Genomic DNA, 143101 nt, shown 5'->3' with positions numbered 1-143101 from the left:
ATTTTATAACACAATTACCTAAATCATTTAAACTCATTTTTGTAAAAATAAAAAAACGTTAAGGGCCGCCCATACCATAACCCAGTTACCCAATTAAAGTCCATTTATAAATTTAATTGTTTAAACATGATAAAAAGAATTTACACTATTATTTACTTACTTACTTAGAGACCAGAATTTTATACGCTCTTGGCTCATAAATTTTAAGAATGTCTGAAGACGTCCTTGGCGATGAGTAGCTTGGCAAGGCTGAGGGCATAATAGTTTTTTTTCTTTTTAATTTGATAATACAATCAATTTTTTCACTCCACTAAACTCTACAAACACAATCACATTTCACTCATCATAACACATGTTTTTGAATGTAAAATGTGAAGGTCCCTTTTACCAAGGTGACACTTGGATATCGTAAAATGCCCTTTTCACATCACCCGACTCACAGCCATATAACACATAGTGTAATCGAAGGTTTTTAACCTTTTCTTAAAATGTCATGAGAAGTGGTTATTGATTTTTTAATTAGTGGTAGTGATGACGGTAGTTGTTTGTATGCGAATCATCACGAAATTAAAAAAAAATCATTAAATGAATCATTAACCACTTTCATAAGAATGTGATTATTAAATCACTTTCGAAGTAGCAGTATAAAATGTGATGATTATAACAATTGGGATAATCATTTCAATGCGTTATTAGGCCCTTCGTAGTGGGTGTTTTCAATGGGTCATATTCCTCTAAAACGCCCAGGATCACCACCCGGGTGGGGGGGGGGGGCTTTTTGAGAATTTTAGCCTTCGAAAAGTCTCTAGGCCTTAGGTGGCCCGGGACCAAGGAGGATTTTGAGCCAATTGAGAGAAAGATTTGAACGTTTTAAGAGAGTTTCACTACGTATGATCTTACATGTTTAAAACTTTAAGTATACAATATAACCACATTACTTTTTTTTTCCTAAACAAACTTTACAAATGTTATTGCTTCTTTTTTTTAATTTAAATAAAGATAATTTAAATTTAAACATTTAAATAAGAAAATCAACAATAACATTAATTTTATGATGATGCATAAAAAAAGATTGACATTATACTCCTAATCCTCATGGAGATTCATAGAGCCCCATTACATAGTTTTATAAACTTCCATTTACAAAAACAACCGGAAAGAACATTAAAGACCTTCTCAGGTTGTACCATGAAAGAGAAGTGAAAGTTCTTGTTCTATAGACAACCAGAGGGAAATTGTGGGCCATACGACTCTCCTTCGACGTTCCAACAAGATGACACCGCACGTCCTTGTTCTCGCCCGTGATAAGCCAAGTTAATGTCCACAAGTTTGATCCCTTCACAAGGCACGATTTTGCTACATTGGATCTTTACTGCAACCTTAGAACTCGACGTACCACGCACTTTTCTAAATGTCACGTTTCTTATCTGAACATTTGATTGTGCCTAAAATCAAGAATGTTAAAATAAATTATCAATTATTTTATAAACACGAGATATTCTAATAGGTGGAGAGTTACCTTATAATTGCAACGGGCCGTTGGGCAATATTGTTGGTCGATAAAAATCGGGTTATTCACGTTAACCATGGTTATGTCATCAAACATAATATCCAAAGCAAGGCTAGGATTAGAGGGTGCCCATGTTTTAATCCTAAGTCCATTTTGGGTCCCGTATAATGTTGAGTTACGTATAGTTATACCGGTTACAAACTCTTCGTTGTGGGACCCACCCAAGCTACCGATGCTAAACCCGTGTCCAGGCCCAAACTGTACTCCTGTCACCGTGATATCGTGACTGCCCGCTAGAATTGACACACAATCATCACCGGTCATTATGGTTGAGTCTTGGATCCGGATATGCTGCGAGCCACCGATGTGGATACCATCGGTGTTCGGGCTATCCTCGGGGGCACTGATCCGAATATTGGACATGTTCAAGTTGCGTTATGCAAAAAGGTTGAAATGAGCATTCTTGCTGTTTATTGATCGAATGTGACTTATTCTTGAATTGGTAACAAAATCAAGCCGCATGGTCTAGTTTCAAAAGTAAAATTCCAAATAAGAAAAAAATACACATATTAAAACAAAATATATGTTAGAAAATAAACAAAAGTAAAATTTTAATATTTAAGGGGATTCACTTTCTATTCTTTATAATCTTTAAAATATATGAAAAATATGGATAAAGAAACTCACCCCATTTTTTATTTATATATTTACTAGTCCATAGTTGAATAATGATTTTGTTATATTTATAAACTTATTATTCACTTTTTATACTTTCTTGCGAATGAAAAAACAGTGATAATCGTAAGAGAATCATTCATTGTGTATTATTTAAGACTATGTGTAGTGAAGGGCTACAAATTAAAGAGATTTGTGTTATGTAACGCCCAGTCAGTAATGAAAATTTTTTGTTTTAGTGGTATAATAATCTTGTAGCCCAATCTATATATATATATATATATATATATATAGGGTTGGTATCATTTAAGAACTCTAAAAAAGTTAAGAACTCTTAGGAACCCTTAAAACCAAACAATTTTTTAATTGTTTTTTATATATTAACATTATTTAAAAGTAGTTTTATCATATTTTATATAAAAAAATTTGATTACATATATTAATCACAAGTTTACATATATGTAGAATTTATGTACTAACAAATTTACATATGTCTAAAATAAAACATAGATATATATAAAAACTAAGTTTCAAAATTGTAATCGTAGATATAGATATAGAAAATGATAAAGCTACTCTCAAAGAACGTTAACATACAAATTTTTTTATAAAAAACGTTAGTTTTCAAGGGTTCCTTCAAATTCTTAAATAATTTAACAGTTCTGTAATGATACTCATCCTATATATATATATATAGGTGGGTTATAATAAAAAGAAGTAGTTTTCTAGGAAGAGTAAGAATAAATCTAAGCCTTTGGATCTATGATCTAGTAGTTGAGATTGATAGTTTCCTAGGATCTAGGATTTAGGCTAAATAGTTTTCTAACTCTAAATTTTATGTTATTTCTACTCTTCTTACAAAACTATGTCTTTTTATTTTAACTCTTTTCTATATATATATATATATCACACAAACATAATATTATAATAATTTTTAATATTAATCGGGTGGGGGTGAGGGTTGGGGGGGGGGGGGGGTTGGGGTTTACAATAAAAAACTTCCCAAAAGTGAGAAGTGGACTAATTGAATATAGCTAAATATAAAGAATGAGATGCGGGTACATGCCTCTTAAAAAATGAATAAAATTTAAGGTAAAAAATATTTTATTATTATATTATATTTACTAGAACATGATTGCTCTAAAAATAGTAAAAAAATCACTTTATAAGTGTGTTTGATTCCTTTAATCATTAATACATTAACTTTTCAAAAACCGTTACAATCATGCGTAATAACTACAAAATTAAAATAAAGATAATGATTAAAAATACATTAATATGCACACTTTCCATATTCTCAGTATCCAATTTTTTGTTTTTTACCAAATTATTACGTTTTTCTTGTTAAGAAAAATGGACTTACAACAGGAAGAGTCTTGCAACGAGAATTGTGGTTACAGTCATTGTAATGCCAGGCAGCACCGCCGTGACCAAGCAACGAGCCACCGCCTCCTATCGTCAGTTGATCGATATATTTGAAAGTAATCCAGTGATCAACAAAAAAGTTTGCTGGATTATTTGAAGCTTCTAACGAACCCCTTATAATAAACTCCATAGGTCCCTTACACGGTCCGATGAACATAACCGCATCAAGCATATACGTCCCTCTTGGGACCACAACCCTACCTCCACTTCTATGATTACACACATTATTCCATGCTGAAATGAACACCTAGTAAAACCCGAATAATATATTCATAAATATTTAAGAGTAGAATATTAGCTTTTCAAAAATAAAAATAAAATGGCTAGAAGAATGTACCTTGGTGTTATCAGTGATTCGATTGGGAACTGCACCGAAACGTAATACGTTGAACGTTGGTGGAACGGGATTTCTGTATGCGGCGCTTGCGACGGATAGCAGCAAGGGAATGAGATGGATGAAGAAGAAAGAGGCCTTCATTTTGTTCTTTGTTTTGGTTGTTTTGATTGTGTTCATCTCAAAACACACTTTATATAGGACTATAGAGAAAAGGTTATTTATAAAGTTGACTTATTTAGTTGCGTAATTTTAGAATGTATTTGATATCTTCCTTGATATCCTCAATGTTACTAAATACGCATTATTATTATACATAATAATTATGGAGTTTTATGTCTACTTCTTACTTTGTGACAATGCATAATATTCATACGTTATGTTATATAGCATAATTAGGTATATATTACGTATTGCATATTTGATTATGCAACAAATTATAAACAATACAAAGTTAGACAACATATGTAAGATCATGTATGCATTTTAGATAGTAGTTTTATATTTATATTATGAACTCGTGTAGTCGTGTTATCGTGGATTAATTATTGTTTGTCATTATATAATTTAACGTGACTTTACATTATATGTGTGATGAATATGAAATATACAGAGACAACAAATTTGAGATCAGTAGATGTATTAAAACATAGTTTTTTTTTATAAATTTATCTTATAAATTTTGTATCATTTTCAGGGCCGGCTCAAAGTCCTCGGAGGCCTAAAACTAACTACAATTGCCGAGGCCTTTTTCTTTTCTTTATGCGTATAGCGCTAGAGAGTATACAAGAACTATAGAATATGGATTATATGCAATGATAATGGGTATGAAGCAATCTTCATTAGCTCGTGGCCTATCAATGAGTTGCTAATTCTAGAGGAACTTTAATTTCAAAATCTCATAATACATAACTTTGATTTAAGATGGAGGCTCTTTAAGAGTGGAGACCTAAGGCCATGGTCTCATTTAGCTTACCCACGAGACAGCCATGATCATTTTGATTAATTTGCATCACACAAAGCATTTAAGTTATTGCAATATTTATTTTTAAATGATAATTAAAATGTTGTATATTTGTTACCAAAAAGTTTTGTTTAATTTCTTAAATACATTATCTTTGACTAATTCAAATGGAAATAAATCATTTGAGTTACTGCAAATTTTATTTGTAGAAACTAATAGGATGCTGGAGATTTTTTTTTTTGACTAAAAAAAGTAAAAGTAAAAAAGTAAATATGTATTGCATGCTAATTAATGGTGTTGTTTTGTTATCCTTAAATTAGGCTTTTTCAAGAATACCGAAGGAACTTTTTTTTAATTGAATATTTAATCTTTCAAGTCTTCTCTTTTTTTATTATTTTTTTTCTGTAGCCGTTTACTCAAGGATGGTCAAGCCCAAGTAATTAATTAATTAATTAAATTTGTTTTCTTACGTTCTATAAGTTAATCTCAATTTAAAAAAAAAGGTATATTAAACGCACGCTAAAGTAAATATTATGTTTTATGTGCTACAAATTACAATCTACTTGTTAGACAACTTTAAACATGAATTATTAGATATATGAATCATTTTTTGTTTTGAAACCTAAAGCCATGTTATATACTCTTTTGTTGTGTTTATATTGTATACTAGCTTTTGAACCCATATATTAAACATGATTACTCTAATAATAAAAACAAATAAGGTTCATTATATAATTGGAATTCTCAAAATACTTCTTATGACTAAAATTGCGTGTAGTTTAGCATACAATATAATAAATCTAAAAGCTTCATTGACAATGATAAAATCAAGCTACTATAAATGCAAGGTACTCCACAGGCCTTTGAGACAATTTTCCTTCTCAAGTTGTATACCTCATGGATAAACATAAAAGAAAATGATAGTGTTAATATGTAATAAGTACACTTAAAGATGTGTATATGTTCATACTCCTAAAGCTTTAAATGTTTCAATTTTAGATAAGCAAATAAAAATATGTGGAGCTTTTGCTAACCATCCATCCCAATTTTAGGTCTATAGTACTTGTTTTTTGTTGGAATTAAATCTAAAACCATCATAATGGTATCCATTATAGACATCTATCTACAAGAAGGATGGACACAATTATCATATTATTATATAGAAAGAAAACAATAAATGAACACAATTAATAATAAATATTAATCAAATGGAGTTGACGCACATGTATTTTGAATCACATATCCAAGCAATAAAATTTTAATTTCATGTGCTATTAAAATAATACATACATATTTTTGAAATGATGAAACGAAAATTTTGTCATTAAAAAACACTCAAATGATTTACAATAAAATAACAGGTAGAAAGGCAACAAGCTACGCCACGACCCCGTTTTAGATATCAAACACAATCTTACTAAAAACAAAGTTTTGGTTCTTATGGACCGATAAATTACTATGCACGACTTTCTAAGCTTTGTTCAGAAGGTTCACGACATCCGAAGCTAGAAAATCAAATATGTCAAAGGCAAAAGGGATAAATATGTGTTGATTCTCCAAACATGTTTTCTCGTGTTTAACAACCTTGCATGATGTCGCCTTCAATGTTGTCTGACCTACTACAAACTCATTGTCCCTAAGCTTACCAAGAGGGGACACTCCTGTGAAGTCCACACAAGCGTGTTTCCCCCTACCCACCAAAACAAAAGAGTATAGGTCGGTCGTAAAGAAAATCTTCCTCTAAGAGGATCCGTACAAAGTTTACGGGGGTCTCCTTTTAGCCGAAATTTTGGCCCGTTTAAGAACAGCGTATAGAATATCCCTCACAAATCATATATGTACTTAAACTCAAGTAACTCTTTGTAATGAATTGCATGCTCGCCAAAAGAATCCAATAACCTTGCGACAAACTAGGCATGGCTCATCTACCGGAAACAAAGAGATCAATAGCCAATACATAAGGATGGTTCGGTGCTCCAAAGCCGACATATGTTGGCCCAGTTCTTCAATAGGGATAATACTTAAGAAATCATGAGCCCGAGGAGCCCAAAGGCACTCAAACATTGCTTTCTGACGAGGGGATAAATCAAACTTCACTTCCAAACTCTAGATGATTATACTGTAAAGGGCACTCGATGTTGGGCTTTAGGCGGGACGGTGTCTTTATTAGAGAAACCACTTATATCAAAATTAGGAAGTGAAATGTGCAACCGATCTATTGCATTCCCATAATCAGAGTCAACCCCATCAATACCACAACCTTGAAGAATGTGGTCTTGCAATTTCCAAGATTGTGCCGTCGAGACCACAAACGCATATGTAGATATGTCTGAAGCCGAACATAAACCCAAACCTCCAAAACGAGTCGAAAGTAATGCTAGCCTTGCGACAAACTAGGCATGGCTCATCTACCGGAAACAAAGAGATCAATAGCCAATACATAAGGATGGTTCGGTACTCCAAAGCCGACATATGTTGGCCCAGTTCTTCAATAGGGATAATACTTAAGAAATCATGAGCCCGAGGAGCCCAAAGGCACTCAAACATTGCTTTCTGACGAGGGGATAAATCAAACTTCACTTCCAAACTCTAGATGATTATACTGTAAAGGGCACTCGATGTTGGGCTTTAGGCGGGACGGTGTCTTTATTAGAGAAACCACTTATATCAAAATTAGGAAGTGAAATGTGCAACCGATCTATTGCATTCCCATAATCAGAGTCAACCCCATCAATACCACAACCTTGAAGAATGTGGTCTTGCAATTTCCAAGATTGTGCCGTCGAGACCACAAACGCATATGTAGATATGTCTGAAGCCGAACATAAACCCAAACCTCCAAAACGAGTCGAAAGTAATGCTAGCCTCCATTGAAAATATCCAAATAAGTCACCACCACAAACCACGATGTCCTCAATCGTCTTCCGAATGCCATATTTTAAATATTATTATTACAACGTTATCTCGTATTTTATGAGAAAATGAGAAGAATGTTGTAGCAGTCACTATTTCTATTAGGATAAAGCTTATATCTCAATCTACATGTTCTCATTCGTGTAAAGTGTTTAAAGCATCAGAAACATTAAGTGTATTTAAAGATCCTTTTATTCAAATGTTTTGTTTTGTTGATTCCCCCAAATTCTAAATGGCCAGTCATTTACATCACAAGCATTAAGCATGTTAAATGGGTCAGACCATTTTTAAAATTTATCATTTCTGACTCAAACCATTTTGACCCTTTACCAATTTTGATAAAAACATGTTATGACCAGTATAAATTTTTATAAGTGTCATTTTGACCGAACCATAATTATAGTTTTAAAATTATACAATCAGATCTGATAATCGTGTTATGTTAAAATCCAAACCAACATTTAAACAGTTTGGACCATTTTTAAAAATTTGTCTTTCTGACTCGAACCATTTGACCCGTTACAAAAAGTTTAAGATTAAACCGTTGTGAGCTATATCAGTTTTTATTAAAGTAGTTTTGACCTGAACCAAAGTCATCATTTTTTTAAAATGACTCGTACGTATTCGATGATTGTCTCGGGTCAAATCAGAACGAAACATGTGATGAAATTGTAATCCGAAATATGACATACACGATTTGGTAATAGGATTACATATCCGAAAGATGTCTTCACATTAAACGCAACATGTGATACAAATATACAAAGAAATATTTTCAAATTTATAAATCATCATATTAAGGTTTCATTTAACACTTTAATTAATGTATTGTATAAAGTAAACGAGTTATGAATTATATTTTTTTCCATGTTTCACGACTTATGAAATGTATCATATTCATATTTCACATCGTGCACTACACATAATGGAAAATATAAATTTAATGTAATTTCTCGTGTAACTATATTTAAAAGATGATGATCAGTGTGCATGCAGACAAAAATCTAAGACAATATGTCATATTGTCATTAGACAACATAAATGCAAACTTAAGTAATGTTGAAAACCCACACCAACTCAATAATTGATCCTATTTAGCATAAACATTTTTTTGAAGGATGATTATAAAGTTGATATTTACACATTTGAATAATGAATAAAATCCATCCAACTATGTTATAATGCAATTGACAAAATGGTTTTCACTCATAACCACTACTAGAAAATAAACCTTTAATGACACGCGAACAATGACATACAATAAATAAATGACGTGTATGTCATTTTTTAAAAAATTTGAAGAATCGATGATATATATTTTCGTTTGTCATCATTTTAGTGTCAAAAACAAGTTAAAATAAAAAACACGGAAGACGCCCTAATTATTGAACACCGGATACGCCCAAAACACACATTACCCTGATTGCAAGTTCAAAGAACCCTAAATCACTAAATCGATCCTTCAATTGCGAGTTCGAAGCTCTGATTCCTTCGATTACGAGTTTGAAGCTCTGATTCGTTCAATTTCAAAGCACGCAGAACAAGCTCTGATTAGATCGATTACGACTCTGAAACGCCCAAAACATGAACGAAACCCTAAATCACTACATCGATCTCATCGCCTCTCACTAAATCGATCTCAACTTTGTGATTTACGACTATAAGTTCAACGCCACGGTGTATTCACCTGCTGGAGGTGTAAGTCACTTTTGTAGACCTGTTTAATCTATTATAAGTGTTAATTTGGAATTATGGTTGTTCATCACATTTAGGGCTTAGCTCATAACAATTAACACTATCATGTACAGTTAAGTTTAGTTTATAGATTATGTTCAAATTAGTTATGTTCATATATATGAGGTAGTTACGATTAATCCTCTGATTTGTACCATGAAGTCGTATCTTATTACTTTTTTGTTGTTAATCTGCAGATTTGATTTCTGTAACCAAATGCTGATAAGTTGATTTGTGGATTTTTTAGTGTGAATGTGTAAACTTAAATGTTCTATTAGGTTACCAATAGTTGAATCGTATGATTTAGTAAGAATGTATTTGGTAGGTTTCATTGCATTTGTAGGGATGTAAGCGAGCCGAGACCGAGCTCAACTAGGCTCAAGCGCGACTCATTATGACATACGGCAGCCCGAGGTCAGCTAATTCGAGCTCTTTTTTTTTAATATGTATGCTGCATCCAGATCATATTAGGCTATTAGGTAAATATCCTGCAACTAAACTTGTAATTTGATTTTGATTTTATTACTTTCTTTTGATCTTGATGCGTATTGCAATGAGCAATCTGAGTAACTTAGAGTCTTGAAAGGCCTGGAGTAATAATATCAAATCATATATAACATATGTATATTTTGTGCCATATGTCTTCATCATTTTCTAGTAGGTATGTTTATTAATAACTTTTGTTTTCTTGTGTTTATTATTAATATTTATGAAGAGATCAGTGAGCAAGCTTCCCTTGGTGGGTCATATAAGGTTTGTTCAAAATTTGAATCACACATTCTTTAAGTTATTGTTATATAACTTATTGTACTATTTATATACCATATTCTTGGGTTTTAATAACTCTTGGTTTTTCAGCAAATGCCTCAGTTGTATATGCCTTCAATAGGAGTCTAAATCATCAAGTACAAAGGGTGTTTCAGGTATTTAAATGTTTTTATGTTACTTCACTAACTACATTATATATTAATTGTGTCGATGGCAAAGAAGGATATTCAGCTCAGGTGTGATTGTAACGCAAACTTTAGGACAACAACATATTTCTGGCTTAGATCGGAAGGTGCATGTCCTGTTCCCGGTGGCTAAGGTAAACCTTCAAACCCTAATTGAGTTTCTGGTTGTTCAAATTCTTTGCTAACTACCGATTTGTAATTGTTCTATCAATCGATTGAACATTATGAATCGATAGACTTTTGTTGACCAAACCGAACCAAAAGTTTTAAACGGTGGGCTTGTGAAAATGTAGAGTGGATGATGCAGGGCAACTGACTGATATTATATCTACTTATTCATGTCACCAATTATGATACAGTGATGGAACTTTAAGGAATTAATTAACTGTGAAATTCAAAGTTAGCAACCCGATTTTAGAATTAAGAGGTTCTAAGGAATTACTGGATTATATATATTTATGTATGAGATGTAATGAAATATGAATTTAGATGTTACAGTAGTGATAGAGCTGATGATGTTTGTGAATAATTAGTTGTTGATATTCATGTTACTAATAATAATAATTGAACTCTGATTTAATTAATGATCTACTAAAAGAAAGGTATCTGTTGAAGATGATAGTTAAATGTTATTATTATTATTATTATTATTATTATTATTATTACTATTACTACTTGTTATTTGTTAATTTTTTGAATGGCTAGATGATACTTTAAATAGGATATTAATCTGATTTAACTAATGATGAGTTAGTAGGGAGAAAGGCATTATTTTCAGAAGCAGTTTAGAAACAATAATAGGAAGTGAATCATATCTGTTGAAGATGATACTTAATTATTTTATTATGATTATTATTATTATTATTTTTGTTATTTGTAAAATTTTTAGCTTACAACTAGTGTAAACAGACAAATTTACCCATATACCTGGTGTGAACCAGTTAGTTATTCAGAATGAAATTGTTTGACTTCAAATTTTTTTTGTGGATTTGACTGCAAATTTGACTAACGGGTCAAAACTGTAGTTTAATGGTCAAAAAAGAAGCTTTGACTGTTAAAAGTCAAACAGATCTGATAAATAAATCTTCAAATCATTTGAACTTTAGGTTTAACTAATCAAAATTTTTTCTCAGGTTGGAGGAGGGAATAATGAATACGCGGATGCTGATATTGATGGAATTCGTGAAGAATGGTCGACTTTTGTGGCATCCTTTATTTACCAGTGAATGTTCGTATCGATGTTACTTAAATGTTAAACTTTGAAATATTGTGAAGAATGATCGACTTTTGAATGTTTGTTAGTATGTTGAAATATTATATGAAATGGATTATTTTGCTATTTATGAATTTTAGTTTTATTATGAGACGCTAATTGCCATTATTTAATGTTGAAATTATAAATATGTCAAAAGCATTCTATTTTATAATACTTGAAACCATGACACGCAAATGTATGTTGAAAAAAGGTGTCAATAATGCGTGTCATAAATGCATGTCATAAAAAGATGACACACAGATTTGCGTCATTGTTTCTTTATGACATGGCCTTCCTTGATATGAGATATCGTGTCATCTACCCTTTTAATGACGCGCATAAGGACCATTTTCTAGTAGTGTAACCCATGGATAACTATTAACTAGGATTAACAAAATAAGAGATAAGGAAAAATTAGGCTAAGAGTAAATATAGGTTTGACATCTAAGCCTTAACATTTTCTTTTATTATTAGTAGTAGTGTAAGATTTTAAAGCTTTTCAATTCTAACCAAACGAAAATTATTTTAGCATAAAAATTATTTTCTTGGTTATGCATATTCAAAAGTTTAATAATGATGTATTATTTATTGAACGGCAAAATTTTACACAATTAAGGATTTAAAAAAAAAAGAAACAAAACATTGCACAATAAAAGGTTTAAATTTTTGACATACTATTTCACACATTAATAATCTTATCACCAACCCAAAGTAGGAATGACATGATGTATTACATACCTCTACCGATAATAATATGTATATGGATAATGACATGTATGTAAGATGCCACTCAAGTATTGAGTTTTGGTGTAATATCTGTTTTGGTGATGTATTGGTGTGTCTAGCATCTTGCTAGTTTCAATTAAATTATTTTATTGGCCGTTCAAAGAAAAAAAATTAATGTTTTCATTTATATTCGATCAATAATTAGAAACTTCTGTATTTTATAAGTCATCGTTATACATAGACACTTTCATTGATACTAAATTTAATAAAAACAAATTTGAGTAACTAAGAGTAAAAAGATGGTACTAGATTTATCATGAACGAGACTTCCCACAAAAGAATTAGCCTTTGGTAGCAAAGTCTCATCCTATTAAAAGGTTATATATTTATCAAGATGAACTACTTTTGAGAAATAGATTTTTCTTACAGATTTTGTTTTTATCGTCACCTTTGGAATTTGGTTTCTTGTTACTTGGAAAAAGCCAAAGTCTTATTCAAGTCTAATACCATTAGACCTAAAGATCTAAGGTGTTTAGGTGTTTATCTCAACCAAAGTTATGCGTATTAAAGTCCTATAAAGTAAGCATTAGGGGTCTGTTTGGTATGGAGTAATGGAATAGACGATGGAATGGAATGGACGAGGTAATGGAATTGATCATTACCATTTCATTGACATGTTTGGTTACCATGTGGGAATGACATTAATTATTAAATTTTTATTTTTTGTTAAGCTAAAAGTCGTAATGAAATAAAAATGGTAGTAAGTGGTGGTGGGATGGTGGTGGCGGGCGGTAGTGGTGATGGGCGGGAGCGATTGTTGGTGATGACATGTGGTGGTGATAGTGAGTGGTAGGTGGTGGGCGGCGGTGGTGATTGGCGGGAGCGATTGGTGGTGGTGGCAGGTGATGGTGATAGTGGGTGGTGGTGACAATAGTAAGCGGGGGGCGGCGGTGATGGCTGGGAGCGATGGTTGGTGGTGGCGGTGGTGGGCGACAATGGTAGGTGGTGGTGGGTGGTTGATAGAGGCGGTGGTGGACAACGATGGTAGGCGGTGGTGGTGGTGGCGGGCGGCGGAGGCGGGCGGTGGTGGTAGTTGTGGTGGTGTGAAGGTAATATGTAGTAGTGGTGGGAGGGTGTTGGAGGTGATATGGTGTGAAAGAGAGATGAAATGAAAAAAAAACAAGAGGGGTGGATGGAATAAATTTGCGGTGTTTTGGAGGGAATGGAATGGACATGGTAATGGGTGATTCCATTCCATTGACCAACCAAACACATTTTTTTTCATTCCATCATAATAGACCATTCGATTATGCCTTTTATTCATTAATACCAAACGCTACCTAGATGATTTTAGAAATCAAATGGTTTGTAGTCCGATGGTATCAAACTATATGTTAAGATGTAGTCTTCCTAAAATTAGGAATTAAAAATAAATTACTTTAATGAAAAGCAAAAGAATGAATAGCTTCAAACATTATTCCTTGTAAATATCAGGGCCGGCTCCTATGCTTGATGGTCGGGTATAAAGTTTGTATTTTATTGTGTTAATTGTATAGTTTTATTTGGTGTATTATATGAACTATGGTACTTCATTCGTGTTTATTATGTACAGGTCACAGGACGTTAATGATGCTTATTTTGAACTTGTACGAGCACGAGATGAATTCCCGGGATGATTGGCATGCAAAATGGATTAATCAAATAAAACTTCTTGATGTGGAAGCCCATCGCGCTACACGATGAGAGTGAAGAAGGTCCATCACGATACGCGATGAACTGAGGAAAAGGAGCCCGGATATTTTGACCATCGTAAATGATTCATCGGCTACCTTTTAATCAATCCATGAAGCATTTTAATGATTAAGGGTCATAGACATTATGATTCAGACACTGCCTCTTAATCTGTCAGACACCTTAATAATTCAACACAAGATTTACAAACAACCCCTTAGTGAAATTTCAATCCTGACAGTGTAATGTATGTGATCGGGTGAGTCAGTGATTCGTTACTGATTCAAATTTCTATTAAAAAAATGTATCTATCAACCTGCTAATAATGAGATTTCCTTGTTGAAATATGTGTAAATGTTATTGAGCCACATCAAACAATACATGTCACGATCAATATCTTAATTTTCATGAAATATACACATACATATCTCCATCCAAACTTGTTCACAATATATACAAGGTCTATTTCACAGTATAGATGTGCATTAATGATAAAGATCCTTGATATTTTGCTTTTGAGTAAAGTTAATCTTCCTGGTTAATCTAAAGATCATTTAAATTAAAATTGACATAATTATCAAAACAAAAATACTAATAATAAGATCCTCTCACGTTCTATTTAATTCCCTCACGTGAAAAGTAGACACATTATTTTAAATAAAAGGGTGTCTTTTGCTTTATATAATGGGACAAACACAACGAGAGACCATCTCAGTTCTGAACATCTAAGGTCTGTTTAGTTAATAGAAATCTCAAGAAATAAAATTAGAATTGGAAAACATTCATTTTAAAAACATGTTTGGTTAGTTCAATATGAAAGGACCGCACCCAGGTTTATTATTAGACAAAAACACATAGACGGGTCCGTCCGTTGGACCAAATTAAAAGCTCGGTCATTAAATTCATATAATTACAAACTTAGTCTAAACATTTATATACTGATAAGTTATTACATATGTTGAAGTGCATAACAAGATAAAATGCTAAATTTAGCAAAAAGGTAAAAAAAAGTTGGTCTAAAAGAGAGATGTCCAGAAAATTGTAGGTTACAAATAGATGTTTACTTAAAAAAAATCAAACTAGTTTTTTTTTTAATTATTTTCCATTTTTTTAAAAAGCCTATCTATTTTGTGGATTTAAAAAAAAATTATTGTCCCTTCAAATCCATCCGGTCAAACAATTATATTCATGATGAATAGATTATATTTGATTTGGGCTTCTTTTGTTAGTCATTGATGTTAATGATTCATGTTTCATGATATGTGATTTAAGCAAAAAAAAAAAATCAACACAGTTTATGTAGAGAGCATTAATTCACCATGTTTTCATGTTTGTTGCTTATGGTCATATGTTAAAGCTAAATTAGTAATCTAATCTAACACATGATTTCTAATTGATGTTCATATCTTCATGCTAATCTTAAAAAAAACTACTTTTGCGAATTAGAATCGGGTTTTGCGGATCTCTCTTCAAACGTGCTTCTAGAACAGGACCCGATTGAACATCGGTGTTGGTATTGGTATTCATATTTATGGTTTTCGGTTTTAGTATTTTTCACTACCAGTTTCAAATCAGTATCGTACCTCCATAATTTATATGTACATATGGTATTCGGTTTGTGTTTCTACTCATTTCGGTTTCAGTGTTTTCAAACGGGCACACTACCGATCAAATTCATATTTCCAAATTCCATGGTTGATCTTCAGCAATACTTTAGCATTTAACATATATAAGCAATATTTATATGTTAAAAAGCACTAATTTTTAAAAATGACAGAAACTTTGAGAAAAACTCATTTATCATTAAGTCCACATATAACCAAATACCAATTGTGCAAAACTTATACATGAACCAATATGGTGACTGGACTCAAGAACAGCATGCACAATATCTAAAACATGGAAATTATACAGTCCAAGCTATAAATGTGTTTGTTTCTTTCACTTCTGCCTCGGCATCGGATGCTTTAGGCTGTGACCGTGGCTCTGGTGCTGGCTCGGGCTGTGGTGGTAACAGTGGTATTGGTCCTATCAGTGCACCGCAGGGGTTAGGTGAACCGTCATTCTCCCTCTCTCCTGTTAAACTTCATGTTTTGAAAAAAAATATGTATTAGTTTTTTCACTAATAAGATTGTTTGTGGCTGCATTCACTGATTCCATGTTATCAGATGTCTGGTTTACTGCATCTAAATGCCCCATAATACCAGACTAATGATGTATCTGCAAGCACAAATGTAATTTCAACTGCAATTTGGAACATCATATAACAGTTCTGTAACAAATTCAACAAAAATGCAAACCTGAAAACGGAGAAGCAATTGTCGAAAATCGACTCCCGGGGATGAACTTTCTTTGAATTTCCCTCTCCTTTATTGCATTACTTTGTAAAAAGAATGAAAAATTTTAAAACAAATGTATACACTAATCAGCATAATCAAGGGAAATTGGATTTTAAATTTTAATAATCCATTCTACGACATCTTGGCTGATAATAATCCATACTATCTAGGCCTGTAAATGAACCGAACGTTTAGTGAACTGTTCGTGAACCATTCGGTGAGAGGTTTTTTTATTTAATATACGACCGAACACGAACAAAACTTTTTGTTCATTTAATTAAGCGCAAGAACATGAACACCATGTGTCATTTGTTTATTTATGTTCATGAATGCTCGTTTATGTTTGTTCATATAGGTTTGTTTATTTATGTTTGTTTGTGTTCGTTTACATTTGTTCATATATGTTTGTTTTATATTTGTTCAATTATGTTCGTTTATGTTCATGATCTATTCGTTTAGATTTTTAACGAACATGTTCATTTCTTGAACGAAAGAACATGACCACAAATATTTGTCCTATTAAGTGTCCATGTTCGTTTAAAGTTAAATGACTGAACACGAACATGCCCTTGCACTTTCATTGCAATTTTCAGTTTGACCACCGATAGTCCTAATTTTCACTTTCATTGCAAATGGCAATCCAAGTAGCATAATCGTCATATATTTACATTTGATTTTGACTCGATTATTTCCCTCACAACAATGATAATGAACTAAATGCGAAAACATGCAAGTGGAAATCTAATATAAATCAATCGTATATCTACGATTATCATGCTACTAATACAGGTGGTTCAAATGATGGTATGGACTATTATCATCATAGTTTGGATTATTATTATTATTATTATTATTATTATTATTATTATTATTATTATTATTATTATTATTATTATCGAATATTCTGATAATCAATGATGAAATCAAGAATTATAGACCACCTTGAATATATACAAACTAATATGACAAGTATAATCTCACTCATAGTTTTAGCTATTAGTAGAGTCTGGCGGTCAAGGAAGTTGTCAAACCTTTCATCAAGAGACTGCTCCAGTGTACCAGATAAGACCCCCAACTCCAAAAATCTTTACGTGTACAATATAGACGCGGATATCATAGTCTAAACATGTTTCATTTGAATAATTATATGATTACCTTAAGTTCAAAATCTAGATTTGCTTTTTGACCACTAAGAAGGGATGATGGCGCCTAGCCGCCTAAGTGTTCCTCAGGCGTGCTTTTTAAAACCAAGGTTACAAGAGTTGAAGTTTGTTGACAACTGGATAAGTAATAATATAGTGTTTGTGAAAGATTAGATTAACTATGAATAGATGGTAATAATATGCATAAATTCAGTCAGTTTAATCATGTTTTAAACAGTGTTATTATGATACGAAGCGTCTACTGTTAAACAAACAAGAGTCGGTAGTGATGCAGCACAAAGAACTCACCCGCTTAACCAGTGAAACCAGGTAAAATGCGATTTACACATGCATGATGTAACGAATAAGAAACAAGCATAAATGTGAAAGCATGAAAATTCCCGGTTCATATATAATAATCATGCAGCCAAAAAGTTCAAATGAATGATAACACATAACTGATAACACATCAGAAGTTGCTATGATCTTTAAATGAATCAAGCCGTGTACATCTACAATACATACTAAAACATCAAAAGATTCGACGAACATTGTACAATAAACTCTTCAAGAAACACCCGAGTCAATACATAGAACAATACCCCAAGCAAGACAGATACCGGAAGCGCAGGCAAAGCCTTTTGATAAAACGCAAGAAGAATAAGAGTAATACCAAGCCCAGCTATAATCGCAAGATAACACGCATACACCGTCATGAAATCATACATCGCAGCCCTCCCCACCAACACACTGTAAAAGATAAAGTCCCCCAAACCAAGCTTGATCGCACCCGACGAACCCAACCCAATCCCCTCAACCCCCAAACTCTCCGGCTCGACCCCATATTCCCTCATCCGCTCAATCAACGGAACCGCCAGCTCAGCATTTCGAGAACTTGAACTTCCACTACTTTCTGCATCGGTTTGACGCACGGTTTGTGACTCGGAATTAACCGGTCTATCTCTCCACACCCGTCTTTGACCCGTGGCGTTACCGTTACCGTTACCGCTTCTAGAATCAACAACGGGGCGCGCTTCATAAACAAGAGCGGGAATATCTTCGTCCCGCGATATCGCAAGCTCGACCAATAACCTTAACGGGCCAACGGGTAACAAAACCGCAGCGAGATCATACAAAGCCATGGCAACCAAAAGCACCCACGTCGTCCATTCGGGCAACATGGTAAACCAATACGCAGTCAAAACACCAATCACCACCATATACGTCTGCGTCACAAATATCGGGATCTTCGACATGAAAACCGCCAAAACCCCGACAACCGTAAAATTAAACAATAATATCACATAACTAAAACAATCAATCCCAATTCTAAACACTTGAATCAAGAAAACCCCAATCTCACCACCCATGAACCCTAACACAAGAAAAGCTGAAAACCCCATGTAATACTTCAAGAACTTGGTGCACCTGAAGTAGAACAGAACAACCAATAGGAAAGTGACAGCTGTGACGACAGCTACAAACACAAGTGAGTTCAAGATTGCACCTTTGAGCTTATCCCATGATGAATCCGATGTGGGTTCGGTGTAGGCTGCAGTGGCGATGGTGGATATTGAATATGAGAGTGATGAATCGGTGTTTAGTATGGAGACTAGTATGACTACTGAGAACATGCAGATTGAAACTGGGGTTATGATTCTGATGATTTCTTCGCCTAATGTGTGGAGTATGGTGGTGTTTGATTCGTTTTGGGCCATGGGTTGTGGTAAAAATTGGGGATTTTGGATTTTAGGGTTTTGAAATTGGGATTTGATGATGGTGGTGGTGGTGGTGGTGGTGGTGGTGGTGAATTCGATTGGGGTTTGATTTGGGGAAGACCTGATTGAATTACCCATTTACATGTTTCGGGTATGGGTCGGGTCGGGTCTTATGTAGGTTGGTAGGGACCATAAAGTTGTGGATTTTACTCTTTACCTCATAGGCTATAATAGAAAGTCGATATGCCTCTTGACAAAAGGAATATGTTATCAAAAATAAGAGGTTAGTAATTATTGAGTAGAGTCTTATTGGAAGCAGTTTTTCTATCGTTTTCTAACTCTAACTATCTAAGCCATTGGCTTAATGAAACCTCTCTAACATGTTCGTTATGAAATGAGGCTGTTTTTCTCCCTTCTCTAGTTCAGATAGTCTAGGGTGTAACTCATTGAATGTGTGGTTCCCGAACCATGTATCCTCCCAAAACAAGGTTTTGCTACTCGATCGATCCTGGATTTCTGTTTAGAAGGTCTTATATTTTTATGGCTTCAACTTCGAAGTACTTTCCAACATTGATAAGTTTTAACTATGGACCATAGACGCAATACACCGCCAAGTGTCTAAAGTCATGTCGATTGAAACTATGAATTGTCTTGACATGTTCTAGCCACAAAGATTTTTTTTGGTTTTGCTTCTTCGTTACCCCTTGGCAATTAGAGACCTCCAAGATTAGTAAAATTCATTGCATTTTGTTATGCTACCAGATGAATTTCTTTGAGTCTCCGTTCTGCCTCATAAAAAGTCTCTTCTAATGTGCTCTAGCTTCTCTAAAACAAATCCTAATGTTTTGAACATAAATAAGGATTATTCAGCGACTTTGACATACAAGCCAACCTTTAAACGATAACATTTTTTTTACCTTTCACACGTTTAGTTTTGCCTTGAACCGATTAACAATAGTCATCCAGTTTTAACAAACTTATGTTGGCACCGATCAATAATCCCAAATTGGCAAAGGAATTGAGGTTGCCTTCAAAGTTTATGATTAGCACAACATTTTACATGCGTATTTGTGTTTGTATTATATATTTAATAAGAAACATAGATATTACATCAACATTGCAGGTAGGCGGGCAACAAGCTACGTTGCCACCCCAATCTAAATTGCATACCCTAACCTGCTAACCCCTTTGGAGTCGACACATTGCTATGCACAACCCGTTGGACCCTGGTTAGGAAACAGATAGCTTCCGGTGCCAAGGAGCCAAAGGTATCAAAAGCCAGAGGGACAAAAACATGTTGGTTCTCTTCGCAGGCTTTAGCATGTTTCTCCACCTTCTTCGTTTCAGCCCTTTTCATTGCTTGCGCAGGTACAAACCCATTATCCCTCAAACCAGCTAAAGGAGATACCCCTGTGAGGTCAACACAAGCGTGTTTCCCCCGGCCCAACCAAAGACGAGCAAATCTGCAGGTCGTAGAGTGGATCTCCCTTCCGTGGGGTCTGTAAGGAAGTTTACGGGGGCTTCCTTTTTAGCTGATATCCCAGCTCGCCTTAAGATGTCCCAAAGAACGTCCTGCACCCAATCATGTCGGTATTTGAACCCAGGCATCTCCTTACAATGAACCGCATGCTCTCCGAACTTATCCAAGCAAGCCTTACGGCAGATCGGACATGTTTCGTCTTCTGGGTACATTGGGACTATCAAACGGTACGTAAGAATGGCCCTATACTCGACCGCAGACATGCTTTGGCCCAACCATCAATCGGGATAACGGTAAGAAAATCTTGTGTTTGTTATATAAATTTTTATATTTATGTTTAAACCAATGGTTCATTAGCAAAATTAGTGTATCATACATATGATAACATATATAACATATGTTCATAATTTTTAAAACATAAAAAATGCAAAATTGGGTGAAAATGAAAAAAAACAGAACATGAGGGGCAGGCAATATAAGGTGCCGTGGTGCCCACACTGTACACGTACGCTCTAGATCACCCCAAGTTCAATCCAACGGCCAATACTAATTCAAACTCCCAACACACAAAATAAAATCACTCCATATAATTCTCATAAACCCTCATTATTATCAGCTACAATACAAAAGCCCTCCGCTAGGGTTTTATATACCGACGAAAGATCAGCGTATTAAAGGTATAAAGTATTCATTTTTACTCTCATTCTGTTCGATTAATCACTTTTACGATCTTAATTTGTATGTCTTTGTGATCACAAATATTATTGTCGATTAAAAATTAGGGCTTGGTGAAACTATGTGCTTTATCATTTCGCTATTTTAATTTCATGTCGTGCTTGCTGTTGAAACTGGTAGGAGTGTAAACGAGCCGAACCCGAGCTTGTTTAGGCTTGAGCGCGGCTTGTTTTAATTTTAGAGGGCTCAAGCTTGGGATGTTTAGAGGGCTCGAGCTTGGCTTGTTTTAATCTGAAAGGGCTCGAGCTTGGCTCGTTTATTATTTATTAGTTTATTTAATAGTTTTATTATATTTTTATGACTATTTGCATATTTTTTTTGTAACTATAAGTTTTATATATATTGTAATACATATTATTTAATTATTTTTGTTACATGTTTATATTTAAAAGCAGTTGTTATATAAACATATAAAATTTATTTATATAAATAAAAAGCTCGATTAGGCTTATGAGCCGGCTTGAGCTTGAAATGTGAAGTTTGGGCTCAAGCTCGAGCTCGTTTGTTAATTGTAGGGGTGTGCGTGGTGCGATTCGTTGCGGTTTTTGGCTAAAACCAAACTGAAAACCAAACTTCGGTTTTTGGGTTTTTTGAAACCGTTCGGTTTCATTTTTTTTGGTTTTTGGTTTGGTTTTGGTTTGGTTTTTGCCATTTGAGCTTGAAAATTTTAGCCTGAAAAAAAGTTGGCAAAGATAATGGATTTTGGTATAAACAATTTTGTTAATTGTAAAATAATAGACTAGAATAGATTTGACCAAAATTATTTGAGTTAAACGTAAAACCAAACCGCCGGTTTTTGTTTCGGTTCGGTTATTTCGGTTTTGGGTCCGTGTTTTCGGTTTCTTGCATACCCCTAGTTAATTGAGCCTTAATTAAAGCTCAAACGAGCCGTTTTCGAGTAGCTCACTCCTAACGTGTGGCTTGGCTTGTTTATACCTTTATTGGTATTCTGGATTATGAAGTTTGTTACATTACAGTGTAATATTGTTTTAATTTTTAGGTTCTAGCACTAGCAGTAAATTTCTCTGATTTAATTTATTGAATTGTTGAATTCTAGGTTGTGAGATACAACCATGGCGTTCTTCAACAGAGCTGGTAGCATACTAAGGCAGACTGTGACAATGAGTAAGCACATCAACAATGAAATGTCTGTGGCCAGTCCGTCTCTCTTTCAAATGATAAGATGCATGTCGAGTTCCAAAGTCTTTGTGGGAGGTAATCTCAAATTAAATATATGTTGCGTTGTATCATCATGTTTGTAGTTATTTTAATGTTCTTGATTCTTGCTGTTACAGGATTGGCATGGGCTACTGATGAAACAAGTCTGAGAGAAGCTTTTAGCGCATATGGGGAAGTCTATGAAGGTATGAAGAAAGATACAGCGTTTTGAATTATATTCTGTGATAAATTTCTCATAACCGTTTATGATGTGCAACAGCTAGAGTAATCACGGATAGAGAAACTGGCAGGTCCCGAGGTTTTGGATTTGTTACTTTTGCTGACTCTGAAACTGCTTCCGCTGCAATCCAGGCGATGGATCAAAGGGTATTTTTGTCTTATTTTTTGTTACTATACACATTAGTCCCATGGAAATTGGAGACTGCAGTGCCTGTATTGGCATATATATCATCAAAGAAGTTGACTGTATTAAACAACCAAAATGCATTTTAGGCTTTTGTAAAGATAGATTTCAAGAGACTATTAGATTCAAACCATGTGTTACAAGTAATTTTAACAAAAAGACATTTTGAAATAGAAAAATTTCTTATTCTATTTTTTGGGATAAATGTTTGCCTATGTGACGGTCATTTATGTGTTAAGAAAAACGATATTCATGAACAAAATTTGCAGGAGTTGCATGGTCGTACGGTGAGAGTGAACTTTGCCAATGATAGACCACAAGGCGGTGGTGGTTTCCGTGGAGGCGGTGGTTACGGTGGAGGTGGCTATGGTGGTGGTGGCTATGGAGGAGGTGGTGGTGGATACGGAGGCGGTGGCGGCGGATACGGCGGTGGCGGCTATGGTGGTGGTGGTGGCGGTTATGGTGGAAACAGTTATGGTCCTGGAGGTGGAGGTGGAGGTGGAGGTGATGTGGCTGAAACTGGTGGTTTTGGTGGAAACACATATGCTTCTGGAGGTGATGTGGCTGAGACTGGCGGCTATGGTGGAAACACTTTTGGTGGCGGTGACAACCAAAACTTCAGTGGCGGTGATAACGTTGCTAGTGACGCTGCTGATGCTCCGGGTACAGGGGAAGTAAACTACGGGGACTATGAAGACTCTGATGACTCTGCCAAACGGGCTTGACCTTTGCACCCGAGTTTATTTTCATGCGGACTGCTGTTTGGAGCTTATTATGTTCTGTTATTTTCAATTGTTTATTTTCTTAGTGTTGAATCTGCAATATGTAAAAACTTCGAATTTTATGGTCTCAGTCGGTTAAAACTTCATTCGTGCTTGTAAGAACAGCTAGTGTTCTTGGGGTTAATAGGATATAAAGATTGATTCCAAAGATTTATACTATTTTATATGATAGTATTATACCAATACTGATACCAAAAACCTGCATAGCAAATTAGCAATACAAGTTACCACCATACTAAAACTTTCAGCTTGAAATAAATTGCTAGTAAGCTGTAACTCATGCCAAAAAACAATACTATCATTAATCTAGATGATATAAATAATATGTTTACAAACAAAATTATGAACTTATCTAAACCTCCAACTTTCCAAGCTATACTCAGAAAAGAGAGCCCTTTGGGCATTCAAAACTGCAGGAGACCCTTGTCTTGCTTTCTCCACCATATGTTTTATCAACAACTTCTCCATCTCATCGTCGTCGTCATCATCATCAAGATTCCGCTCATCTCCACCAATATCGTCGTCGTCATCATCATCAAGATTCCGCTCATCTCCACCAATATCGCCAAATGACGGAGTTCCATTATCATTATCATCATCAAAAATTTCATCAAACTTTGCACACTCACTGCAAGCCTCAATTGATCGATTTAAAACAATAGGCTCGTCTTCATAGCTTTCATATCCTGCATCACTGCTTGAAAAATCATTCCAAGACTTCCGATTTTGGACATCAATTTGTGCTTCTAATTCTCTAATTCGTTCTTCAAGTCGGAATTGAATCACTTCATGTAACCGTAAGCTCAGTTCTCTTGGACAAACCGCATAATTACCAGAATAAGTTGTTTCATTTTCTTCATTAATATTATCCACCATCTCACACCTTGATTCACCCTCGGGCTCGGCTACAGCTGCCTCAAAATCTGCATCAAGCTGCACATGAATCGCATTGACCTGTTATAAACTTAACTATACAAAAAAATAAATAATAATAATAATAATAATAATAATAATAATAATAATAATAATAATAATATGATTAATAATTAAAGTTCGGTTACCTCAACAAGATTATAAATCTTTCTTTCTAAACTAGATGAAGCCATACTAAGTTCAAGCAACTCGAGTTCAGCTTCAAGCTCCGCTTCAATTTCACTAAAAGTATTACTATTTTCTTTCGTAACAACAGAATCTGTTCTTTGTGATTCATGATCATCAACCGTAAGCTCCTGCATAATTAACGAATCCTTCATCTCAATCTCCTCTTCAAGATCTTGAATCAAACTCTCTTTCTGCTTCACCAACCGATTCAACCTTTCCACCTCACGTTTATTTTCCACGCACGAATATAATATACCAAACGACATCCCAAGACACACAAGTAACGCTGCATCTAGAGACTCGCTTTCTTTCTTTACATCAAAACCGCCATGCACATTACAAGTTTCTATGGCAGGTTCAACATGAACCTTAGCACAACTTTCTAACGAACTTAACGATCTAAACGCTCTCCTGTTTATTATTCTACGTCTAAACGACACTCTACTTCTTCGAGTCGAAACTTCAACTTGGGAATCATCTTGTGTTAAACTTTGTTTCCTTGATGACTTGCTGAATGGCCATTTCTTCCATTTCTTATCAGATGGTGGTTTTGGTGAGTTGAGTTTGTTACTCACTGAACCATGGTTAGATGAGTGTGATGATATTTGTTCACTGGGCTGCTTAAGCTTTTTGAAATGGTGGGTTATAGAGCCTGCACCAGCAGCAACTGCTGCCATCCATTTATCCATTTTTTTTAATATTCTTCAACAGATGCTAAAAGAACACAAGATTACTGGATTTGAGTGGATTTCTTATATTATTCTAGGGTTGTTCTAAATATGTTAGATTGAAATGATGAGTCATAATTTCGACTTTTTAGCTATTTCCAAATTTAGTTGAAACTACCTTTTTTTATAAATTAATTATAAATTCCCTTATTCTTACATATATAAATTTATATATTTTTATTACAATATACCATTGTAGTAACTCTAGAAGAACTTTATTTCATGACAATCTTTTGTTAAATTTTAAAATACTTAGTATGTAATATGCAACAAATAATTTCATACAATAATATAAAAAAAGATATTTCAATTTGAAATATTTGTGTGAGAACAAAATAAAGAAAATTAAAGCCAGTTTTCACTAATTTTTTTTAATAATTACTGATTAATAATTATAGAAATAAAAGGATATTGATCTTTTCTTTTATAACATTATTAATATATTTTGATATTTTAATGTGTGGGCTATATACAATTTATAACCTCCTTTTGTATAGCTGTAAAACATTAAAAAAATAAAATTCATAATTGTTCATTTCAAGAAAAGCAAAATTACAGCAAACCTACCAAAATAGAAGCAATCAGCACTCTTTTTTTTTATTGTTAATTTCAAAATAAAAGGACTAATTTAATTCATTTGAATAAAAGCATGATGTACATTTAACATTAAGAAACGCACTCATAAATAATCCTTCCAAAAAAATTAGAGAAAGTGCTTGTTATTCCAAAGAGTTTATCAAATCTTTGAAGTTATACACAAGCCAATCCGCTTTTGCAGCAACGGGCTCCCGAAGCTGGACACCACCATAGCAGATAAACAGGTCAGCGCAGCCTGGTTTTCGAGCCTACACAAAAACAAAAACAATATTAATGCATCTTTACAAGTCAACCACTTGGTCTACAAAAAATAGATTATTATCATTACCTCGAGATCAGTGGCACCATCTCCTATCATTACAACTGTCTTGTATCCGTGAACCTTTCTTATTAATTCAACTGCAGTTGGTTTCCCTCCACTTCTTGAAGTCGGTTCGTTTACATCAAATCCGGCAAATTCACCAGAATTATGGAATAATAGTTGATTAGCAAATATATTTTCAGTTGGTACCCCAAGGATTGATGCCACCGGCTACAAGCAACAAGTCAATAAGTCAACAAATATAGTTTTATTAAATAACTATAAATTCTCTATAACTTACATTGATCATTTGACGAAAACCTCCCGATATCAAATAAACAGTCTTACCACTTTCCTTTAGCTTCTGAACCAAATCATTTATGCCAGGAGAAAGTCTACCAAAATCAATTAAAAAAAATCAACTTAAAGTCAACCGGTATGCAGGTGTTAACCAAACAGCATCATACCTTGGGGGCCTCTTTTCAAGAAAGTCTTGGACGGTTGATAATGAAGGTTTGAAAAGATCAAGTCTGGCAGCTAATGCTTCCTCAAAAGGGACCGAACCACCCATCGCTCTGCGCACGCACGATTAAATTAATAAAAAAACTGGACGAAATGCAGAAATGAGAAAACCGATCTTAATACTGAGCACACCTGGCTGTCCACTCAGCAACAGCTTTTCCAGCTCCACAAAATTCAGCAAGTTCATCAATGCCTTCATCCACACACACGGTGCTATCCACATCAAAGCATACAGCATCAGCCTTTTGCCATAAATCAAGAACCTCTGAATGTTTGTTTAACAAAAATCCAGTTAAAACATATTTATTTGACTTTTTTCAATTTAGATTATGTTAATGTTATATGAAATATGAAATACCTTTTGATGGTAATGTGTTGTCTAATCGGCCCAATGAGGAGGCGGTTAATGGCTTAACAGAACCAGCTTTTGAGTTGGATGAGTTGGTAGGCGCCATCATCTTGATTGGACCATAAAACACTCTTCTTCTGTTTGATGTATGTGTTGGGAAGAGAGCTGTGTTTCCCTGAGTACCGTAACCACGAATAGGAATTATTCGGGAACTGATCAGCCCTTCCATCAAATTTACCTGTCATCAAGAAAAATTACCATTTTAACCCTAAACAAATAACTGTTAAAATGTTAAATGCAACACAATAATACAAGCTGAATACTCTTTACGCAGAAACATTTTCCAATGAAATTTAACATGATAGGTCGTGCACAACGATTAGCTTAGAGCTTTTAAAAATAATTGAATTTCAACATAATGCTTAAGTCCTTGGCAAGAACGCTGAACGTGTACTGTTTAGCATCTCTTTCTAGCTTTGGTCCGACACATGTAAAGGAAATCCATTTCATGTTATATTCTATGTACTTCAACGAAAAGTCATTAACTATTGCACAAAACAAAATTAACCTGATAACTTATTGTAACTAATACGAGTTCAATTATCCGACTAAAACAAAAACTCTTCTGGCAATTTGACAGGAATTAAGTTATTGACAAAAGAATGATAAAAAAGACTCTTATTGTAACTACACTCCATGTCTCTATGCTCAAGAAGAGAAGTTACAAGTTACAACACAGAACACCTGATATAGTTATTGACAAAAGAATGATAAAAAAGATGTAACAGGCATGCGGAACAATCAGTTACTGGAGGATGCACATGTGAATACGAGTTAGTTGGGATGGGTTGTGGTCAGAATGGGTTGTTTTAAAAAATGGCCATTTTGGTTCGAGTTAGAGCAGGTTGACAAAAATGGGTACGGATGAAATGAGCCGCTTTAAAAAATGGTCATTTTGGTTCCGTTTGAAACAGGCTGTTTTAAAAAATATGCAATTTGCTTCAAGTCAACCTTTTTACATTTATCACAAACTCACTGCATTATTCAAAAGGCAGAATTCAGACAAGAAGTCCTCAATTTTCCTTCACAGTGATTACTAGAAATCACTCATTTTTCCTTTCAACAGCATCATCAATCTCAATTTCATTTCCATCTGACCAAATACTAGGGAGGCAACAACATCATCATGAAACCAAATAAACAACATGGGCTCATTTCTAGCCGAAATAGAAGGATTTTGAGACAGGAAATAAAGAACGAAAACAACATAACAACATCAAAACATCCCATAATGCTAAGTTAAAACTTAGAAACAAGCAAATTAAGATCAATGAAAAATTCAACCGAATAAACTAACATGCATCAAGATTATCCCTGGTGTTGAAATCAGCACCATTTCACCCCAAGTTATGTTGACACAATTTGTGCTGATATAATGCATAAAGTAAAAGGTGGGGGGGGGGGCATAATTTGTAAAAATCTCATTTGACTTGTTAAACTTTATTAAAGAGAACTGTTCATGTTCTGGCCAGTTATGTCAGCTGTGGGATACAAAAATATATCAAAATCTAACCTTGAAAGATAAAATTATGATGACTTATTAAACTCAAACCTTAATCTGATAAGAAAAGACGCAGCAGACCGACACAGCCTCGATCTAGAGAGAGGCGAGGAAGAGTAGAGGATAACCGATCGATTCAGGGCTCGAAATACACCAACCAATTGTGGAAAATGAACACGAAACAATCAACCTAGAAGACTCAAAACCAACTACTTAGAATTACAAACAACCCACACACAGCACGCAATTAACACACAGTAATACCCAAGTTGGCTAGAATAAGAAGCTAGATCCCTTAATGGGTGTTAATGCACAATTGATCATTACTAAATACCAATTTGGATACACAGGCATTTCATCAAACACTTGGTGGGCGCCCAAAAAAACTCAATTGCAAACAATATATAACTAAAGCCTGCACCTTGAAACCAATACCCTAATAATCAAAATCAAAGCTTGAGAACAGACCAACACTTACCAGAAGATTTGAAGATGTTTCAGTCAGAAAGAATCGTTGTAAAGTTTAAGACTTGTAGAATCTTTGAGGCTTTGTTATAACGCCAAGATTATTAATTTATTATAATTGCATAAGATTCAAATGTTAATCTTTTTGGTATTTAAAGTTTGAGAATTTGTTGGGGATTTTTTTTGGATCTCACCAACCACAGGGGCCTGGTTGGTATCATGTAATATTAATCAATTAATGATGATATGAAATGTTGTTTAGCGGCGTTGCGAAAGTGACAACACACGCATAAATGATAAACACACATAAACGAAAATGTAATCGACAAGAGAACTATAATGTGGTTCGATTCTAGGGGTGGACTTACATCTACAGGCTGCAACTCGAGTTTTCTTATTACATAATCAAATATTATAATTATATAACGTGATATATATAGAGATAAACTTGAGCCCAACCCCAAAACCGGCCAATTTGAGTCCAAGCCCGTGATTCCTTGTCATCAATTTGAGTGCAAACCTAAGACCGACCCAAATCATTTACAAATTCTAACAAATGTATTCATCGTGTAAGCCCTAGGGTTGTTTGGTTTCATCGGCTACATTGTTGCGGCCGATCGAGTAGGGGCTTCGGGTGTGGGTAACCGATTGTGAAGGTGTATACGGCCATTTGGTTTGCATATTTTATTAGGTGGCATGCGAATTTGGTCTGGTTGTTCAGCGAGTACTCTGAATACCCTTACGCCCTGTTCTTGAGTTTTTTTAAATGAGAGAAAGGAAAAGAAAACTAAGGATAGTTAAAAAATGAGTGTTCTTGAGTTTTTTTAGGATGGAAAGAAAATGAGTATGAGGAGTTAGGAGAGATTAAATTGATGTTTTTTTTCTAATAAGTTATCCTCTCAAAAATGGGCTGATTACTAAGGATAACATAGTTATCATTTCCTTTCCTCTAATTTCCTCCTTTCAACTCAAGAACACATCTAATTAAAAAAAAAAATTCCTTCCATTCCCTTCCCTTTCTTATCCTTCCCTCTCCTTTCCTTTTATTTCCTTGGTTAAAAAACTCAAGAGCAATGCATTAGGGTTTATGATTTATAATTTCGTGTTGACGCGTACTCCGACAGTGGATGATTGAAGGTCTATTTATGGGGTCGAAAAGGGTTAGAGTTGTACTACATTTTATTTTATTTTTTATTTTTATTATAATAGGCGAAGTTAACATAGATTTTAACCACATGGAATAAACGAAATTCATACCAAACCTTACACGTAAAAAGTGATTTATGTGATTTTCATTGTTAATGACGATTCATGTAAGCTGGTATCGACCTAAAGAGCGAAAAGTATAACATAAATGAATATAACCTTTTTTTAGGACAAATTGACAAATGTATTTTTTATTTAGTGAATTGAAATGTAAAAGCCAAGTACTAGAAATGAAACAGAGTCAAAACTTGCAGATCCAACCCAAAGCTATTGTTCTTAAAGCCCATGTGAATAGATTGAGGCCCACCTTAGGTTTATACACTAGTTCAAGGTATGGTTCGGTTTTTTACCGGGTTTTTATTGAGTTTTGGCTGGGTAGAGGTGGAACCGGTTCCAGCGGGTCCGGGTAGGGTACAATTTTTCTTAGGAACTACAACCCAGCCTGGGTCTCGGGTTTTTTTGCCACCTCTAAGTGTTAGAAATAAATTTACTAACACATAAATTTTTTAAGTTCATTGCAGCCTAAATTCAATCAAAACACAAAAGTAGAACAAACTAATTAAGAGTCAAACCCAAAACAATAACTAGAAATATAAAAAATAGTATCTAGTAACCAGATAGTATCAATATTAATTATTCAACACAAAAGATGCACCAATAAGAAGATGAACATATCTTGAAATTCAATACTCTTTCATCTCTTCTCCTGTTACTCCAAGTCTTGCTTATTTTCTAGCTTCTTGAGAACTAGTTTGAAAAGTAAATTAGAACAACAACAGACTAAATCATGCATATTATGCATATTATTATAGTCACTAAAACTTCATGAATCATGCACAAATGGCAATACAGAAGTATTAAAAAGAAGAGTTATTAAATTACTTCTCTTTTTAAGAGGCAGCTTTTTGAGACAACATTGATCACAGGACCAAAACAATGGGGCTTCCATCATCATCTCTTTCATGCAGTACCTGAAAAGAGAGGAAGATTGTAAATATCACAAGTGTTTAATTAATAAACATTGCATGCCAATCATTCAATTCAAGGCACGTCGATATTTTAGAATAAAAAGTTATGGTCAGTATCAATATCATAATCGATTAACTCATTCAAAAAAAGTGTTACTTGAATGCTTATCGCAAGCATACTGGAATTTGACGTGTTGCGTGCACTAAACCATGACAACTGAGACTTAACTAAAGATGAGGCCTGCATGGAAGATAAATGTGGAACAAGAGTAATGACAATTGGAGTTTAAATGTTTAATGCATGTGCTTATGCTTTAACTACTTCTTAATTAAGTTGCAATGCAAGGTTTGGTATAGTATAACTACAAGTTTCCTCAGTAGTATCCTCTCTAAATCAAAATCATTAATTGCGTCATGGTATTGACGTTATTAAAATTTTCTTAACGATATGCATGCGATATGTGTGCGTCGATCCAATAAGATCCAACGGGTAAAACGCTATGCGGGTATTTTTTGGTAACTCACCACGACTCTTTCATTATTATTAAAAACGAAAACCACACAAAATAATATGGCCTTAAACCTATATTTATACTAACATTAACTTGTTTCCTACTCCAACTCTTAAGTCATCGATGATAAAACGGCAGCTGGAGATATAGTGGCGATCACATCAACCAGAGTAATAGAATTTGATGGTAGATACTAACACTCAGCAACTAATTTCATAACAATTAGAAGACACACAGTATATAAACAAAGTAGCAACACACCAAACATGGTACTTCACTGATCAGTGCAAATACATCTGCGGGATGAAGAAAATCCTACACGTGCATAACTAGAATCGACGAATTAGCAACACACCAAAACTGGTACTTCGCTTAGTTCAACCGACTCAAGCAGTTAGGTTGTAGTGTTTAAAAGACCCTCTTATAAAACTACCTAAATATTATGTAAAACATACAATATGTTAATGAATGCCACAAACTTTAGTAAATCACTTTCCAAATAAACGTCTTTAATGCCGCCGCAGCGCGCGGGGACTACTTTCTAGTTAAGAAGTAAAACCCAAAACAATAACTAGAAATATAAAATAGTATCAATTTTCAACACAAAAGATACACCAATAAGAACATGAAAAATTAAAACATCTTAAAATTCCATACTCTTTAGGGACTTAATACACTCTTTCATCTCTTCTCCTGTCTCCAACTCTTCCTTATTTTCTAGCTTCTTGAGAACTAGTTTGAAAAGTAAATTAGAACAACAACAGACAAAATCATATTATGCATATTATTGTAGTCACTAAAACTTCATGAATCATGCACAAATGGCAAAACATAAGTATTAAAAAGAAGGGTTAGTAATTACATCTCTTTTTAACAGGCAGCCTTTTCAGGCAGCAGTCTTCACAAGACCAAAACAACGGTGCTTCCGTCACGACATCTTTCATGCAGTATCTGAAAAGAGAGGGAGATTATAGATATCGCATGTGTTTAATTAATAAACGTTGCATGCCAATCGATTAATTAATAAAAGTTTACTCAATAGATATCCTCTCTATATCAAAATCATTAATTGTGTCATGGTATTAACGATATTAAAATTTTCTTCACGATATGCATGCGATATGTGTGTGTCGATCCTATAAGGTCCGCCGGGCATGATGCTGTGTCGCTAATGTGGGTTCAAAGGTCATATAAAGCGTTGCTAGACTGTAGTCTATCAAAATCAGCTCTATGTTGTTGGCTGCTAACTGTACTTGTTAAATTAAGATTTAAGCTTGTTACATATGAAATTTTATCCTAAGTTACTTATGTAATGTTATGAATGATAATAAGACCATCTGTAACCTATCATCTCCTATGCTGGACTTTTCAAGCGCTTTTGTTGGACTTAATAGGATCGAGCCACACGAAAAACATCGATATTTTTTTGATAACTAATCATGACTCTTTCAATATTATTAAGAACGAATCATCATCATCATCGTACTCAGTATATCCCACCAATAGCAAAGCTATGGTAGGGTCTGAGGAGGGTAAGATGTATACAGCCTTACCTCTACCCTATAAGGATAGACAGGCTGCTTTCGGTGAGACCCCCGGCTCGATAGTAGTTTGCATCAAGCCTTGGACATAAGGCACATAGCACTCAATCATCGGGACACCGGCTGATCGGTGCATGTACCCTTGTCTTTCGGCTATCAACGCCACTACATGATGCCTGATTAACCGTCCGTCACTTTTAACGTTATTTTCACGAGATTAGTAAAATAACGTCAAAATTAGTGCAATTTCACTTTTGCCCACCCGAGGGTTCACACATATATACATCATATGTGCGCACCACAAGCAGGGCTATTGCCTTACATTATTAAGAACGAAAACAACACAAAATACTATTGCCTTACACCAATATTTATACAAACATTAACTTGTTTAGGACTCCAACTCTCAACTCCTAACAATATTGAAACACATAATAAAATAAACTTGATCTCTAACTCCAACAATTAAAATACTGATTAACTAAAATAAACTTGCACTAAACTCTTCTAACTTGTTTCGAGATTAACTTTCAATACAACATGCTTCGCGTTCTAGAATTATATCATTGGATTTTTTTCCTTTACATGTAAAGCATATCTTTCTTGTTAACAAATTAGGAATGATCCAAGAATTAGCTTCACTCTACTTCCTTGTAATTAACAATTGTGCAATACCTCGTCTGATTAATAACATTTTTGCTTCTTCGGGAAATCATAATCCGCTTGTAAATTGTATGCTATCTTATTTAAGATTTTTTGTTCTACCACCGAATATGAGATGGCATGTCGCTAAAGGCGGATATGAGGTTCCTGAAGTGTACTGGTGGAATAATTAATTTCATAAACATTATTATTCTTACTTCTCGCTAAGATTCTTCAACGGTTATGATTTGACATGTTAATGTTGTATTTGGATGCAGTGTAATTACAATCACAAAATATGCAGTGCAGTAGGCGAAAGCACATAGAAGAGATAACCAAAGAAATCTTACATATGTTGGCGAGTCGGTGGAGCTTCACATTCACAACAGGTTATCATAGCTTCAACCAAACCAACATCACCGCATATTTCACGAACTTTGTCCTACAAAACAATAAGTTCAAAAATTGGATATTCATGTGACAATTAAAAACAAATCTTACATGTGTTGACAATAACATATGCATTTTTGTTATAAAACAAAGCATGTGACAACTAAAACAAATACTTTGACATGTCATTACAAAACTAGATACATATTAGAATGTCCCAATAAAGTACTGTCTATAGTGTATATACACTAATTATATAAGATCACAACATCATGAATCATAGAAGAGGTGGTCTAATGTGTAACTAAAGCTTGTATTAACTAGTTAAAGTGTCTAAGATTTGAGCTCATAACATTTGCAGTTAACTACTTAATGGTGATTACATAAAAAGCGTTAAAAATTAAGGATTTACTACGTGTAGTTCAACTTATAACAATGTATGTCGTTTGGATGCATAATGCTGTATGATATTTCATATTTGATGATGATCTTGCTCATTTTAGTTGTTGTTGTCATATTTTAATAGAAAACGTGGTTAGAGAAAGGGCGGGAGAACAAGTATAAAATGGGGATAATCATGTATAAATACGATATAATAAGCGTTATATATATATATATATAAGTAAAAAATAAATAGCTTTATAACAGATGACTAATAAATCGATGAATAATATGTTAGAACAAGGTATAAAACATTTATCAATTAACATTATGATATCAGTTTTTCTTATTAGACGACTAAATAAATTCTCTTAAAACGTTCCAATTTGTCACAAACAGGTTTGACTCGACTGACAACGGTTTTAATATCTTATATGACATCTTCGCCACCCTCAACCTTCATCTCTACATCTTTCACAGATCAGCCACAACAATAAATAAGATAGCGCGTATGGAGCAAGTTATATATCAATCCATGCATCATCGGGTGTTTTAAAACAAGATTACGTAATAGAAGTAAAATAAAAACAGGCAGATTACTGTCAAAACTGCTATAAAATAACTATCGTTTGCTTCAATATTTATAATTAAACCAAGCACAACATAAAATAGATTTTTGTCTAGCAAAAGCAAACAATTATAGAGTAATTTGTACAGGATTTTTTTATAACGTACACAAATTAAAAATATATATATATTAATCATGTAATCTAAATTAAAATAAACAAGATCCAAAATAATGTAACTTAGAAAATCAGGTGAGCTAGTACAACCACAATTTACGAATTGACAATCAAAAGTTTAACATAAAAAATGAAACATCAGAAACTACTAAATAGATAAACAATTTACCATGTGGTTGGAGGCCATGTGAACCGGTAGCTAAAATGTTGCGGCTGACAAAGATATGTTGTAAACCTAGGAGTTTAAAACTTCGTACACTTTTAAGAGTGTTGCTATTTGTACCATAGTCTATAACACCTTAACTTACAAATGTTCTTAACAAATGCTATCATGCATTAATTATCACCTAATAATAAAATCTTTTCATTAAATGCAATCACTTTTTATTTATTTATTTATTTATTACCCAAAATTTAATTATCATGTTCATGTTATATACACTATTTTTAAATTTTTTTTTTTTTGCATAAATATCCTTTTTTTTCGTTTTATACTGAAACTTTACCAATTAACAATAATAATTTTAGATGAGTAGACACAAAATTGTCTTCATGTAGAGTTGAAAACATAAAAAAATTAAAAGCTCTAAAGCTATATGACTTTGTTTAATTATGTATTAATTGAAATCCTCGAAATTCATGTTTAACTATTCTTTTTCGAAGGGTAAAAAATTAAAATAAAAGCCTTAAAATAATACATTATATAGCATCCTTAAAACTATAATATTACTGCTAAGTTTGATATATATGGAAATGAAAGTGAATATGAATATAAGTGATAACATAAAAAAATATGTGGTAAAAGGATTGTGTAATGTTTTTATGTAAATATCGTTATTTGGTATTTCACTAATATTCGTTGAGATTTGTAAGGTGTTGGACATGTGATAATGAGTTTTTTTGTTATAATACTTTTGCAAATAAATTGGATACAACAACAATTAAGTTTCAACACTTTGTGGGGTATAAAGAAAATTAAAATAAACAGATACGTTGTAAAATAAAAACAATTGAGAAATATGATTTAATTGGCATAATTAATTTTCTTTATTTATAGTGTTATCTATTGAGGAGTAACAATTAATACCATTATTTAATGTCAGTTAAAATACAAATTAAAAAGGGAGAGAATTAAATTTTATTGGCTCTAATGATCAACTTTAATTATTATTACAACACTGGTGTTGGTAGTAAATAGATTCGGGAAAATTTTCAAAATGATCTTTTGGAGGAGATAAGTTTCCAAAATGATCTATTAACAACTAAAATTCCAGATACAATCTATTGAAATCCGTCTCCCACGTGAGATTGGGAAAACCGTCATAAAATTTCATCCACCAATTATATTATGGCACTTTTAATTGCTCTCACCTATAACGTTATTTTTCCCAGCAAATCCGTATGACAATTTAGATTTCACCTGAAACTTATATTTTCACTTTTTTTTTCCGTTTACCGGCATATATGTAGGTTCCATACATAAATAAACAATTATACTAACTAGCTCTAATTATTTTTTTATACGGTTTACATAAACAATATTTTTATACACATTACCGAACATTCAAACTAATTGTGCGTAGTTTTTTTTGAACGATTTACCTATACATGTGTAGGTATTTATATAAACGAACATTTAAACTACGTTTTTTTAGAGTATGTATCGTTTATCTATATGTGTGCAAGTTATTTACATAAACGAGCAATCAAAGCTTATTTGTTCATATGATTTCTATAAATTATTTTTAGAAGATATTGAGAGGAACATTAATCACTACATTTATACGATTTTTATATTTTATTTTTTTAATATTGAAAAAAATGAATAGTTTGTATTTGTTTGTGTTTTCTCTCGATATATATTATGTTCGCATTAATCTCCCCCGCGCGTATATGTATATGTAGAATTTGACAGAACATGGATGTTTTTCCTTTTTTTTTTTTAAGAATTAGGGGAAATCAAACATGTTTTAGCTTCTATGGATGGAGATAGTCTACGGATGTTTGTACATTTGGAGACAAAATGAATGTTTTTTGAAGGATTGGTGGAAATATGACATGATATATGATGTGTGCATTTGTGAGTGATTTTACTTTAGCCACTAGGGATGGAGATTATCTTATGGATGGAATTGAAAAAAGCCAATTTAGATCACTGAGTTTCCTAATCAACGCTTGTTACAGACCATGTCTTCTTCAATGTAGCACTTGAGCTCTAGATCGTTGCTTGTAGTTAGTTATATCTTTATTGTAAGTAATGCAATTTTTGGTTCTTTGTTGATATCAGATTCTTGAAAAAAAAAGGAAATAAAGTAGAAACTTGATAAGCATGATTAATGAAGGGTCAAATCCTACCATTTTGGCTTTGTAACATCTAGATTAATCTAATATCGTATTAAGATAACAAAATTCTCATTTTGTGACAATGTTGGCATAAATGCGAATTTTGGTGATTTGAAAATTGTTTAAATCTTTCGCGTTTAAAAGAGAGGTATCAAGGAGAGAGGTAGTAGGGATAAAGACGCATGACAAAAAAAAAGTCAAGATGTCGGTTCATGATAGGATATGTCAACTAGGGTTGAGCAAAATCGGGACCGGTACCGAAATCGGTACCGATTTGGTACCATTGGTACCGAATCGGTACCAAAGTTTTAAGTTTCGGGATCGGTACGGTACCGGTATTTCCCGATTTTTACCTCTGGTACCGGTACCGTCCCGGTACCGATACCAAACCGAATATTTCGGTACCGGTACCGGTACCAAGAATTATGGATTTTTGGGATCGGGACCGGTCAGTACCGGTCCGGTACCATGCTCATCCCTAATGTCGACGATGACGCAATACAACTGCAATGTGTGGGTAATTCATAGTTTGTTTTATTATTTATTTTTTTATCTTTTTAATTCTTTAAATATGTTGCTTACTCAATATATACTTAATAGATGCTTTAATGCCAATTAACATAAACAACTAAATGTGTTGATAAATAAGATCTGGCTACATGGTACGTTTGAAAAAAATTAGCTGGCATTAAAATACAAGCATACCACATGAATCATAATTGTAATTTACTGGTACTTTAATTGGGTCTTGTTGTAAGATTGTGTGTTGTCGTTGAATTCATCCTCTGAATTCATCCAATAATATTCTGTCATGCAATATTGTTGATTGAATATTCGTTGAAACCGCTGCTAAAACCACATGAGTTGTTGTAGTTCGAGAACAAGGAAGACGATGAAAATAACACATTCACATATAAATTATATAAAAAAAAAGTAGATGAAATTCGTAGATATCACGTAAGTCAAAAAGTCATGACCACCAAAAGGAAATATAGACCCTCAATAATCTCCCAATATAGACAATGAGAAAATTAAAGCCAAAATTTAACCTTGTCTTAAACATTCACATGCATTCCACTTGTACCCTTACCACTTGTACATATTCATCAACCCCACAAAAGCATTACAAGTGTTGAACCCATTATGGCCAAGAAAGTGTTAGTTTCATGGTGTAGCATGAACCCATGGCTAAGATCCGTGTTGATACCTGATCCCGGACCCACTCCAGAGCCGATACCACCTCCTAACACACCAGTGTTGGTCGGGTTGTTGCCGTAGGGAGAAGTGGTGGTGCCACATGCTGTCACAGTGGTGGAACCTGGTGTTCTAGTGTTTCGGGGCGAATTTGTCACGGTGGTACCACTGCATAAATAATTCTAATTGATTAATCCACCCTTATAAATGAGAAACAATGTTTTAAAGTTTAAACTATTGTGACTTGTGCAATATGTCACATAGCAAAAAAAAGGATAAAAAGAAAACAAACCTACTTTAGATTTTACTTCTTTCATCTCATTTGTCCCACACAAGTTTTATACCTTTTTTTGGCAACTATTATAATTCCATTTTGAAAAGAGTGAAGCTTTTTTTTATGATGTATACTCTACCCTGAAAAATCAAAGGGGATTTTTGTCTTTTGGTTTAAAAATGGGAGAATGTTACAAGTTAAGTGGAAAATGGAACAAGTAAAAAGAAAATAGGGTGAGATACAAGCACAATCTAAGTACTAGAATAAGCTAAGTTGTATTTCATAAGTGGAAAATGCCAAAATGGAACAAGTGCTTTTGAAACAACTTAAGTTGACAATTACCCAAACACCTCCTCATTCATGAGTTCCATTAGAAAATTCTTATAACTAATTGTTTAAACCTTATTAAAAAAAATAGAAGAAAACTAAAACAATATACAACTTCGAATGCGTAAGTTACAATTCACCAATCATTATCACACTCTCAATGCATAAGTTACAACATAGGCTCGTACTATTAGACGTTCTTACGCAAGAACATCCATTTTGCCTCTACATCATCATATCTCTACCATAAACATCTAAATTGACTTATTTGTGACACTCTTATTATAGAAAAAGAATATAGATCTAATATATCAGGAAAAAAAAAGAGCTATGATCCATGGATACCCTCGGTAAACCCACTACATCCATTTGTTTTACGAGTCATAACACTCATAAATCACTAAAAACAGTTGATAGTCAACAAACCAGAATATAAATCTTGTAAACATATCAATAGTTTTGGCTAGAAAATCTTGTAATATAACTCTTTATATAATGTTAGTTATCTTCAAAAATATGTAACATCCTAAAATTTCGTATTTAATAAAGAAAGTCGTGTTTAGTTATTGAGCTTAAATAATTAATTAGTATTAATTATAAATCATGGACTTAGACTAATTAAGATGGATCAAGGGTAATGGGCCTTAAGTCCATGGGCTTTAAGGGATATAAATACCCCTTAAACCACCCTTAAACCCTAAACCCTCATTCCTTCCATCTTATTCTCTAACACACACACCTACACACATATACGCGGCAGTGAGATTGAGCGAAGTTAGGGATCGATTATACGCTAGTTCAAGAAGATCTTTATTACACGAGATAAATACAAGATCGATAGCCCGAGCTCGTAGAGGTATGTCGTTTACCTTTAAAGTTTACGTTTTTATAAGCGTTTAGTCTCGAAACTTAGAACGAGAATGGATCGGTATAAGCGAAACGTAAAGATGTAAACTTGATGATAAAACAAATCTAATGAACCCGTAAACATAAACGGCTCGTTTAGGATGAACCGTAGTTATGTTATTAAACGTTTTAAAGCCTAAAGGTCCAAACTTATTGTCTTTCCGGGCCAAGTTTTACCTGAAAATGACCATGGGACTGTTCGCGGGGAGGGTTAACACCATATCGGAGGGTTACCGGCAGAAACGGGGGTGGTTATGGAGGTTAAGGTCAAACAGGGGCTGCTACTGGGCAACTTCGCTTGCAGCTAATCCCTGCATAAGTTCGCCTCGATGAGAACTTCGATAAGTTGTAAGTTCGCCTAGATGTGAACTTCGCTAAGCTGTAAGTTCGCCTAGATGTGAACTTCGCTAAGTTGTAAGTTCGCCTAGATGAGAACTTCGCTAGTTATAAGTTCGTCAAGCTATAACTTCGCCTGAGCTAAGTTCGCTGGATGCTTAATTTCGCCAAGATTAAGTTCGCTTGTATACAAGTTCGCCACTTTGAACTTCGCCTAATACAAGTTTGCTAATGTTAAATTCGCTTGATATTAAGCTCGCCAAAAGTTAAGTTCGCTGAGAAATGAATTAAAATCCTAATGGAAAATGCGTTAAGATAGTTAATGTAAATAAAATTTTTCCAAGCTGACCTGGCAGCTCGACCCCAGCCAGGGGCTCTGCCCCTTGGACCCTGCTAGGGGCTGCCTCCCCTAGACCTCGCTGCCAGGGGCGCTGCCCCCGGACCCCCGTTCGTTGTGGGTAATAGCTAAGACTAGAAAGATGATATGAGTAGTGATAGTTAATTGATACGTGTAATTATTATACAGTCAGCCGTGCACAACTGAAGAAAGGGATTACCATCAACGGTGAACGTAACCGACTTCAGGTGAGTTTCTAGCCCCATTTCCCTGTTATGTTTTCGGGGCTGTGTGCATACTCGATGTGGATGTTAATACACTTACCTTAAATGGTAAGTGTATGTCTTGATATATATGTATGTATGTCTGACAGTACGTGAATGACCTTCGGGTATTGCATGTACTGTTAAGGCAGGTATAGTGTAGTATGTATGATATGTGTATATGAATACGGATGTATGTACAATTATGTTGTGTATAGTATTAAACGTATGGATATGATAATGAAAGGTAAGGTAAGGTTAAAGGGTTGCATACCCTAATAATATATGCGAAGGATAAAGGGTTGCATACCCTAATAATATATGCGAAGGTTATATGGCGTAATGCTCTTTAAAACGTAAGGTAAGTATATGAAAGAAAGAAAGTGCGAAGGTAAGTAAGTATATTATAAACGAAAGTATGAAAGTATGTAGTTATGTATGTATTGTATTATGTTTGATTAACTAGAACTCACTCAGCGTAGCTGACTTTTAGTATGCACGCAGGTTAACAGATTGAGGCAGCTGGTTTGAGATGGACACATGACAGAAAGATAAGAGTCTGGCATCTGAAGACTCATGATGTTTTAATTTTAATACTTTAATGTTGAAAGACAAAGGATGTTTTGAGACAAGTTATGAATTATGTAATGTTTTATGAAAGTTTTATATTCCGCGTAAAGTTTTAATTAACTCTGATATTTAGAACTGTGTTTATGAGTAAATCCAACGTCCAAAGTAGGGTACCGGTAACGGAGCCTTACGAAATATTGTTACATATGAGTCCCATGGCACACATGTAAACGGGTTTAGGATATACGTGTTGGTCACATGTTGATTTTATCAGAACAGAAGTCAAACAATTGACTGTCACCAGTTATGGAGGTCCAGATGGTTAAAAACCACATGGACATTGGATACCTACCTTCTTTATCTCTGGTATTCCAGAGGGGTGTCGATTTATGGAAAGCTTTCAAGACAAAGGTAAGTCTGGTAGACGCTTTTATACCTAGAAAAAGAGATTATGTTGGGCAACGATTCGAATTCAAGAGGCAAGAAATTTAAAAGACATTGAGGAATTATTGAAGGTGGAGAACTCTATGGTTGCAAGCCATTTACGGCGGAAGACAACAGATAATATACACAAGGCTTAAGGAAAGGGTGAGAACACAGGTATGTACTAATGGGCGAAAACCTAGTAGTGGGGTGCTGTACTAATGGGAAATTTTGGAATTAAAGTGGGTGAAGAGAAGACTTCATGTATTCAGTTACCAGAGTCGGAGGGTACAGCTTGTCAGATTTGGAAGAATGTATCGTTGATCGGCAAAGTTTTAGATCTTGGAAAAATGTATTCATTGAAGAAAGGCCTCAACGAATTAGAAGGAAATCAAGCCCAATTAAGGTATGTCGGAGGGTTGAATGTCCTTCTAACATTCGGTTGCTCAAAAACTGCAAATGATTTTATCACGGATAGACATGTTTGGTGGAAACAATGGTTTACCTCGTTAGAAATTTGGAAGGGGCAGCTTGTTGAGTATGAACGGTTAGCGTGGGTACAGATTAGAGGGACTTATGGGATGGAAAATTCTTTAACATGGTTGGGGAAAGTCTTGGCAAAGTTGTATCTGATTCGGTAGCCAATTGGTGCGATACTGACTTATCCCGAGAGAATGTTTGCATTGTTACTAATAGGGTGAATCGAATTGATGAAACAGTGAGGGTGAAATGGAAAGATCAGGTACACTGGTTATCGGTGTTAGAAATAAAGGACAATTGGTGGAATGACATCCTTAGTCACAGTTTCACAAAGGGGGGGGTGGTGGTTCTACAACCGACAAGTCTCCGTTCGGGTCTCCGGCGAAGAGGATGGAAGGTGAAAAGGTGGGGTCACAGAGAGGATCAACCATTTATGAGGAGACGATTTCGGCGGCGGAAGATGCGTTGGATAGTCCCAACAAGGTGGTTTCAAGGATTGACGAGGCGACCACAAAGATTGAAGGGGGGTCTTCAAGGATTGAAAGGGGCAGTTTAAATGATGATGGGGTGGTCAGGTTGGCAAAGTCTTTTGGCTCTGATGCAGATCCATGTTTGACTCCACCTCCTCCTATAGGTAGGCCCATTTTCGGGGACACTGACCTTGGGCTTAACAACCTGTTTAATTCTGTTGGGTCCGAGGGGCTGGTTCCAGAAACTCAGATACCTGTGGAGAAGGATACATGGGGTTCTCAATTGGGCAGTGACCCTTTTAGCCTCGAGGAGTTAATTAAGAAAGTAGGAAGAGAAGCTCGGAAACCTGATCTCAATCGGGGGACATCGGTAAAATCTTGGGGAAATAACTCGATTATTCTAAGGAGAGTCATAAACGCTACTTCGTCACAAAGAAGACCTAAGCACTCTCTAAAACTGAGAGATACCCTGTGGTATTCGAAGGCTTCATTGGCTTCGAAGTTGAAGACTAGGCTAAATTTTAGTGAAGATGAAAATCTTTCTGAAGACGGATTTGAAGTGCAATCCGAACGAATTCGATCATCAGAGAAAGAGGTTGAGGTATGTCGAACGATTGTGGTTGGGGAGGATGTGGGTTTTAGGGTGTCGGGTCATGAAAATAGGGTGGGTGATCTGATCGAAGGTGAAGAGGGGTTTATTGGTTTACTATGAATTTCTTAACTTATAACATACGCGGAGCAGGGGATGTTAATAAGATGGAGCAGGTGAGGGGCATCAAAACAAAACATCAGATTAATTTTATTGCCATTCAAGAAACACAAATGGTGGATATTTCAAAAATTAATATTGGAGGGTTTTGGGATAATTCTCACTTTAATTTTGAGATTCAAGGTTCCACGGTCAGATCTGGTGGTCTAATTTTTATACGGGATGAGAAAGTTTTCAAGAAAAGACAAACGTTGTGTACTCGTAACTACATTCTGATTGAAGGTACAATGAAAGGTGTAGATGGGGTGGTTTTTGTGGTAAACGTATATGCACCTCAGGAGACATCACTAAAGAAAGATTTGTGGGAGGAATTGAACAGCCTAAAAAATGAGAAGGCCGGGGTTTGGATCTTCCTAGGCGACTTTAACTGTGTTAGGGATACATTTGAACGGAAGAATTCGGCTTTTTGTGCGGTAAGTGCGTCAGATTTCAATAGTTTTATTGTTCAAGCAGATTTAACTGAGTACAAGATGGGTGGGGGTTTGTTCACTTTTTTGTCGGAGGTTGGAGGGAAGTGTAGTAAAATCGATCGTATTCTGGTCGGTCATGACTTTGTTACTGCATGGCCTAATGCAACATTATTAGCATTGCCTAAAAATACTCGGATCATAGACCAGTGATTCTTTCGTGTGTTGATATTAAAAGTGGTCCGAAACCTTTTAAGTTTTTTAACTCTTGGTTGAGGAATAAGGACTTGGAGGGAGTGATTTTAGAGGCGTTTAGGGGGTGTAGAGTGTCGGGTCCACCGGACTTGTGTTTCACAAGGAAGTTAAAAGCTTGCAAGAATGCTATAAAGAAATGGAGATTTTTGGTGAATAAGGAGGAGATTGATCAGAAAGGTAAATGGTCGGCAAAGATTAATGAGTTGGATTCGTTGTCTGAGGTAAAAGACCTTACGGAAAGTGAGGTAAATGAAAGACTGGAGTGCAAATTAAAATTAGCAGAGTTAGAAAGGTGTCGTTTGTTGGATCTAAAACAAAGAGTCAGAATTAACTGGGCTATTGATGGGGATGGAAACTCTGCTTATTTTCATGAGATTATTAACTGCCATAAGAAAACAAACAATATTAATGGGCTTGATTTTGGGGGTGTGTGGGTAACAGATCCGGTTCTGATTGAAGAGGGGGTCAAAGATTTTTTTGTCAACAAATTCTCTGAGCCTTTAGAAGACAGGCCCATTTTCTTTAATCTGGGGCTACCTCGGTTATCGACAATGGAAGCAGAAAATATTATTAAACCTTTCACCAAAGATGAAATCAAACGAGCTATTTGGGACTGCGGTGGGGAAAAGGCACCGGTGCCGGATGGATTTACTTTTAAATTCATAAGAAAATTTTGGCAACTGTTTGAAGGCGATGTGGTGGGAATTCTAGATCATTATTACACACATGCGATGATAAGCAATGGATGCAATTCGAGTTTTATCTCACTTGTGCCTAAGGTAAATGATCCACAAAAAATTGAAGACTATAGACCAATAAACTTAATCGGGTGTATCCCGAAGATGATATCAAAAGTTCTGGCGAATTGAATGAAAGGGGTAATTGGGTCGATCATTGGTGAAGAACAATCGACATATGCATCGGGGAGAAACATAACTGAAGGGGCACTTATTTTGAATGAAATTGTTTCTTGGTGTAAAAAAAATAATAAAAGTACAATATTGTTTAAAGTAGACATTGATAAGGCATTTGATTCGGTTAACTGGAGGTTCATGGATTCTATCATGTCACAAATGAGATTTCCGGAAAGGTGGAGGCGGTGGGTGAAAGGAACGTTTAATACGGCGAGGTCTTCTATTTAATAAATGGGTCCCCGACTTCGGAATTCGACATAAAGAGGGGGGTTAGACAAGGGGATGCGTTGTCTCCATTTCTTTTCATAATAGCGATGGAAGCATTGAATGTGGCGATGCACTCGGCATGTGCGGCCGGTCTCTATAAAGGTATACAAACACCGCACAATGGTCCTCTCGTGTCACACCTTCTTTATGCGGATGATGTGGTGTTCATTGGTGAATGGTGTGAGAATAATATTATTAATCTGAAACGTATATTGAGATGCTTTCATTTGGCGTCCGGATTGAAAGTAAACTTACAAAAAAGCTCTTTGTATGGGGTTAAAGTAAATTTTGAAACGGTCAGTTCCATGGCTTCGATGTTAAATTTTAAAGCGAGTAAAGTGCCTTTTGTCTATCTCGGGCTTCCGATCGGCGCAAATATTAATCATAAAAAAAAACTGGAAACCAATTCTTGAAAAGTTTGACTCTGTTCTGTCCAAGTGGAAAGCTAAGGTTTTATCTTTTGGTGGGAGACTCGCGCTTGTTAAATTGGTTCTGGGAAGTTTGGGAGTTTATTACTTCTCGCTATTTAAAGCCCCCACGGGCATCCTCAGAAAGTTAGAATCAAAGCGAAGGAGGTTTCTTTGGGGTGGCAACGAGGATAACGAAAGGATAAGTTGGGTTGCTTAGCAAAAAATAATTAGAGATAAGGATAGAGGTGGGCTGGGAGTGGGGAGTCTAAAGGCTATTAACCTGACATTATTGGTAAAATGGTGGTCAGGTACAAAAATGACAATTCCTCTTTGTGGGTCAAAGTAATTACCGCTATTCACACAGGTACGCAAAGTTGGGCATGCATACCGGTTAAAAAATCTATTGGAGGAACTTGGAAGAATATTAATAACTTGGAGTCGGGGGCAAATGGTGAAAATTTAAATCTCTCAGCTAGGCTTAAAGTTCAAGTGGGGCAGGGGAGATAAGACACAATTACAATTTTGGATTGATACATGGGCTGGTGAAAAGTCATTAAAAGATATGTTCCCCTTACTGTTCGGGAAGGAGTTGAAATTAGATGGATTTGGCGGTGGGCTAGGCCTGTTAGAGCTCCTGCAGCAAAAAATGAATTGGCCACTTGCAAAAGTTTGTTGGAAGGTTTGGAAATGAAAGACAAGCCAGATTTATGGTTGTGGAAGGATGTGGAGGGATCAGAGGTGGAGTATAGGGTGAAGAACCTAAGATGGGAAATGGATAATATGAAATATCAAAAGGTAGAAGATAACTTTTGGTTGAAATGCATTCTAATCAAAGTTAATTGTTTTGTGTGGAGACTTCTTTTGGATCGGGTGGTTACAAAAGAAGCACTTTTGGTAAGGGGTATTAATGTGGGAGATAATAAATGTGTTATCTGTGAAGCGGCGCCAGAATCGGCCTTGCACTTGATGGTGCGGTGCAAGGTGGCGAGATGGATATGGGCTATAATTCTTGAATGGGTTAAGTTACCGGGGTTTAATTTTTCTAAGTCTGTGCGAGAGATAATAGATTATCCAGCAAAGTTCAAGATGAATAAGATGGAGTGCGAGTTGATTCAAGCAATTGTTTTGGTTACGTGTTGGGAAATTTGGTTAACAAGAATGATATGTTATTCAATAAAAAGACGTTTTCGATGGTGAAGGTTATAAATGACATTAAGGTTATGTCATTCCTTTGGGTGTGTAATCGGAACAAGAGATTGGGTATTGACTGGGAGAAGTGGTGTCGTTTTCAATTTAGTTAGTTTTCTAGAAGTTTTTGTTTGGCCTAGGTTTACTTACGTCTTGTAAGTGTTCTTCTTTTTGGTTTTTTATAAAATTTGGCTTTCAAAAAAAAAGTAATAATGGACTAGTGGAGATTGGTACAACTTGTAACAACATGACGGTGGAACAAGCTAGTCAAAAGTTGATAAAAGAAGCCATTAACCTAGATATTCTCAAAAAGTGAAAGATTAAAGAGGTTTTGTCCTGCTTGTGGCTTTGGTTGGCCAGGATTCTAGGATTTTACTTCAAAATTTTGAACTTTCAAAAAAATATATATTTTACAAATACAAAGTATTGCTACCATTTTCTTTTTAGAAAAAAAAAACATAACACTTTCAAGTTATAAAAGCAATGACGGAACTCGACTATATAAGAAGGTAAGCCGAAGTTTATGGCCCCATAGGTCAAGCCATTAAGGCATTGCCTTTATAACCTGAAACTATTAGATTTTACTTAAAGGCATCTAGTATTTTGCATTTTAAAATATATATTCTATTGAAAACCCACAATCTTAAAAGTAAAAAAACTAAAGAATTTTCGGCTAACCAAAGCACCAAGGCAGACAAAATCTCCATAATCATTCATTCCTTAACAAAATATAGGTAACGACTTTTATCACATTTTAACTAGCTTGAACCACCTCATGGTGTCACACAAGTTGTGGATTGTTTAGCTTTAACATATTTAACCATCTTTCTTTTATTAAAAAAAAATCTTTAAAAGAAACAATAATACAAAAGGAGTATAAAATACTCATAATTATTAAAAATGAACCGTAAAGAAATACCTAGCAGAAGAAGGAAATGAACACCCATTAGAGCCTGTTCATACATACAAAAATAATAATAATAATAATAATAATAATAATAATAATAAAAGTAATTTAGATAAGATGTAGTGTTTGGGTACAAGGATATATACTAACTGGGGTCAGAGTTGGTGACCATGGCTGCACCATTGAAGTCACATGAGCCAGGGGCCTGACCCTTGGCTTGAAAATAGCTGTTGACAGCATAGTTGCAGTGGTCAATGACTGTGTCTGGGTTGTAGCATCTCCCACCTTGGTGTGTTTGGGTGCAGTCTGCACCGTTTCCACATGCATAGTCTATTGCCATTTGTAGCACCTTATCATTTACACCTTTCTTGCATATACACCAAGTACCACCTACACAACATAACATGTACATATAGTTGAATAATATGAAAATGTACAACTGTTACAAAATGAAGTACAAGTCAATATAGCATGACTGTTCATGTACCGACATTGTAGTTATAAGCAATGTACAACTTTCATAGCATAAAGTACAAGTTAACATTACATAATATGTAATATTGTAATGTCTATAGTCATTTTTTTTATTATTTTCTTTTCTTATCTTTAAATCTACACAAGACTTGAACCCTCAAGCAAAAGTAATATTTAAAATCATTTTCTTAACATGTATATGTTTATAAGATAATAATAATAATAATAATAATAATAATAATGTATAACTAACAAACATCTTGTTTGCTAATATTATTATTATCTTCTTTTCTTTTTCTTTTTTTAATTTGGTTATGGAAAAAAGAAAAGAAAGAAAGAAATGCTTACTAGAGTGAGCAACCATGGAGAAAATGAGGAGAATAAGAAGGTGAGTAGCCATTGTTGAGATGAAATGCAGAAGAACAAGAAGGTTGGAGAAGATGAAGAGAGATAGTGAGGGTATGTGTATGGATGTAGCTTTAAAACCTTAAATGAAATGGTTAATATTTTGTCAAGATAAAAAATTGTATTGTCCATGATTTGTAACTGGATGTACTAAATGCATTATGAGTTGCATAGAAATCTGAATTTGGATATTCCTACTCTAGGAAAGGGAATTAAAGAAGATGATTGGTTGTTTGACATAAAATGTACTATATGATTTTAATATATTTTTCAGGGCTGACAATTCGTGTCTTAACAGGTTTAATAGGTAAGAAGTGACGTGCGTAACACAAACATCAAACATGAATACCACTCGTTTAACTACTTTATATGTCATGACTATAAGACAGTTTTAAGTTTTGTGTACAAATAAGGGAAAACGATGGAGTCTAGCATACTAATTTCAGTTATTTAAGAAAATAAAAAAAACACATACCGCACTTCTTTGATTAACATGTCTTATCGTGTCTTAAACAGGTACCCAATTGTCAGCACTAATATTTTTTAAATATTCCAGTGGTCCCCACTTTCTTTTAACGGTCAACAAACATATAATGCTTACGTATTTCGTACGGGGTGACTCAATGTTTAAAGGTCACCGCCAGCTGACCCAATTCATCCTTACGGAGCCCTTAAGCACCTCCAAGTTATCTCCAGTTATGGGGAAAACTCACCCGCCTGAAGGCCCACTGATGTTAATCCCATATGCTCTCATGATCGAATTAGAATCACAAATATCATAGTATTGCTTCATTAAGTCACTCATGTCTTCCCAAAGTGTTGTAAGTGAGAATTAAACTTAAAGTTCTATTGAAAAACCCAAACTCTCTACCATTACACCGTATTCCACTAGCCACTACTAACTCTCCTACCTTAAGTTAAATCTAGAAAAAGCATTTTCTAGTAGTAATATAATCTTTTCTTTAACTTATAAAAATGATTTTAAGATGGAAAGACTAATAAAAGTTGATTGAATGAATTTAAAGTAAAATAAAAATAAACTTTTAAACCTGTAAATTACATTTGATATAATTAAAACTACATAGAAATCGGTAAGCTTAATTATTATTTACAGAATTTTCTATTTTAAACATGTCATTATTTCTAAATTATTTGTACCGCCAAGTAAAAATGTGAAATACCAATGGGATGGTGATTTATTGACAAATGTAAAGTTTTTAAACACCTAGGTTTAGAAAAAGGAGGTTTCAGGTACAAGTCTAGTGGACAATAAGGATTATTCAAGAAGTTCACTATTAAAAAAAAAGTAAATATGTGAAATAAAATGTATGTTCCTATTAATTTAATAAAGCATTAAATAGTGGGCTCTGGGCTGATTATAAGAGACTGACAAGGGCCCAGCCGGTGAGTTGTAAATTGGGTTATTCGGCTTCTCTCCAACGAGTATACTTTGGATTGTATTTCAAACAACCGACTATTATGGAGATGGATAAATGGACAATAATTCATCTCAGCAATATAACAAAAAGAATAAAAAATATTTAAACAGCGTATTAAATTGTGCAATATCGTGTTATTATAAGTTACAAACTACTACATGGAAGATCATAGTATAAATAAATATTAGCATCAAAATAGAAATATTTAACTAGCATATAACAAGATATATCACAATACTAGCACATCACAACATTTTGTAAGATCTTAATAAGAATAATTAACTAGCAAAATATTTTACTCAATATAATATTTCTCTTTTTGAACAGGTTCCAGCCCAACCCAACCCGAAACCGATCATAAACTAGTTTTGACTTTTGTTGACCAATTGAACCGGTTTCGATTTCTATACCAGTTTGTGCACCTCTAGTTGCAGTGTTGTTAAAACGCTACTCGTTAATCGGGCGGTGTGGTGGGGACTGGCGATTAATCGGATCGGACTTTAATGTACAATTTTCAGTTTTATACATACACACACATTTTGACCGAAAATTGACTGGAATATCGTTGAATCCGCTATTTTTTTGTTGGAATCTCGTCAAAAATTGTTGGTTTTGATCGGAATCTCACTTGAAACCGCCTATTTAACCTAATCCTGATGTTGGCCAGATCCGGCCATCGACGATTAACCCAAATTTAATCAATAAAGTGGAGGACGTGCAATTAATCGATCATGACCAAAAGTCCAAAACCGAACAAAATGGTAATTTATCTATCAATCATACATGAAAGCATCTTCTAGCCGGTGATCATATCCGCTTGCGCGTCAACTACAAAGCTCTGCAATTTCAACACTGCACAAAATCAAATTAGGGTTTCAATATCACCACCAACACTGTTAATCCATTATTATGTAGAAAAATGGCATACAATCAAAGCACCCAGTATTTATTACCTCCAGCCGGAGACATCATCAACACCGATCATCATCATCATCATCATCATCATCCATTATCCTCCTCCTCGCCGTTCAGCCACTACCAATGCCACGGCCTCTGGTACACCGCCGTCCTCTCCATCCCGGCGGTGTTGTTTGTACTGTACCTAGGGTTTCATTTGAAGAAGAATATTAAGAAGCTCCGGCACCGTCGCTCACATGTTATGATTACTTATTATGTTCTCCTTTGGTTCTCTGCTACTCTTAATCTCGCCTGGTGTTCTCTTCAGGTATTAGTTTAGCCTAGAGATAATAGATAATAATGATGCATATATGATTTGTTTTTCAATGCGTATGTGTGGTGTGCATATTTTAGAAGCTGGTCTAATGTTGTGTTGATTCTTATGTCGTACGGGCTAAGAGTTTGCTTAGATGCTTGTTATGTGCAAGGGTAAGAGTAAAGAGTGCGGTTTGGGTTCGGAATAGAAGTAAAGTTTAGTGCTTGATGATGGAGACAACAAAACTACTTGGATAAGATAGGACTTTTTGCAGGTCTAAGCTATTTCTAAAGTTGTGAATCAATTGGTTTCAACAAGCACAAACTAGGCTCAAGGCCCAAATGCCCAATGCTTCTGATTTCTTGAGATGACGACTGTACAGTTGGCACGCTTAAAAACTTGAATGTTTGTTAATGATATGGTTCTAGGGGTTTAGTGGATTTTACCTTTAGTTAGGCAGGCGCCTCTTGTACATCAGAAGCTTTGTGCATCAGGATGTTCTGCATAATACATAATACAAATAGATTTTTAGGTTGTACATATAGGTTAGTCATATATGAATTCATGTATAGAGCTTATTGATTTCTCAGTTTTGGGTACGTGATGCTAGAAACCTATGAGAAATATATTTTTTTCTTTACAAATAACATGTGTCTCGCGTACATCGTACTTGATGTGATGTGCTTTGGCTCTGGACTCTATCGAACGCCTCAGTGCACCTCATACGTTTTAGAATCAAGGTGGATCAGAATATTGTTAGCTTCAATAGATACCATGTGTAAATTTTCCCTACCGTGCTTTTTTTGGACCATAAAAATTTTCATACTCTGCCTTTTTAAGCTACTTCTAGTGTTTGATTTAGGTGATTGTTCATTTCGATAAATACCGTGCGATAAGTTTTTACACCTTGTTTTATTTGGTTAATCTAAATGAGATTGATGCCAAACTTTTTTTTGAATCACTTGTTGAATGCTAGTTTTTTTACAAAAAGAAAGAAAAAGAGTTTTTGTGGATAGGTATCTGTTCAAGTAGGAGCTTTGTTAATTTAATATGCATTTGTTTTCTCTTGCAAATTGAATTTCCCGCTGAATCTATGTATGGAGTGTGAAGTTTGTTCTTCACATCAAATAAAGTAGATGGGTAAAAGTGGTAATAGATTGATTTCATACCGTCTGTTATCTATTTTCAAAACCGTTTCATTTAATTGAGTGAGGATCCATAGATGAGGCTAAGGCAAATATCATTTTGTTACAAGTCTGTACAACTTTGAGCATTCTTATTGCTTTAGTACCAAAAAATTTTGTTGTACGTTACAGATTTGGATTTAACTGTCTAGTTTTGAGTTTTAAGTGGTTAAGTGGTGTTAAATCTTAAATCTTGGATTATGTTGATGCAGGTGTGGCAGTGCGTTCCCGGGAAAGAATTATCTTATAATCTATTGTCATTGCTAACCGCATTGGGAACACTGTGTTTAGAGATTAGCTTGGTGGCCTTCTTACTGCAAGAAAGCTATGCAAGCGGGTTGGAAGCATTAGCTCATACTTTTATAATTTCAGGCCTCATTGTTGGAGCAGATATACTTCTTAAGGTAATAGACATTATCTTTGTTCTTGATTGTCTGTATTCACTAGTTTAATTTTACAATAACCTTTTCCTTGACATGTTTTCTTGTTTTTCATTTTCTTGTTACGCCATCAGACAATTTGTGTGTTTGGATTCAATGTTCCACTTTTCATGGATGGTGCAACCGCTCATCAAGGGAAATGGTGCTTGTGGACAGTTGATACACTATTGCTGACATGTACATATGGCTATATACTTTTTGTGTATTACTCAACTTGGAGAGATAAACTACCTCGTAAGACGGTTCTTATCAGTAGATCTTTTATATATCTCAATGTTTATAAACCAATATGTAATACACCATCATCTTTTTATGCAGCTAGACCAGCATTTTACAATTATGTTGTTGTCATGTTCGTGATTACTGGAATCGCGTTATTTGGTTGTGGGCTTGCTGCATTTGGCGTGGGATTTGGACATTGGTACCTAAAATATGTTTATATTTATTATAACATAGTACAAAACAACGATGGACCGTATATAACACTTGGTTTGTATCTGAATTATTCTGTTTTGTTGCAGGCTGTATAGTTTTGTTGTTATCTGCTACCACGCACTCTATCTTCCCTTTGTGTATATAACTTTCTTAGCGGATTTCTTTCGGGTAATGTATATTATTGGTTTGGTTTTATAATGAAAAACGTTATATGTATGGGGATATGATATGATTTTGGTGTTTTCAGGAAGAAGATTGGCTTTTGGATAACGCATACTACTCCGAGATGAAGGATGCTGGGTTCTTTGATTCTGATTTGGAATAAGTGGAAGTAATTATTGTGTCTCCACCTTGTTGACATGGAATAATTAGAATCAGCTTGTAAGACATGTTGTATTGTTAATCTTACTTATCTGTGGTCAAGTGTACTTTTTAGTAAATACCGTCTTTTAATGGTGTTAACGTTTGATCTGCGTTGGGTGAAACTGGTTTGATACGTGTTGTGTTTCATGTCTAACGAGTGAAATCGGCTAAAAGTTTAGAAGTTGGCTAAATGTGAAATGTGTCAATTGAGCTGACTTGAATCAAATGGGTTATAAAATGCATAATCCCCATGTTATTGTAAGGAAGTTTATATCATTATGTAGTAGTGTGCATCGCTTTCTTTTTAAACTTAAAACTTGTTCAACAATGGATTGGTCTGACCCAACGCAATTGGTTTGGTCCATTTTGAAATGTTTTAACAGTTTTAACTGAACTTGTTTTAACATGTTATCTAATCTGTTAAATTATGTTATATTAGTAGTCAAAAATGTTCTTTCTAATCCTTTTGTCCAGTTAGAGGGGTGTTTGCGAAGTTCATATGTTAAGCTTGATTGGTTTGGTTTTTTGTGGTTGTTTGATACAAGATATAGTCGAATTTGTGATATTAGCTTGAATCCATCCACATTCCCACATGTTTTGTTGCATCAAAGTACTTTAATTATTGATGGCGTAGGTACGTTTATCCACTTATAAATAAGAGAAGCCTAGTAGCTAAAAAGCTATAACTCTAAAAGCTCCAACCGCAAATTGAGAAGGTTAAAGCCTTCTCCCCATAGTTTCTAGGTTGACAAGCTTAGAGCATCTCCAATGCATAACACTGGTTCTTATTTCAAACCTCCAACTCAGCATGCTACATTAGATTTCAAACCAACATATAAAAACCTTTATTTCTTCTCCAGTGGTTCTTAACTCGTTCTTATTTCAAACCGCCACCTCACTATCCATCTCAAACCTACTTTTCCCTTTATTAATCTATAACAATTTATATATTTTGTAACTAATTATTTTATATTTTGTATATATTAAATAAATTAAACAGTGATAAACCATATTTTCAATAACTCTTTTTTTTTTGAACGGCCAACTAAGTAACGCCGGGTACCCCGTACGCGGCCCCCATTGGCTAAACGTAGCCCGAGCCGGCCACTAGTCCGGACGGACGGACCCCCTAGCGGTCCACCTGCTGAGGGATTCACCGGATAAACCCGACCCCCACGCCCGCCAAACGGCACGACAGCGAGGAGCCGGTAAAACCGGGTGAGATCAGGACTTGAACCCTGGCAAGCCTAGTAGCTTATTATTTATATATTTCAATTACTCTTTTATTTTCAAATTTTTACTATGTAAAATGATTATTTTATCATCTTCTTTTATACATTAATTAAAAAGGAAAATTATATACAAAACATTCTCAACCATTCAATTCTTATCATCACTCACCTCTCTCCACTCACCAATCACCTCTTCTCTATTTATCTTCTTTTCTTTTTCTTCTATTTCTTTGATAATTCTACAAAATGTCCTTCTCCAAACCGTTTTGGATTCACGGACCGATTGTTGTCTCTCTCATCCATCTGCCAACCTCCAATGGTGAAGGGTAATTTCATGAATTTAGTTTGAAATACAAAACGCTTGCCACATCACACCATTGGATATGGCCTTAGGGAGCTCCTCATTAAAAACTCAAAAAAAGTCACCCCTGACGTGACATAAAGCAAAAGTCTTTTAAAAAACAACTCACTGACATAAAGCACATAGTATGTTTGTTACACAAAAAAAGGATGGCTTGCCTGAGTGTACTAAGTCGAGGAGTTTCCCTTTCCACTTATAGAAGTCAATCTTCTCCGAGGAAGCTACCAGATTGTCTATAAAAGGAGACTCATACACCCGATATTATCATCTCATTCTCTTTAATCTCTCTTCATACATTATTCTCTTCTTAACTCTAAAGATCATAACTTATTCTCAAGCCAGGGCTGATCGCATGAGATCCCCTCCCGCGGTGAGACTAACGATTATGTTCTTGTTCTTAGCAGGCTAGAAAGCTTTGAGCTAGCAGTTAACCCTTAAATAGCCATATTCTTGTTGTCACTATACCCATTGTGACAAACAAAATACGCTTATAACACATACACGAGAAAATACAAACATAAACTATTTTATATATATATATATATATATATATTAAAAACCAAAAAGCTGACATCTCACATTTTTTACTGTTCATCGTTTAAGCAGTTTCAGCCACATATTTTTGTCACACTTGAGTTCAACTGCTACTAGAAAAATAATCCACGTGTAACCACCAGTTTCAATTTCACCCATCGGTATATTCCCATTTTCATTAGTAATTAGATATCATCTCCTACCACAACAAAATTTAATTAATTAACATCAAATATTTTTCACAAAAAAGTATGTATCATTTTATTTTGACCAAGTTAAAATTTACAAATCATTAAAACATTCTCTTGTCAAAAGAAAATAAAATAAACAAATATAGATTTAATTCTTTAAACCTTGACAGTTGCTTAAATTAGTTCTGGTGTTAAATAGTTTAGTGTACGACTGTACGTATCATTATGCAATATCTAAAATTCTACACTTTATCTAAAAATAAAAAAAATTACTCCTCACATTTTATTAATATTATTATCATTAGTTACATTACGTTGCATGTTAATTCAAAAATATCTAAAATTAGCCTTCATTTCATGTGTTTCCAGGTTTCATATTAATCACAAGAAATGAATCCTGACAAATTCACACACAAAACAAACGAAGCCTTAGCTTCGGGTCACGATCTCGCCATGACCTCCGGCCATGCACAATTCACTCCACTACACATCGCCGTGGCATTAATCTCCCACGCCAACGGAATATTCCGGCAAGCCATCACCAACGCCGGCGGCGAAGAAGCCGGCAACTCCGCCGAACGTGTCTTCACACAAGCCCTAAAAAAACTACCGTCTCAGTCACCTCCACCTGACGAGGTGCCAGCAAGCACCTCATTGATCAAAACTATTCGCCGCGCTCAATCGTCGCAGAAATCGCCCGGCGATACGCATTTAGCCGTTGATCAGTTGATTCTAGGGCTTTTGGAAGACTCACAGGTTAATATTATTATTAGTATTATTCTTCCCTAGTATTAGTATATTCTTTCTATATATTATTATTATTATTATTATTACAACACCACCACCACCACCACCACCACCACCAGGTATATGATTGATTGATTATTGATTGATTGATTGATTGACAGGTTAATGATTTGTTGAAGGAAGCTGGTGTTAGTGGCTCTAGAGTGAGAACTGAGGTGGAGAAGCTTAGAGGTAAGGAGAAGAAGGTGGATAGTGCTTCCGGTGATACGAATTTTCAAGCACTTAAGACGTACGGTCGAGATCTTGTCGAACAAGCCGGGAAGCTCGATCCGGTAATCGGGAGGGATGAGGAGATTAGGAGAGTGATTAGGATATTATTGAGACGGACTAAGAATAATCCGGTTTTAATTGGTGAGCCTGGAGTGGGAAAAACTGCTGTGGTTGAAGGATTGGCTCAGAGGATATTAAGAGGTGATGTACCGAATAATTTAAGTGATGTTCGGGTAGTGGCGTTGGATATGAGCGCGTTGAAAGGCGGTTTTGAAGGAAGTGGAGGAGGCTGAAGGGAAGGTGATATTGTTTATTGATGAGGTTCATCTTGTGCTTGGGGCGGGGCGGACGGAAGGGTCGATGGACGCTGCGAATTTGTTTAAGCCTATGCTTGCTCGGGGTCAGTTGAGGTGTATCGGTGCGACTACTTTGGATGAGTATAGGAAGTATGTGGAGAAAGATGCGGCGTTTGAGAGACGGTTTCAGCAGGTTTTGGTGGCGGAACCGAGTGTTCCGGATACTGTGAGTATTCTTAGAGGGTTGAAGGAGAGGTATGAAGGGCATCATGGTGTTCGGATTCTTGATCGGGCTCTTGTTGTTGCTGCTCAGCTTTCGAGCCGGTATATTACTGGTATGTTTCGTTTTCGTTGGCTGATTTGAACTAGATTTGAATTTTGAAAGTCACTAATTCCGTCTTATTAAAATTGTCATAGTTTGAAAAACACAAAATCTAAGATAGATTGAATGTTATTTTTTTTACTCACCAAATGACAATAATGCCCTTAGAAATTGAGTTCATCAATATTGTTTATTATGTGTGTTAAAGGTTAAACTTGGAAATTGGCTAATAAATTTTGAAAGTGGACATATGGACACTTTTAATGGGGGACGTAGGGAGTATATAGTAGTGATGATGGTTGTAATGTTTGTTGAATATGTATGCAGCGCGCTTTTTGCCGGATAAGGCTATTGATCTTGTGGATGAAGCGTGCGCGAACGTGAGGGTGCAACTCGATAGTCAACCGGAAGAAATCGACAACCTTGAAAGGAAGCGGATGCAATTGGAAGTTGAGCTCCATGCTTTAGAGAAAGAGAAGGATAAAGCAAGCAAAGCGCGTCTTGTTGAAGTAAGTTAATTAGATTGATGATGCATTGATCTTTAGGTTAATTTTAAGGTAACTGTATTTGAATGTACTAACTTGTGTTGGTTTTGATTCAGGTGAAAAAGGAACTTGATGACTTGAGGGATAGACTTCAACCACTAATGATGAAATATAAGAAGGAAAAAGAACGAATCGACGAACTTAGAAGGTTGAAACAGAAAAGGGAAGAGCTTTTGGTGGCTTTGCAAGAAGCAGAAAGAAGATATGATTTAGCAAGAGCTGCAGACTTGAAATATGGAGCGGTTCAAGAGGTGGAGACCGCGATAGCGAAGCTCGAAGGGACTACAGATGTCAATGTGATGCTAACAGAGACGGTGGGACCTGACCAGATTGCTGAGGTGGTGAGCCGGTGGACTGGTATACCTGTGACTAGGCTTGGAACTAATGAGAAAGAGAGGCTTATTGGTCTAGCCGATAGGTTGCATCAGAGAGTAGTGGGTCAGGATCAGGCGGTGGGTGCTGTGGCTGAGGCGGTTTTGAGGTCACGAGCTGGTTTGGGAAGGGCTCAGCAACCGACTGGTTCGTTCTTGTTCTTGGGTCCCACGGGTGTTGGGAAAACCGAGCTTGCTAAGGCTCTTGCGGAACAACTTTTTGATGATGAGAAACTTATGATTAGGATTGATATGTCCGAGTACTGGAGCAACATTCGGTTGCTAGGTTAATCGGTGCTCCACCAGGGTATGTTGGCCATGAAGAAGGCGGTCAACTTACTGAAGCAGTAAGGAGAAGACCTTACAGTGTTGTGTTATTTGATGAAGTAGAGAAAGCACATCAGTCAGTTTTCAACACATTGCTTCAAATGTTGGATGATGGAAGGTTGACCGACGGTCAAGGTCGGACCGTTGACTTCACCAACACGGTCATCATCATGACCTCCAATCTCGGAGCTGAGTATCTATTAAAGGGCTTGTCTGGGAAGACCACGATGGAGAACGCTCGTGAAATGGTGATGCAAGAGGTTAGGAAGCACTTTAAGCCGGAGCTGTTGAACAGGCTTGATGAGATTGTGGTTTTCGATCCGCTTTCTCATGATCAGTTAAGAAAGGTTGCTAGACTTCAAATGAAAGATGTCGCTGCTCGTCTTGCTGATAGGGGTGTTGCTTTGGGTGTTACAGAAGCAGCTTTAGATTTTATATTAAGCGAGAGTTATGATCCGGTAAGTGTCAAAATCTTGTTCACTTGGTTTATTATGTTATGTGTATACATTGATCATTTGGGCTGACATGTTATGAATGCGTGTAGGTTTATGGGGCGAGACCGATTAGAAGGTGGTTGGAAAGGAGGGTGGTGACCGAATTGTCAAAGATGTTGATCAGAGAGGACATTGATGAAAACTCGACAGTGTATATCGATGCAGGCATGAATGGAGAAGAGTTGAGTTACAGGGTGGAAAAGAATGGTGGATTGGTGAATGCTGCAACAGGGCAGAAGTCGGATATACTGATCCAAATCCTGAATGCAAATGGTGGTGCGCGTAGTGACGCAGCACAAGCGGTTAAGAGGATGAAGATTGAGGAGGTGGATGACGATGAAGAAATGGACGAATAAGATGCCGCACAAGAGGATGAAGGTTTGAGGGTGGACAATGAAATGGATGAATAATTTGATGACCTTTTGTTGATTTTGTTTTGGAGATGAGTTTTATGTATCTACAGCTTGTATGTTGTTTAAGAGGCTTGTCTATGTTGAACAAGTTTCTTGGTTTACTAATGTTTGTTTCAATGAATGTGAATTAGTAAACCCTTTTACTTAAATCAATTATTATGTTAATATAAAAGCTTTGTCTCTGTTGTTTTGACCTTACTAGATCATCTCTGATATAATCTAAAATGCCCAAAACAATGTAAGTGTAAAGCTGTCCAAACCGCTTATCGCTCGAATTTGTTCGGGAAATGCTCGTTCGTTTGTCGCTTGATTGTAAACAAGCCGCTCCGCTCGGTTTGGTTTGTAATTGTAAACGAAACACGACCGTTTATCGCTCGAATTCGCTCGGGAAATGCTCGTTTGTTTGTTGCTCGATTGTAAACAAGCCGCTCCGCTCAGTTTGGTTTATAATTGTAAACGAAACAAGCGACGAGCAAAGGCCCACTCGGTTCGGTTTGTTCGAATAGTTTTAATTCATTTTATATATATTTATATACATATGTAAATAGGATTAAAATAGAGTTTAAAACTCCTATTCCAACGAACCCCCAATTCCCTCTGTGCATTCCAAATTCCACCTTTTAAAAATCATCATCATCTCATAACCCCCAATTCTATCTCCGTCCACTAACAATCACAATCCATTCAAATAGAGTTTAAAACAACCCCCGTGTGGTCATGTTTGGCTAAAAGTTGCCAGTGTCAAACACCCCGGTTCCACCACAAGCAAAGTTCACTCCGCCTCGCAACTTGTCCCGCGCATATTTTCTGAACGCATACGGCAATGGAGACTTGATCCCCATAAACTTGGCTGCAAAAAATTATCTTTTTTGGTGGTTAATACGTGTTGCACGCCAGGTGTTCGACGAAATTACGACTTACGTTCGGATAAGTTAAAGGTTGTTTACTTGCATTTGGGTGCTTAAGGGGGTATTTTGAGTTGGAGTTCTACACAATTTGCTTTATTTTGGAGTTATACCTTCCTCCTCTTGTGCCTTAGCGGTTGTTGTGGGGTGCTAGATGGGGTGAGCAACCCGTAGTTGCTCCCCTCCTTCGATTGTGAGGGGTTTGGTCTTTGATTCTTGCTCTAACTCATCTCGAGTCGGAGTCTTTAGGGGTCCGTTGTCTTTTGTGATTTGTTTGTTTTCTGTTCTCGTGTGTACATGGCTACCATAAAAAGAATTTGGAACGTAAATACAGGAGGGCTTGGCCCTAGCCCCACTAACGGTTTAAGGCCATGCCCCTTTAAGCATTTCCACGAGTGTAAGGATGGTAGACCTGGGTCCTCGGGGTTTTTCCGCCTGCTTGAGCACATGCAAAGTACCCATTTCAAAACGGATACTCGGAAGAACATTTTAAAAGATGCTATCTCCAAGGATTTGGACCTTTTTATAGATGTTGGGGACGCCCTTCGGGCGGGGGATAAATGGTTATGTGGGAGGTGCATGACGTTGCATGCCCTTAGCAGGGGGTGCAAGCATGCTGATGATGTCTATTCTTTTTCTGTGGATTCTGGAGATGCTGGAGAATTCATCGTTGAGATCCAGAAACCTAATCGTGTGTCTGTGGATAGGAACCCAGGTCCATCTGTAGGAGTGGTTGGGGATGTATCCCTTTTGGAACGGGTTTTCTCCCTTCCCATTCAAACGGTTAAGAGCATCCCCCCAAGTTGTCCTTTGGCATGTGCTTTACGCAAGGTAGTGGATTCACCAGGCTCGATTGAGAATTGGGTCAAATTACTATTGTTTCCGCGTTGTACTTTAAGAGTGGTGAAACCTTCCACTAGGCAGGAACGCAGGTCAGGGAATCGAAAGTCTTTGTAATGTAGTAGCATTCAGCAAGCACTTGCGGTGTGGAAAGATGGATATGGTTTTGCTGACTTGGTTCTTTCTCTATTTGATAACGTGGGGGGGGGAAGCACTTTTCTAAAAGAGAGGTGGGAGGAGAGGAGGGTTCTGAAAACAAACTCAATATTAAACAATGTCTCAGGAAAGTCAGGGATGGTCATTTCACAGCTGCAGTCAAGGTATTATGCTCAAGTGGGGTTGCCCCTCTCGGAGATTCAACCATGAAAGCCTTCATTAATAAACACCCAGTGGTGCTGCCTCCGTCCTTGCCTTCTATAGCTCTGTCGCCCTGCCTACTCTCTCTGTGGATGGGGACTGTCTGCTTAGATGTATCCGATCATTTCCTAAAGGGACCTCATGCGGGAGAGACGGGATGCGGGCGCAACACTTGTTGGACACTCTTAGTGGTGAGGGATCAGTGACTTCCATGGGTCTGCTCTCAGTCATCACTGAAGTCGTCAACTTATGGCTAGGGGGTCTGTGCCCCAAGGTGCTCGCTGAGTTTATTGCTTCGGCCCCCCTTACCCCTTTATTAAAGCCGGATAATGGAATTCGGCCTATTGCTGTGGGGGCTATCTGGCGTAGGTAGGTTGTTTTTTAAAGTGGCTATGAAGATGGTTGGGAAGGAAATGACTCAATATTTAGGGGACTTTCAGTTTGGGGTAGGGACCCCTAATGGGACAGAGGCGGTGCTTCACAGCGCGAACCGGTTTCTTAACTCCTTTCACACGGACGGTTCTTTAGCTATGCTTACCGTGGACTTCTCCAACGCCTTCAATATGGTCGACCGCACAGCCCTTCTCCGGGAGGTTCATCATCATTACCCGTCTATCTATCTATGGGTCCAGTTCCTTTATGCCCAGCCGGCTAGGTTGTACGTTGGTGATGACTGTATAGGGGCTACTACTGGGGTTCAGCAGGGAGACCCCCTTGGGCCCCTCCTCTTTGCCTTAGCATTACACTCTCTTGTTCTCCGGGTATAAAATGACTGTAACCTCCCATTTCATGCTTGGTACTTGGATGATGAGACTATTATTGGTGGTGCCAACGAAGTCGCTAAAGCCTAGACATTATCAGCTCGGAAGGGCCATCATTGGGGCTTCAACTTAATATTAAGAAAACCGAGGTTTTTTGGCCAGTGTGTAATGGTGTGAAAGTTAAAGATAAGCTTTTCCCTAGTGGGATTGGTAGACCAGAGAGAGGGGTAAAGCTCCTTGGAGGGGCTGTTAGTCGAGATCCCTACTTTATTAAGGAGTTGGCGAGGCGGAGAGCAGCTCGTGCTGTTGATCTTATGAAACTCTTACTGTGACATTCGTCAATTTCGGGTCTCGTTTGTTTTCGTTTTTGTATTCGTTTATCATGTAAACCGACCCATTTTGTAAACCAAAACTTATGATATAATCAAAATGATGGATTTTATGTTACAATATTGTTTTACACTTGTTGGGTCTTGAAAACATTTTTTTTGTTCCTTAAAACTCCTTAAAATGACTTAAACCAAACTTTGGGGACTATTATTGTCATTTACCAAAAACTTGTTTGACCATTTCAACCATCATATGCATCTTTACCCTATTTGTATGAACTATACTCTTACCATTATAAAAGCAAGGCTCCATACACCATTTTGGTTGTTCATCTTCTCCAAAATCTCTCTCAAATCCAAGTATTCATCTTCAACATTTTGTTATTTTGATTTCTTAAGGTCAACTAACTATAGTCTTTCATTTTAACTTGTTCATCTAATATTACTAACACTTGAATATGGTGGTACAACATATATATAATACACACCCCTTGTTTCCTTTTTTTGTTACTTCACCGACTCCGGTTGGTTAAGTTTCGAATGTCATAAGGCAAGGCTTCATGGAGGACTTTGTGTTCTAGATATATATACACACACACATTACTTATTATACATATCACTTATGACTAACTTTTAACCCTTTTAGTTTGTTCATCTTATTTACAAGTTCCATGGTGTGGGTTTGTGTAAGACTAACCTCGGTTTAACCGAAACTAGTCCAAACCGGAAACCGAACTTTTGTTTACTAGTTTTGTTAAAATAGTTGTTTAAACATGTTTATTGCTAGATTTTAGTTTCAAAAATCATTTTTACAAGTTCTTTGATATTAAGCATATGGAATCCATCTATGAACTCGTTGGGAGATGGAAACCGAACTAAACCGAAACTTTTGCTTAAAAGACTTGTAGTTAACTTTTTAGTTGTAAAATTTAAGTTTTCTTCATTTATAAACCAATATACAAGTTCTATGATATTTGGGCATGTAGAAACCATCTATGAACTATTTGTGAGATGGAGACCAAACCAAACCGAACTATACCGAATTTTACTCGCTTAAGACACACAAGTGTGTTTTTAGCTATCAAAACTTGTATATTTCTTTAAAAATAGTTTACAAACTGATTTTAATTATTTTCTTAAGTACTTGAAATTGTTGGATCCAACTTGATCTCATCACATAGTTGGACCGACAAAACCGAACACTCGCTTAACGTGCGTTGTTAGTTCTAAACAATAGATCTACATACTTGGTTAAGTGTTAGTATATTTTAATGAGTTATCTCATAACAATTAATATGTTGGAAAGTTGACTTTGGGTTTGACCATTTGTCAAGACCCGAATCGACAACCTGAACACTCGTTAAAAACCCGTTTTAGTATCTTTGTCCCAAAGGAACTTGCATTTTAGCATTTTTCCCACCTTATTACTTAACATTGGTTAAGTAAATATTAAGGTTAGATACTTTAACCCGGTTTCGAGCAAACTTACATTTTTAAATGATTGTTATTATAAATTCTTAAATAGTTACATTTTAAACATTGAACTTTAATTGTTTACTTTTTGCAACAATTATTTTATTTAAAGATCTTCAAGACAACCATTCTAAATCCAAGATTTTATTGACATTTAGGCCTTGCTCGTTAAACTTCATCCATCCGGTTATTCATCTTTTACCGATCAAGTTTTATACTTGAACGTGAGTAACTTTATACCCCGTTTTCTATCTTTTGTTTTGGAGTGACATTTCATACTTATTCAAATCAAATGCTTTATACTTGAGTCTTAAACCACAAACGTTGTTGTATACTTTACTTGAATAATTGCTCGATTTGGTGTTCTATGCTTATATGCCTATGTGTTTATCGCTTTCGGTTGGTGGAATCTATAAATCCTAGACTACTTGGCATCCCCTTGTAGCAAGGTGTCGTTAACGTAATGCAATTAACGATATTCTATTAAATCCTAGACTACTTGACAATCCCTTGTAGCTAGGTGGCGCTAACGTAATTCTATTAGCGATTGTCAATTTATCCAAGTTTATTATTATTTATGGTTTTGTATACTAGTTTTGTGGCTTTTCATACTATATATCTATTGTTCAAACTTATGAATTGCTCACCAACCTTTGTGTTGACAACTTTATTTCATGAAATGTTACAGGTTTGCATTTAGGTTGATTATGGAGTTCGGTGAAGAAAATGACACAAATACCGTTAGGATATTAGCAAAAATGAACAATATTTGATTTGCTATATTTTGCTATATTTTGTTGTATTTGACTTGTGAATATTTGGTTATGTGACATTTTCGATGTTGTAAAATGAAATGAGTTTGTTAAATATTGTCGCTTTAAATAGTGTCATGCGCTTATGGGCAATCGTTACACCTCGGCATGTTCCGCCGCCTTTGGTCGGGGTGTGACACTTACCTTGCCTTAGGGATCCCCAGATCGAACTCCTCCTACTTAGGTCTTGCATGGGGGTTGCTAAGTTGCTTTTTGGGTTACGAACATGCCACCCCCATATGATGGATGATGCGGTATCCTGTTTTGATAAGGGGCTTCGAGAAGCTATCGAAGACACAGTTGTATGTGGATGGTGATCTTCAGTGGCGACTTGTATCTTTACCGATGCGCTTGGGGGGTTTAGGCCTTCTTTCGGCTCATGATGTTGGGGTTTACGCTTTTGTAGCGTCGAGGGCTCAGTCTTGGAAGCTGCAGAATCACATCTTAAGGAATAGCGGAGTTGTCGACCTGGACTCAGACTACGTGCAGGCCTTGGAACGCCTAAATGGCGCTCTCCCAGACTTTGACATTGGCGGTTTCTCTAATAAGGACACCGCCCCACCAAAGCCTCAAAAAACTTTGGCGAATGCCCTTTTTGGCAAAATCGCTCAGAGCCTGGGAGAAGTTTTTGGATTGTCCCCCCGACAGAAGGCGGTTATTGAATGCTTACAAGGTCCTCATGCCCAAGATTTTCTGACCGTTATCCCGATTGATGGCTTGGGCCAAAGCATGTCTGCGGTCGAGTATAGGGCCATTCTTAAGTACCGTTTGATGGTCCCAATGTACCCAGAAGACGAAACATGTCCAATCTGCCGTAAGGCTTGCCTGGATAAATTCGGAGAGCATGCGGTTCATTGCCAGGAGATGCCTAGGTTCAAATACCGACATGATTGGGTGCGGGACGTTCTTTGGGACATCTTAAGGCGAGCTGAGATATCAGCTAAAAAGGAAGCCTCCGTAAACTTCCTTACAGACCCCACGGAAGGGAGATCCACTCTATGACCGGCAGATTTGCTCGTCTTTGGTTGGGCCGGGGGAAAACACGCTTGTGTTGACCTCACAGGGGTATCTCCTTTAGCTGGTTTGAGGGATAATGGGTTTGTAGCTGGGCAAGTAATGAAAAGGGCTGAAACGAAGAAGGTGGAGAAACATGCTAAAGCCTGCGAAGAGAACCAACATGTTTTTGTCCCTCTGACTTTTGATACCTTTGGCTCCTTGGCACCGAAAGCTATCTGTTTCCTAACCAGGGTCCAACGGGTTGTGCATCGCAATGTTTCGACTCCAAAGGGGCAGGGGTATGTCTTTAGCAGGTTAGGGTTTACAATTCAGAAAGGGGTGGCGGCGCAGCTTGTTGCCCGCCTACCTGCTATGTTGATGTAATATCTATGTTTCTTATTAAATATATAATATAAATTTTATTTTGTTTTAATAATTATCTTTGTTGAATATTTTGCTAGTACTTATATTTAGTTTTCAATATTAAAGATAATTATAAAACAATTAAGTTATATATTTGTGTATATATAGTTATATAAATAATTATTTTTTAATTATTAATTGTTTTATTACATTATATCCAACTTCAGACTTTAATTTTATCAAAAACTACAAGCTACTAGTTTTTCTAGAAAAAGAAAGAAAAAAAAGTAATGCTCCGAACTCGCTCGAAAATACTTGGAAAATACTCAGTTCGATTTTGAGCGGCTCGGCTCGGTTCAATTTAAAACGAGCCAAGCAACGAGCAAGCCCTCGCTCTGTTCGGCTTGTGAAAAGCCCTAAGCGTATCAACAAGCAATAAAATAGTACATTTTGATCCAAAATATAACCCCCTTGAAGTGGTAGGAAAAAAAATATATTTTATAATATAAAAAGGTTGAATATAATGAAATGACCAAGGCTCAAGAGCAGCCAATTAACTAGATTATTTTAAAATTATTAATTATTATTATTATAATTAATTATACAAGGTGCCTCACACTCAAATCAACACAGAATTGTACTCACTAAAAGGTGAACAAACAAAATTACAACCCACAATATAAGTATTAAACAACAAACAGAAGTCAACTAAATGCTCAATTTGCCTTGTGTTTTGATTCCTCACCATACCAATTCATGTTCCTCATCATGGTTGAATAACAAGTAGAGGCTGCACACAAGAACAGCGGCTCGTTTAATTAGCAACACGAGATACAGTTTTTTTGTATGCAAAAGAAGATTAAAAGGAAAAAACGAAGTACCGTATCCAGGCTGACAGGTTTTCCATCCTCAGCAACAATATCAACTATTGTTCCAGATTGATCGGCCTATATCATGACAAAATAATGTAGTGTTCAAAACAATGCGGAAAGAAAGAAGGTCAAGAGCAAAGTTGTGCATAAAATCGCTTGTTTACGACTGGGAAGATATTGTGAGGCCGTTACGTTACAAAGCAAATAAGCAATGTTTCCATTTCCAACAAAATTGTTATCAGTAGAATGAAAGCATAACTGTAGTCTACCAGTGGCAATCATGTAACATCAATGGCCTTAAGCTTGTATATAGGTCATTATCACTAACAACTTAAATAAAATTTAAATAGAAAACATCACATGATATTAAAATCAGAAGGTGAGTGCTAAAGTCTGTTTGCTAAAAGTCCTAGCTTAGCAAGAGTAATGATGGTTATGAACTTATGATTATGATGATGATGACGATAGAAGAAAGTCAGAAACATCTATGTCTATATTAAAGTTTGAACTTGAATAATGATTAAAGACTCACACCCGACAGTTATTCCAAATTTTTCATCTGTTAAAAACACCTAAAAGATAACATCTAGTTCTTACTACTTGCAAGTAATTCAAACTAAGAATAGAAGTGTGATAGTGATTACCTCAATCTCATTCATCAACTTCATGGCCTCAATAATGCAAATAACCTGGCCTTTCTGAACCTTGTCACCAACCTGGAAAACATATATTAAAATTTTATTAGTAAGTCAAACAAATAAAGAAACCATAAAAGAAGACGGTAATAGATTACATATGTCATGTTTACAGTCTACTATCAACATACCTTCACAAATGCTGGAGCTCCCGGGGCAGGAGACCTGTAAAATGTTCCAGCCATGGGACTTTTCAATGGAGGAAGAGATGACCTTGGTTTTGCAGGGGTAGGCGAGGGTGGTGCTGGTGCAGATGCAGGAGGAACCGATGGTGCAGACTGTGGTGGCGGCAGCGGTAGTGATTGATACGTAGCCTGAGGTGGTGGAGATTGCATCATGACCATAGGGTTAGCTGGCGGTTGAGGCAAAGCTTCTTTTTTCCTTATAAGAACCTCAAAATTATCTTGCTTTAGCTCAAGCTCCATAATATCTCTTGAATCCACAAGTCTGAAACATCAAAATAGAAGTTGAGCATACATATGTTTATACAAATTCCAGTCATTGGAAAAATGTATTACAAGTAACGGATTAGCTTACTCTACAAGCCCTGCTACTTGATTCATAAATGCAGTGATTGTTGCAGCATCAGGGATTGCGGTCTCTGCTTTCTTGGTAGACTCCTCAGGCTTCTTTGAAGGTTGTTTAGAATTTGATGATTTCTCAAGGGCAATCTTAAACAGAAAATTAAAATTAATTTTTTACAACCAAGTACTTTATTTATGCACTTGATAATATATATCTTGAAGGTTACCTCATTAAGCTGAGCAGACACTCGCAAGACATCATTCCGGTTCCTCTTAGATGACTGCATAGAATAGCAATCAAATAAGAAAACACAATAAATATAAATCAACTTGATTATATGAATTCAAACATCAAATGATCAAAATAAAACAATCCATCACACAGACACACACTTTTTTATTCTCTCTGTCATGTAATAAACTGATTTTTTTCCTAACTTAATAATAGCATTAAGAAATAAACTCATCAAGTCATTCATACACTAACAATCAAATTTCTTTGAAAACCTCCTCAATCTGTAAAAAGCAGAAAGCATGCTGATAAACCACAACAAATTTATATATTATCATTGTTCATGAGGAACTGATCCAAGAGTTAACAGATTCTTATATGGATTAGCTTGATCAGCGAAAACAGGGCATGAAGGGCCCAAGGTGGTGAGTCCCAAAATCCATCATTTAAGCCTCCGATTGTCCTCCTCAAGTTTGGCAACAATAAAACCTTCCTATATTTAGTTTGACGCGCTTTACAGCTATCTAGCCAACATAATTTAGGGCCTTGTTAAACGTCTTAATTTCATGTTTCAAATTCATTTTGTAATTTATTACAAAGAGTTGTATTGTAATCATTTCAGTATACAAAAGTTCAATAAACACACTCCGTGTTGAGCAGATTATATTTTATCACTTCCGCTCTGCATCAATTGGAACAATGGCTAACATCTTGTTTCTCACGACTTGGTACTAGATCAGAGTCTACATACAGATGACACTAAAGTTTCTGATACTAAACTATGCCTAACTAGAGAGAGATTGCTAAACCTAAAAAGTAACCAATGCAGCATCAAAGTTAACAACACATCTAACAAATCAATTAGCAAGCTCTGTATCTCAAAACAGAAGTAAATTCAATTCAATTCAATTCGTAAATGAAATAATAATAATAAACCTGAGATGAGGATCCAGAGATGAATGCGCGGCTGGATTTGATATCCGATTGGAAGCTAACCACAGAGGTGGTGTTACGGTGGTTGGGATTTCGGTTAGGGTTTGAGTGAGGAGCCAATAGAGCTGTTGTTGTTTTGGGGCAATTGACAGTGAAAGAAGCCATTGCTGAAACAGTTGAATTGCAATGGAAATGAAATGAAGGATTATTATTATTATTATTGTATGGATTTGGTGGCGGTAAGATAGAGATGAGTTAGTAAGTAGAGTGTTGTTGAGGCGATATCAACGAGGAGACTGCTGCTTAAGTGACGATTGTTTTCAGGATGATGACAGGTATGTATTTCTGGGAGATAGCTCCATAATAATAATAATAATATAAAAACAATATTAAATCATTACTCATTTTCCGTTAAATTAAACTATGTTTTGTTTTACCGACTCCCCGCTGTCGTGTCGTTTGGCGGGTGTGGGGGTCGGGTTTTATCCGGTGAGTCCCTCAATAGGTGGACCGCTAGGGGCTCCGTCCGTCCGGACTAGTGGCCGGCTCAGGCTACCTTTAGCCAATGGGGGCTGCGTACGGAGTACACGGGCGTTACTTAGTTGGCCGTTCAAAAAAAAAACTATGTTTTGTTTTCATAGATCTGTTTGAATATGCGTCTTTAGTCAAATAGTTTTAAATTTGTGATTTTCGTCCCTATGGTTTCATTTCACTTGCGGTTAAATCTGACTTTGCTAACCCCGTTAAGTCTGGTCGTTAATCCCATCAGCGTGCCTCTCACGTGATGACAAGTTTTGTCATTTGAGGGGAGGGCTTGGTGTTGGTGCTTTCCAAAGAGTCTATGGTGGACGCAAGAGGAACGGTAGTGCTCCACCTCACTTCTGCAAAAGCAGTGGCGGTGTTGCACGTCAAATTCTTCAACAACTGCAGACCATGAACATTGTTGACTTTGACTCTAAGGGGAGTGTTTAAAACTTCAGTATTTATGAGCGCATAAAAAAAGTAGTTGTTTGAATTGTGTTACTGATTTTATGTGATAATGTGCACAGTGGAAGGAAGATTACATCGAATGGTAGAAGAGATCTTGATCAAGTTGCAGGAAGAGTAGTGGTTGCTACCCCTTGAGGCTTTGCAGCTTATAAATTATAATGGGTACATTAAAACACATGGGTTTAGTTTTTTTTATTAGATTTTAGAGTTAGTTTACTGGTGAATGTGTTTTTTTGTCTTCCCTTGAGACATGATTTACTGTTTGTAGACATTGTTTTTCCCCTAGAAATTCAATTTCTTGTTTTGAGATATTTATACAGCCATCACCACTTTGGTGGGATGGTAAAGGCTTTGGCCTTTTGGTGAGAGGTCCAGGGTTCGATTCCTGGCATTGGCGGTATAATGTAAATAGTAGGAGGAAAGCTTGTATGTTCAAAAAAAAAAAAAAAAAAAGATATTTATACAGTGCAATGCGAGAGCGTCTTGAAATGCTTGTTGGATTAAATGATCAAAGACAGTACAATACACTTCTATCTTTTATAGGACGAGAATTTGTCATTGAAAATACAAAAAATAATTACATATATGAAACATCTATAATTCTTATAATTAATTACTCGTATGATATGCTGAATGCTGATGCTATATTTTACTCGACCACATGCATTTTTTGCAATATAAAGGTTTGTAAATGAACCGAGCTCCACATGCAATTTTTGCAATATAAAGGTTTGTAAATGAACCGAGCTCGAGCCTACTTTGGCTCGCTTAAACCAATCTTCTAACATTTAATACCTTGTGTATATGACATTTAAACTTTTAAGTACAACTCTATATCATTCGGTGTAGTTCGTATCAAGATCTTTTCTATTTTTTAAATAATAGTAACCTAATCATCCCAAAGCTGAGTAGAGTTTATTTTTTTTAAGCAAACTGAACCAAGCGTGTGTTCAAATTTGCCGCTCAATTTGGAATCCGAGTTTGAGTGTAATTTAGCTCTGGCTTAGCAAAGCTTGACTTGACTCATAACCAACCCAAGCTAAACGTGACGCTATGCTATTTTTAAATCTTTGAAAGGTTAAAAAGAGAGTTGTTTTGAAATGCTATTATGTAATATAAAAAATGTATTTCACTTGCTAACCTACATTGAAAATTATTTTATGTGTGCGTGTACATATACAACAAACATTGTTAGTCTCGTCACAGGATGTGGCTTTCGTTATTGACCACACTCCAGCGTGAGAATCAATACTTGGTTCTTTATCGAAAAAAGATAAGTACGAGTGTGAGTGTAAGTGAAAGTGAGAGCATCTCTGAGTCTTTCTTCGCTTGTACTATTAACAGTCGTGGAGATTAGGTTGAGTCATCAATTACGTCCTTGGTCCCCGCATAGTGGACGGACTATAACTATTACCTATTGCACTATTATTTGTTGATGAAAAATATTCCTTTTGTCCTTTTGTAGATCACATAAATTAATTTTTGCAAGTTGGCTGGATTTCTTCTTGATTTAAGAAAATGTTTTGATATTTTCATTGTTCAACAAATACATTTTTTCTTTTTCTTTTCTTAATCTAAGTCATGCAAGGCTATTAGTTTTAAGAGTGAAAACAAAATTAACTTATAAATTAAAAAGATTTTTTTATATAAACCCAAAAAAGTGTAAAAAAATTATTGGAATAATTAACATTCCAGTTCTTGATTTATTTTATCTTCAAATTTATACCATTCCTAATTATTTTAAATAAAATATTAGATTTAACAAATTCAATTCTTTTCAGTCTCTACAAAAAAATATGTATCTATTTATGCCTTTTAAATTGAGTGTCAATTACAAAAAACTGAAAAAAGTTAATATAATTGCCTCAAAACTATCCGTACAGTTTAGTTAGAAAGATTAAACTTATTACATTTAGAAAGATTTAAGTAGCAATTAAGTTGTCAAACTTCAATTAGGGCTGTAGCCTGTAGGCTCATTACTAACGTGGGTCGAGAGAAACGAGGCCCATAAGAGCAACTAGCCTGCTAGAAATTAGGCTTCGGGTCGGTTAATAGATCCGAATTGCATCCAAATTAACATACCCGTTAAACCCCATAATAATAATAATAATAATAATAATAACAAATTCATTCAAGATCCTGCTGCACAAACCGCTGGAATTAATTAGGGTTTTTGTTCATCGAAATCCAAATTACAGGTTAGTATCAATTCATCTCCGTTTTCAGATTCAAATTATTATTATGTATGTGTATCCACTGCTGTGAATCTAATTCCTTGATTAATTTGCATTATTATTAGGATAATTAGCTCTCTATCCTGTAAACTAGGGCTGTAAACTGATTAACCGAACCGAAACGAAACGAAGCCTTGCTCATGTTCGTTTGTTTAGCATTAAACTTGTTCACGAACATGTACTATTTAAATAAAAAACAGCATTATAATCAATAGTTAAGTATTAAGTTAAGAACTTGAGATAATAATAATAGTAATAATCATAAGCATAATCTTCCTCCAATTGGCAGTTTTATTTTAGTAATGTCAATGAAGCACTTGTTGTTAGTTGAAGCCAGACTTTATAAAACAAACAAATCTTTAACGAAACGAGCTGAACATATAAACAATAAAGTCATAGAATTTAAATTTAAATGTTATGTTTGCCATTACAAATAAAATATTAAAAAAATATATGAAACAAACCTTCAACTAACGTACATAAACAAAGGGACGTAAATGAACATAACTGAAAACATTACCGAACGTTCACGAACACAAATGAATGAACGCGACCTCTATTCATGTTTGTTCATTTTGCTAAACGAAGCAAATTCTTGTTCATGTCTGTTCATTTATTAACGAACGGGCATAAACAAACTTCCCGACGAACGTTTCACGAACTGTTTGCTGAATGTTCAATTTGTATACAGCTCTATTTGTAACTGAAATTTCATGGAAGCATGTTAATTGTTTTAACTTGTTTTATAAGAGAAACGTACCTATTAAGCATTGGTGAGAGGGGCAGTGAGAATTAGTGAGAGTGAATTAAACAATTGGAGATGATTGTTCTTGAGAAATCAAATTTGACCTTTGTATTGCAGAGCATGCACATTGGAGTTTCTCTATATCCATACTTTCTGTATAATGTAGAGGAAAATATAGTGTAAACGACTAGAACACCATATTGGATTGTCTACAATAGAGAAAAAGATATAGAAAACTATATTTTGCTGTGAGTGTATTAAAAGGAGGAAAAATAATAAAATTAGTGTTTGTGAGTAAGAGAGAGAGAGAGAGAGAGAGTTGGATGTGGGAGGTTTTTGAAATGTAATCAAAATTTAAAGAAAAAATTGTTTTTGGTTAAGTTATCAAGATGGAGATGAAGGCTCCAACGTGAATGCTCTAAATGGTAAAATTTAACGTCCCGAAACCGACTTTTGCTTACATGTTTTAGTGATGTTTTGGCTTTTTTTGACATTACTTTTTTTGTTAATTTTGATGATTGCATTATTGTCATTACTTTTTTGTGCCTGTCTTGATATATGGCTATTATTAGTTGTATAATCGTGTTTTGGTGTCTTTTGAATGTAGTTAGATATGGGGAGTGACTTGAAGACCTGGGTATCCGATAAGTTGATCTCTCTCTTGGGATACTGGCAACCAACTGTGGTCCAATACATGATTAGTTTAGGTAAGGTATCTTTGAACCTAATTGTTTACACGTATTGTTGTTAAGTTGTCATGCCATATTGTTTATCATGATTTTGACAGATATTTGTTGCCTTTTTCTTTAATCTATTTCAGCAAAGAAAGCTTCATCGCCTTCTGATGTGTTTAATAATCTGAAAGACATGGGGGTGTCTAATTTAAACGACACACGGACGTTTGCTGAAGAACTCTTTCGAAAGGTTGATCGTAAGAGTTCTGGATCAAATGTGAGTTTCCCTTGTTTTTCTTTTTGTATTATTCAAATGGTCTGTTAGCGTTATCAGCCTTCTTTGATTTTTGAGGGTAATTTATAGTTACCATGGTACCTAATTGTTATTATCATATTTTTTAATAGCTTTATCGACAACAAGAAGAGGCTGCAGCAATGCTAGCCAAAAAGCAGAGGACTTACAAGCTATTGGAGGCTGATGATGATGATGACAATGGTGACCCTGGCAGCTCTGTGAAGCCTAAAAAGACTGACAAAAAAGAGAAACTTTTCAGAAAGAAGAGTGAAGCCCAAGAAGATGAAGATGACGAGGTATGAATGCCTGTACATAATAAATTTGATCTTTTTTATTGTAAGCTGGTGTATTAGTGTCTTGTGTAATAGTTGATACTGATTATGATATGTGGTGCTGCAGGGAGTTGTGAATTTGAAAGAAGCAAGACGAGTTAAACAAAAAGTTTCACGTGATGAGTCGGATGATTCTGAGGTATCTGACATATTATTAGTTTTTTGGCATCAAAACACTGTTTAGTTAATTACCTGATATTGTTTAATTTCAGATATTTAGTGGTAATTCACTGGTCAAATATTAATTCCAAAGTTGTGTTGGTGTTACAGTTGGAAGAAGAAAGACTGCGTGACCAACAAGAAAGGGAGGAGTTGGAGCGTCATCTAAGGGAAAAAGATGCTGCAAGGACTAACAAGGTTTGCTTAAATCAATATATATATATTTTTTTTGCGTTTTCAAGCATTTATACATTGTTTACTAATTACTAATATGGTTAACTATTATAAGATCTTGATTTGGTTCTTTAGTCATTTGACAACTATGATTGCATATGTTTGACTGATGAATGGAGAAATAAGCTATGTGCTAATGTTCCTAACTTTATTTATTTTATTTCACAGCTGACAGAGCAGAAGTTATCCAAGAGGGAAGAAGGTGATTATGAACATGTTACTATTTTTCTATCACATAAATCTATGAAAACGTTATACTTATTATTATTTTTTATTTTTTATTTTTTTTGCTTATGTGACAACAGAAGAGGCAATTAGGAGAGCCAATGCTTTGGAAGAAGATGACATTGGAGCTTTAAGGTCTGAACTGAGCTTTTGCTAGAAAACCCTTTGAATATTATTGTTATATTAGATTTTTAGTTTTATATTTCTTCACACTAAGTGTGATACCTAAATGACATGATTGGTTGAAACAGTTAAATGATTTGAATTATTGTAGTAACTAAGAAGTTAAGCAGTTGAAGATCTCATGTTTATAAAAAATACAAGATTTTCTAAAAAAAATGTTCTTCATTTGGAGGATCTTAACTTGAAAAGTTTCTTCTATCCTTTTTCAGGAAAGTTTCGAGGCAGGAATATCTCAAGAAAAGAGAGCAGAAAAAATTGGAGGAAATTAGGTATTTTTAAAAGATTGTTTCACATTTAATTTTCTAACGTGTTATTTTGTTCTCTTTTTGTTAAACCTTATATTTTTTCTTCAATTTCAGAGACGATATTGAAGATGAGCAGTATCTATTTGGGAATACCAAACTAACAGAAGTTGAACACCGTGAGAATAGGTAATTCTCTTAAATCTTTATTACGTGAAATCTGTACTAGCTGGAATACATTTGTGGCCTATACATGCTAATTAATGCATTGGTTTAGTATGAACATATCACATCTCAGTTTGTGTCATTCATGCCAAGCTATATTTTTTCTTTCTTGTTTTTGACTTTTTTGTTGTTTTGTCAAACTTATAATAGAAGTTATGTTGGTGTGTAATTCGACACTGATAACGCCTATAACTTTAAACAAACTTTTGGCACTCCTACCTTGTCAAAACGTATACATATATGAAAATTTTATATATTTTCTGGTAAGTGTGTTATTATTTCTTACTTTCTTTTGCATTTGAATGCATGTTGTTGTGTACATGATGGTTTTCTGTACTAAATATCTATCCTAAGTTTTCTCACTTTCTGATACTTGTCTTCTATTTTTACAGATATAAAAAGCAAATATATGACCTGGTGCAGAAGCGGTCTCAAGAGGATGATAACATTAACGAGGTAAGTTTGTAGACACAGATACTAGCTGCTATTTATGTTATAGTCTTATTTTTCTACTAATTCTATAATTCATTTCACAATGCAGTATCGGATGCCTGATGCTTATGATGAAGAAGGTGGTGTACATCAAGAGAAAAGATTTGCTGTAGCTATGGAGCGCTACAGGTAAAAATACAATGTTAGCATGTTCCTACATGCAAACACCCTACTCTGTTTTCTTATTTCTTTATGCTATCACTTGAGTTTAAATCATTGCAAAACACTTTCTTATTGCTATTACTTGAGTTTAAATCATTATTGTTTGCTAATATTGCAGAGACTCAAAAGATGGAGATAAGATGAACCCATTTGCTGAACAAGAAGCATGGGAGGATCATCAGATTGGTATGCCCTTAGTTACCTAGGCTAATATTTAATCTGTAATCACTAACATGTTAGCTAATGAGTAATCAATTTTCAGGTAAAGCAACACTAAAGTACGGGTCAAAGAACAAAACGCAGTCCGAAAATTACGAGTATGCTTTTTGTAGTTTCACCTTTGAGATTTTTTTTAGATTGTTTTAAATATGGCAACCAATGGATATGATCAATCTCATTTGTTTATTTTCTTCGACAGTTTTGTGTTTGAGGATCAGAGCGAGTTCATACAGGGTCAAGTCATGGGTGGTGTAAATGTAAGAACTCTACTTATCGTGGTGTGATATTTGTTTATTGGTTTTCACCTAATCGTTAATTTATCGAGTTTCTCTAATTTACAGGTTGATGATGAAGCATATCAAGAGGAACAGGAAAAATCAATGGCAAAATCAGCGCATGAAAAGCTTCTGGTACATTCCCTTCATTTCTGAAACATTGATTAGTATATTGGTTTATTAATATGCCTTATATTCTTTTTTTGACGAATTATTTTGTTCTAACATGTGATTTTATGTTTGGTCTTCAGGCTGACAGAAAAACTTTACCTATGTATCCTTGTCGGGAATCATTGCTCCAAGCTGTTGAAGATCATCAGGTCTACTTGAACTCTTTGCATTACATGTTGGTTGTTTTCTGTTACCAAATTATTTGCTTATGATTTTCGGTTTGTATCTTGGTTTTATTAGGTTCTTGTCATTGTTGGTGAGACTGGTTCTGGGAAGACTACTCAGATACCACAATATCTCCATGAAGCTGGATACACGAAACGTGGAATGGTATGTTTGCAAATACCAAGCTTCTTTATTTTCATTTTCTTGTTTTTTCTGCAACAGCATGTTTCTTTTAAAAACATGAAAGCTATGATTCTTTTTTTTGCATATCCTTTTTATTTCATTCAGATCGGGTGTACACAGCCAAGACGAGTTGCTGCGATGAGTGTTGCTGCTAGAGTCTCTCAAGAAATGGGAGTCAAACTCGGGCATGAGGTATGTATTGTGCTTGACTTAAGCGTTTTGTAATGTCTACTCTCTCTATGAATCCTTGCTTCATTTATGCTAAAAATGGCTGAATGTGAAATTTCATATGCAATTAATTGATTAAAAATCATCACGTATGAAATTTTGCTTATACTACAACAGAAACAACTTACAAATTTGCTTAACGATGTGTAAGTTACTTTGTTTGCTCAACAACTACAATAGGCTATATAAAGTTGTCTATGCATTTCTAGATGCTTCACTATAGCAAGATATCACATAAAGTTTATCTATCAATGTTTATTTGACTCAGTTTGCTTGAGCATCATAAAACCTAATACCTAAGTGGTTCATGACTGGGCTACTGGTTTGTTTAACTGAATTGAACTTAAAAGAATGCATGTTTTCTTGGTAATACACACCATATATTATGTCAAATGCTTTTAAATATCCTGACTTTAACATCTAGTGAAATTGCTTACAAATGGATTACTAAATAACCTCACATTTTAAAGTAATCTAAACTGATATATAACCCTGCTCCCAAACTCTTATCAAGCAATCAGTCAGTCCTTCACTTGCTACAAATGAACTAACCATAGAAAACTCTTCAATTTAAAATGATTGGGGTGTTACACACACACACTATCTGGTTAAGATTTAAAAGGATGTTCCTCCTGTAATTACTTTTTTAATAGAGAATAATTTGTAAATTAAAGTTGTTTGTTTGAGTCTTAAAATTGACTGGATTAATTTAAATTTTGTTTTCGGCTTGTAATATGGTAATTTTAAATATTTGTCATATGGTTTCAGGCTGGCTATTCAATACGTTTTGAAGACTGCACCTCTGACAAGACAGTGCTCAAATATATGACTGATGGCATGTTACTTCGAGAGTTTCTTGGTGAACCTGATCTTGCAAGTTACAGGTATCGTTTCTTCATCACCTATCGAATGTGATAATTTCAACCTTTGTTTTATTTTTAACGGTTAACATTGGTAAACTTAAAATCACAGTAAAAAAGAAATAGGTTAAGTGATTGAAAAAAGTTGAACATTTACCCCCCCCCCCAAACCCAAACTCGGTTGTACTCATTAACCAACACACCCGTGCACCCATTTTGCCACCAGTAATTCGACTTTTTACTGTTTTATTTGTACATACTGGCTAACTAGTATTAATTAAATTGAAAACAGTGTTGTGTTGGTGGATGAGGCTCACGAGAGGACATTGTCGACTGATATCTTGTTCGGTTTAGTTAAGGTATATCTAAATCTCGCACCCCAGCATATTTTCAATCATTTTTTGAGTTTATAGAATGTTCTCTATATACATAATTTGACCCACACATCCGTTTTTATTTTGTTAGGATATAGCTCGGTTTCGTCCCGACCTCAAGTTGCTCATTTCAAGTGCCACTCTCGACGCCGAGAAATTTAGTGACTATTTCGATTCTGCCCCAATTTTCAAAATTCCCGGAAGGAGATTTCCTGTAGAGATAAATTACACCAAAGCACCCGAAGCTGATTACTTGGATGCTGCAATTGTCACAGCTCTTCAGATCCACGTCACTCAGCCACCTGGCGATGGTGACATACTAGTCTTTCTCACCGGTCAGGAAGAAATCAAAACAGCCGAAGAGATCCTTAAGCACCGAACCCGTGGGTTAGGTAGCAAAATTGCAGAACTAATAATATGCCCCATTTATGCAAATCTTCCAACTGAACTTCAAGCCAAGATTTTTGAACCAACTCCCGAAGGGGCCCACAAGGTGGTCCTTGCTACTAACATTGCAGAAACATCATTAACAATTGATGGTATTAAATACGTGATCGACCCGGGTTTCGTTAAGATGAAATCTTACAACCCGCGTACGGGAATGGAGTCGTTACTCATCACACCTATTTCGAAAGCATCTGCAAATCAACGTGCGGGTCGATCCGGACGAACAGGGCCCGGGAAGTGTTTTAGACTGTACACTGCTTACAACTATTTTAATAATTTAGATGATAACACGGTTCCCGAGATCCAACGAACCAACCTCGCCAATGTGGTTCTCAGTTTGAAGAGTCTCGGGATCCATGATTTGTTGAACTTTGACTTTATGGATCCACCGCCTGCTGAAGCTTTACTTAAAGCTTTGGAGCTGCTTTTTGCGTTAAGTGCACTTAATTAAAAAAGGTGAGTTGACAAAAGTGGGTAGAAAGATGGCTGAATTCCCTCTTGATCCTATGTTGTCTAAGATGATTGTTGCATCTGAGAAATATCAATGCTCGGATGAGATTATTTCAATTGCTGCCATGCTGTCGATCGGAAGTTCTATATTTTATCGTCCGAAAGATAAACAAGTTCATGCGGATAATGCACGTTTGAATTTTCATATGGGTAATGTTGGAGATCATATCGCCTTGCTTAAGGTATGTTGGTAAATACTAAATAGTAAATACACACACTTGTATTTTAAAACGTTCATATTTCTAATAAAATGTAACCATTATAGGTTTACAGTTCGTGGAGAGAAACAAACTTTTCTACTCAATGGTGCTATGAGAATTACATCCAAGTCAGGAGTATGAAGCGGGCCCGAGACATAAGAGATCAGTTGGAAGGGCTTCTAGAAAGAGTTGAAATCGAGTTAACATCGAACCCGGGAGATTTGGAAGCGATTAAGAAGGCCATAACCTCAGGTTGTTCAAAAACTGAATGACTTAAGATTACTAAGTATTTTAACCATTATTGTTTACTAAACCCGTTCTTTATGTTTTCTAGGTTACTTCCCTCACTCAGCAAAGATGCAGAAGAACGGTGCTTACAGAACCGTTAAACATCCTCAGACGGTTTATATACATCCCAGCTCTGGTTTAGCTCAGGTAGTTTAGTTTCTGTTTATATTATAAAGAAACCTTTAAATCATTTGAATTGTAAGGTGTATGTGTTAGTTATTAATCTTGTTATTGTTTGTGTTATGCTTGTTAAGGTACTTCCAAGGTGGGTGGTATACCACGAGCTAGTGCTGACAACAAAGAGTATATGCGACAAGTGAGCGATTTGAAACCCGAGTGGCTTGTGGAAATAGCGCCTCATTATTATCAGCTGAAGGATGTTGAAGATTTGGCGTCAAAGAAAATGCCACGTGGACAAGGTCGTGCGGTCAGGGATTGAGTATGGTATTTATTCTACAGAGATGTTAAGGAATGAGATTTTGTAAATACAATTTTGTATATCTTGTGTAAGACTGTCGATGAGGAGTTTTAGGCACTAATGCTACCGCTAATCCTATTGTTAGACGTGATTGTTATTAAACCAACTTTAATACAGACAAATTCTTATGTGAAATCGGTTAAATTTGAAATTGCAGTTGAGTCATGTTGCAGTTCAGACAACATATCCTTAATCCATTCAACTCATATAATGAGATTGACAAACAAAAATAATCAACCCTGATTAACCACAACAACTAACAAGCAGTGCATAACAAAGTAATCAACAACAGTAAGGAGGTAAGTTTTGACATGACACAATTATCGTTCAAGAATAGGTAACTGAAATCACTACAGGATTATTTTCCAAGCAGGCGGCGAGTGCGTTGGTTGGCGCCTTTCACTCTGAAATTGATCTCATCAACATCATCTTGAAGAGGATTGAGGGCTTTGTTTTGCCTGCACAATATGAACCAACTTTCAGAAAACATTCAATCCATCTTCATACTTTTCAAATATTAATATCTAGGAAAACACTAACCTCTCAATCTCAGAACCCATGTCAACAGCCATTTCCTTAAGTTCTCCCAAAATGTCACTCAAGTCAGAGAGACCGTCGTCTTGTTTTGCTTTCTCATACTGTATGTATTATTACACAAAAGAACAGGATTAATGTCACCCGTGTTTAATGGATGTTTGTGAGAATTTAAAGACAAAAAGAGAACCAACTTTTTTTTCACAAGAACAATCGTTAGTCGAAGGTTCAAAAAGCTCATGACTTTCAAGGATAATTATACCTCAACTTTCTGCATTGCATCTGCAGATTCAGGAGGTGGAGTTCTTGAACGTGACGGTCCCTTATTTGGAGTTGTTGTAAGTCCAAGTTTTTCTCGTTGCTCCAAATGATTACCTTTTCTTCTATCAGGGTCATCTGCAAAATTACCAACGCTCGCTAAAACACTAAAAAATTTCCCAATGACAATTCTAATCACATGACTTAATTACACTTAATTACGCTTAATTACCTCTGATGATCGTAGGCCCTTCTATTGCCTGACCCTTTTTCGGCTTCCACGTCCTAGAAAAAATGCCCCCGAGACTTCCCAACAGCTTCTCCCCCTAAACAAACAAAATAATCAAATATACGCTGAAAACCAAACCAAACCAAACTAAACGAAACGAAACCGAGCCATTTACTTACCCTACTGAGATCCTGCTCAATATCGGCTGCAGCCATGTGAGTTCGGTTAATCTGCTCACCCTGTTGGTGCAACGTAATCAACGTGTTTTTAGCACCTTCTCTAATATCCTCGGCAACTCTTAACGCACTATTCACCGCCTTTGTAGTCTCTTCAGCCTTATATGCAGCATAGTGCTCCAGTTCTTGCACACTTTGGTTCTCTAAACCGCCGGAATCAACAAAATCGTTCTTGTATCTGTTTCTCGATGCAAATGATGTCCCTTTATTAATCCCACCATCGTCAAAAAGCGCGGCGGTGTTTGAATTCGTGGGTGTTGACGAATGGACGGATGAGGTTCTTTTCGACGGTTTTACAGTTGACCGTTTGTCAATCTCATCATCTGAGTCGAACGGGTTGGAACCAGGTTGCGGTTTCTTGTGCCCAAACATACTTGATCTTACAGGATATGACTATTCACTATACACGATCATACGAGTCCTGAAAAGTATGAACAACAATGAAACATAAGACAATTACACAAGTATTAAATTGATCAAAGTTAACAAAGTTTTGACCTTTTTCTCATATTGGTGTTGAATTAACAGTTAACCAACCAAAGAAAACATAAACATAAAAGACCCACATGAAAAAAGCCCCAAAAATAAAGAAAAAATGATGATTTGATCAAACAAAGGTTAGTGTTGACCAGTTTAAAGTAATTATATAAATCAAGAGACATTAATCCACAACAGTTACACCAAATTAAAGAAAGATTAGTTGAGCAAACAGATAGAAAATAAGAACACATCCATGAATCAAAAACCTAAAAAAGAAAAAAGTAATTGAAGCAAAACCCACATGAATAGATCACTAAGCATCAAGAAAGCAATAAAATCTATATGAATTGAGAAGAAGATGTCATGGTAAGTGAACATGTAAAAAAGTTAAAAAAAAGTAAACACCGGAAAAAGGGTACCTGTTGACGGAGAGACTGAATTAATAATCCAAGTGGGATGTTAATAAATATAAAAGAAAAGGTATTTGATCAAAGTAATAAATAAACAAGGGACCACGAAGGATATCCAAAGTTTGTTTGGTTCCTTGTAGAATGTAACTTCAATATTCCAAAACACCATATTTCTCATCAACAAGATTCTCCCTGTTTTTTTTCTCAAAAAAATAAATAAATGTACACGTTTTTTTAAATAATTAGGATATGATTTAATCGTATAGTATAATAACCGTGAGGGGAAAAAAGAAACGTATTATGATAAGGTTCAAGTAACTTTACAAAGAAAACAAAAATGAGAAGGATAAGAAAAATTTATAGTTACGTAAAAAAATCCTTTAATTTTAAAAAAATAAATAAATAAATAAATAACTCATAACTCAAAATTTAATAAATAAATGAAAAAAAGTAAAAACACAAAAATGATTCTACCGTCTTTCTCGTTCTCATAAAATAATAATAATAAATAGTAATGGTAAGTGAAAAAAGTCATTGTGTCTTTTGTTTATCATTGTGTTTTGTGTTTATTTTCATCATCGTGTTTTTTTTCCATTACATTGTATCTTTTTTTATATTGTGTTATATTACTCAACATTGTGTTATATTTTGTTCGGCGATGTTTTATATCTTGCGATATATTGTGTCCTTTTCTAGTTATAATTATGTGCATTTTCGCGATTGTGTCTTTGATCTCGGCATTGTGTCTTTTCGTCAATTTATTTTTATTTTTTTAACGGGAATGATGGTGGAAACATTTCAGTTTTTTAAATTTTTTCGTATTTTATTTATATTTTGAGTTATGATTTTTTTATTATTTTTTTTGAATTTATTTTTAAGGGGTTTTTTATGTTGTCACAAATTCTTCTCGCATTCTCATTTTTGTCTCCTTTTGTATTTTGATTTTATTAATTTCAAAGTTTTAATGGTATATTTTAACCTAAGAAAAATTCTTTTTAAATTCTAGAAACGTTTTTAGACTAACTTTATTCACAACCTAACAAACCCAACCTTTAATAAAAAAAAACTAATTTCTCTCTTTTCAACTTATACAATCCAACTTAACCCAATTTTTCACTCTAATTCACAGCCCAACTCAAACCAATTTTTATTACAAATATATGATTTAAGTTTTAATTTATATGTTTTCTTTTTTTAAATATTAAGAAAACTAAAAAATATTGTGCTTTTAGAATTAAAAAAAATAAATAAATATTGTGTATATGAAATGAATTGTCTAAAAAGAAAAAAGAAAAAGAAAATGTAACATGAACCTATATTTGTTTGATATGTGGCATGACTTGGGTTGCAACCTAGGTTGTGATATTTCTTCACTTTTTTTCATTTTTATTAATTTCACATTGTGGCTCACCTACGACTTGGATCACCAATAAAAGTAATCTTACAAATCCATTGCATACGACGACTTGGTATTCGTGACGACTGATTCTTAAATACCAATAAAAAATAGTCACGTGTTTGTAACCCGTCTTCTCCGACAAGATTTGAAACAAACCCGTCGATAAAGGAAACTTTTGGGATAATTCAAAACCATCGTATGTGACTATCTTTGGAATACTCTCGCCGACGTCAACGGGTTTCACAATCTTGTCGACAACCTTATTTTCTCCAAACTTGTCGACGACTTTTATTTTAATTGTCTTAAAATTGAGTGAATATTTTACAATCACTTATCCAATCAAATCTTCATCATTAAATATGATTTATAAGAGAGGCGATAAAATTAAGGAAGTTTGACTTTCTATTTTGTATAAATTGTTGTCAATTATCAAAACACTTCGTTCAAAGTTAACTTTGTGAAAACAAAAATTAACAAAATAACAAATATTAAAAAACAAGAAAACACAGAACAAACTAACACGAACATTTTGAGTAAAAATGGGGACATTTAACGAACCTCTCTCCTTAAAATGGACATTTTGAGAATTTTCCCTTAAACTAGTAAGTAATAATAGAAAATATATATCCAATTCTTACTTGTATACTAGCGTTGGTGGTAAATGACGAGAGACAAAACTTCTTAAACTTTTAAAGATTTCGATTCGAGTCTTTGGAAGTACAAGAAATTTGCCTCCCAAATGTAGTAAAAATTCGGGTTCTTGAATGACCGAGAAAATCGTTTACATGGTAAAGTTTTATCAAAACACAATGCCCACATAAATCCAATCACTAAATATTACCAAATGTAGACAATTACAATAACTTGTACTTCAAAGACAACCAAATCTGTACATTTCTTTTGATCTGATCAACCCAAATAAAAATGAACATTTAATCTATCATACCTTCTTATTTTATCACAATAACAAGGTCACCAAACCTGATTAATGCACTCTGCAACTTTATAACTTCACTTCTGCATGATGGTTCACTAGTTCTGATGCATCAAAGATCCACTTTTTTTGACATTTTTGATCCAAAATTGACCGCCTGTTAAGAAAATACGATGAACCCGAATTAAACATTAATTTTAGATGAGTGAACCTGTGGTTTGTTCAAATTTGCAGTTTTAGTCCAATAGTTTCAAATATGCGATTTTCATCCCTGTGGTTTCATTTAGCTTGTAATTAAACCGGACCACACTAACCCCGTCAAGTCTTGTCGTTAAACCCATCAACGTGCCACTCACGTGAGGGGCAATTTTGTCTTTTTTCCCCCCAAATATACCTCAGACCCTCACGTGAGGGGGCTTGTGAATTAGAGTTGGGGTTTATTTGGGTAGAAAAAGGACAAAACTGTCCCTCACGTGAGGGGCACGTTGATGGGTTTAACGACCAGACTTAACGGGGTTAGTGTGGTCGGGTTTAATTGCAGGTGAAATGAAACTACAGGAACGAAAACCGCAGATTTGAAACTATCGGACTAAAACCGCAAATTTGAACAAACCACAGGGACGAAAACCGCATTTTACTCATTTTAGATTTAATGTTTGATGAAACCAACCAAGTTTTAACTTTTTTAACTTGTTGACACTAGACACATTAAATGTTTCTGTTGAACAAATTTATATACGGGTTAGTGTTGGTTAATATCAAGAAAACAACAAGCATTTTAGCAGTTCGGTCCCTTAACTTGTCTTGCATAACGGTTATAACTTAGGATTAGGATCATGTGAGAACTATTTTCAAATTGAGAACTTTGAGAACCATTTTGGACCACAAAAAAAGTTCTTTTCATAAAAGATAAAACAAAAAAAAACACGAAAATAAAAAAAGGAAAAAAACCAAAAAATTTTATTTTTCATTCTTGTTTCATAAAAAAATTTAAAAACAGTAAAAAAATATCGGTTTAGCAAAATTATACAAGTTATTCTTTATACACATGTACAATTAAGGTGAATGATAAGGCACATATGTGTACATTATGTAAACCGATATTGAATAAAAATATACATATGTGTATAATTAGGGTTTTTTTTAATTATGAAACCGGGATGAAAAATAAAAGTTTTTAGTTTTTTCGTTTTTTTTTGTTTGATATATACTTTTTAAATTTTTTAGAGTTTTTTTTTTTTTTTTTTGTGCTTAAAATGGTTCTCAAAGTTCTCAATTTCCAAAGAGTTCTCTTAGGATCCTCATTATAACTTATATCCCTTGTTATCAGGTCAAAATAATCTTAATAAACAATCTTAACAAAATAAGGGATATAACCGCTACAAAGAGAAGTTAGGGATCAAACCACTAAAATGTTGAAAGTCGGTTGGTTTTGTCTGACATTAACCCTTCATATTGGCGTTGTGAAAGACAAAAATGTCGTTCGTTTCTTAGGCTATCAAAATTTTCGTAGGACAGAAGGACGGATTACTTAATGAAACATCTATACTCACACATGGTATAGTCAAATGTTAAAATGGTTGATTTTTTGCAGTTTTTGATTAAAACTACTAACCTCAGCTTCTAAGCATTTGGAAGACCTCGAAGATCAGCAAATGTTTTCCTTCTTTCTTTTTCAATCTTGATGGCAATAAAATTATAAAAAATATTAATAAACTTCAAATCAAATGTTAATTAATGTTAAAGTTTACACTAATAATAATAATAATAATAATCATCTTTATCACTTTATTGTAATCGTTTTGTAGTAACTATTTTGTTTTTATTTGATGATTTTCTTTTATTGTATAATAATAATAATAATACCTGAGACTCCAACTCAGTTATTCTTTGTAAAGCTCGTTGTTCTATACTTGCACGTTTTTTGTATTCTTCTTCAAGCAATCCAGTTAACTGATATCTTAACTCCGCCACTTCTTGAGCTAAATCTTCAGCTTCTTCATTTGCCTTAAACTTCTCGTCTTTTAACTGTTCCTTAAGCTGGTTCACAAGAACTTCATAATCATGTATTTGAGCTTCATATTAATTTAATTTCTTCACTTTCGCATTGCTTTCAAATGTCTTAAGCTTCTCTTTCAAGTCCTTATTTTCCTCAACTAACCGTGTAAAGTTTCTAGCAAGTTCCCACATCCTATGATGTTCTCGATCAACTTCTTTTTGGAGTTCTTTCGCTTCAAGAAAACTATGCTCCATCGCCATCAAATCAAGCTTCATGCTTTCAATATCACACTGGAAATCCAAAGCAATATTCGAAATGGATTCCTCTAGTTTATCTATGCACGACGTTGAATTACGCAATTCGTGTTCTTTATCCTCTAATTTCTCCATTAAAGTTAAATTTTCAAACTTGCACGCCTTCAACTCTCGTTCTAATTTTCTTATAGCTTCTTCCAAATCTTCTTTCGCTTTGACCTTTGACTCTAGACTGTGGATATAATCAGTCAAACGGTTTATCTCTGTGTCACGTGTGGTCAACTGATCCTGCAAGTAATCTGTGAATGAGTCAAGCCTACAGTACAACAACCATACGCCTGCGGTTAGCAGAGTGCACTTACCTAGTTCTTGGGAGCAGTTACTCAATTCTCTTTCCAAATCTTGGATACGCTTCTTGTCATTAGATCGAGTTGCGGATAACGTTTTTGCGTGAGATTCTAGGCTCTGTATTAAGTCAACTCCCGGGTCAAACTTTAGTATTTATAGAACATATATGTATCATTTACCATAGGGGTCTGCACGGGTCGGTTATTAGCCTAGACCGAAACCAAAGCCATCGGAACCAATCAGTTTTCGTTTAATCTGTTTGGTTCGTACGGCTAGTTTGTCGATTTTGGTTCGGTTTGGCTAATAACCAAAACCAAACTTACGCTAAATTTTTTGCTTAAAAAACCATGAAATGGAGATATAAGACATCAAATACATGAAATTATGAATGGTTCAGTTCGGTCGGTTTATTTTGGTTAATCGAGTGTACAAAGGAAAAACTAACCAATATTTTTTTAATTCGGTTTTTAGTTAATTTCGGTTCAGTTTTAGTTAATGGTTCGGTTATTGCTCACTCCTAAAATTTACCATATAAGTAAAGGGCCGAATATAAATAAACTTACACGGATGAGTTCAGAGCTTGATTGTTTCAGCAAGTCCTTTTCGATCCTCAACTACATTCAATAACATACACCGATGAGATCAACGCAATCATAACTCGTACGGGTATCTTTAATCTTTAATAATAATAAAAAAAATGGAAAATGTACCTCTTTACATCTAGCCTCAAACTGTAACAACTCTTCATCTTCCAGAACATAACTGCTGCCACTACTTGAACAAGTAGACATCTATCTGCAACATAACAACATTAAAAACAAATATGAATAAAAAATGAATCTTGATATATGATGATTAATCAATCTCATCTGATACTAAACCAAAATTAAAAATTAAAAATGTATAATAATCCTTTCAATCCACAGAACAAAACCCACAAAAATCTTATTAATAAACAGGTCAATAAACATTTGAAAGAAATTCTTGAAATTAACTGTTCTAGGGTTTTGAATTAGAAGACGTACAGTACAGAAAGATGAAATTGAGGTGAATTGAGATAATAAAGTTGGAATCTTGTGAAGGCTAATTGTTTGTGAATTTGGGATTGCTTAGGTTTCTGTATTTCAATTTGTAATTATAAAATTGGAAACGCATCTGGTAAAGTTTAAAGTAAACAACATTTGATTTGACCAACGTGCGTTACTCATAATTGGCTTTCTTTACTTCCAACCTGGATTCCTAGTCATGTCTCCATGTTTTCTAAACAAGTTAAGACCAAGCTCTTGTGTTAACTTACGAGAGCTCAAGCTCAGTTTTAATCGAGCTCTTTCTCTAAAGGTAGAGGTGCATAAATCAGGTATTTTTTAAGAACCAGTTTCCTATGTGACCAATTAAAGTCAAAACTAGGTTTTTTATGAACCGGTTTCGGGTATAACTAGGTTGTTTTATTAGTTTGATTAAACTCAAAACAACTACTTTGGATTAGCTTTATTATTTGTGTAGGTGACTATTGGTTGAAAGAAACGATAAGTCAAAAAGTGATTAAGCACACAAACTTACACGATAAATAAAGTTAAAAGTGGATTGTTTCAAGGGTCAACATTTACAAATTTGAGATGGAAATAAGTATGTGATTTATAATTTAAAATGGCCATGTGTTGGAAAATGAATATGTTTCATATGTGTCGGTAAAAAATAATAAAATAAAAAAAACATTGGTATGGACTATGGAGTTTTAAAATTTGAAGTTATGGAAGAAAAGAATTAATCAAGAAAATGCTGTGAGTTAAAATATAAACATGAATTGGGCTTGATGGCCCAGAAGAAAAGTGGACAAAAAATTTTGTATTGGCACATGGGCTAGTCCATCAAATATTTCGGTTGCAAATTGGAGGAGATATCGACAGCTAGTGGAGATTAGGGTTGTTTACGAGTTGAGTCAGGGTGGGTTCGAGCTCAAGCTAGAATTTAAATGAGGCAGATCGGTTAGACTGGAGCTCGATCTTGAAGTTAAATGAGCCTAAGATCAAGCCTAGGAACTTAGGTCGAGTTTCGCTCGGTTACAAAAATGAGCCAGCTCGGCCTAGCTCATTTCAAATCAAGTTTTTTTAGCTAGTTTTATCCGAGCTTTTATCAAGCAAGCTTCTAGCCGCGAGGTTTTTAAACAAACCTAGTGGAGATCGATCGACGAAGAAGCAAATTGCCAGTTTGGATTTTATTTTTATTTTTTCCTTTTTGGAATTTGTCACTTGTGTGAAACAATTATGTGAACCGTTTGTTTGCATGATTCTTAATTTTAAACCCACATCAACTCCATATATAAAAGATTATAACTAACCTTGATCAATGTTCTTAACTGTTCTAATAAAATTTTAATCTTTTACAAAGAAACAAATAATATTTGTGTTTGTCTAGTAGCCCAATGCAAGGAACATTTCGAACGTTGTGCGTGGTCAATTATAATTAAGGTTGTGCGACGGATCAGAACCGTCATAACTAGACCGGAACCAACAAATGACTGAAAAATAAAATCAGAACCAGACCCTATTATAGTAAACCGGCTTGGTTCCAAAACCGCTAAAATCGGTTCTCACTAATCGGTCCTGTGCCATAACCGATTATGTTATCAAATGGGTTGTGCGAATCATATGAGCCATAACTTTTGGGTTTGAATCAAATGGGCCACAACTTGAGTTTTAATCTTGACTTTTGAGTTTTAACCAGAATCCGTAAATTAACACGCATTGACGGTTCTGTAACGCCAGCTTGATGCTGGTTCCAAACCATTTATTGCTCACCCCTAATTATAATCTATACTTCTTGTAAATAAAATAAATATAAATAAATAATCCATATGAGCAACTTAAATATATTGTGAACAGTCAATAGAATCGTTATTGATTTGATTTGGATGACTCAATATTACTAGAATCAAAATATTTATCAACAGAAGTACAAGGTACAAATTACAATACCAAACTAACGGGCCCAATACCTTTTGTATGATAATGATAGAATAAGAGATGGCCCACTAACAATGAGCATTGTGATTTGTTCAAAGGACCTCCGTTTTTTGTATTCTTTTTATTTTGTTTTGTAACTTTATGTAAAAAAAATGTAGTAATTTATAAATATATTTCTTAAAATGATATATAAACAGGTTCAGATTGGAATAATGTCAAATGTTTTCTAAATGAAGGGATTAAGGTTTGATAGGTTATGTGTACCGTCTTTTATTGAAGGTTAATGGAACTGGTTGTTACTGAACATGTGTAACATTTTGGCATGTTTAGACCATCATTATTTAACGATGAAGGGTCACCTTGTTGACGAGCCGCTTCATGTGTTGTTTTAACCATGAAGCGTTCCAAGGGGTTTGAGGGATCGTGTAAATGTTTATAAAGATAAATGGTTTAAAAACGTTTATCGTTAAATAACATTTAATAAAAACCTTTAAATGTAATTATGTAAGGTCAGTAACTCGAGGCATATTCTTATTTTTATTTGTAAGAACAAAACCTAACAAAATATGTTCTCACTTAAAACATCTAGCATTTCAAAATGCTACAAACTCTCCTATATTTTCTTGTTTCAAACAGATAATAAAGCTTCATACTTTACCCATTGATCCACCTGTCGCCTGTTTCAACGCCATTGCGATATGCGCAGAGCCCGCAAGATGAAGTTTATACGCCGTAAATCCATAACAACCGACATTGCACACGTTACAAGTCACCAGAATACCACCCTTCCCTCTTGATCCGTCTTCGGCCTCTTTGTATCTGCACCCTCATTATTCAACGAGTCACTAACCTTCCTTTTACTCCCCTCCAAAATGACATCTTTGCCCTCAAGTGCGGTTCGCTTCAACTTCTTTTGGTGTTTCTTTCCTGCAATGTGTTTGTTGAACACATCACGCGTGTTGCAATTAATCCCACAAAGTTCACACCTTACAAAGTTGCATACATTTGGATTGACAACTTTAAGGTTGTTTGTAAGTGGTTTGGTCACCGGTTCAACGACTGTTGAGGGTAATTTGGGTATTTTCTCTAGCTTTTCACACCATAAAGTATTTTTCTCGGTCACGACTGAGTTCGATTCTTCCATTGGAATTCTTGTTTGTTCCGAAATTTTAAGCTTTTTTTGGGCATTGTGTTTCACGGGTACGGGGTCCTTAAACAAAGATTCGTCCACCTGACAGGCAACATACAGTACATTCACATAAGCATAAAGTAAAAATAGTTTTAATGCTAAAGATGATAAATTTAGTCAAGTTACCTCCATCATAGCGATTTTTTTATAATATTGTCCCGGTGGAGGAATTGCGCAAACATACAATGAGTCATCCAATGCTTCTTTTTGTTGGTATAAACTGTCACTTGCAACGGATGATGATGCTTCTTGCTCGGTGACGGTTGAAACCAAGACATTGTGGGTAATATTATGTACCTCTTGGTTCTTTTTCTCGGGTTCTTGGTCTAAAATGACGCTAGCAACCGGTGACGGTGTTTGTTGGTTAATTGTAGATGAACTAGTTAGCTTTTGGGTGGTCTTCAAATCTATCTTTCTTTCCATATGTTTCATGAAAGCTTTCGCACTGTCAGAAGTCGTGAAATCGTCGGTTTTGGTTTCGATTTTTGTTATAACCACATTGTTTAATGCTTGTGGAGCAACAACTGTTGAAGTTGTGGACACCTTTGTTGCATGTTCACTCAATGCTACACCTGCCTGAATGTGTCAAAGATATCATCAACGGTCGATACGCAACATATATATATATGTGTGTATATGTATATGTATAAGCTAAAATACAACAATGTTGAATTGGTTGATGCAAAGTTAATAAAAAAAACAAAAATACATTACATGTAAAAGAAAACCAAAATGTACCAAGGCTTGTTAATTTGTATCCTGAAACTAAGGAACAATTTTGAACCAATATATTTGATAAAAAGATTTATTCTAACAATCAAATTAAAATCTTAAATTGTTTTAAAGAAATCGTAATGATTTTCAAATCAAAATCCTAATTGTTTTTAAAAAAATTATTTACTAAAAGTCATTATCAAAATTTACACGAATCATTCATCTCCAATATCGATCGATCTTAGCATTTGTGAGCCTATTTGATAACAACAGATAACCGCCCACCATAAAAAAATAGTATTATGTATACGCTAAAATCCCAATAGCCCCATAAATTTTTGTTAAGCCCCCGGTGGCCTCAATAAAATAAAATCATGGGTCTGCTGCTGAATCACAACAACCAGACAATTCAAACCTTTTAGTGTTTTTCATACGCTAAAATCCCGATAACCCTAATAAAATTTTAGTTAAGCCCCCGGTAGCCCTAATAAAATTTTGGTTAAGCCCCCATCGCCCAAATAAAAAAAAATCTTGGGTCCACCACTGAATCACAAATGCCATACAATTCAAACCTTCTTCATCGATTTCAAGCCGTGAGTCACGACTCACTACTCACCCGTCTCGTCAGCTAGGTGACCAACCCAACATGAACTATGAGCTAAATATATTTATTATTACTTTATCAAATTCAAATATAAATAAAATAATAATATAATATATATTCACAACCATTTAATCCCGCCGTACCCATCGGTTGACCCGATCAAACACACAAACCTTAATGAACAAAACACAAAAACATCAACATCAAGACACCACATAATGACATAATTATTAACTTACATGTTCAGAAGCCGTTAAATCAACTTTCTCAACAACAACAACTTCACTCCTTAATAACGCTACAACACAAGGATCAACAATATCCGACTGATCCATCACTTTCGGGTCGGATCCTGGAGGGTATATTACGGGTGCGGGTGTATAAAAGTTGGTTATTAATGTTGGAAGTATTGGAATTGAGAATTTGGGTTGTGACATTTGTTGTTTGTTGGGTTTTGATCTTGAAACCGAAACCTTAATATTAATATTAATATATAAATATTAATATTTTGTGTTTTGTAAATTTGAAACATAAAAACACAAGTGAAGAATCGTGTTGTGGAAGAAAGAGGTTTAAGTTTATGTTTGAGAGATCAGCTTCTTGGAATGACGGTGGAATATAAATATGTGATGTTATTATTATTATTATTATTATTATTATTATTATTATTATTATTATTATTATTCCAAAAACCTACTAATATTCCAAGAACTAAAAGCATATATCTACCGCTTTAAATTAGAAATTGCGTGTGTATCGTGACAATATATGTTGGGGAAAACGAGATAATCATTAGTTTTAGAATTTTTTACACGTTAACGTAAAAATATGTAAGGTTTTTGGGTTCTACTTATTTTCTCTTAATTAAAAAGGGTTTGAATCAAATAAAATGAAATTAATGTGTTAAACGTGAGAATCAAGTAGGGTAATTATGTACTCTATGATAATTATCCTATGATGTAATTATATAATTACTCTACTTTTATATATAATTACTCTACTTAATTCTCACATTTAACACGTTAATTTTATTTGTACGTTAACCTTCCCCTAATTAAAAATATATTGGTTTTTGTATCCGTGCGTTATGACACAAGGTTTATTTGTTTTTGATACATGCTAGGTATCCTTCTTTTTTTTTTCTACTAATTTGGTTAATAAGAAAACTTTACTAAGTGAATGTAGAAATAGTGACATGCAGTGTACAAAACATGTGTTGTTTAGTTAAAAAAAATGCATGTGACAGTAAGTAGAGATGAGCTCGGTATCAAACATTTAATAAAAATCCTGATTTTTAGTAAATGCTTGGTACTAGTATCGAAAAGGTTCAGTTCGGTACATGTACAAGTAATGTTGGCAAAAATTCGGTAAATATCAGTACCGGTACTGATTTTTCCGAAAACCTGGTACCGGTATCGTAATGCCCGTCTCGGTATCAGTACCAGGTACCATTTGCACATTCTTATCATGTACCATCTATTAGTTATGGTTAGTAAGGTTTAGTACTAAACCAGGATCTGAAACCCAAAAAAAAACAAAAACAAAGGAAAGGATAAGGGGATATCCCAACCCCGGCATACCTTGGACGGATATATCCAAAAAAGGATATGCGACAGGGGTATGAGGAAAAATGCATGCCAACGCCAGATATGAGTAGGAGAAACACACCAACAAGACGAGTACAAGGGGGGGGGGGGCATCATAAATGGGCACCCACAATCTCCACTGTGGCTGCTAGAGTAGTGGTAGTCAAGCCCACAGTCGACACGTGGCCAAATGACAGGCTCCCACCTACGAACACACTCGGCTATACACAAAGCTTCATATCCAAAACGACAATGTATCGTTCCGCCCATAGTGCATTATACTCTCTTGTGCTTACACTTATGCACGAAGAAACCTCGATGAAGGTCTTAGAGCATCTTTCCCTTCTAATTCGTCACCCCCGGCTTATTTCATGCCTCCTTTTGCAAATAATCACTCTCACGACCAACTCGTCGGATTCCTAGTTATTGATGATATCCACATTTAGAAATATCAGTTCAACCACGGTTGAACTCGTGTTTCTTCAATTAGTTATATACAAAAGATGTATTAGTTACACAAAATATGTTTATTAGTTACACAAAAGTTGTAGTATTAGTGCACAAAAACCCCACCATTTCAAAGAATGCTTTATGATGTTGTATCCAAAATTTAATAACAGGTAAAATGGATGAATATTACATATATGTGATATAGACATTTTCATAATATATGTTTTAGTATAAACAAAATAAGTTTTGTTTGATTATTTTGTGTAACCTATACATATGTACGCAAGAAATACATTACAAACTATTGATAAAGAAAATAATGAGAAACGATTCAGTTTTGTTTCTTTTTCTATAATAATTTAGTGTGTGATAATTTTTGATAATTATTCTTGCCATATATATAATAGATTTTTATAGTGATATTTACTCTTTTTAAATTCTATTTAACAAAAAAATTAAAATTTAAAACAATTAAGTATCACGTGATCCATCTACCATATTACAAACACCGTGATTATAAATTTGGCATGTTTCATAACAAACTTGTATAAGTTTGTGAAGAGGTATGTACCCGCCTCAACACCGAGCGAGGCGGGTCAACCCACAAAATATAGACAAGAGGCTTGAAATCAAGACATTATGAAGGCACAAAGCCAAAACCTATGCGCATGGCGCATATCACATATGCTCACGCATATCACATATGCTCAGGCATCACATGCTCAGGCATCACATATGCTCACGCATCACATATGCTCACGCATATCACATATGCGCGTGGCGCATCCGCGCGTGCGCATATCACATGCTTGTGCATATCACATCTGCGCATGAAACATCTGCGCGTGAGAATAAAGAGAAGACCTCGCGCATCCTCAGGATAGGCGCATATCACACATGCACATAATCAACCTCGTCCTTATCCAAATCAGGATTAGGGCAACCTTGATTGTGCACGTCAGACAACCTTCCAGAAGGTATCTTTTTAAGGAATAAGAATATGCTGATGTTGACAGCTGCCAATGAAAGGTGGACAACTCAGCAAAACCCATGTGCTACCACGTGATTATAACCAATGAAAAAGCACCAGGTGTCCCAAGGACACGTGGCGCAAAGCAATTGGAGGAGGCCAACAAGGCCCTAATTAGGTCTGAGCCCAATCATTGGAAACCCTAGCACTATAAATACCACATCAACTCCACAAGGAGAGGGACACTCAATCACACAGTATTCAGCTATATTAAGCAATACACTCCAAATTCCTTACTCTCATATTATTATCTTCTCCTACAAACACTTATTCTCACACCGGAGGGTTACCCCAAAGAGGACCCCTCTGTCCCTTTCTGAGGGGTAAGTTTACGGTGCTGTTCATTTTGTAGGTGGAAGAATCCAGATCCCAGAGAACCATCGGTGAAATAGCATAATCACACCCGAGGAAAGTAGATCGTCTACCGGTGAGTCGATCCACGTTTCTTCATTGGCGCCATCACCTGTTACAACGGCAACAAGATCTCATCAGATCTCTAAAAAAAAAAAAAAAAAAAACAAATTTTCACCATGGTTTCTGGCGTTCGTAACGTTGATCAAGTTCTGGAGGATATTGAACGTGAGGATGTTAATGAGGGACAGCAGTTTCTGAGGGTGCCGCGTGATTCTACGCGCGCCACCAGTAACCGTCCCTTCATCACAACTCCTCATGGCCAGACTGAAACTCCTCCAGACGATCTCACGTTACAAAATCTTACCGGCGCGAAACAAAAAGGACCAATGGGTCCAGAAGATGAAACCAATGACCCCAAAGAATGGCTCATAAACGAGCAACGACGTCTAATGGACAAGTACAATGAGCTGGTTAAACACAAAAAGTCAGCCGATTTAACACAAAGGCTAGCGTTTGACAAGCAAAACGTTCATGGAACAAAAAGGGCGCGCGCGCCGGAAGATGGTCATTCTGTTCACACTGCACACACTGAGTTTAGTGATGAAGAAGTGCACAGCATGAGGAAGACGCGAGATACTCATGCAGGAGGCTCACAGCTCCGCGCGCACGTGAACATGGCGCCTGGAGCCAAAGCCGATCTGGATCTGCACATACCGTACAGCCCACCAGTTAGAGGGCAAGTGGACGTAACCACACCGTACAGGCCAGCCATCTTGGTGAAACATTCAAAATTCACTGAGCGCATCGCGAAGGCCCCCATTCAGCACAAAACCAAGATGCCAAGTGGTTTGGGCAAATATGACGGCACAACAGATCCAGACGATTTCTTACAAGGTTTTTACAACACTGGAAACCTAGAAAGCTGGACGATGCCAACATGGTGTCACATGTTTGCTCGCTGCCTCACGGGCGCGGCGCGTGTCTGGTTCGAGAGCTTGCCGACTGGGCAAATTGATGGGTTCGAGGAACTATTGGAAAAGTTCCAAGCCCACTTCGTACAGCAGCGCAGACACACGCGCGACCCTGATGACATCATGCACTGCGTGCGCAGGAATGATGAAACGATTGAAGACTACATAACTCGTTTCAATCAGGAGTCTCTGGCAATCGGAGGTATCACTGAGCAACTCTTGCGCGTGGCCTTTATACAAGGCGCGCGCAGTGATCAACTCCGCCGAGCTCTCGTAAGCAGAGATGGCATGCCAACCACTTGGGCCAAACTAATGGAAGCATCGCTAGTCTTCGCGAGAAATGAAAAACAAATTGCCCAAGATAGGGCAAGAGAAAGAGCGCATCAAGCTGAGACACCTCGCAGCAACGAAAGAAGGGGCAAACAGAACTCTGTATGGTCCAGGTTGCAACCAACCAGTTTTTCTCCCGCAGAAAAGCAGGCGCAACCAAGCTCACCCCAGCCCCAAAAAGACGTTCGTAATCGCGGGGAGGGTGACAAGAGGGAAGGCGGCAGAGATCCTAACAGACCTCTGCCAAGAATATGGACTCCCCTCACTAAAACGCCTTCACAAGTGTTAAGCACTGAGAATGTCCAGTTCAAAAGCCCCAAGCCACTACACTACAAGGGACCATCAGACAGTGGCAAGTACTGTGAGTTTCACAAGTCCACAGGACACAACACTGATGCATGCCACCACTTGAAGGATGCAATTGAAAAAGATGTGAAATCAGGCAAGCTGGCTCACCTGGTGAAAAACTCAAGACCAGAAAATGAACAATCAGGAGCCTCAGTCAGCAAAAAGTACAAAAGAATCTGTGTAGCCGAGGGAGGAAGGCAAGGGCAAATATCAAGAAAGAGAAGCGCGCAAACCCAAGGAGATTGGCGCGAGCAACAAGTCATCTTCCCAAGAATCAGGGGAGGCCCTTCTATCAGCAGTCCTCTTGTCATCACCACACACATTGCTCATTATGAAGTGTCAAAAGTCCTGGTGGACACTGGCAGCGAATCAGACATCATGTATGAGCAATGTTTCAGGAAACTGGATCCGGCAGACCAAGCAAGGCTTGAGATTGTGAATGCACCGATCTCTGGTGTTTCAAATGAAATCATTCATCCCCTAGGTCAAATACAATTTGAACTAACCATGGGGGATGAGAAACACAAGCGAGCCGAAGTTGTCAACTTCTTGGTCTTGCCCACCACTTCATGCCACAATATGATCTTGGGTAGGGGAACGATTGCCCAATTCAACGCCATACCGTCGCCAGCGCACGGCGCGTTGGGGTTCCCAACACCAACAGGTGTAACTTTTGTATACCGAGATCATTTGTGTGCAGTGACAAGTACTCCGCGGGAAGGGAGAATGAAACTTCCAATGGCAGACAACGCGCCAGAGGAATGGATTCTCAACCCAAAATTCCCGGAGCAAACAATCACAATTGGCGCTACGATATCAGACGACACGAGATTGAGAATGAAAAGATTGCTCACAGCATATATGTCGGTCTTCGGGTGGCAACACTCTGATATGACTGGGGTTCCGCTAGACCTGGCGCAACATTCTCTCAACACGTTCAAGTCTGTAGAGCCAATTGCTCAAAAGAAGAGAGTCATGGGGGATGAGAAGGCGAGGGCCATGAATGAGCAGGTTGAGGATCTATTGCGCGCAAACATCATCCGCCTGATACGATACCAGACATGGGTAGCCAATCCTGTGATGGTAAAGAAAAGTAACGGGTCGTGGAGGATGTGCATTGACTTCAAGGACCTCATCAAAGCGTGCCCAAAAGATTGTTACCCCCTCCCAAACATCGACGCAAAGGTGGACTCCGTGGCGCCATTCAAGCTCAAATGTTTCCTGGATGCCTACAAGGGCTATCACCAGATTCAAATGGCACCACAAGACGAGGACAAGACCGCCTTCAGAACCGACAAGGGTGTTTTTTGTTACACAAAAATGCCCTTTGGTTTGAAGAATGCGGGAGCCACCTACCAAAGACTTATGGATGCTGTTTTCAATGAGCAAATTGGAAGAAACCTAGAAGTCTACGTGGATGATTTGGTGATCAAAAGCAGGGAGGAAAAACAAATGCTCAAAGACATCGAAGAAACCCTTGGGCGCCTAAAGGAAGTTAACATGAAGCTCAATCCGAGCAAATGCACTTTCGGCGTACAGGAGGGAAAATTTCTAGGTGTAATGGTCACCAAGGATGGTTTCAAGGTGAACCCAGAAAAGGTGGAGGCCATCCTTGACATGCCCTCGCCATCCACCATGAAAGAAGTCCAGAAGCTGAATGGTAGATTGGTTTCAATCAACAGGTTCCTAGCGAACCATGCAAGCAAATCTACCCCATTTGTCAACACATTGAGGAATTGCTTAAAGAAAAGCCAATTCAAATGGACTCCTGAGGCCGAGCAAGCTTTCAGTGAGATAAAAGAATGTTTGATAAATCTGCCCGCGCTCACAGCTCCACTTCCTGGTGAAATTTTAACATTGTACCTATCAGCAGGAGAGCGCGCCATAGGCGCAGTATTGTTGGTGGATCGCAAGGGAATCCAAACGCCAATATACTATGTGAGTCGGGTGCTGACAGATCCTGAGACGCGCTACTTCATCATGGAAAAGTTAGTTTTGTCACTAACACACGCGTCGCGCAAGCTTCATAGATATTTCAATGGTCATCCCATTGAAGTTCTGACTGGTTACAACATCCAGCAAGTCTTGCGGCGTCCCGCGCTCTCAGGAAGGCTGACAAAGTCGGCGCTGGAATTAGGTGAGCACATGATCGCCTATAAGCCCCGTCCAGCAATAAAGGGACAAGTCTTGGCTGATTTCATTGCAGAAGTCCCCGAAGGAAAAATTGAAGAGGCTCAGCGCGAGGTAGACCCTCCGCGAGCCAATGATGAAGAAAATGTTTGGAGATTGTTCACTGACGGAGCTTCAAACAACGAAGGGTCCGGCGCAGGCCTAAAACTGGTGGATCCAGAGAATCAGGAATATACTTACGCCATCAGGTTGGACTTCAAGAGCACCAACAATGAAGCTGAGTATGAAGCCTTGCTGGCTGGCCTGCGCATCGCGCACAAATTCGGAGTTAAAAAGCTAGAGGCCCATGTTGATTCATACTTGGTAGCTGCACAGGTCAATGGCCTTTATGATGCCAAGGAGAACACCATGCCTCTGTATCTAGAGCAGGCGAAAAAGCTCATCGAGCAATTTGACTGCTTCAGAATCATTCATATTCCGCGCAGTGAAAACAAATCTGCTGACGCGCTGAGCAAGATGGCATCAACCAGCTTCGATCACTTTGGCAAAGATGTCAGGGTAGAAGTAATGAGCAACCCGTCGGTGGGAGCGAAGTCTGTCCTTGTAACTCATACAACCCCTTCATCATGGATAACTCCAGTAATGGAATTCTTGAAGGAGGGAAAAGTACCGGACGATCGCGCACAGGCGAGGAAGATAAGACACAAGTCGCAGAACTATGAACTGCTTGATGGTACATTATATCGACGCTCTTATCTTGGACCACTCATGAAATGCCTAGATGCTGAGGAAGCAAGCTATGTGATCAGAGAGATACACGAAGGAATCTGTGGAATACATGCTGGCCCGCGTATGGTGGTTGCCAAGGCAATGAGCGCAGGTTACTATTGGCCAGGCATGTACTTGGACGCTTTAAAAGAGATCCAAAAATGCAAAGCATGTCAGAGCTATGCGCCAAACACCATGCGGCCAAAGAACAACTTGATTCCGGTGACCTCCGCATGGCCTTTCCACAAATGGGCAATCGATATTGTGGGTCCCCTACCGCAAGCGCAAGGGCGAGTAAAATTTTTGGTAGTGGCAGTAGACTATTTTACAAAATGGGTTGAAGCCAAGCCACTAGCAAAAATCACAGCCGAAGCGATGAAGCAGTTTATCTGGAGCCACATCATATGCCGTTTTGGCTTGCCCATGGAAATTGTGAGCGATAATGGCAAACAATTCACTGACAGGAAGATATCCAACTGGCTAAAGGAATTGCGCATCAACCAAATCTTCACTTCGGTATACCACCCTCAGGGGAATGGCCAAGTGGAGCGCGCGAATCAAAGTTTGTTAAATGGGCTGAAGAAAAGGTTGGAGGGAGAATCTCATTCTTGGGTCGAAGAGCTACCTAATGTCTTGTGGGCACACAGGACATTAAGCAAAACCAGCAATGGCGAATCCCCGTTCAGCCTAACCTATGGAACGGAGGCTATGATTCCAGCAGAAATTGGATGCCCATCCCATAGAGTGCTCATGATGAACAAGATTGATAACGAGCGCGAAAGGAGGTTGGATCTCAACTTACTTGAAGGGCGCAGAGAGGCGGCTATCATTAGTGAAGCCAAGTACAAGAAAAAACTGGAAAAATATTACAATCAACGCGTGAAAGAATGCCACTTCAAGAAGAATGATTTTGTCCTTCGAAACAATGAAGCTAGCCGCGCGATACCCCCGGGAAAGATGTCCCCCAATTGGGAGGGACCTTATCAAGTCTCGGAAGAATTGGGAAAAGGCGCATACGCTTTAAAAGATTTGAATGGAAAGAAGATCCTGCGCGCATGGAACGCGGCACAGTTTAGAAAATGTTTCATGTAAAAATTGTCAAATTTGTAATCAAGGCTCTTTAAGCCATTATGAATAATGATACGCGCTATCTTCTCTTAATGTGGATTCTATTACCTTTTGCATACATGTTTCACACTTCCCTTTATTAATTTTGAGCAATATGACAACATTGTATTGACATCAAAACGAAATAAAACGAAGTAAAACATACATGCGCGAGCTTCAAGCTCAAACGCGTTAACGAGTCTTAACTCTAAAACGTCAGGGCCTTAGCCCAATAATATGAGCCTTAGCTCAGGGCCTTAGCCCGATAATGTGAGCCTTAGCTCAAATCACTCACAACATCCATCCTACATGCTGCGCAGCCTGACCATAAAAATACCTAAGCACAACTAAGGCAAAGCAAATGCCAAAACATAGTTGTTAAGGTCTCAGGTCGAGGTCGCGCATGAAATTGTAATGGATATCTGAGTAACACATATTGACACGTAAAGGGTAAAAAACTCATAATTCCATATAATAAATGCGCGATAACGTCGCGCAAAAGAGGAATAATGAAAACGCCAAGGCACGTGTCAACATAATCAAGATATGGCAAAATCACTTACAATATGACAAGGATTAAGTATAAAAATTTCCTTACAACCTTGTTCTTATTTCAACGTGCAAGCATATCTTATATTCAACAAGCAAACATGCAATATAAAGAGATGAATGGGGAATGCGCAAGATGCGAAGAAGGGAAAAACAAAATTTCATTCCAAAGCATTGAAATTTACAAGTTTACAAAATGATGAGATACAAACTACAAATAAAAATAAAAAACATGAAGGGCTTCTCAAGTCTCCACGTCGATGTCAGCCTCTTCATAGTCCTCATCACCGCCCTCAGCATCTGGCGCAGCCCGCTCCTCGTCATCTCCAAACTGACCATAGTCAAGTTGTTCGTCCTGAATGGATTCTTCTATCACAATAGTGTCAGGAGCGGATCCTTTGGCCACGCCAGAGCCGCTAGCAGGGGCAGCATGCCCCGCGCCATCATCGCCGCCACCAGCCCCTTCGCACTCGTCAAGTAATTTCTTTAGCGCGACGAGATCGGGCTGGTCAGCAAGCGCGGATATCTGCAAATCATAAGGAAAAATATGAGTACAAAAAGACTTGGAAAATAAGTCAAGGTAATCTCATTAAGGTTAAAATACATGCGCAAGGATGGGAATGGGAGTATTCAAATACTTCTCCCCCATCTGGGCCATGTCCGCGCAGGCAACGTCGCTCTGATAAGGGTAGTCGGATGGGTTCTTCTTCAGCATGCCATATTCATAGCCATCCTTAAACCCTTCAGCTCGACCCACCAAGCGCGCGGCAGCGTTGCAATCCATCACAAGGGCCTGAAACTCGTCTGAGTATTTCATCGCGTAAGCGCAACGAGTCACTCCCTGTGAGATTAGCCATTGGCGATCCTGCGCGAGGGAAGCAACAGACGTCTCAAGAGCAGGAATCTGAGAGTTTAACAACTCAACAGTTTCCTTAGTCTGTTTCAGCTCCTCTTTGTCGGACGCTGCTGCCGCCAGGGCTTCTTCCTTTTCCGCTCGCGCAAGCTCGAGTGCTTCCTGGCTAGACGCTGCCGTCGCCAAGGCTTCATCTTTCTCGGCCTGCGCGGCCGCCAGCTCCTTCTTCAGGCGCGCAACCTCACTCTCCAGTGATGATTTGTCAGTTATAGACTGGACGAGAGCTTGGTCACGCGCCTCCGCATCAAGCTCCAAGTCGCGCACTCTACGCGCGTACTTGGCAGAGTCCGCCTCGGCCGCCTGTAGCTTCTCCCGCGCAGCCTGCAGCTCATGACCGCGCTTCACGAAGGCGGTGTTCGCACTTGCTCTGTTCTCACTGAGCTCTGCTTGGAGCTTCTCAGCTCTCTCTCGAGCATCAGAAAGATGCCAAGCAGACACTTTAGCCTCTTGCTTGGCTTCCGCAAGAGCATCACGTACCTTCACGTAATCATAGCGAAGCTCTTGGGAGGCAGCAAAGAAAGCCGACCCAGCAAACAGATGATCGTTGTGCAAGTCATCGCGAGCGCGGCCCTCCTGAAACCTCCTTTCAGCTGGAGGCACAGAATGAGCCCAGAAGTCCTCACACACACCCATGGACTGAAATGAGCTGTCCTCAGTAATGTTCCATCTCGGGCGGTAAATGTGATCGGCTTCCTGCAAACACAAAGTAATGATCTAAGTCATCAAAACACTAATATGGAAGTCCGCGCAGCGGAGCAAAAACGAACTTATACCTGCGGGGATGAAGCAGAAAAGTCAGCGCTAGGCCCACTAGAAGACGGCACCGCGAAACCTCGTGGCGCGACAGGGCTGGCGCGGCCGCTGTCGGGACCTTCAGCTTGAACCTCCTCATCCTCCTCTGAAACAGGCCTTTTCTCCTGCGACCGAGAACCAAAATCAGTCTCGCGAGGAGGGCTGCGCGCAGGATGAGGTGAGGGAGGTCTCGACGACGCCAGATCGGCGCGTAAAACGGCCTCCTGCTCCTTAGTAATCCCGATGAGGGGAGATTCACCGCTTGCAGGAGCAGGAGCAGAACCAACGGCGCTGGCACCGGCGCCAGGAGTGCCGCCAGCAGCTTGTACGCCAGCTATGACTCCTATGAAAAAATCAACAAAAAGAAACGGTTCATGACTTGATCTAAAAGAAAAAAGTCAGAAAATAAAAGCACAATACGTACCTTGGCGCAACTCCGTTCGCGAGGCAAACATCGCCATGAAGTCCATTCTACCCTTTTTCGAGGGAAAAACAGGGGACTTCGAAGCGACCTCCGGCGCAGCCTCGGCATCTTGTTGCGCTTGAGGTTGATCCACCAAGGTCGCCGGCTCTACAAACATTTGAGTGAGCAAAGATTCATTAGTAATTCTATCAGAATCGCGCTCATAGAACCATAAAAGATAACCAAAGGATAAGCAAAGTATACCTGTCGAAGGCGCAACGCCGCTCCCCTTTTCCGCCGCGCGAAGGGAGGAGGTAGCCGCACCATACCTCGTGTGGACAGGAGGTCTGCCCACTTTTTGAGGCAGGGAAGACAAAGAAAACTTGGTGGTAAACACCTGGGTTTTCTCAAGTCCCTTCGCCTGAGTAGGAGGATCCTGAACAACAGGGGCATCATCTTTCTTCTGTTTCTTACTGGCCCCTGCGCCAGTTTTCCCTTTAGCTTTACGCTTTAGTTGGGGCGCCTCCTCTTCCTCCTCCTCTTCCGCGAGCTCCAGCTCGTAGTTTTCGAGCGCATCTACAATACGTGCAACGGAAATGTTAGCCAAATTTGGTATTATAAAGGCATAAGCATAAGTACAAAGGCTTACCAGGCGCATCGCTGTCAAAGAGAAATCCCAGATCAACAGGGATGAACATGTCATCGAAGCGATCGGGGAAGCCAACCTCCCCAGCGCCCAGCGCGACGGAGCCACCCTCCATATGCTCATCATAGGCGGCGTGGACATACTCCTTGCTGACTGCACAAAACAAGTCAAATGATATCAGCAAAAAGAATTATATTCGCGCAGAAGTAATGCAATGAGATTAACTTACACAAGCCGTCAACTTGGATAACGGGCTCAGTCGCGCTGTCAGCCCACCTCCTGCTCATACCAACCCCCACCAGCGCCTCCTCGCAAATTTTCTTGGCGGGGGATGGTTCGGCAGTCAACTTTTTCACCCAGGCGCCAGTTGGGTTCTTGAAGACACCCACATCCGCAGGTGCAGAAGAGATCGCGTGCATGGTCATGCGGATGGGGATCACACCAGCCTTAATGTAAAAAAATCTCTCAGACCAGTCATGAAGGCTCTTGAATGAAACAGTGCAGCACTTGACCTTCTGACTGCGAGGAATAAATGAGAACCAAGAATCTTGGATCTTGGGCTTATAAAAAAACTGAAAGCGCCGAGGGGTGGGCTCCTCGCGCTGAGATTTGCACATGAACTCAAAGTGAGTCATGCGCACGAGTCCAAACGGATGGACTTGGGATATATGAATCCCATAAAACCTAAGCAGCGCACCCACAAACCTTGTCATCGGGAGACGAAGGTTGCAGTGGGTGAAAAATGGCAATAAAGGGAAATATAGCCGGTAGGCGGGTCCGCCGCCGTTTGCCCGGCCGCCGGCAACATGCAGCCATACTCAGGGAGAAAACCCTGAGTATCGATAAGGCTGTCAAGATCGGCCTGCCTCAGTTTGCAGGGGATCTCATCCCACTTCTTCACTGCCTTGGTCCTCCCTACCTCCTCCGATGAGGCCTCAGCAGCCCTCTTCCCCTTGCCGGTCTTCTTCAACGTAGACATCACTAACGATTTCACACGGCAATGGATGGGGGAGATTGTGTTGTCTGAGTTATCAGACATACAACTGTAAAAACGGACAAAGGATGATCTGAAGAACAGAGATCTGGAAGCAGAAGACAGCTAATCGGAATAGTATGAAAGGAAAAAGCTCTGAATAAACAAGAAGATGAAGGATAAAAAACTCAAAGGGGCTGGCTTTTATAGGCCCAGGAGAGAGAAAAATTGGTGCTGATCGGACTTCACGCGCCCCCACTCGCAGGTGTAAGCCAACGCGAGCGCGACACGTGTCCCTGACACTGTTCGAGGGGACACGAAAAGAAACTATACAGGTGCTGCCAGAGTTCACGCGCCACCACTCGCAGGTACGGACCAACGCGAGCGCGACACGTGTTCCTGACACTATGTGAGGGGACATGAAAGGCAACTGTAGCACCTCGAGCACACGAAAGGTCTGACACGTCTCCATCACTGACGCATGTCAGCAACAACCAACCACGTACAGGGACGATTCGTTTTCAGCAAAAAGGATAGAATTTCGCGCAGCGATGAGTAATTAGAAGAAAAAGACAAACCCCTACTAAAAGAGCAAACTATTAAGTCTAATATCTATCTTACCTCGCTCGCGCGAGAAAAGACACACATTAGACTGGGGGGGCTTGAAGAGGTATGTACCCGCCTCAACACCGAGCGAGGCGGGTCAACCCACAAAATATAGACAAGAGGCTTGAAATCAAGACATTATGAAGGCACAAAGCCAAAACCTATACGCATGGCGCATATCACATATGCTCATGCATCACATGCTCAGGCATCACATGCTCAGGCATCACAGATGCTCACGCATCACATATGCTCACGCATCACAAATGCTCACGCATATCACATATGCGCGTGGCGCATCCGCGCGTGCGCATATCACATGCTTGTGCATATCACATCTGCGCATGAAACATCTGCGCGTGAGAATAAAGAGAAGACCTCGCGCATCCTCAGGATAGGCGCATATCACACATGCACATAATCAACCTCGTCCTTATCCAAATCAGGATTAGGGCAACCTTGATTGTGCACGTCAGACAACCTTCCAGAAGGTATCTTTTTAAGGAATAAGAATATGCTGATGTTGACAGCTGCCAATGAAAGGTGGACAACTCAGCAAAACCCATGTGCTACCACGTGATTATAACCAATGAAAAAGCACCAGGTGTCCCAAGGACACGTGGCGCAAAGCAATTGGAGGAGGCCAACAAGGCCCTAATTAGGTCTGAGCCTAATCATTGGAAACCCTAGCACTATAAATACCACATCAACTCCACAAGGAGAGGGACACTCAATCACACAGTATTCAGCTATATTAAGCAATACACTCCAAATTCCTTACTCTCATATTATTATCTTCTCCTACAAACACTTATTCTCACACCGGAGGGTTACCCCAAAGAGGACCCCTCTGTCCCTTTCTGAGGGGTAAGTTTACGGTGCTGTTCATTTTGTAGGTGGAAGAATCCAGATCCCAGAGAACCATCGGTGAAATAGCATAATCACACCCGAGGAAAGTAGATCGTCTACCGGTGAGTCGATCCACGTTTCTTCAGTTTGTAAACAAGTGTGACACGTTAGATAAATAATAAATTACAAAACTGGTTTTGTAGATAAACATAACATTCAAGTACTCAACATGTGGGAACCAAACATAACCATTATAGATAACCATCATATTTGGTTCTACAAATAAACTAGAGATCATGTCACACGATAATCATATTATAAGATTGCTTATGCAAATAAATGTGAAATTTCACATATCATTTTGAAAATAACTTTAAACGTCATATAAGCAACAAATGAAAACATCAATGTTGCAAATAAACGTGACATTCCATAAGTGTTTTGATGATGAGATTGTGATATGTAAAAAACATATGTGACAATATATTAGGTTATAAATCTGTGCATTATATAGGTTGGATGATAAAAATGACACAATACATATTAATTGGATTTAATAATGAAAAAATGTTCAGTCATAAAAAATGTTTCATAAAAGCTTACTTTTAAAATAAAAAACTTTTATAAAAATTGTTATATAAATAATAATTATTTAACAGAAAAATAAGATGGAAGACTAAAAAGTATACTATGTATATAATTATTACTTTAAAACTTTTTTTCCATATTCGTTGTACTTCTATTAATTTTAAAAGGTCGCGTGTAATTTAAGTGTTTGGATGTATTGGTAGTTTACAAAATTAATATTTAGAATGGCATGGGCTAGGAGAGGACAACTCGATGGTTCGACTATAAGTCCTAATGATGGAGTTGTACAAATGTACATTTCAAGTCTTCAAGGTAAAATAAATAAATAAATAAAATTAATAATTTGAAGAACAAAGTACAAACTCTGTAAACTTAAAACTCAAAAAGGGCACAACGCCTTCCGTACGATAGAAATGGCCACGTGAAAACATAATGGTGGGCCCAATGGGCATCTGGTATTTGTTAGACAGATCACCTAGAGCCTATAGGTGAGAATAAACTCTTGCATGGAACCGTACCCAAAAAAATATATACTCCGTATTTGGAATCGGTTTTTTTTATACCCGGGTATTTTATACCCGGAATTAGAACCGACTCTACCCGTATGATATGGATAGAGTATACATTTTGAGCTCAATATATGTACTAGGAACCTAACGATATATACCTGGAAATACCCGGAACCAGCCATATCATATACCCTATACCCGATACCAATTTTTTAATACCCGTAATAATACTTTAATTTTTAATTTTTATAGTATATGTTTATGTTTACTTCACACTTTTATATTTATTTACCTTAAAATGCATATTATAAAGTAAATATTTGTAATTGGTTGAATTTATGGTTTTTTAACATATTTTAATTATTTTTAAAAATTGCAAAGCAAACTTAATTTTTAAACGAATTTAAATATGTATAAAAATTAAAAAATTCAAAATTGGGTATTAATACCCGGTCATACCCGGACACATACCCGATTTCAATACCGGTTATACCCAAACTCAATCATACCATACCCGGGTATATAGGGTTGATTTTTTCTCCTCAATATCATACCCGATTTCTCTCAATACTTGATTTTCCAATACCCGATTATACCCGAACCGGTTCCATACTCGAAATTGGGTATTAATATGCACCTCTAGATTCACCCCTCATTTTTTGGTATTCTTTTAGCTTTATTTTATAAATTTATGTAAATAAATATGCAGTTGTTTATATTTTTTAACGGAATGAATTTATTTAGATGATAATGATGGTTATAACAAGTAACAAAACACTAGGAGAGTCAAATATACACTATTGAAATTATTCTAAAATTTGTATTTTTAATCTATTCTTCACCGAAAGAAAAAAAACAATCGTCTTCATTACGTATTGGACTTTTAAGAGAATAAATATGACCCAAGTGAATCCACTTTCTGTGTCAACTTCACTTATGTGTCATAGTTGTTCTACGTATTTGTATTTGGTTCATATTTGTTTGGATAAAATGTGATGGTGAGACTCTTTATCACCTTTTAAGTTTTAAAAAGGTTATCCTTACAAGTTTATATTAGCATTTAATATTTATGTTTGATATAAGCAAATAATGTCATTACATAATAATATATTTTTTTCTTTAAATGGACCATCCCTAAGTTAACTGGTATTACAGGATGAATGAAATAATTAAATAATTAATTACTTGGAAATGAAAAAAAAGTGGTGTTTGTTTGCTCAATGGAATGAAATCATTCATTATACATGAAATCTTATTACATCAAACCATTCCTTCTCCCCCCCCCTTTTTTTTTCATTTCATTCATTCTTCATCCTACTTTCTCAACAACATCATCATCTAACAACAGCAACCACCTTAACTACCATAGCCACCACCACCACCTGACCGTCACTATCGTCGTCTCCACCACCACCCACGCCGTCGTCGCCACCACCAGCGCTACCACCGCCACCACTATCACCGTAACCATCACAACCATTGTCACAGTAACCACCGTAACCATTGTCACCATCACCGCCACTACCACTGTCACTGCGTGACCACCACCACCGTCGTTGCCACCCTACCATCGCCATCACTATCAATGCTGCCACCCACCCCTCCCACCACCACAACCACCGCCCTTGACGCCTGACCGCCACTACCACCACCGCCATCACTACCATCACCGTCGCCACCACCATTTTTGTCGCCAAAGCTATCATCGTCGCCATTGCAGTTTTTTTTTTGGTAAAAATAATTACTTGAGATAAGAGTGTCTTTATTATTTCTATTTCATTCATACAATTTTTTTTTGTTACCAAACAACATTAACTAATAATTTATTTCATTTCCATAGGTTAACCAAACAAGACAAATGAATGGTAAATGGTAATGATCCATTTCATTTACTTGTTCATTTAATTTCTTCTCCCATTCCATTACCTCCAATTAAACATACCCTAAATCCCTATGCAAACAGAAAAGCTGTAAAAATTAGTGTAAAAGTTTTTGTTCAAGCCCACATTCTAGTTATTAGCCAAAATTGAGATAAATGAGAAGGCCCAAAATTATCAAGCCATGATTCATGATTTGGTTGACTAAGTCACCAAACAATAACCTAATTGAACTACTCTTAATGACTCATTAACCGAAACCGAACGGTTTTCAAAATTTGTTATATGAAATTTTCAGTTTTGGTTTTGGTGAAGGCTCAAACTGAACCATCCTGTGTACACCCTTAAGTCGTCTAATACAATCAAAGCGATTGAAAAATCGATAGCACAACTATGGTTTCTATGACGAGTTTTACAACTCAGATTTTATATAACAGAGCTTTACATTATTAATGTGTATAGCAGTGACATTTCATCAAGTTAAGACGACGCTTCATCTAGTACTACAAATGTGCATAACCTTTGCCTTTTGTCAACAATTGCTCAAGCTACGTTACGCCATTTTCAAGATACCACAAGTTCAAACGACTCAAAATACAAACAAGTTTCTAAACAACGATTGTAAAATGCATATGCGCGTCTTGTACACGATTATTTATATATAATAACATACTTGCCACCCTTTACTCTAATTTGTATGTAAACAAAACTTAAAAGATATGAGTAACAAAAACTACTTAATAACTATTTAGTAAAATAATCATCAAAATGCTTTAATAGAGCATTGTATTATTATTATGTAGCATCAATAAGTCAAGTCATATTCTTGTTTGCTAAAAGCTAATAACACTTCAAAATGTTAACATCATAAACAAACTTTCCAACATTTACCTGTTTCAAACAGCGTACAAGACTTCATACCTGCAACCCGTCTGATCCACCTTCAGCTTGTTTCTGTACCATTGCCAAATGTTCAACGCTTGCAAGGTGCGTTTGGAACACCGTAAAGCCAGTACAACTCACATTGCACACTTTACAACTCACCAAAACACCACACGCTTCGTCTTCACTCATCTTCTGCTTCTTCGTATCTGCATCCACATCACTTAACGAATCATCAGCCTTCCTTTTACCCCCCTCCAAAATGACAATTTTACCCTCTTCGTCCGACTCCGGGAACAATGTTTTGGGCTCGGGAGCGGGAGCGGGAGCACATTGTTTCTCAGCATTCTTCAACTTCTTTTGGTGTTTCTTTCCTGCAATGTGAGTGTTGAGCAGCTCAAGCGAAGTGCAAGAAATCCCACAAAGTTCACAACTTGTAGAGTTAATTTTGATTGAATTGACATCTTTGCCCTCAAGCGAGGATGCAGAGTCAGTAACCGTCGAGGGTAAATTAGGTATTTTGTCTAACTTTTGGAGGTTCTTTATATGCTTCTTCCCTGATGCATGTTTGCCATAGATATTGGTAGGACAGCTGATGTTACAAACCTCACACCATGTAATCGCATTACCATTACCGTCCAAAGACTTCGATTCTTCCATGGTTTTTACATATAAAGTTGGTGTCTTCTCTGAAAATTTAAGGTTTTTTTGGTGTTGTTTACCCTCAATGTGTATGTCAAAAGCCTTGTCACCGCTGCAACTGATTTTACAAACTTCACACCACTTGGGTTGGTAGGCACCGGGTCTGTTCTGCGTGCCACCGTTAGCAGGCTGCAAACAACAAATGAACAAATTTAAACCACCAGTTAAAAAAATAAGACAGCAACATATGAAAGTAGTTTTAGAAGATGATCATAAATTTAGTAAATTTACCTCCATTGTAGCTACTTTTGGATAACCGCGTCCGGACACTAATGTTGTAACTTCACTCAAAGCTACACCAGCCTGAATGTGTTATACAAATTATCTTACACTTGTCAATGGTCAAATATGCAACAATGGTGATGAAAAGTAACTAGTGATGAAAAGTAACTTTAAAAAGTTTACAACAAATGGGGTCAAATAAAAATCCAAAATTTGTTTCAAACAAACTTCAATCACTGTTTTGATAACGGTTTTTGTACACCGCCTTCGTACCCCAACATGTATGTCATATCATACGAGTTGTATGATGGCAAATAAGTAAAATGGTCATACAAGCAGTGTGAGTGTGTGACTATGGTCTCATAAGCCATTTTTGTGTCAGTCAAACACATCATACGTTCCGTATGATTTAATGAACATCGCCTTATACAGTCCATACACTCTATGACCATTTTTCGTTTGTAATTTTTTTATTTTATTTTTTGTCAATATAGACGTTATTTATTCATATACTAAATAAAAAGGATTCAATTACAATAGAGAGGTGGGTAAGCGGGCAACAAGCTGCGCCGCCACCGTAAGACCATTTTCACATGTCACACAACCCATATAAAACATGAATAGTGTGTGAATAGTGTTTTCGGCCACCCGTAGTGGGCTAAAATTTGGGGGTTTTGGGGCGACAAGGGGGCTACAACACCACCCACCCTGAGCGAATTGGGGGGGGGACTGCTTATAGCCCTTTCTTCCTTTTCCATTTATTATTATTATATTCACATGTGTCTTACATATATATACATATACATATATATATAGGGGCTAAAACACCATTACACCCCTAAAACAAAAACTCACCCTTTGCTGACCGGCGCCACATGACGCAAAACACCCATTTTGTAGCCCCTCCACTGCACATAGCCTTAGGGATGGGCAAACAAGTACGGTCCTGAACTAGTACCAAATTCGGTACAAGATTTCAACTTTTTGCCGAACCGAGCATATTTACAATACCGGTATCGGTAAGAAGCTTGATTTTTTTTCAACAAACCTTTTCCAAAGTTTGATGAACTAAAAATATTAATAATTTATTGAATTTAAAACTATATAAAAAAATAATAATATTATAATGCTCACAAGGGTCCACAAACCCATTTGATCCCGCCCGTTTGACCCGATCAAACACTCAACCCATACTAATAATAATAATAATACAAACTTTGATCTACAAACGCAAATGACATAAAGAAATGAGCTTACATGTTCAGATGGCGTCAAATCAAGCTTTTGTGCAACAATTTCAGCCCTTGAAGCTACCACACAAGGGTCCATATCCATCGTCGATTACGGCGATTAATGTTGATCGTACATTTGGGTTTCGATTATGATCGTTAGGGTTTGTGGGTTTTTGTTTAGAAACAAATACAAGTTTGATAAAGACACCAAAGGCTAAACTTGAGGGGGTTAGCGTGTAAATACGCAAAGTGTAACATTTAGTCATTAAAAATAAAAATCATTAAGTGGACCCGGGTGAGCTGGCCAAGTAGTGAATGGAGAGCTATCGATGAGAACGACGCTCAAATCAGTACTGAAGGCTTATTGGCTTAGTGATCGTATAGACAAGCAGTTTATTACAAAATTAAAGAAAGATTTTCCTGAACGATTATTTTATATGTAACCAAATAGAATGTGTTGACGTCAAAAATGAACTAGATAAGTAGATAGTAAATGAAGTTGAATAAGTTGGAGGTGTCACGTGTATTAGATAAAATACTTTAGGGCAATATAAGCGACAATAATAGCACCAAATAAAATTTGTTTACAAAATAAAATTGATTTTGCATTAAATTTGATATAACGCATTAGAAAGTGTATGAGATAAACGAATTAGAATATAACTTGTATACATAAACGTGAAATTCCACATGATAGTTTAATGACAAGAATGTGACATGTTAAAAGTTACATGTATTAGGGTGGACAGGATGCTAACCGCTGCTACCCTCCTGAAAGACAATCACAAATCGGCAGCTCACCTATACCCGTAGGTATCAACAAATCGGCATCTCACCTAACCGCATGGACCCGCTCCACATGCAGCTCTCTCTCTCTCTCTCTATTGTGACTATTACCCACTTCACACTACCTGATTTGATACCCTAAACGCCGATGCCGTCATATAAATAAATCTAATGTATCCTAATCTGGTAGTTTAATAGGGTCCGGTTGAATAAAAAACAAATTCAATGAAAGTTTTTAGTCATGAAATGAAAGCTAGCAAGTCACACTAGATTGGGTAACTAGAAAAATTGGTTGAGGTCAACAGAAAATTTTAACAGTCCTGTATAAGAATACTTGTTTAAGATCTTTATTGTTATACAATAAAGTGTAATTTGATTACATCTTATAATCACAATATTACCGATTCTTATTAAAAATGACGATTTTACACATTAAAAATATGTTTGGACACATTTGCCAAACGTAACCCTTAAACAATTGATTCAAAATCAAATTGGTCAAATTGCCAATTGTAGTATTTTACCCTTCAACATTGACATAAGAAGTCTACCTATTTGACAACCAACTTTGACACGTTTAAAAAATACGCCAACAATATGGCACATATGTTTGATCACAATTCACAAACATCATGGTAGGGCTTTCAGTTGATTTGGTTGTCACCAGCAAATTATTTTTCTTTAGAAGCATTCGAGATTAACGTGAAAGATTTTTTTTTATTTATTTAAGTATATAACTTATCTGAAAAGCAACTTTCTCTTAGTTATTAAGCATAGAGCATGCACAACAACAGGTTCTCTGTCCCCAACTCCATAATATAACTAATAACAATATTTTCTTAATTTATCTATCTATTTACTAAAACCTCCCGATTCTCATTCTTCATCTCTATCTCTATAATATATTTTTTATATTTTTTCTTTCTTTTCTTCAATTTACAATATTAACTACCAACTAATTTGTCTTATTATCCTTTTCTTTTGAAAACTGATTTCTAATTAACTTCTATAGAACGGGTTCAGGTCCGTAAAAACTGGTCGTTTTGGTTCGGGCTAATACGGGTCATGAACGGCTACGGGCCCATCTAACACGATTTATTTAGAACTTGAATGAAACCAGAAAACGAGCTCGTGTTGACTTTGACTATGACATAAAATGACCACCCGAGTAAAAACATAAGACCATAACAAAGAAATCTAAACATTAAATATCATCAAACCTAACAAAAACTAAAAATTATAACAATGAACACATCAAATCACATGATGAAACTTTAGTAAATAAATTCTAAAGGCAGTGTTTAATTAACATTGTAGCAAAAAGACTGCAAAGATAGTGGTAACATAATTGAAATAGAAAGTCATCAAAATGCACAAAACCACATTTTTATTACTTGTTTCAACTGCATTCGGATAATGAAGAACAAATTTAATAACAAAACAGAAACTATTCACATTCTACATACATACAAATGTTTTTGTCTATCAAATACAACATAAACTTCAACTTTCCATAAGCGTATGCACTTGCAACCTCTCAATACTCTTGAGTCTCAACATCATCCCGCCATCATGTCGCAACTTCTTCATTACTCCCCGCCTATGAAACAACACATTACACCTAACCTTGGTTAGGTAATGGTGATATGTCGAACCAATCCTCTCCTATATTTAAAGATAGGAAATCATAGTCCGGTGATGCATGGTAACTTTGTGAATTCATAGGTTCGCCCCTAGGTGTTTCAGGGCGCACATGCTTTGAAGAACTAGAAGTGGTTGTCTTTACGGTATCAACTTCTTCACTCATGGCAAAACGACCACCGGTACCCCTAGGCCTTTTCATGGCATGCTGATGGCGCGACTCATGAACATACGACTGTAAAATAAAACCAACATAGCATGTTAGTTACTGTCTTTACACAATTAAATTCATCCTTAAATTATAAAGTTATAATTCACCTTACGGTCTTTTTTTAATTTCTTTTCAAGCTCTGCTTTTGCACGCGTTTTTCTTCGCCGGAGTATCGCGTGGTATTGTTTAGCGTTTACGAACACAGGCTCTGGTCCTATTTCAGGAGCCAAAGCTATCTTTGTCGACACATCCACTGATTGAGGTGGAATTTACTAAGACAGACAAAATGAATCCATACATTGATACTGATGATCTTTGAAGATATACAAACTTATGTAGATATATGAAATCATGTATCTTACCATAGGTCGACCGTAAGCTCTCATCATTCCACCGTAATATGGATATGGAGCATATCGCTATACAAGTCAACACAAGCAAGAAGTTTAAAGATAATCAAGAATCCAAACAAAATATATGTAAACCAAATTGACCCGTTTTGACCTTAACCAAATAGATACCTTTTAAAAATGACTCGTTTTAACCAAAACCAAATTGATACCTTTTAACATGACCCGGTCTGGCTCGAAAAAAAAAGATATCTTCTTTTTTAAAAATGACCCCGCTAGACCTGAAACAAATTGATACCTTACTAAAAAGACCCGGTTTGTTCCGAAACAAATTTTTACCTATTTAAATGGCACGGTTTGAATCAAACCAAATTGATACCTTTTTAAAATGACCCGTTTTGATCCAAACTAAATTGACACCCTTATAAAATCACGTTTTGACTCGAACCAAATTGATACATTTTCAAGTGACTGGTTTTGATCTGAACAAAATTGATACCTTTTTGAGATGAACCGTTTTGACCCGAACCAAAATGAGATCTTTTTTTAAATGGTCCGAACCAGATTGACCCCTTTTAAAAATGACCCGAACCAATTTGATAATTTTGTAAATTTGACCCGTTTTGACCCAACCCATGCAGGCCCGTTACCCGACCCGCCCACTTTGCCACTCAAAATATATAACCAACCATAAGGTGTAAGAAACTTACAATGTTAATGTTACACCTGAAAAAATCAAGTTGTTGAGCCTGATTTTGGAATCCAGTGTTGACTGGATGCATGTTTGGTTGTGCTTGGTGCTGGTACTGCTGCTGCTGCTGCTGTTGATAATGTGCATTTAACTGTTGCCCATATATATCTAACCTCAAAAGATGGAGTTCATCATTATTAGTATTACAACAATAAAAACATATGACCATATAATTTACTTGACTAATTCATCCAAACAAATATTAAGTATCATAAGTACCTGAAGGAACAGATGGAACATTGAGTGTTGTTTGGTTTACAACATCATGCTCCTCAATTAGAGCAAAACCAGACCCTGATTCCGAATGGTTCGCAGAAGACGAACCGATTAAAGATGGCTGCGTGTTAGTAAAAGACATGGTGATTGATTATTAAGCAATATATAATGCATCAGCAAGATGTACCTGCATGCAACAATAACCAATACATAATCAATTTCATAACATGATAATACAATGCATGTGCTTAAGTACAATAATAATATTATTAACACTCTTTTGAACCATAAACTCAAACTAAGAGCAATAAACTAATAATCACACAAGTAATTAGTAGGAAACTGAAAGCGAGAAACATATATTTGGTGGTAAAAAAGTGTGGTTTAAAAAATAATTACCGGATATAGAGAAAGTAATTCGATGGCAGGAAATATAGGTGTGAATCATGATGAAAGGCTGCAATGCAATTTATGGAGGTGATTGTTACAGGAATTGGAAACCACGTAACTTATATATCTACATGTGGCTTCTGCTTTTCAATACGTGTTTTCTGTGTCTCTAACCCTAACAGCATATATGAATTATTAAACTATTTTCTTATTGTATTTTTATCTTTTATTTTTTGTTTTAATGCAATACATTTTATTGTTTATTTTATGGTTGAATTTCTATTTTTTATTTTGTGGTTAATTTATTATTTTTATTTTATGGTTAATTTATTATTTTTATTTTTTTTCTTTATGGTTAATTTTTTTTATTCTTTATTTTATGGCTAACCTTTTGTTGTTTATTTATGGTTGAGCTTTTATTGATTATTTTATGGTTAGTTTTCTTTGATTTCATTTCGTATAAAAATAATTTTATTAAATGTAAAAAATGGTATGTGTGGAAATGTAATGATGTTTGTAGAGATCGAGAGCAAATGAGTGTTTTTGAAGAATTAGTATAATCTAACATGACGGGAAACAAATTTGTTTTTAACCTTTAGCAATGTGGAGTAAACAATATAGACTATAACCTTGATTTCTCACACTTTGTATTACCAAGAAATGTTATAGAAGATATATAAAGGCTTATGATTGTGATGAGGTTCCTATAGGCTAATGAAGATAAAGCTAAAGCTAAAGCTAAAGCTAAAGGAAGAATGAGAGTCATTTGGAGTGATGTTTGTTATGATCAAAGTGTGACTTGATTAGGAATTAAATCTTTAAGAACCATAAACTTTGTTTTGATCTCTAAACATTTATGGAATATAATGAGCAACAAAGAGACTATTGTTCAAAACGGGTCTATTGAAGTAAAACATGTATGAATAGGATGATATTGATATCGGTCTAGTCATCCCAGCAGACTTAAAATTTTTCAAAAAAAAAAAAGAATTACATATATGTTCAAAAAAATTATGTATTCATGTTAAGACCCAATTACCCAATTCATTAAGCTCATTTTTATTTAAAGAAAGATAAAAATAAAAAGTTTCCACGACCAAATCATAACCCAATAAAACCAATTTGAAAATCTATCAATCTGTTTAAACTCACTAAAAAAATCCTTTTAATTCAAATTTTTTTAACAAACCTCAGAGACGGTCATGGGTGTCACGTAGTATTATTTCACGTGTTTTAAATCTTTTTGAGCATAGGGCTACTAGTGATTGAAGGTTTTGTTTTGGTGTCGGCCAATAAAGCTAAGTCAAATATTGGGAGAGGTGTAACCAAGTAGTAGATACGTTTACTCTACAGACAGAACATTTCATATAAACTTATTCCAACTTCACTCTTATTCAAGATTCTTTATCTAACACTTGGTCACTACTCACCACAAAAAATTTGGCTAGAGCCTCAACATTGCTAGAGTCGTGATTTCAATAAACAAGATTGTGGTGGGCCTCACCCTTTTAAATAAAACCAATATATTTCATTTTATTTTAGTAACATTTCCAAAACACGCGGGTGAGAGGACAGACCGAATACTGAATAATATAGACATGAGAAATTAAAAAATAGACGGTTTGGCTTTGTTTTTTGCGAACCGAGTCTTATGGTATAATTGTTATACATATTTAACGAATAATCGCAATAGTCACAAGTGTCACTATAACCAAAGTTTTATATATTTTGTTTTACAAGTTGTGTATTTATAAAAAGATATTTAATTTTCTCATTTATAAATGATATATTACTCCTCATACTATTTAACCTAACCAATATTTTTCTTTTGGTCAACTTAAAATGAGTTGAAATTGACCGGCATTATGAACCAACGCTTAATCAAATTAAGCGAACCATCTTACCCAAAAACTAAAACCAAGCCGATTGTTTATAAAAAATTAAAACCACACGCATTAGTTTCTACTCGAAACCGAACTGACCAATAGCTTAAAGCATAATTAATGAGTAATTATAATTACCATGAACCCAAGTAAAATATAATCAACATTTCTTCAATTACAAGACTTCACCATCTTCACCTTCAATTCTAAGTAATCTAAAGTGGAATCAAACCAAGATAACTCAAGAATATAGATTGTTTCAATCCAAATCATAGCAATTAATGTACCTTGACAAGTAATAAGCAGAAAAATGAGTACAAAATAGTGAAAACTCAAAAGACTATGAATATCAAACAATGTGTGTTTTTTTTTGGTGTTTGTGTGTGTATGTGTATGGCTACTTATGTTGTTGGTTAAGCACCAAACTACATCAATTATGCAAAGAATTAATGAAATCTATACACTCGTGAGATGATCTTTTTAACTTGTTGAAAGCAACCCAAGTAGTGTTGTTGGTTCATGGTTAGTAGCATTAGCATCCATCCAATGCATCATCATATCCTCTTCCATTGTATCAGGAAGCATGTTGAGATCAATAAACCCTCGCACTTCACGAACCGGCTCCTTCACCTTTTGTTGGTTCAATTTAGCCTCAGCAATCATGTGTGATCTCTTGTGACCTCCCAAAGCCTGCCCGCTAGCGAAAACTTTGAAGCAAATTGGACATTCATGTAACTTTGTTGTTGGTTGATTATTATCGAAAAGAGACTTGTTTTCGATCGTGTTGTCGTGACTGTCGTCGTCTTCAGGCTTCGAATCTAGACCTTCCTTTAGTTTCTTGTGACTTGCTTTATGCCCACCTAGTGCTTTATATGAGTGGAAGCTTTTGTTACAAGTCATACACTCAAACTTTCTCTTGTTTGACTCATCAAATTCATCATTTTTGGTCACAATTGGTTCAAGATCATCAACAATAATATGGGATTTAGCAACTTTTTTACCTTCAACTTTAGTCAAACTTACAAAAGCAGATGAATTACAATTACCCCATTTACCCTCATCTCTAGAAAGCATCATCAAACACATAGCAATCTCATATTCTTGATCTTGTTCAATTTCAGACACACTAGTTGAACCATGATTATTATTATTATTATTATTATTATTATTATTATTATTATTATTATTATTATTATTGTTACCATTCATGGAGATTGAAGATGAAGCTGAAGTAATAGTGGTAGTGGTAGTAACAGTAGTAGAAGTAACTGTAAACCTTTTCATTCTCTTGCTTCTTGATCTCGATTTCTTGATTCGACTCGATTTAGCACCCGAGTTTTCGTTGTCCGAATGACTAGTCCAAGAATCTTGAATCATGTTCTTTTTCTGGTGTTTGTTTGACACTTTTTCAGAATGGCATTTCATGTGCCCAAACAAGGCCTTCCAAGATTGAAAACCTTTACCACATTCTTTACAAAGCTTATCAAGAACCACCAAACAATTATCATTATTATTATTATTATCATTCTCAACTTCACTTGCATCTTTGACTTTTGGAGTCTTTTTTGGATCTTTCCTTAATTCATACCCTAAATCATTTGAATCCAATCCCTCATTGTTAACTGATGAAAGCTTCTTCATTTGCTTCATCTTCCTCTTCTTCTTCTTCAAATTCTTATCATCATCATGATCATGATTATTATGATTATTATTATTATTATTATTATGAGACTTCATGTGACCAGCTAAAGATCTACCAGATGGGAAGCTTTGATGATGAAAAACTGAATCTTGATCAGTTTCTTGGATCAAATTCAACATCTTTTAGATCAATTGAAGTCAAACCAACCCAAAAACAGAGGATGTGTATCAAGAAACAGAGTATTCAAGATCAAACTGAAACAATTAACAAAAACCCAGATCAAGAAACAATCTTTAACCCAAAATCAACAATCTTTAACCAAAAAGAAACAAACCCATATCAAATTTCTTTAAAAGATTCAAGATTTAAAACAAAAACATCAAGAAACCAACTTTCTCTCTCTAGAACAGAGTGTTTCTCTCTCTAGAAAGAAGCTATATTTGGAATTGGATGTGAAGAAGATGAAGAAACCCATGCATGGAAGCAAGGATAGATAAAAAGACAAGGCAGTACGTGTACCCAACTGAGAATCCTACGCCGGTATGACATCCAACGGCTCAGATTGATCCACATTTGATCATCCCTATGGCTGTGGAAGCAAACCAACTGCCCCTTAACTATTCTTTACTTTGTCTTGCTGCTTCTACTCCTTGCCACTTATTCTTCTTTTTTTGTGTACCTCAATTGTCTATATCCAAACTGTTGTACAAAAGTTATGGCATAAGGTACAAGTGTTTGTAGCATTAGCATTATGGCTTTAGGTACAAGTATTCTTGCTCTATGGGAAAAATAACTATATAAAATGTTTGGTAAAAGTTATTATTTATATCATTTAGTGGAGATTTAAGTTTGATCCTTATTTGTGTCACTTTTGGGTGGATTTTGACAATAACTTATTTGAGTTGGATGTTCGAAGTTATTATTATGAATCTCGAGCTCACCAGGGTTTTTGTCTCACATGCGTTACATTAAAGGGTTATGCTATTGTGGCGGCACAACGACTGTCAAGTAACAGCTGACGGTATGGTTTCCCGAGGGAACGCCCAAGTCAAACTCTGAAGTTAACGTGAGACTGGTTAAGATAACATAGTTTGATCAGAATGGACAACGAGGATCTTTAAATTAAAGAGTGCAATGGCCTAAACATAAAAAGGAAAATCATCATTCTAAAAAATATCTAGGCTAGGCGTTTAGCCTAATGTTACATGGTGATGTAATAGACTGATATGTGTCTCTTTTCTTTAGAGGTCATGAGTTCAAACCCGTAATTCTACGTTTCGATGGATTTTGGAGTAAATTTTTTAGTGAAGAAGAAAATCTAGCTCAATAGTTGAAGTTATTTTAAAAGCAAATAAATGTATTTATTTAATTAAAAGTGTGGTAAAGAAGGGCAAGTTGGACATTTGAGCAAGGGGCCCACCTTGAAGTAGTTCTAGGAATCCACCAGCCTGCACACTTTGAAAGCTCAAAAGCTTTATGAGCTAACTAAATATTATTATTCATTAAAGTTTAATATTGTTTATGTTACAAATTTTTATTAAGCAAATGGTATAGAATAATGTGAAATTACAGATTTTTAGGAGTTGAAGTATGAGCCAATCATAAAAAGTATAAAGGGAAATAAATAAAGTAAAAAGGGAGGAAATAAAACATCATCATAGTCAATAATATGTTGGATGGTTGGCGTTGTTTGCTAGTGAAGATATAGAACACAAAACAAAAGGGTAATAAAACATCAGTTAACACATCATGAAAAATGCTTAATAAAGCACAATATAGTAAATGTACACCAAGTTGGTTGGCCCCAAATGAACTAAATTTAGGTGGGATATTGCCACACGATACCATCAACGTCAATATAATACAATACGATATATTCTATGCTCGGTTTAATATATTTTTTTTTTAAAATATGTGTCTAGAGAGTCCATGGTCTTGTTATACTCCGAGTATGGTTCCACTCCATTGGTGTCTCGATAACCCATGTGGAATCTGTTATACAACGCTTGCTCGAGTATCGAAGTCGAAACATTACTAACATAAGTGTAACTAATACTATTACGTACTCTATGTCATAATCTTTCCAAGCAAAACTCTCACCTTTCTCTTAAGTATATATACAAAGGAAAATCCAATAATAGCAATAAAATTAATTCCAATATTAATGTATCACAGTTCAAGGGTTAAAACAATGACGATTATCAATGGGCTTTGGGTTTGTGGTATTGATGCCTCTATCCTAAGGGACGAGGGTTCAGTTCTCGTAATGGAGTTTTATCTCAAGAGCATTACAATTTAATTAATAGCATGTATCGGTTACTAAAAGACATTCAAGAGTGTTTGAATAAGAAGGTGTTTGACGAAGATTGAAAACTGCAATAATTATGAAATATATGAGAATAAATATCGATAAGGTAACTATACTACAACAAATATTAGAAGGATAGAAACTTTATCTTAGTCATTGTTTTAGTTATTTAACAACTATAAGAGCATCCTACCTATCCTACCACGATATTTGGTTAATTTGTTGATAGACTTTAACAACAAATATTTTTAAACTTAAATATTAGTGCTATCGTGTTATCATATACTATTTTAGAACATTATTTTAGTTATTTAACAACTATAAGAGCATTCTCATTTGGTCTCTATCCTCATATCTCTAAAATGTTGAGAGAGAAAAAAAGTAAAAGAAACGTCATATTAACTCCATATTATAATTCTCATCCTTACCGTAAGCATAAAATCCGAGGAAAAGTTGCAAGTTCCCGATGGAATCACTATGTATCTTCTATATTTTGGGGAATGAGATACAAGATATTTATATAAAATAAAAGAAAATTTCACAAAATGATGACGTACTTTTAGTACAATTATATAGACGATAAAAAAACTAATGATGAATAAACTCGTGTGATGGTTTACACAAATATAACTTGTGTTAGTTATCAAAATCACATTCCATATCCTAAATATTGATTAAGATCAAACAATTTCAATCGTTACTGATTTTCAACAGTAAGCGTTTACTCAACATATGTTATTTTATTTATCAATTTACCATTTGTTTGATCGTTTCGTTTGTTGATTGCTAAATCTTCCCCGTAATTATTATTAATTTACATATACACACGACTAAGTCATTACGATTTTTAACCTAAAATTTTATGTAAATTTTAAATTAAAATAATACGAATTAAAAGGAAATGACAGGTTGAATTACACAAGTTGGGTGTGACATTATCAAGATGAGACATCAATTCACAACCCTACATGGTCTAAACAAATATTTAAGTAACGTTTACGAAGTTTCAATATAATTTTATGTAACTTCATAGACCAACTTTTGTTCTAATTGAAAGAGTCTAATCTAAAGTTCAATTTAGATACTTCTTTTTTTCTAACTTTGAAGTTTCTATCGAAAACAATTTTTAACAGCGTTTGAAAATACCACCAAAATATCAAAACCGAGTTAGCCTTTCCCAGACGGGATCTCAAATTCTCAACTAGGGCTGTCACTTTTACCCGAATCCCAAACCGAAAAAACTCGTACCCGAACCCGAACTAACAGGACTTGAAGAACCCGAACCCGAGAAAAAACTAACCCGAGCCCGAACCAAAGTAATTAGGGTTGCTTCTTGGGTTTGATCTATAAGATTTGGGTCAACCCGAAAAACTCGAATAAACTTTTAGTTTGTAATCAAATCTATTTTTATGTATACTAGGCTATGTCTTAGCCACTAAAGTTATCAGAATCCGTAATAGACTGTAGTCATTCTAGCTCTTATGGATCAATTTCTTATTTAATTTATGGTTTCTGTTTATTACTAATAGCAACCCATAATCGAACAACCAAATCATGCCCGATTGAATACGATTATGATTCGAGTTAGTTTTATTCTTATTTTGAATTATTTTATCAAGTTAGGTTAGTTTATTATTTGATTATAAGCAAAGAAGAATATGTTGTTTAATTTTATCATTGTAGTTTTTTTTTTTAAATTGGTTTTATGTGTTTTTTTTCTTGGATACCTGATTAACCCAACTCGAAAAAACCTGAACCCGCAAAACCCGTGAGAGATTTGGGTTGGGTTTCGGATCAAGATTTAAACTTTGAAACACGAAGAACCTGGCCCGAAAAACCCGAAACCCGAAAAACGAACCCGAAGAACACCCCTGTTCTCAACCGTTCATACTTGTTTTAAGATTTAACAACCTAGACCTGACTTACCCACGAACACCATCAAGAATGAAACCCATCAAATCAAGTTTCGAGTCCATAAGATCTCAAATCTTAACCATCACTTTCATGTCATTAGACTAGAATACCAACTGTAATTAAATATAATTTAAAATCGAACAATTCAAATTACTTGCGAGCTGTATTTTTATTTTATTGGCTTATTACTATGTGTACTACTTACCAAAAATGATGTGAGGCGGTGGCCGGACGGCAGACTCCAGCCGGCTTCCCTCATTGCTCCGGCCGGAATGCTAGTGTCGTATTAGCAACAATAGTTGATATGGAACTTATTATAAATCTACATTTTAAAGTTGGTAGCATCAGCAGGCTCCTATTTTTTTGGATTTATATATCGTTACCTTGTTGTAAACAAATGAATTTATACCCTTTTAAGTCGTACAAGGAAAATGCCATGTTGTGCAAAAACAAATAATTATTTAGTAGGTGTACTTTGAGTAAATGGTTGGTATCATCTTCGTATAAGTGTTTGAATCGACGTTTTTCGCCTTATCATATGTATTTTAAATTGATTGAAATTTATACATGTGATATAAATTTTGTAAATATTTTAGTAAAGTCATTTAAGTTATATTTGTTTTTGAAGCCAATCAAGAAAAAATGAACTACATATGAATCCTACATTCCTGCTTACTATTAATGATTATTTTTAAAATTCTAAAATCTATTTGAAGTGAACGGTGATAGTTAAAAGAAATTCACTAAATAATAATAATAAAATTTTATAATTAATCAATTTATGTCAAAGTAAAAGAAAAATAGTCACTGACTAAATAATAGCCAAGATTATATGTTCAATTGAAGTTATTTCAACTAAAATATTTTTAACATGGATAAAATTATTTTTACATAATATTAAGTGACTTTAAAGAAACAAAGAAAGAATCAAGTGAAAAGCTTTTGAAACTTGATTGATATTGTCATATTACATGATTTTTTCTCAATTTTAAAAGATTAACATTTATAAAAAAAAATCACAAATTTTGGAACAACTAACAAGGGTTGGATGACTTTAGATTAAAAAAAATTGAAAAACTTTTTACCATTGAAATAGTTTTATTATATTAAAATACTACATAATATGTATTTGAAGGATTAGTATAAAGTATAGTGTTACCATCGAAATAGTTTTATGGTTTTTATATTATTTTAGTGTAAAACATATGATGTCTATAATAAAAAATAAAAAATGAAGATTGATATAGAAACCTTGACATTGAAGTCGAAGATGGCCCAGTGACTGTGTATGGTTCTCCATTCATACACACATGTACTTCAGGCATAAAGTACCAGACATACAAATCAAGAATGCTATGATGCTAGCTTTATTTTGACTCATCAACCAGCAGCTTAGGGTACATATATTTATGCATCAACTACAACCCAATGGCCCATGTCTAGGTAGTTTCTTTTTGACTTATATAATCGTGTTAGGTACAAGTAGTCATGCACGAAGTACAAACTTATCAACTTTAAAACCAGTTCCATGGCTCGTGTAAGCCTTAAAAGTTAAACCCAACGTTTTCATAACTGGATAAGATAATTGGTTATTCTGTTCGGATTTGAAAATTTTATAACCTTATCCGAAATTCGATACGATCTGAATTAGGGATATTCTATCTGATCTGAATCTATGAGAATTCAATTCAGATTTCGGATAAAATTCGAATAATCCGAAATTAACCAAATAACAAATTTTTTTTTCTAATTTTTTGTCTTAGAATCACAATAAACATACAAAACCGAAAAGTACAATTTAGTCTTGAATACAAATATAAATAACATGCAAAACCGGTAATATACCACTTAAAGCATGTTTTTATTTCGAATAAACGGATATTCGAATAATCCAAATAATTTGAACTTTAAAATTCATATTCGAATCCAATCCGAATTCGAATTAGTTATTCGAATATTCAGATCAGTTTATTTAAGTGTCGGATTTGGATTTCTTAAACACCTCTAATGAAGGGTACAAACTACAAAGTACAAACCAAGGGTATCTTTAGTTAGGCCAGGCACATAATGGGTGTAATTAAAGTATTAATAAATGTTGGTTTTCAAAAGTCCCATAGCTGTCCAAACTTGTCTCGTGGATGGTTACCATGATATATAATAGCTTGATCTAACAGCTAAGTTCAAATCTATCAAACCTAATAGAAATTAGTTTATAATTTTATCTTAAGTCTTTTGCAAAAGGAGATTGTATATTTATTCTTATAGTTACATGTGACACGATTAAAAAATATAGTCTAATAAATCTATGAAGTCCATAAGGTGTTGGTGCATAATATGACAAAAGTTAACATCAAAGAGCTTTAGAAAAATCTTTCTGTTCCAAATTTATAAGATAATTCATCTGATATCATACTTTTTATACAATTTGTCGCTATGAAATCATACAATTTCTATCCCATAAAGTTGCATGTTATTATTTAGGGGTGTGCGTGATGCGGTTTTTGGTTAAAACCGAAAATCAAAACTTTGGTTTTTAGAGTATTTGAAACCGTTTGATTTTGGTTTTTTCGGTTTTTGTCATTTGATCTTGAAAATTTTAAGTCAAAAGAAAGTTTTCAAAAAATAATTAATTTAGGTATAAATAATTTTGTTAATTGTAAAATAATAGGCTATTAAACATTTTACCAAAAATATTTGTGTTACATGTTTATTAAATTCTCATAAATTACTTAATATAAAATATAAAATAACAAAAATATAGGAACCTGGTTCAGTTCGGTTTTTTCGGTTTTTATTATATGCAAACCCAAAACCAAAACCAAAACCGAATCGTTAGTTCGGATTTTACAAAAACATAAAACCAAACCGTCGGTCTTTGTTTCGGTATTTTCGATTCCAGATTAGTTTCTTCGGTTCTTTGCACACCCTTATTATTATTTGTGATCAATATGTTGGTAAACAAAGACAATGATATAGATAGATAGCAAGAGGAACACAAAATGTGTATTAATTTGTTACAAAAAAAAATGTTTACAACAATTCTTAGTCAATCAACAACCTTTTCTCCTAATATTAATTTTGCTCCATTACTTACTAATTTTTCCGGTCCAGCCCTTGATAATTACAAAAAAAACATATCACAAAAGATTTGCAAAAGGATAAGTGAACCTGTTAACTAAGTATACCCCTTTAAGTGAATAAATTCTAATACTAACCAGGGGTAATTCTGTAATTGTACAATAAAAAATTGAGCATGCTTACTAACCACTACCAATGCTAATTTGAGCTTTTGTTATCATCTGTGGTTTCAAAATCCCAAGAGTCAACACCAAATACCTCCTCAATCATCGAGCCTGTAGGCAAAAACTCGGTTTTAGTTCCCGCAGACGAGAAGTACCCGACGTCCCACACTCGTGCGTCCAGGGATTCAAATGTAAATTCATGGTTTACCCATGATTTGTTGGCTTTAATATTACACGGCGTGCCAACAGTATCAGACGACGTGCATGAATCATATAAAAAATCATGACCTCCATCTCCGCTTTCATCAACAATGGTTTTCTCCAACGTCGAGTCAAAACTGCAACTTTTATGTAACTTACTGGACTGTGAATCCTTGTGATCGTTTTCAGTATCGTCATCAATATCATAACCATGTGGTTCATCGTCATCACTGTCGGCGTTCACTGGATCAACTCGGTTCTGCTCTCGTCTTCTGCGCAGCATGAAGACGTTGAAATAATAACTAACAATCTCTTGACAGTTGCGTGAAGGGAACTCGGCTGCAAGATAGTTCCAAAAGTTTCTACCTGATGTCACAGGGTTCGAAAACACAACTTCTTGAAACAACTGCTCATCGTCTTCGGTCCATTTCTCAGAAACCACCTCACCCATATCATTAAACCCTAAATCGACAAACGATTTAAGTCCAATTCTTGCCACTAGATTCTCCCTTGCTTCTTTAATATGTCGTTCAACGCATTCCGTAGACCCCATATTTAAACAGTCACATTCGGTTCTTCCTTCTGCAACGGTTTTATTGTCATGTATGATTTCATTATCAGGCATTCGGATGACCGAAGACCCTAAAAATTTAACCTCATCTCCGTCAAATCCGTGCCATTCGGGTATGTCAGCTTGATATTCGGGTCCAACTGAGACTTGTTTCATCGGAGGATGTTCTAAAAGGTAAGAATAGGCGTGAGAACTCGTAGGAGGTACCGCTTCTGACAAGGCGTCTTCTTCAGTAACCGTGCTGCTGGCCCATGATGAGGTGGAAAGGCGGCCCCGATGAGTAGAATCAGTGAACTTGTCACTTAAAAATCCATTTTCAACTTCGATATTTGGTTTAAAGAAGTAGCCCACATCTTTAACTGTCATAGTAACAAATACTCTCAGTAAATTTACACAATTTTTAAGATATAGTAAATACTGGTGCCTATAGCAAAACATAAATATGCAGCAATATATTTCGTTGTATAACAATAAGGTTAAATAATTACAACTGTCTGCAAACCATAAACATTTAAAAACGAAACCTTTCCACCACACACCTGACTGTATCTGCGCATCGTCCTTAGTAAACCGCAAACAAGGAACCACATCACAATTATGTTCCAACTTCAAGTGTTTGGGAGAAACATCATATTCCTCTTCACATAACTGTCGTTTCTGCACCATTATTTCTCTGCAACGACGGCATTCAAAAACGTTATTTTTGAAAAACCATGGAACCCGAAACGGTCAACCGAATTCCATTCCAGCTGACAAAAATACAACTAACAACATAGCTTGAGTTAAAAGTTTCCACACATTACTTTAAACAATCAAACATATGGCATAATAATGAAAAAATATTTTCAAAAATAAGAACAAATAAATAGCACATTTTAGGTAAAATGGGAGTGTGGGACTCATCAGCAATTCAAGAAAGTTAATAGCTTTAAAATGGTATAAGGTGTAAACATAATTAATAACCTGGCAAAAAAGAATCTTGAACCACATGTGTGAAGTCAAACCACATAATAAATAAAATAAATTCACTTAAATTTCTGAAAAAGTAAAATAAAATAACTTAATTTTTTTAAAAATAAAATTAATTCCAAGATTCTAATTTGATCAGTAAAGAATCATGTAAATAATTAACAAAAATAAAAAATTCTTTTGAGTTAAGAATTTTATACCTTCAAGTCAGCAGAACCCTAATTTGACCCGGTCAAAATAAATCAAATATTTAGGGCAAAATTCTGAAACCCTAATCCCCAATTTCAAAGAATTCAAGAATCGTATATACAAATTAAAAATAAAACCAATCAATTAAACAAAGATTCAAGACTCAATTCATAAACCCTAGATCGACAACAAAATCCCCAAATTTATTCCAGATCTGACAAATCAAGGCAAAAACAAAACAATCCGGAACAGAAAACCAACGATTTGATACGAAAGGATGACAGATCTAAAATATCTGGTGACAAATCGACGAAAAACAAAACCCTAACCTAGAAATCGATTCGCTCAACGGCAGGTTACGAAAAACAGCTCGATCGATAGACGAAGAAGTGAATCGGAAGGATCCGGAGTCAATTCGGGAGTTCAGAGTGAATCGAAATCGAATTTGGGAATTAGGGTTTTAAAAGAGAGATTTAAAAATAATTGGGGATCGCACGAGAAAGGTAAAGTTGTGGTCGGCGAATTTGTAACCTGTTGTTTGAATATAAAATGTGAAATTACGAAAAAGGGTATGCGGTGAGTTGTATTTACTTGACACGGTGCTTTGTTATTGCAACTCGTCTGGAGGATGTTTTGGGTATTTTGTCCAAAACACGATTAATACACGTTGAACATAGGGTTCAATAGTCTAATATGGCGACTCAATTGTTCACATAGTGATTATAAAAAATATTTAAATTATATCAAATGAAAATAAAATGTGTTCTAATTTATCGATGTAATTCACGATTCTAATAAAATTATTACTAACGATTTATTAGTTAAATTGATATTTGTAGTAATTGTAAGTTTAGTTATGACCTAATCGACAATAGAAAAATAGGTTGACCGATTATATATTAACTAAACGAAAATGACATGAAATTGTCAATTCATGTCTCATTCATCTACTGGTTAATTGGTTTATTTATATGACCAGTTGAATTAGCAAATTCGACAATTAGTCAATCATTAAAAAAGTAGGACAGTGATATAATAAGTTAAAAAGATGTTTTACTAATGTGTAGAATTAAAATCTTTCCATGCATAAAGTACAAAATATTGCAACTAGTACAAAATATTGCAATTAAAGTCTTCAAATAATCACAAGTTTCTACAAAACGGCGGCAGAGTAAAAAATCGATCATCTTCTTCAAAGCGTAAAACTTACTCTGATTTTTACTCATATTATATACGTGTATATTAAATTCTCCTTAAATATAAATATTTACTCCCATGGAAACCATACCTTCTGAAATCGAAACCCGAGAGATGGACTGGATTTCACAACTTCCTGATTCCATTATTCATTATATACTCTCTTGTATTAATGGCCATCATGAAGAGCTTGTTCGAATGAGTGTATGGTCTAAGGCTTGGTTTCACCTAACCGCTTCTTTTCCGTTTTTTATGTTTCAAGATAGTTGATTTAAATATCGAGAAACATTTTTCAAGTATGTTGAGTATACCATGCCTAGATTTTGTTGTCAAAATGCTATCACTACACACACGCTCAAGCTCGTTACAAATATCCACCAGCAAGCGGAAATAGATATAGTTAGCAGATGCCTTGAGTTAGTTTTTAAGAAAGGCATGAAAGTGTTGAAGATTAATGTTACTATAAAGTTTTATAGGTATCGTTTGCCTAATGCACTCTTAAGTGTGTTCGCGTTGAACTCTTTAACCATATGTGGATGTGATTTGTCGTCTTCCTTGATGGTTGATGTTGTCAAGTTTAAGTTTTTGATTTGGTTGAAACTTGAAAACGTTTCGTTAGATGATGAAGCGATCATGTATCTCACCGCTAGTTGCCATCTTTTGAAAGATTTTCATCTTACATATTATCATGGGTTCAAAAGGTTTTGTGTTTACGTGCATCAGAATCTTCAAAAGGTTGTGATAAACTATAAAACACGAGTTGAAAGAATAGATATTGAAGCTCCAAATATATGTTATCTTAGGATATTAGATGGGGCCGAAAGAAGGGCACCGCAAATGGACCTGAAGCTTGGACAGTAAAGTGAGAAACCGTTGTGAGGGTCATAAGTTAAAAAAGTGTTTTACTAATGTGTAGAATTAAAGTCTTTCCACGAATATAGTACAAAATATTGCAACTATTGTATATAATAATCTTATGTACATGTACTCGTTAATCATTAATGTTTTAAAAACCGGTTTTTGCTTTACTAGTTAGACATGTTTTAAAAACCCATGGACGTCATAAATCATCATTTATTAACCCCATAGAAAGTTATGTATCATCACATACGTATTCACAACTATTCAGCATAAAATCATGAGCCAGATCTCCTTGAACTCATTTGGTATGTTAATATTACACACCCAACACCAGACATGGTTGACCTCTGAAAGGTATAGACATGCTAATAAGACATTAAACCATAAGCCATGTCAACGTTAACTCCACAACAAAACACTATGAAAAAGAACCTAGGTGCAGCACAATCCATATGGATGTGCACCAAGTGGCATGAGAAGTGGTGCAAGGCTGCATCCATCATATATGCATGCTTGTTACATTTTCAAATATGACCCATAATCACAAACTTGATTTTTACTTAACCAAAAGATGAAATTTGGTTAAGCATCTATGAACATTTGCCACGTTAAAAAAACGGTAGGTCAGACTCAGCCGCTACATGGATCGTGTGGCCTTCAAAACCGCCATACTCATTATGGATAAGGCACGTACCGTGTGGCGTGTGCCCACACTATACGGCTTTTAGCCCTTGACTTTATACTTGGGATGATTACAATTTAGCCCCTCTACTTATTAACGAGTTTTCAAACACCATAGAATACAGGGCCATATACTCCAGTTCTGAATTTACAATAACAGACGCCCGTGTCAGGTGTTGAGAAGACGCAAATAAGTAGACTTTGCTGTGCTCAACCAAAACTTCAAGTGTCGCACACTCGGTCTGTGAAATATCAAGTAACACACATCAGGTACTGATTCAGTGTTGCAATAATTCCCCCGAAAACTACCCAACTTGGTATCTCACCGAACATAAGTAAAGAACACGAAGTATGCAACTAAACATGTCTCCCTGTTAACGCCACTTCATAGCCAGGATTATTATTTCCAAAATACATCGCTACTTTGTCTTATAAAGCGCAGAGTATGACAACTTTAAGAAACCAGAGCACCATTTTGATCTTAATCTATTAAGGCCAATCAGAAAACTAGGAAGACAAACTTTACCTGTTACAACTGATCCTTGAATATCGTTATACATGGAGTCATTTACAACAAATTTTATTAACTTAGTCACCAGTTATTCTTATTTACTGCACACTTCAGAAAATACAACTATAACAAATTATAGATCAACGCCCTCATCAAGTCCTTTAGAACCGATCATCACATTTGAATCTATTTGTTTGTCAAATTTCTTTTTTCTTCGATCTTCAAACTCATTAAATCCTTCCATCTGACAGTAAATGCTATTTGTTTAGACCATTTAATTTTGTGGCTTAAACTGAGTATTCGGAACTCAAAGATTACCTGTTGAAATTGATCCATTGATATTGGATTACCATGCAATGAAATATTCTGTAGAGTCTTGCATTCTTTCAATAAACTTGGAGGAATCTGTAACGAAAAAGATGCATCGAAACAAATTCTTTTTCATTCGAAGATTATTACTTTGCAAGAAAGCTACCTGTTTCAGATTGTTATGGTCTAAGCACAGTGATTTCAGATGAACGAGACTGCAAACCGAAGTAGGAAGTTCTTCAATGGAATTTTCTGAACGAAAACAAACTATAAGACTTTGAAAGTACAGCTGGCATAAAGATATATAACATAAAGCGAAACGACGAATACCATTTGCTTGTAGTTCTTCTAAAGAAAAGCAGCTCCCAATAGAATCTGGAAGAGCCTTTAGTTTATTATTTGACACGTTTAGTAGCAACAACTGTAAAAATATTTAAATTGAATGTTACAACAAAGATATGCAATACAAGTGAATAACAATGACATTTGAAATATATGTAGTTAACATTCAAATAAAGAATGTTATAGTGAGTTACTTACATTGCGCAAGCTTCCTAGGGTTTCAGGCAGGCTGGTTAAAAGGTTTCCAGATATGGATAACCTCTCAAGTCTCACCAGCTGACCAACTGAACCACAGAGCATTAAGAAAGTGCAATTTGCATATGTTTGTATTATCAGTTAGTAAATGTTGCAGAAGTCGCCAGGGGCTGGGCCACTACCATGTCGGTCGACTGGGGAGTTGTGAGTATTCGGCCTAGGCGGAGAGTACTCAAGTACTCGGACATCGTAAATTGTAAAGAAATTACATTTTGGGAATTATATATATGTCAAATATCATAAGTTACTCATATTTATAACAAAATATGTGAATATCAACATAAATCAAAAGGCTACATATTAAAATACTATTGTATTGTTTCTAAAAAAATATTCATTCTGTAATATTATAAGCATATAGTAATAATTTAATTCCCGTCTTTCACGATATCTCCATGAAAAACAGCGAAAATCCAACAAGTGCAGGTGAAAAACAACGAAAATTGGTGCAAAACAGCAAAAATCCAACAAGTACCAGTGAAAAAACAACGAAAATAGATGAAAAAAAAACAGCAAAAATCCAACAAGTACCAGTGAAAAAACAACAAAAATAGATGAAAAAAAAACAGCAAAAATCCAACTTGATCAAGTTATCCGAGTTTAACCGTCTAGCTCCCGACTCAGAGTTGAAGAAAATCACCTCGGCACCCTACCGAGCAGCGAATACTCGCTGAGTACTCAGCCGACAAGACAGTTTCTTACAACATTTTACAAGTTTATGTTTTAATTAGTGACACAAATACAAAATACCTTCATCAGGAAAGGTGGTGAGTCGATTCCCATCAAGCATGATGAACTTTATAGACTGAAGCTTCCCGATATTCATTGGAAGACGCTCGATTACGTTATTTGCCAAAATCTGAACATAAAGTGCCACAATACCAAACATGTAACTTTTAAATGACATAAAAAACTACAGAACTGACAAGTTGTAAGAAAATACAGATATAATGATGAAAATATGCAGTTTATACCAGCCTCTGTATATTCATTAGCTTGTTGATCTCCTCTGGGACATCAACTGCAATAGCAACAAGAAGTAAATAACTGGAGCCTAGAACATGATTAACTAAGAAAATTAGAGTAAATGATATCCCAAAAAGAATTCATTACCTAATTTATTATGTGTTAGATCAAGTGTCCGTACAGATTTTCCCAGGTCCAGCACTTCATCTGGAAATGACTGATACACCAATCACACCAAATCAATATCATAGTTATCAAATGCGATAAGCGCTCGAAAGCGTTGAGGCTGGGCCTAGCGCCCAGGCGATAAGCGCAAAAAAATCGCCCGATTTTTTTAAAAAAAGCGCACATTAAAAAACATTTTTTTAACTAAAATAGAACATCTTAATAAGAAAACATACATGCATTCTTGAAATAGTTCATAGAACAACCAAAAACCAAAACATGAAGTACCAAGTACATCTTAATAATTAGAAAAACCTAATCATTAACACATTTATCATTATATTCAGTAACTCAACAACTCTATAAGCATTCATTTTAACTGTCAAGAACAACAATTTGATCCATCCACAATTGAAGCATTAACACATCTATCATAATATCCAGATTTCCAAATATTAAAAAACTAAAACCTAATCACAAATTCTGAATATTGTAATCATTTAGTAACTGAAGTCAAATGATATTTAATACGCATGGGAAGGTTGGGAACAGATTACGGTGCTTTAATAGTGGAGTTTTAGGTACTGCTAGAGAATAGGAACAGGTTGTTTAAATGATATTTAATAAGCATGGGAAGGTTGGGAACATATTGTGGCGCTTTAAATATCTGAGCCATGCAACTCGCAATTAATGCGTCTGGCGCTTTGAATGCGCTTAAGCACAAAAAGCGTTCGATTTTAACAACTATGATCAATATATTGAGCATAGGGCTGTAAATGATCCAAACATTCGGCGAACTATTCGGTGGGAAGTTCGTTTATTAATATATGAACAAACATGAACAAGAAATTTCATTCGATTAACTAAATGAACGAACTGAGGCCATGTTCGTTCAATTGTGTTCGTAAACGTTCGATAAGGTGTATGTTTAAGCCCGTTTATATTCGTTAATGCTTGCTTATTTATATTGTTCATTAAAAGTTTTTTTTTTTTATGTTTTTTTATTGATGTCTCTAACTTTATCATATAAATTTAAACAAAACTATTAACCATTTAACAAAAATACATACGAGTATTAAGTGCCCTAGATTTAAACATCAGTAAACCTAATGGTTTAATTCCACCTAATCAATACATAATTGAAGAGCACATAAACTACCTCTTTCTGTTCAATTAACCAAATCGGAAGATAAAAATAAACATAGTTAATTAAATATTAATAATATTAATATCTACAGTAAAGTAAAAAAGAGTGTACGTGCCTTTAATTTACCGTCTTGTAAGGCTACAATGCCAGTGGCTTGCCATCTGGACAACCGGCTGGCTTTGGAGCCGGCTCCCTTGCTAGCGAAACATCCCATTTTCCGGCTAGACTTTAATCGGCTAAATAAAATTAAATAAACAAGGTGGAGTTGTTGTTTGACTTTTTAGATCAGTGATGTGTGGCCCCCACGGCGCGCCAACGTAACGCAATATATAACCGAATGCTATCGTAGGTGTTACAACTTATGTTAAATTCAATTTTAGTTGTTGCTAAAATTGTACTAAGTTTTGTTGTGTATTAGCGGGTATAGGTGGGGAAAAAAACCAGTTAACCGAACTGACTCGAAAACTGAACCAGTTTGAAATCGATTATATAGAAACCGGTTTGGAACTGATTGAAACCGTAGCTTCGGAACCGGTTTGTAATTTTCTCCATCAAAATCAGTTCCAAACCGGTTAATCGAACCGAAACCGAACAAAAAGCGGCCAAACCCCGAACCAAAACTGATCGTACATTCGTACCTGGTAAAAACCTGTTTCAACCCACCGAAACCAATCATAAACAGGTTTTGACTTTTATTGACCAACCCGAACCGGTTTCAACCTAAAATGGTTTTGAGTTTCAACCTAAATTGTACACATCTCAAGTTTATATAACTCAAAAGAATTCTTTACAAGCATGTTTTTTTTTAAAAAAATTACATGATGTTATAGTTGACTAAGATTACTTAAACTTGACCAACATTCTGGTAGCTGGCCCACCTATGATGAAAAACTTATTAATATGTAACCAAATTAATATATTATATAATCTTAAAATATAAACCGAATGTTATATTAAAGTTGTTTTTATGGTTTTGATTAATGTTAAACATGGTTTGATATCTTTTAGGGCATATCACAAATTTATTTTCTGGGTTACGCGAGACAATTTTTGTAAATAAACATTTTCTTTGTTTTATGGATTTTTATTCAATACAAGTCAGGTTCGGAATTTTTATCTACGCAACTTAACTTTGTGACTCACAACATTATATTTGTAACCGTTGTAAACATTATTTTATGTTTTATACAAATATTGAATCCCTGCTATACCAAAATGTTTTTTTTTCCTAATTTTAACCAAACCGAACCAAATTGAATTTGAACTAATCAAATATATGATAACCAAACTGATCGGTAAGCAGTAAGGTAAAACTCAAAGCAACACAACACAACACAACAAGGTACCTCTTGATTGATACAAATTTATTCTGGTTTATAACTCAATCAAACAAGTCCTAATGTTAAAACTCACATTTTAATCATTTCATCAAGTGCCAATACAACCCGGTCTCTGAACTTTGGGATGTCAGCTACTAGCAAACCCGCCCAGGTCAAGTTAAGTGTCGCTTCCAATAGGCGTTCGTCTCTTCTAAGCCCTTCATATTGCCAAACCCTTAGCTCATGCCGATACATGTCCTCAATAAGATGTCCTATGCCACCAGACTTAACGAACTCGTTATATTCAACATAGAAAAAAATAAATTCTTTTAGATGAGGGAACACAGGGACGATATCAAATGGACCCGCGAGAGTAATGAGTGATTTCATCAGTCTCAAGGGATGTAGACGCTTATATTGCTCGCATACACTTGGCTCGTCTTCTTCCTTGGAAAACACAATGTAGGGAGCGTCTGCTATAGAGTCGATAGTAAAAGATTTCACACGCAAACGTTGGTTGCATAACGGTAGGGGACTTATGTTTTTCATTACGAAAATCGTGTCCTCAGTCGCTTGCATCTTTGTCCATAATGGTGGTCTTCCAAACAGAATAACCTATGTATATATCTTAGGACTTTAGTACTATGTTGTAGAGTTAAGGATGATGCAACTATGCAAGTACTATATATGTATATGCTAAATGAAATGATTACCTTAGCCATCACATAATCTGCTGTAGGATTTTCAGCTTGAACACATCTACTAAGTAAGCCATTAATGTGTTGGTGTTGTTCAGGATTGGTGTGTGTCAGTATATGCTCACAATTTACAAGTTTCAAACATTTTGGTTGGATAGCAGCAGCATAGATTTGTTTGCACCTACATATGTATACATGTTAACCAACAAAAGTGTGACAAAAGAGTGGTAGGAACAAATTGTAAAATAATATTAAAAAACACTCATAATATAATACTTATATTAACAACATTTGAAAATGTATATTTGTGTTTAAATTAATAAAAAATATATATATAGTTTATAAAACTAGCTATGACGTTAAAAAAATTGACAAAAGAATCAACTTACACGGCAGTCGTACGAGCCCAGTCTCGTATGTCACCACTTGAAGAGGTAGGTCCCAGCAGGGCTCAGTTGGTCCCGCATGACTCACCTTGAACAGGGATGTCTGCGCAAAGACCATCTACTCCCGCAGGACCCACCATGCTCGGAGAAGCCTACGCGCAGTATGCAAGCTGCATACGCAGGGAAAAGCCTCCCAATGGTAAAGTAACCCGCCTGTTCCCGCAGTTGCGGATACAAGCCATCAGGGAAGGCTACCCGCACAGCATAGCTACACGCATAAGGCTTAACACTTACAAATATTCAGTGTCACCTGAAAGAATGAGCAAAGGCGGGAGGGGGAAAACTCCCGCCAAAATGGGCCAGTCCGTATGATGGAGGATCTTTTGCGTGATACCTGACGAGGTAAAGACAAAAGATCTGACCAAGAATGCGACAGCTCACTGACAGCAGCGTGGCAGACAGCACGCCACAGCACTGTGACCAATAGCCGCCGCCTGCCCACCAACTCCTGCCAGACCACGTGCCTAGCCTGCAGTTGGTAGAAGACGAAGAGTGCACGGCACGCCTGCTCTGTGTCAGCCGCTACCTATCCACCACTCACAGGTAGGGCACGTGCATAGGTTACAGTTGGTAGCGTGTTGGGCCGGCTAAACCCCTTGGAAACCCACCTTCGGCTATAAAAGACAGCAAATGGTATTATCATTTCATCATCTACTATCTCGTATAACTTACTTGATAACTGCTCTAATAGTATTCATATACTTTTATATTCAAAGAGCAATATAGACTGATTCTCACGCCGGAGGGTGGTCACAAGGAGGAACCCCCCCCTTCTCAGTGACGAGCTTA

The 143101-nt window shown here is 35.9% G+C and overlaps 12 protein-coding genes and 4 pseudogenes across 19 annotated transcripts; 4 read left to right on the top strand and 12 right to left on the bottom strand.

The window, feature by feature from the left end:
• Window positions 1-1198: 1198 nt before the first annotated feature.
• Window positions 1199-4195, bottom strand: LOC143558510 (exopolygalacturonase-like; annotated as a pseudogene). The gene is made up of 4 exons (XR_013139752.1): window positions 3948-4195; window positions 3549-3857; window positions 1520-2035; window positions 1199-1445 (listed from the first exon to the last, which is right to left on the bottom strand). The product of XR_013139752.1 is annotated as an exopolygalacturonase-like (transcript).
• A 13892-nt stretch (window positions 4196-18087) lies between these two features.
• LOC143558520 (presenilin-like protein At2g29900 pseudogene) lies at window positions 18088-19480 on the bottom strand (annotated as a pseudogene).
• A 2012-nt stretch (window positions 19481-21492) lies between these two features.
• On the top strand, window positions 21493-24143 carry LOC143558509 (uncharacterized). Its single transcript, XM_077047336.1, has 5 exons — window positions 21493-21576; window positions 22692-22849; window positions 22930-22998; window positions 23073-23179; window positions 23486-24143. Exons 2-5 carry the CDS (start codon window positions 22708-22710, stop codon window positions 23939-23941), a joined length of 774 nt encoding a protein of 257 aa, XP_076903451.1. The 5' UTR covers window positions 21493-21576; window positions 22692-22707; the 3' UTR covers window positions 23942-24143.
• Window positions 24144-26492: 2349 nt separating this feature from the next.
• On the bottom strand, window positions 26493-82269 carry LOC143558517 (phosphoserine phosphatase, chloroplastic-like). 2 transcript variants are annotated; one of them, XM_077047342.1, is made up of 7 exons: window positions 82265-82269; window positions 27606-27834; window positions 27380-27512; window positions 27193-27300; window positions 27027-27120; window positions 26753-26956; window positions 26493-26672 (listed from the first exon to the last, which is right to left on the bottom strand). In XM_077047342.1, exons 2-7 carry the CDS (start codon window positions 27823-27825, stop codon window positions 26547-26549), a joined length of 885 nt encoding a protein of 294 aa, XP_076903457.1. In that variant the 5' UTR covers window positions 27826-27834; window positions 82265-82269; the 3' UTR covers window positions 26493-26546. The 2 variants fall into 2 exon arrangements, with proteins under 2 accessions (XP_076903457.1, XP_076903456.1); XM_077047341.1 differs by lacking the exon at window positions 82265-82269 and adding an exon at window positions 29636-29827.
• LOC143558508 (PLASMODESMATA CALLOSE-BINDING PROTEIN 2-like) lies at window positions 39307-50043 on the bottom strand. Its single transcript, XM_077047335.1, has 4 exons — window positions 49868-50043; window positions 49196-49435; window positions 49058-49091; window positions 39307-39710 (listed from the first exon to the last, which is right to left on the bottom strand). Exons 1-4 carry the CDS (start codon window positions 49917-49919, stop codon window positions 39455-39457), a joined length of 582 nt encoding a protein of 193 aa, XP_076903450.1. The 5' UTR covers window positions 49920-50043; the 3' UTR covers window positions 39307-39454.
• LOC143558516 (protein CANDIDATE G-PROTEIN COUPLED RECEPTOR 2-like) lies at window positions 52192-55612 on the top strand. Its single transcript, XM_077047340.1, has 6 exons — window positions 52192-52588; window positions 53973-54164; window positions 54275-54434; window positions 54519-54621; window positions 54722-54803; window positions 54883-55612. The coding sequence occupies exons 1-6, from the start codon at window positions 52283-52285 to the stop codon at window positions 54958-54960; spliced, it is 921 nt and encodes a 306-aa protein (XP_076903455.1). The 5' UTR covers window positions 52192-52282; the 3' UTR covers window positions 54961-55612.
• Window positions 57646-61245, top strand: LOC143558515 (chaperone protein ClpB1-like; annotated as a pseudogene).
• Window positions 68500-71517, bottom strand: LOC143558507 (biotin carboxyl carrier protein of acetyl-CoA carboxylase, chloroplastic-like). The gene is made up of 7 exons (XM_077047334.1): window positions 71197-71517; window positions 70256-70309; window positions 70042-70175; window positions 69636-69951; window positions 69454-69525; window positions 68819-68884; window positions 68500-68727 (listed from the first exon to the last, which is right to left on the bottom strand). Exons 1-7 carry the CDS (start codon window positions 71356-71358, stop codon window positions 68704-68706), a joined length of 828 nt encoding a protein of 275 aa, XP_076903449.1. The 5' UTR covers window positions 71359-71517; the 3' UTR covers window positions 68500-68703.
• LOC143558519 (pre-mRNA-splicing factor ATP-dependent RNA helicase DEAH1-like) lies at window positions 75105-82867 on the top strand (annotated as a pseudogene). Its single transcript, XR_013139754.1, has 24 exons — window positions 75105-75869; window positions 75983-76113; window positions 76242-76427; window positions 76531-76602; window positions 76734-76820; window positions 77025-77058; window positions 77162-77216; window positions 77474-77533; window positions 77624-77695; window positions 78124-78187; window positions 78273-78352; window positions 78504-78571; window positions 78648-78702; window positions 78804-78861; window positions 78946-79014; window positions 79131-79199; window positions 79291-79380; window positions 79504-79590; window positions 80395-80510; window positions 80779-80845; window positions 80952-81999; window positions 82083-82269; window positions 82352-82452; window positions 82560-82867. The product of XR_013139754.1 is annotated as a pre-mRNA-splicing factor ATP-dependent RNA helicase DEAH1-like (transcript).
• Window positions 82868-83026: 159 nt separating this feature from the next.
• On the bottom strand, window positions 83027-84439 carry LOC143558518 (SNAP25 homologous protein SNAP33-like). The gene is made up of 5 exons (XM_077047343.1): window positions 83984-84439; window positions 83808-83901; window positions 83580-83713; window positions 83324-83421; window positions 83027-83241 (listed from the first exon to the last, which is right to left on the bottom strand). Exons 1-5 carry the CDS (start codon window positions 84410-84412, stop codon window positions 83142-83144), a joined length of 855 nt encoding a protein of 284 aa, XP_076903458.1. The 5' UTR covers window positions 84413-84439; the 3' UTR covers window positions 83027-83141.
• Window positions 84440-87066: 2627 nt separating this feature from the next.
• On the bottom strand, window positions 87067-91018 carry LOC143558506 (uncharacterized). 4 transcript variants are annotated; one of them, XM_077047331.1, is made up of 6 exons: window positions 90886-91018; window positions 90575-90659; window positions 90428-90478; window positions 89130-89981; window positions 88879-88943; window positions 87067-87420 (listed from the first exon to the last, which is right to left on the bottom strand). In XM_077047331.1, exons 2-4 carry the CDS (start codon window positions 90653-90655, stop codon window positions 89346-89348), a joined length of 768 nt encoding a protein of 255 aa, XP_076903446.1. In that variant the 5' UTR covers window positions 90656-90659; window positions 90886-91018; the 3' UTR covers window positions 87067-87420; window positions 88879-88943; window positions 89130-89345. The 4 variants fall into 4 exon arrangements, with proteins under 4 accessions (XP_076903446.1, XP_076903448.1, XP_076903445.1 ...); XM_077047333.1 differs by lacking the exon at window positions 87067-87420 and having other exon boundaries at window positions 88672-88943; window positions 89130-89815; window positions 89879-89981; XM_077047330.1 differs by lacking the exon at window positions 87067-87420 and having other exon boundaries at window positions 88672-88943.
• Window positions 91019-93188: 2170 nt separating this feature from the next.
• On the bottom strand, window positions 93189-94621 carry LOC143558505 (uncharacterized). Its single transcript, XM_077047329.1, has 2 exons — window positions 94143-94621; window positions 93189-94058 (listed from the first exon to the last, which is right to left on the bottom strand). Exons 1-2 carry the CDS (start codon window positions 94446-94448, stop codon window positions 93597-93599), a joined length of 768 nt encoding a protein of 255 aa, XP_076903444.1. The 5' UTR covers window positions 94449-94621; the 3' UTR covers window positions 93189-93596.
• A 19405-nt stretch (window positions 94622-114026) lies between these two features.
• LOC143558504 (uncharacterized) lies at window positions 114027-116453 on the bottom strand. Its single transcript, XM_077047328.1, has 3 exons — window positions 116177-116453; window positions 114929-115000; window positions 114027-114826 (listed from the first exon to the last, which is right to left on the bottom strand). The coding sequence occupies exons 1-3, from the start codon at window positions 116252-116254 to the stop codon at window positions 114029-114031; spliced, it is 948 nt and encodes a 315-aa protein (XP_076903443.1). The 5' UTR covers window positions 116255-116453; the 3' UTR covers window positions 114027-114028.
• Window positions 116454-122522: 6069 nt separating this feature from the next.
• Window positions 122523-124726, bottom strand: LOC143558502 (uncharacterized). The gene has a single exon (XM_077047327.1). The coding sequence runs from the start codon at window positions 124198-124200 to the stop codon at window positions 122860-122862; it is 1341 nt and encodes a 446-aa protein (XP_076903442.1). The 5' UTR covers window positions 124201-124726; the 3' UTR covers window positions 122523-122859.
• A 6706-nt stretch (window positions 124727-131432) lies between these two features.
• LOC143558514 (uncharacterized) lies at window positions 131433-133935 on the bottom strand. 2 transcript variants are annotated; one of them, XM_077047338.1, is made up of 3 exons: window positions 133745-133935; window positions 132797-132930; window positions 131433-132616 (listed from the first exon to the last, which is right to left on the bottom strand). In XM_077047338.1, the coding sequence occupies exons 2-3, from the start codon at window positions 132921-132923 to the stop codon at window positions 131520-131522; spliced, it is 1224 nt and encodes a 407-aa protein (XP_076903453.1). In that variant the 5' UTR covers window positions 132924-132930; window positions 133745-133935; the 3' UTR covers window positions 131433-131519. The 2 variants fall into 2 exon arrangements, with proteins under 2 accessions (XP_076903453.1, XP_076903452.1); XM_077047337.1 differs by having other exon boundaries at window positions 131434-132616; window positions 133427-133935.
• A 2723-nt stretch (window positions 133936-136658) lies between these two features.
• LOC143558501 (plant intracellular Ras-group-related LRR protein 7-like) lies at window positions 136659-140065 on the bottom strand. Its single transcript, XM_077047326.1, has 9 exons — window positions 139965-140065; window positions 138685-138754; window positions 138546-138592; window positions 138322-138430; window positions 137515-137600; window positions 137305-137395; window positions 137141-137226; window positions 136984-137070; window positions 136659-136909 (listed from the first exon to the last, which is right to left on the bottom strand). Exons 1-9 carry the CDS (start codon window positions 140061-140063, stop codon window positions 136799-136801), a joined length of 786 nt encoding a protein of 261 aa, XP_076903441.1. The 5' UTR covers window positions 140064-140065; the 3' UTR covers window positions 136659-136798.
• Window positions 140066-143101: the final 3036 nt, after the last annotated feature.

Source organism: Bidens hawaiensis, unplaced genomic scaffold (genome assembly GCF_021521415.1).
Source record: "Bidens hawaiensis isolate Kalapana, Puna unplaced genomic scaffold, B.hawaiensis_p1.1 tig00019550_1, whole genome shotgun sequence".
NCBI lineage: Eukaryota > Viridiplantae > Streptophyta > Magnoliopsida > Asterales > Asteraceae > Bidens > Bidens hawaiensis.
This window is presented reverse-complemented; position numbering and strand designations above follow the sequence as displayed.

Bases quoted from the DNA above. Each gene is read 5' to 3' on its own strand.
- LOC143558506 (XM_077047331.1), bottom strand. From the start codon at position 90,655: ATGTCTACTTGTTCAAGTAGTGGCAGCAGTTATGTTCTGGAAGATGAA. The intron at 90,479-90,574 runs GTACATTTTCCA...TATTGAATGTAG, and splicing joins TTGAGGCTAGATGTAAAGAG to TTGAGGATCGAAAAGGACTT. The intron at 89,982-90,427 runs GTAAGTTTATTT...GACTTAATACAG, and splicing joins CAAGCTCTGAACTCATCCGT to AGCCTAGAATCTCACGCAAA.
- LOC143558516 (XM_077047340.1), top strand. From the start codon at position 52,283: ATGGCATACAATCAAAGCACCCAGTATTTATTACCTCCAGCCGGAGAC. The intron at 52,589-53,972 runs GTATTAGTTTAG...ATGTTGATGCAG, and splicing joins TCGCCTGGTGTTCTCTTCAG to GTGTGGCAGTGCGTTCCCGG. The intron at 54,804-54,882 runs GTAATGTATATT...TGGTGTTTTCAG, and splicing joins TCTTAGCGGATTTCTTTCGG to GAAGAAGATTGGCTTTTGGA.
- LOC143558514 (XM_077047338.1), bottom strand. From the start codon at position 132,923: ATGGTGCAGAAACGACAGTTATGTGAAGAGGAATATGATGTTTCTCCC. The intron at 132,617-132,796 runs GTGTGTGGTGGA...TTACTATGACAG, and splicing joins CGATGCGCAGATACAGTCAG to TTAAAGATGTGGGCTACTTC.
- LOC143558505 (XM_077047329.1), bottom strand. From the start codon at position 94,448: ATGAAACATATGGAAAGAAAGATAGATTTGAAGACCACCCAAAAGCTA. The intron at 94,059-94,142 runs GTAACTTGACTA...GTTGCCTGTCAG, and splicing joins AAAAAATCGCTATGATGGAG to GTGGACGAATCTTTGTTTAA.
- LOC143558508 (XM_077047335.1), bottom strand. From the start codon at position 49,919: ATGGCTACTCACCTTCTTATTCTCCTCATTTTCTCCATGGTTGCTCAC. The intron at 49,436-49,867 runs GTAAGCATTTCT...TATGTTGTGTAG, and splicing joins CTCCATGGTTGCTCACTCTA to GTGGTACTTGGTGTATATGC. The intron at 39,711-49,057 runs GTATTTCTTTAC...TTATTTATGCAG, and splicing joins TCATTTCCTTCTTCTGCTAG to TGGTACCACCGTGACAAATT.
- LOC143558502 (XM_077047327.1), bottom strand. From the start codon at position 124,200: ATGTTGAATTTGATCCAAGAAACTGATCAAGATTCAGTTTTTCATCAT.
- LOC143558504 (XM_077047328.1), bottom strand. From the start codon at position 116,254: ATGGATATGGACCCTTGTGTGGTAGCTTCAAGGGCTGAAATTGTTGCA. The intron at 115,001-116,176 runs GTAAGCTCATTT...TAACACATTCAG, and splicing joins ATTTGACGCCATCTGAACAT to GCTGGTGTAGCTTTGAGTGA. The intron at 114,827-114,928 runs GTAAATTTACTA...TGTTGTTTGCAG, and splicing joins CAAAAGTAGCTACAATGGAG to CCTGCTAACGGTGGCACGCA.
- LOC143558501 (XM_077047326.1), bottom strand. From the start codon at position 140,063: ATGGGATGTTTCGCTAGCAAGGGAGCCGGCTCCAAAGCCAGCCGGTTG. The intron at 137,601-138,321 runs GTATTTTGTATT...TCTGTGGTTCAG, and splicing joins CACCACCTTTCCTGATGAAG to TTGGTCAGCTGGTGAGACTT. The intron at 137,227-137,304 runs GTATTCGTCGTT...GTTTTCGTTCAG, and splicing joins AGAAGAACTACAAGCAAATG to AAAATTCCATTGAAGAACTT.
- LOC143558518 (XM_077047343.1), bottom strand. From the start codon at position 84,412: ATGTTTGGGCACAAGAAACCGCAACCTGGTTCCAACCCGTTCGACTCA. The intron at 83,422-83,579 runs GTATAATTATCC...TAATACATACAG, and splicing joins ATGCAATGCAGAAAGTTGAG to TATGAGAAAGCAAAACAAGA. The intron at 83,242-83,323 runs GTTAGTGTTTTC...CATATTGTGCAG, and splicing joins ATGGGTTCTGAGATTGAGAG to GCAAAACAAAGCCCTCAATC.
- LOC143558517 (XM_077047342.1), bottom strand. From the start codon at position 27,825: ATGGAAGGGCTGATCAGTTCCCGAATAATTCCTATTCGTGGTTACGGT. The intron at 27,301-27,379 runs GTGTGCTCAGTA...GTGCGTGCGCAG, and splicing joins GTTGCTGAGTGGACAGCCAG to AGCGATGGGTGGTTCGGTCC. The intron at 27,121-27,192 runs GTATGATGCTGT...TGATTTTGGTAG, and splicing joins CTTGAAAAGAGGCCCCCAAG to ACTTTCTCCTGGCATAAATG.
- LOC143558509 (XM_077047336.1), top strand. From the start codon at position 22,708: ATGGCGTTCTTCAACAGAGCTGGTAGCATACTAAGGCAGACTGTGACA. The intron at 22,999-23,072 runs GTATGAAGAAAG...GATGTGCAACAG, and splicing joins ATATGGGGAAGTCTATGAAG to CTAGAGTAATCACGGATAGA. The intron at 23,180-23,485 runs GTATTTTTGTCT...CAAAATTTGCAG, and splicing joins TCCAGGCGATGGATCAAAGG to GAGTTGCATGGTCGTACGGT.
- LOC143558507 (XM_077047334.1), bottom strand. From the start codon at position 71,358: ATGGCTTCTTTCACTGTCAATTGCCCCAAAACAACAACAGCTCTATTG. The intron at 68,885-69,453 runs GTAATCACTATC...GTCATGATATAG, and splicing joins AGTTGATGAATGAGATTGAG to GCCGATCAATCTGGAACAAT. The intron at 68,728-68,818 runs GTACTTCGTTTT...TCTTGTGTGCAG, and splicing joins AACCTGTCAGCCTGGATACG to CCTCTACTTGTTATTCAACC.